Genomic DNA, 144,179 nt, shown 5'->3' on the forward strand with positions numbered 1-144,179 from the left:
TCTCTCCTCCCCTTACACTTCTCATCAGTGACCTGCTTTTGTGACTGGGGCGGCTCAGCACAGAAAGCTGTGGTGCTGTGTGCTGGGGTGTTTTAGCTTGGGACAGAGGGCTACAAAACCTGACCACCATCAAAAGATAAAATCACAAAATACACAACAGGGAAGCAAGCTGCAGAAATATTGCCAGCTTTGTGAAAGTGCATCTGCTCCAGTTGTTTTGGACTTTGGAGAATAAATATGGCCAAGACTTAAGATGTTCCCCCCACACACCCAAGGAGTGACCTTTAACTCTGGGCTGCCAATTTCCACGTTTGATGTTCTCGAGGGGTTAGGCATTAACACTGGCCTTTCAAAGAGCAAGCAGTTGATGCTAAGTTTTTGAAAGAATCTTTGTATCAAAACTGACCACTTTAAAAATAAAGGCCATTTTATAAAAAAAACAGAATTTGTTTTTTCTGGATCTGTGGTGCATAGTTTCAACCGACACTGCTGTTACTCACCTTGACTGACAGTGCAAAGCGAGCCTGATGCCTTACCAGGGCTGAACTAGACCATACCTGCAAACTGAAGTGAACTCTTTACCAGTGCCAGAGCTGGGAGGGCTACAGCTGTCTAACAGGGAGCTCCCACGCTGCCAACCTGCATCAACTCATCACAGAAAGGGAAACAATATTAAACAAAAGGCTGGATTTTTTTAAGCTTAATTATCAGTTACTTTTTTCTCTTCCATTGGTTTGCATCTCTTTTCTCTCCCTACCCGATTTCAGTCCCCACTGGAGGGACAGTCCTGGGAACTAAAACCATTATGCAGAGGCCAAGCCAAGAAATCACAAGAACAGGCTTCACAGCTCCTCAGCTCACCAGCCAGCCAAGGCAGGCTCCATGCCGCAGCTACACGTTCACCTTGCTGGCTGCATGGGATCCTGGGGCTGGGCATTCTGTAGGCCTGCTCTTTAAAGCCTTTCAACTTCTTTAACCACAGGCAAAGGTAGCAGCCCAACCACAATCAGCAGGAGCTTGGCATGTGTTATATACTCCACACATCCTCTGACACGACCAGGAACCAAATCCCTCCCAAAAAGAAAGCTTTGTCACATTACTGGCAAGGTAAAGGTTCCACTGCTACATGGGAAGAGCCACCTTTAGGTGCATGTTACTTGTTCTCTGCTAAATGAGAAAAAAGAATGTTGTAACAGAGGTAGAAGAATGCTAAGAAGCCTTATAAGGAATTATTCTTCTATTCCATCAGCCAGGAATATCTTGATACAACCCCAAAACTAGAAATATTGCAGAACTGCTCCACAAATGAGGCCTTTTGTGAATAATAATGATCTGTGAATTCGTTACAACACAGGGCTCTCACATCTTTTAATGCACAGAGCATTGTCAAAACATTATGGAAAGGGGAAAAACACATACCTCCCCCCATTTTAATATTTTTATATTGAGTAAAGCTTTCTCATTGCAAAAGATTCAACCCCCTCCTGCCTACACAAATGCTGTCAGGTAACTGAACGATTTCACTGTTGGCATATTTAAGTTCATCAATCACCCACTGACATATATTACAAAGTAAGGGTTGAGACTGCAGCAGCAAGATTACACCACAGCAGCAGGGCATCCCACGAGGTGCTGCTTTGCTACATCTCTTTACAGCTCAGGATTGCAGGAAAGCTTGGCAGTTCCATCTGCAAAATTACTGAGTTATGCACAGCTCCCACGTTCCTTAGACACAGAACAAAAAAGAAGACAAATCAGTAGTTGCAGAAGATCATGGCCACACAGAAGAAATCCATCTGGTTTTCTCTGGTGTACAGCACAGGTCTTATGAGCAGCTGAGGGAACTGGGGTTGTTTCATCTGCAGAAAAAGGGAGAGGAGACCTTAGCCCTCTCTACAGCTACCTCAAAGGAGGCTGTAGCCAAGGGGGTGCAGTGCTGGTCTCTTATCCCAGGTAGCTAGCGGTAGGATGAGAGGAAATAGCCTTGTGCCAGGGGAGGTTTAGGTTTGACAGTGGGAAAAACCTCTTCACTGAAAGTGTTATCAAGCATGGGAACAGGCTGCCCAGGGAAGTGGAGGTATTTAAAAGATGTGTAGATGTAGTGCTTAAGGACCTGGTTTAGTGGTGGACGTGGCAGTGCTAAGTTAATAGTTGGACTCGATGATGTTAAAGTTCTTTTCCAACCTCCTAAACAATTCTGTAACATCTACTTTTCTGATATTGGAGTATTTTCTCCTTCTCAGGATTCTCACATTTTTATGGGTGGGCAGGAAGGACCAGGAATCCAAGTTATAACTATTAATAGGGCTTTCAGCAGAAGGAACACCACAAGACTGGCCAAGACCCACTCCTGTCATATTAAACCCTTTCAGTAACCTACTACTGCCCTGTGGATCAATCTGTTGGAGAAGCTGAGTGAATTACCCTGGAGCACTTAAGTGAGCTTTGATACTGGAGACTGTGGCTTCTGAGGTGCTGTATGGCATCACACTCCACTGCAGTGCTGCGGCTCCAGTATCTCTGTTTCCCAAAAAAGCATCCCAGACTCAGCTACGCTGAATGTCAAGAAACTGAAGGGGAGGGCAACGTAATTGAAAGCTAAAAATAACCAAATCTGCATGCCTCTCTACTTGAAAGACAGGTACTGTTCTAGGGAAAAAAATCATTTGGAAAACCTGGTAATAACTGCATGACATAAACATACATGGAAGCACTCTGACACGGCAAAGAGCATGAAACAGTCACTGCTATCTGGACTAGTTTCAGAGTATTTTCTTGTGGGTTTGCCTGTAGGTGATGCTTTATGAAACACACACTGCACATTCCTCAGCACTGAGTGAAAAAGCCTTTTCACCCTCATGCGGTAACACTTGTTACAAACCGGGGCTGTTCAGCCTGTGGAACACTCAGGGGGGCTGCAAAGCACCATTTGTCATTACGTGGAAAATGCTGGATACAAAAGTACAACAGAAGAACAGCATACTGAAATGATAATTTTAATGTATAGGTATTGTAAATCAGTTAACTTCATCAGAACTGAAATACATAGGGTAGTAAAAAATTCTGGTTACAGGTTATTTCTCTGCTGTACATATGTATATATATATTACCACTAGAAGGCAAAAAGAATCTGATTATGAAGACTGCTATACATCATTTTTATCACAAGGTGGTGCAAGTGACCTACGAACACAGCCACTTCACAAAACTTTCAGAGTATTTTGCTTTGTCACCCTCAAGCTAATAAGGCACTTTTTACATGTAAAAATAAACAAAAAATGGCAACACAAAAGTATTCCTCCCTCTTCCCCCCAAACTCACAATCTGCTTCAGTCCTTGACTCCGAATATTGCTTCAGCTTAATTTGGAAGTTTCCCAATTTTCCAACAGGCTGCTAGCTATACACCTCTACACATCTGAGAGAGAGAGAGAGAGAGGCTACACCGGGAAAATGGCTCTTGTACCTGTCAGGGCTGAAACATTTTTCTTTTACACACAATAGGTCATGTTGAGAAGTAGATGTCACTGGGATGCTATTTAATTCCCTAAGCCCAAGGAACATGGGGACACTTTTCCATTAAGAGATAATGAATCCTCTACTGTAGAAACTCAGAATTTATGTATAGAATACAGTCAAAAGGGTTTATGTATTTTATATGCAGCAGATATTTAGCATAATAATAGCTATTAACATACTTAAATGCATTTAAATGCACTTCTATGGCAACTTAAAGCAGAATTGGTAATAGAACTCAGATGCAGCATTGTATTTTTGGCAGGCAGCTCAGAGAACTTCAGTAGTATCCCGTACTCCTATCAGTAGTATTCCTCCACGACAGTGAATCCATACAAAGTGCTAATACTGCATCCCGTTATCTCTGTGCATGGAGCATGTGGCTGTGAAACACTTTACTGTTCCAAAATCATACAATGTCAATTTGTAGCAGTGTGATTTAGGTTCATTATAGCTACTTCCTTGATCTATGCATTTTGGGTTCTATCTCAGGTGCGTCGTTATAATTCTATATTTAAAGGAGTTACACTTTTTGTCTACACTGATAAAAAGATGATCATGGACTTTTATATAAGCAAACACATTAATTAGATCTCAAAAAAAAAAAAATCTTGGCTTAGTATGAAACGAAAACTCTTTCCTAGCATTCCACTACCATTCCACCAAGAAAAATTGTGTGGAGAGCAACAGTCATTGGTAACTGATAACTAGTCAATTGTCTACAAAACATTTGATATGTTTTACAGGTTGTGCAAGGCAATTTCAATAACCAATGTTAATGTGAATACAGATATTTGACAGTATTATACACTTTTTTTTTTTAATAAGGAGAAATGACAGAGCAGCTCCAGCAGCTGAAAAAAAAAAAAAAATCACATACAAGGTCCCATTCACTATGAGTTGATGTGCCAAAGCATGCTAAATTTAGTGTGAGTCCATTCAGTTCTTACGTGTTACAGCTTCACCATCCAAAATCAGACCAGCTGGATATCTAACTCAAAACCACTTTGGATATAAAACTGCAAGATTTTCACAATGGGCATTTTGGAAGTGGTAACTGATGAGAAGAGAACCTCAGCAAGCAATATGCAGCTGGGAGACAAGAAAGCTTCATCTATGCCCTAAGCAAACACAACATGATTCACACTTGGTCTAAACAGTGAAGAGAAAACTCAAGTTAAAAAAAAAACAAAAACAAAAAACCAAGCAGAAATTGTTTACACTAGAGAAACACAGTACAATTATTACAAGATGAGAGGTTAGGGACTTTTTTATGTCTTTCAAATGGGAGGGAAGAGGGAAGACTGGGGTTTGTTTTTTTTTTACAGGCACTTTTCATTAGTGAGCTCAGGAAAAAGAAGCACAAATCAAAACATGATAAAGCCAATATAAATTAGGCAGCACTTTCAAGAACCATCTTTGCTTGAAAATATGTGGTAATAAGTCAGACAAAAGTTTTAAACTGAAGAGAGAACTCCCACCTCACAAAAAGCTCTTTAAAAAAAATCACTGGTCATAACTGTTTTACAGAAAAAAGCCCCACAACAAAACTCCAACCGAAATAAAGCGTGGGGTCCCCATGTTCCAGCACAGCACACACAAACTCACTGCACGGCCTTTACAGTAGTAGTCTCAAAGGCCAACAGCATTCTTCTGAGACGTTACCTTGACTCACCCTAGCTATTCCTGTGCTGCCTTAAAAGACTGCATGCTAGGCAAGCATATACACTTTAATGACTTGTTTGGCTCACACTGACATAGCCCTGAATCCCAGGCACTGGCCAAAGGCACTGAACTGTGAAGAAGGCATGCAAGGAGGGCCTTTACACTCTGTTCTGGCCATCATCTAATTATGAAATTCCCGTGACAACATTGTGTTATGGTGTCTTAACAGACACAGAAGCCTTCCAAACTTGGTAACCACATAGAAACTTTTATCTGCTCGGTGGGGATATACCCTCTTTATTGTTTCAGACTGGTTTTCTGATCACTGAGCAGCTGTAGTCCTTGGTGCTGATCCCCACAGAAGTCACAGGACACTCCCACTGGCAGTATTTATCAAACTGCCAGTTGTTCTCTGCATATTGAACCTTTTCCCCCCCCACTTTACTTTTCAAAATAAAAAGCACCCATGTAAGCCCCATCTCTCAAATCAACATCAAATATTAACATAACTACAATTTTGGCCCTTGAAAGGCACACTTGGCAGTGATTTGCAAAGCTAACATATTACCATAGAGGTGTGTATACATGTATGCAGAAGTATCTTGAGAATCAAAGTCTGTAGATACAACAAGCAAAGCAAGCCCAAAGTCTCAGCTCCTCTGCTCAGCCTGTTCACTTTGCAGCAGGATTCTTGGGAGGCTGCAATTTATAGGTGCTGAAGTAGTTCACCACTTGTTGAGGGACTTCTGCCAGGACACACTGCGCCAGAGCTTCTTTTGGAGACTTACAAAATAAGAACACCAAGTTTTAGTTTCCACCAACTGTTAAAGGAGAGCCTAAGACAGGTACTAAGCACCTCCTCTAATGCAAAGCCTGACATTTTAGAGAGGGCTCTACACAATGCCCTTGTGGGACAGATGGAAGCTCCCCTGAGATCATTACCTTCTTGCTCCTATTGCCAAGAACCAGCTATTTGCTTTTTTCCACTGAAGCAACAGGAGCTGGGTGTGCAAAGGGCCACCATGCCTGAAGAGACCTTTTGTGATATGAAATACGTGCACACACAGTGCAGACACTGAACTTCAGCCATGTAAACACCACTTCCACTATCTGCTTAGCATCACCCTTCAGGGGCTTGGCTAATCATCTGCAACCTTCTGCACCCAGTGTCATCCACACAGAGCAGCTCTTCTAGAGATACTGGTTTTACTGTAAGATTAAGTATCTATGAGGAAGAAAGCAGCCCTCATCTAGAAAATGAAAGCATTTGAATATATAATTTTATAGTGAATATCGACCCCAGTTAATCTGTATCCAAGTGAGCTATTCAGTAAGTGCATTCTATATTGATGTTGCTCTCTTTATCCTTTCAGTTTGCCCGAGTTGCTCTGAGATTAAACAGAGAGCTTGTATCACAAGTAAAAATAAAAAGACAAAATAAGGAGGCATGAGAAGTATTAACAACAGGGCTAATATTAAGAAACTAAACAAAATTTGAACATATTAGGATGAAAAGAAAAAGTATTAACCTTATCTTCCCCATCTGGAGGAATTTTTTTGTATTTGTTTTTTAAAGCAATCTTTTTTCCAGCAACATGCCATTTAAAAGCCAGACTACGTTAGCCTGGGCATATTTTATTGAGTTCTATGGTAAAAAAAAAAATAATCATGACTCCATTCTTTCATGCTTTTTTTATGGCCTATTTGCTTTAATGAAAATTAAAACTGTCATCACTCTTGTGCCCACACACAACTTCTACTGATTATGACCTCCATGATTTTGTCTTGAATTTTAACACTGCACTAAAATGTGAGACTAATCCACGTTTACAAGTGGGCGTCTACAGTAAAAAACAACCCCCTTAAGAACAAAACCAAAGTTCTTACTCCCATACAAAAAGCACATCCCTTTGTTTAATCAAGTCTGAGGGAGATTTATAAAGGTCATTCCCGGGCAGCACCTTGTCAGGAAAGCACTGCCTGCACTAGAAATGGAGTCTTTTTAAACACGAATCAGCTCACCTAATGGAAATTCTACAGATGCTGAAGTCTTCTGTCCTTTTTACTTACTGCATTTGATAGAGACTAACCTCAGACTTTGGAGTTCAAAAGCTTAGGCCTATACTTAGGATATCCTAGCAAACCCAGCACGCCTCTACAGTATTACTTACATTCTGGAACTTCCTGAATGGCACAAACTGGACAATGTCTCTGACAGCTGGTTCTCCTGATGAGGACCTAAGAACTCCATTGTCACCATCAAGAAACTCCATAGCATCAAAGTCTGCTCCTCCAACACCAACAATGATAATGGACATGGGCAATTTCGAAGCATTAACTATGGCAGTTCGAGTTTGATCCAGGTCTGTTATCACACCATCCGTTATGATCAGAAGTACAAAGTATTGCTGTCAAATCAATAAACAGCATGTTATGACAAAGTAGTAGAAATCCTGTAGGCATGTACTCTTAAAAAAAAAAGGCACATAAAGACTACAGGCTGTTGTTACTTTGAGCATGTTCAATACACTTGATGAACTCTACAATCAACCATCTAGGCTGTGGTCAGGCTTCCTCTGTACAGTCTGAATAAATTTGTAAGGACAAAATAATCTTATTTTAAAAGAAGTCACCTTTAAACAGCCATCTCCCAAAAAACCAATACTATTACCTTTCTCCTCTCCAAAATCCCTGTACGAACCAACCTCCCAAGTATTTGTCCTGGGATAAAAGGCAGTTCATTGAGGTTTTGGATAGATAACACCTGTACAACTTCTTTATGAAGCGCTATCCTTTGCTTCAATTAAGAATGAACCAACAGTAAGTGCTACCAAGGGTAGTCAAACACACTTTTATTTTTTCAGTCTATCTGTAAAATCATAAATATAAATTAAACCACATCTCTTTGTGCTGAAAAAACAGTATGCCCATTTTCAAATTCTTTTAGTCACATTTTCTAGCTGCTTTATGAAGCACCTGAAGTGCCTTACCAAGGCACCTGAGACCACCTTGCAGTACTTCAGTACCTTATTCAAGCATCACTTGAGCTGCTTCCACTCTACTGCCAGGGCTTCTAAAAGTTGGCATCTTAGTGTCTGTTCTGAATTGCAGTATCAAGAATAAGCTACGAGTACAAAATTCAGAAAGTAGCAAACGCTTTTTGAACTTCTGGTCTTCTCTCACTCGGTTCATTTCAATTACTGCGCAGCACAAATTCAAGTTCCAAAGGCACTCTCTTTACTCTTAGAAGTCTTCCTCTTCAGTACTTTGCTTCCCACCCTCTCTTATCTGCCTCCAAAATAATTGATTTTTCCTTATCTCCTGTGTTCAAGTATCACCTCTTCTCATCGCTCCCCACCATGCCATACCCTCACTCCAGCAATAATGCCTACAAAGCAGCCACGATCAGAGAAGTCTATAACCAGCAGCATGCTAGCACATCACACTGGAGTTATTTCTCTCTTCTTATACTTCCCCCATACTGGAAAAAACCACAACCACCAACCCCCCAAACCAAACCAAGGTATCTACTACACACATTAAATGGCAAAGCAGCAAGATACATCCTTTCAATACATCCTTTCAGGCAGAAAAAAACAAAATCTCTTGCTAGATATACTACACACAGGGAGGAAAAAAGTACAAGAGGTTTTGCTACTTTCACAATACATGCATGTATATAATATATAAGACAGTTACTACTGAAAGACTACTAAGGCAAAACTTCATAAACCTCTTAGTATATAAAACCCCATCGCTCTTTTCCAAATTTGTTTCCACAAGTACTTTTATATGCAAAAATGGTCAATGTTATTTTTTGATATTACATGACATCTGAGAATCCAGTATTTGCTGTCATCAATTATTTAGGATATGCATGGCTTCAGATTTGCTAAACTTGCACGAATTATTATCTAAATGATACTCAAGACTTGCTCTTCAGACTTCCTGTTTCTTAATATAGTCACCAACTTACACATCCAATTTTATCAGGGAGGAAGGCACAGCACATAGGGTAAGAACAGATCTTGGTACCTAGGTGTCAGAGTTATGTCCTCCATTTCTTTGTTGGCTTACTTAATTCACCCTCTCAGCTGTTTGATGTGAAACAAGGCATAGTTGATTTTTCTCAGCTGAGGTTAAATCACTATCCTATATGCAAAGGCTTTAATTAGGCTTTAATAACTACATATCAAGAGCACTGAATAAAAGATACCATAAAGATGCCATGCACTTTTAAGCTGATAATTCAACTCTGAAAAGTTTTAGTTAGTTTAGGAGAGAAATTTTGTGTACAATCTGCAAAAATCTGTTGGCTTTTATCTTGTTTTAAGGGTATCAAAGACCATTTTACAAGGTAAACAGCTGTGCAAACAAGAACAATTAAAAACTTAAAAGAGAAAAATAGTTTTTATAGACCAGAAGTAAAAAAAAGGGAAAAAATACACACACACATGTGCTACCATTGGGAACTTACAGATGCTGTTTGCTGTTGTGTAGCTGCAGCAGCAAATCTTGCCACATGATTTATAATTGGAGAGAAATTTGTTGGTCCATATAACCTCACTTGAGGAAGACAAGCCCGATATGCATCAACGATGCCCTGGATTCCTAGAGAACGCAAATAGATCACACTTGTTTCTTCATATTAGAAGTAGGATATTTTAAAGCATGACCTTATTAAAACACTGTATATATCAGTTATTTAAACTGATCATAGAATGACAGAATGCATTAGGCTGGGAAGGACCTTTAGACATCATCTAGTCCAACCCCCCTACAGTAATCAGGGACAGCTTTAACTGTATCAGGTTCCTTAGTGATTCATCCAGCATTATCTTGAATGTCTCCAGGGATGGAGCCTCCACCATGACAATGCAAAGATTTAAAGCTAAACATGATGAAAAATAAATGACTTGTGAGCAGTGGAGGCCTTCAGCTTCACCAACATTTAACACAACACTGTAGTGTGCACTAGCTGGTTTAAACACTCTTTCATGGATCGTTAAAGTAGGCAGACCAAGTGAAATTTGTAGTAGCTAAGAAATCAGTTATAAAATTGTTTCAGGCTACACAAATAAATTCGTTATTTAATTAGAAAAACATACTTCACAATTCACCTTTCACATGTGACATTTTATTCTCTAGGTTTGATGTTACTTTCCCAGACTTACCATTACAGAATGGGTTTGATGGGTTAAAATTTAATGGGAACTCATGTGACACCTGCCAATTCACAAAACACATAGTCAGTATATACAATCTCATCCTGAAGTGCTTTTAGTTGTCTTACACAGTGCATTTACATATCCCATTACCTGAAAGGAAGGAGGAACTTGTGCACCAAATCCAAAGGCTGGAAACATCTTATCTCTATAAAAGCAATTTTAAAGAAAATGAAGTGAGTGCCTTCCTTCAAAAGCTGTCACAGTTCACTAAGTTCAGCTAATCAGTGCTGCTTTTGATCATTAAAAATGCTGTTTAATAAGCAAAGACAAAATAAAATGGAAGCTCCCCCCATAATTGTTTCCAGGGCCAAAACCAGTCTTTAACACCAAATTGGCAAGAATTCAAGCACTTACTTAAATTAATGATGCTCTTTACGTGACAGATAAAAAGCCTTGCTTATCCGCTGTAAATACAAGTTTCTACTTGTGATGAAGTGATTGTGCAGCAAGTTCCAACACACCTGCTGCCAACTTCAACACTGGTTTAAGAAACTACCACAAAAATCTACACATATCTAAAAAATTATTTAAACAAAAACCTAAAACTTACGTATCATAATCCTGAATGACCATTCCTACAGACCAAATGGCCGTCAGGTATTCATTAACTCCATTAGGGCTAAGGTAATGCAGGGAGTCTGGAGAGCGGGGGTCTCCATTGGAGCCTGTAAAGTCTATGCCCACCTGTCAAATGTAACATTTGTATCAAATTGCTGTTAGAGGCAAAATTATTCTTTTTTTTTTTTTTTTTTTTTTTTTTTGCAAAGCCAAAGTGAAAAATCACCAAAGAGTTGTAAACAGTAGTTACCAGGACTTCTACAAATCTAACAGACACAATACTTGGATGCTGATTTCTTAAAACATTAATACTCTTAAACAATGCCACTCCAAAGTGGAGAATGGCTGAAGTAACTTCCCCCGTCAGGTTTTCACTGTGTTTACTCTCCATTCACAGCAGCTCTTGAATAGCTGTTAAATGAATTTGATCTCGTTTCTTGCCATATCCATCCTTCCTCTCAGAAATATGACTAGCCAGACCCCACAGAAGCCTAGAGACAGTTCTTTCTGGGACCTAGATGGGTCTTCTCTGCTTTGGAGATAAGGCATATTACAGGACTGAGGACATCTTAATGTTATTTGTGTTGCATTTGGTTTGGGAATTAAATGACTCAAGGGTCTGATCCCACGTGGTGGCTTCTGCACCTTGCTTTCATTAAGCAAAGGGTCTTGAAAACCACCATCAAGGGCAAAAGTGAAATCTTTGGTTGGCGTGGGGGAAGAGCCCTTAAGAAAATGAAACCTGAAGTAAATCTGTACATTTCTCCTTGGTCTCCATCTACAAACCTCAGGTAGTTCCTAACAAACCTAAATACCGATTCAGAACTTTGGGCCATGAGAAAGGAAAATAAACAGACCAAATAGACTCTGCTGTTCTGTAGTTTGGAGGCGGGAAGCTGTTTTACCAAACCCAAACAAACGAAAAATCAAATGAGAAGCACAGGCAATTAATGATATGCTTTGTTTTGTTTCAAAACTCAAAACCTACTTTATAAAAATTTAACTTACTGTGAAATTCAGCTGACACCCACCCATGATGTAATCAAGGAACGTGCATTCTACTATGATCTAAAAATAGAAGTTAAAGACAGAAATTAACTTTTTTTTTTAATGGTAGAAGACCAGTAAGCATTATTGGAGCAGTTCTGAAGTTCCAGATCTGTTATCTTCACCCATGCAAAGCACAAGTTCTACTCTACAGATACCCTATGAACCCACCCACTGCAGTGGGAATATTTACAGCATTTGCCATCACACACTCGGTGCATCAGAATCAGGGAATTTACAAAATTGCAGACAACAAAGCAGCTCCAAAAGCTGCTATAGTTTATAAAACAGCATTATGACAGACTTACCAGACTTTAATCCACCATAAAATTCAGAGTTGAGAAAAAATGTGGTTTGGGAATGAATGGCCTTACAAATTGTACATGACCTTTGACAGCTGAATCACATGTCTATCATCCCCTGTGCTTTATTTTTTCATCAAGATGCCATCCGATATGGCAATCGGAAGTAATGCAACCCAACAATGAGGAACTCAGGCAAAACAAACCCAGGAGGGCTGCATGGATGAACAAGGAGACCCTGAACAAACTCAAACACAAAAAGAAAGCCTAGTCAAGAGTGGAAGCAAAGGCAGGTAGCTTGGGAGGAAAACAAAGAAACTGTTCAAGTAGCCAGGGATCAGGTCAGGAAAGCTAAAGCCCTGATAGAATTAAATCAGGCCAGGGACATCAAGGACAACAAGAAAAGCTTCTGTAAGTGTGTCAGTGATAAAAGGGAGACTAGGGAAAATGTGGGCCCCATCCAGAATGAAACAGGAGACCTGGTTACCTGGGATGTGAAGAAGGCTAGAAGTACACAGTAATTTTTTCTGCCTCAGTCTTCAGGGGCAAGTGCTTTAGCCATACCATCTGAGTGACAGCAGTCAAAGGCAGGGACTGGGAGAATGAAAACTGCCCACTGTAGGAGAAGATCAGGTTCAAGAACATCTAAAGAACCTGAAAGTTCACAAGTCCATGGGACCTGACATCTGCGGGTTCTGAGGGAACTGGCGGATGAAGTTGCTAGTGACTCTCCATCATCTCTGAGAAGTCATGGCAGACTAGTGAAGTTCCCATGGACTGCAAAAGGGGAAACTTAACCCTCAGTTTAAAAAAGGAAAAATAAAAATGAACACCTGGAGAACTATATGATGATCAGTCTCCCCTCTCTGCCCAGCAAGATCATGGAGCAGATCCTCCAGGAAGCTATGCTCAGGCTCATGCAAAATGAGGACGTGATTGGTGACAGCCAACATGGTTTCACTGACTAAGGGCAAATCATGTCTGATAATTCACTGGCATTCTACACTGGGGTTACACTACTGGTGGATAAGGGAAAAGCAACTGCCATCTACTTGGACTTATGCAAACCATTTGACACTGCCCGGCATGGTATCTTTACCTATAAATTGGAGAGACAGGGCTTTGATGGACGGACCACTCAGTAGATAAAGAATTCACTGGGAAGTCACATTCAAAGAGTTGTGATCAATGGCTCAATGTCCAAGTGGAGGCCAGTGGTGTTCCTCAGGGGTTGGGACCAGCACCGTTTAACATCTTTGTCGGTGACATGGACAGCAGGATCAAGTGCATCCTCAGCAAGCTTGCCAATGACACCAAGCCAATGTGCTGGAGGGAAAGGATGCCATCCAGAGGGACCTTGACAAGCTTGAGGTGGGCCCATGTGGATGCCATGAAGTCCAAACAAGGCAAAGTGCAACATCATCCTACACATCAGTTGGCACAATCCCAAGCACAACTACAGGCTGGGCAGAGAACAGATGGAGAGTAGTTCTGTGAAGAAGGACTTGGGAGTGATGGTGGGTGAGAGGCTCAGCACAACCTGATAATCACTGGAGCGAATCCAGAGGAAAGCCATGAAGATGATCAAGGGGCTGGAGCACCTCTCCTGTGAGGACAGGCTGCAAGAGTTGGGATTGTTCAGTCTGGAGAACAAAAGGCTCCAGGGAGACCTTATAGCAGCCTTTCAATACCAAAAGGGAGCCTACAGGAAAGATGGCGAGGGATTCTATCAGGGAACGTAGTGATAGGACAAGGGGTAATGGGTTTGAACTGAAAGAGGATAGATGTCGATTAGATATTAGGAAAAAAGTCTTCCCTGTGAGGGTGGTGAGGCCCTGGCACAGGCTGCCCAGAGAAGCTGTGGCTGCCCCATCCCTGGCAGTGTCCAAGGCCAAGTGGGATGGGGCTTTGGGCAACCTGGTCTAGTGGAGAGTGTCCCTGCCCATGGCAGGGGCTTGGAACTAGATGGTCTTTGAAGTCACTTCCAACTCAAACATTCTGTGTTTCTATGATCTGTTGCCTTATATGAATCAGAGCCTGGAACTTTCAGACATTTTAACGTTTCTTACAGTTTGAATGGTGAAGGCACACCAGATCAGAGTCATTATGCCTGAACACAGAACCAAAGGCAGAACCAAACCACAATACATACTGACCTCACAGTGCTTAACGCTCACAATGCCAGAGTTTTTATAGCTTTTTTTCTTCTGTCTTTTCTTTTCATTGATGCACTCAAATTCAACCTGCGTGAATGCAAACAAAGCCAACAAAAGCTCTATAAATGCCATCTATGCAACAAATTTTAAAATTGATTCTATGACTGACACTTTAATCCTCTATTAAAAATACAGTTTACTTAATTATCAAGCAAAGTTAAACCCAGCCTGCCCAAAATCAGCAAGACAAAAAACCTCTCTTACCCAAAAGCTTACAAAACCCCCCATTTAGACAAGTCTACAATGTCCATTGGTGAGGTACTCACTAATGTAAAATGACCCAAACTACCCAAAAGGGACCTACCATCATGGTCCAGCTTTGGGACCGCTCTGAGCTGTACGGTCGGAGTTGTATGGTTCAGTGACAAACTGCATTGTGGATTACCAGTTTTGTATATTCTGTTCTAAATCCTGTGGTTGTTATTTCCCCCTCCCTTTGCTGTCCCAGTAAACTGCTCTTATGCTCTTATCCTAACTCATGAGGTCTACACTGCGGTGCTCAGCTGCCAGCCGGTCTAAACCACAGCAAACACTTAGAAGCTCCAGCATATGAACTCTGTGCAGACAACACAAGTCCAGAATTCCTTACAAACAATATGAAACCTTAAGTGGCACTGAAGTGAACCATGCATAATTCAAAACTAATTCAGAAATGGGTATCAAAACAAAAAGCATGGCAGGGAATAAAGCAGCCATCAAAAACCACTGCAGTCAAGTTTCACTCTTTACATTAAACATCTCTGAAGAATTTAGTACAAATGCAACATTCAAGATGTTAGAGATGTACAGGCAGGAAATCAATATATCCCATTATTATTAATGCAGGAGCAGTTCTACTGGTTTTACAGAATTAAAGGAAAAGACGGTAAAATATTTTGACCACATACACATCCATAAATCAAAGACTTTTATGTTAAGGTTGCTATGCCACCTTTCCTCTCCTAAATGTAAATCTTCTCTATTAAAAGGTTTGCAAATTGTTACAGATCTTAACAGGAAGGCTGATTTCACTTTAAAGAACAGCTGTCTAATGTAACACATTCAATTGCATTTTTGTGCAGTGTCATAAACATTGACTTTTTTCATATTTACTGCAGCATGCATGACAGTTGTTAAGTGCCATAACTGAAATAAAGGAGGAAATAAAATCTGAAAAAATAGTTGTGTACGTGTTGCCTTCTAACTCCAATGAAATCTGTATTGCATTCTGGTTTTTGACACTACATTTTTTTTGTTTCTGTATTTTTCTGAATAGTGAAATTCATTCATGCTATGGTGGGTATTTAGATACGTAATATTTAAAACTGTAATCGAGATACTCATCCTGGGAAAGCAGGTACAGCCTAAGTTACAATACCATTGTTAAGGTGTAGCCTAAGACAACTTCAATACCTCCAAGTCAAGTGACACAAGTTTTACCCCATAACGAGTAAAACAGCTCAAAGAGTCATGCAGGAAACTTAAGACTATGTAAGACTTACAGGTGAGGACCGAGATGCTTCCTTCAGCTTCGACATTGTAGTATGGAAACTTCCTATAAGATCGTGAGACCCATCACTATCATAGTCATAACACTCAACCTAAAACAAAGCATTACACTGTGTTAGGAACAGAAACAGCCCTACACAAACAATAAACACTGCACTGGTATTTCTCGTTCAGGCAAACCTAACCATCCAAAACACCCCTAAATTTCATACATCATGGAGTTTTTCTTATGTTGTAGTCTTGGAACTACTAGAATTGCATTTAAAAACTACAGATTAAGAGTGGGTAAAAGCCAATACCCAATATCAGATCTTTCACTGAAGTGGAGGACAGCCAAGAATCATAGAATCATAGAATGGTCTGGGTTGGAAGGGACCCCAAGGATCAGAGAGCTCCAACCCCCCTGCCACAGGCAGGGACACCAACCTCCAGGCCTGGAGCTACACAAGGCTGCCCAAGGCCCCATCCAACCTGGCCTTGAACACCTCCAGGGACGGGGAATCCACTACCTCTCTGGGCAGCCTGTTCCAGCACCTCACCACTCTTTCTGTAAAAAACTTCCCCCTAATATCTAATCTAAACCTTCCCTCCTTTAGCTTTAGTCCATTCCCCCTTGTCCTGCCATTATCTGCTCTTTTAAAAAGTTGAATCCCCTCCTGCCTATAAGCTCCCTTCAGGTACTGGAAGGCTGCAATGAGGTCCCCCCGCAGCCTTCTCTTCTCCAGGCTGAACAAGCCCAGTTCCTTCAGCCTCTCTTTGTAGGGCAGGTGTTCCAGCCCTCTAATCATCCTTGTGGCCCTCCTCTGAACCCTCTCCAACAGTTCCACATCTTTCTTGTATTGGGGGCCCCAGATCTGGACACAGTACTCCAGATGGGGCCTCACGAGGGCAGAGTAGAGAGGGACAATCACCTCCCTGTCCCTGCTGGCCACTCCTCTCCTGATGGAGCGAAGAACACTGAGCGCTGTCAGGTTCCTGATGAACAGGTAACATCAATTATATTGAGCTACATTTCTGGAATGAGGTGGTGTTGGGCAAGAGTAGGAAAACAATATGTAGGTTTTTCTGCTGTCATCGTGGATTAAGAGACTTACATTTTTGGAGGTATTAAGGAAATTTAAACTACTGCTGAGCATCCAGCTAAAAACTTCATGTATCAGTTATTCAGTAACCACAAGAGTTTTATTAGTACTTTTATATTATTTTATTAATCTTCACAATAACTCAGAATTCATGAGCACATGAAGGTTCAGCCCTAAATCTGGTAACAAGACTTGATTATTTTTTAAGACTACCAAATTATAAGTCATTATGATTCACACTCCATGTATCTGAATGTCAATGAAAAATCCCTTTTTTCCTATATTTGATGTTTAATCTCACATTTTACTCTTTTAATCAACTCATCTTTTGACACCCCAATCCAACAAAGGAGGAAGAAGCAGTGAAAAATAGACTTCTTTTCTGGTTGAGAACCTATCAGTTTTACACCGCTGCTTTTAACCTTGCAGTGTCTCCAATTTTAGTTTTTCAAAAACTTATGCACGTGTCCCAACTTTCTAGATAAAAAGCTGTGTATTTATCTATAACAGCATATGCTAATTCCAACCACTTCTGTTATTTTATTTCAGTTTAAGCCACACAGACATGCTAGCTAACTTAAGTTAATCAAATCACAGGAACCAAATTAAAATAATTCAATAATAATAGCAGCAGCAACAATAATAATAAATCAAGACTTAAAGTAGGAATCACCCATTATTTGGAAGCAAAACAAAAAAAAATTAAATTCTGAATATATATGACTTAAACTGAATAACTATTCTCATATCCATCTTACCAGACTGAAAAAAAGTCCTATGTTATATTCAGAAACAATTTACTTGCTTACTTGTCCACCTCATTCAGGAATAAAAAAGCAAAACAAATATCTGCAAAATATATTTGCGTTTCTGAGAGGAAATAATTTTCTGAAAACAAAAAGTAATGTTGAAGTACAAAATACGATGTGTAGTTTGCAAGTTCTACACCGTGCAGAACATGCCTTTACGTTGCAATTTGCACTACTACATTTTAAATGCACCAACACATCAAAAAAATGCATGCACATGCACTGAATAGCAACTTAAGTCTCATACAACAGCCACAGTACCAACAGACTAATGTTCATGGCAGATACTATGTAAAAATTTTTTTGACAGACATAAATTAAGCCAATCAAATACTCAGCCAAGTGCTTCAGTACCTGAAATTTTAAACTGAAGACATTTCCTGAGCAAAAATTTATACCTGTTCACAACAAAGTGGGGTTTTTTTCCCCTTTTAAAGGGATCGAAAATTGTCTTGTTGATATATTTGACCCATCTAAGCCAATTCAGTATTTCCACCAGGCAAGACAGAAACATTTCTTTTGTTCCATGTATGCTCTCCTTGACACACAATAGAGCTAAGGAACCATATGATAAAACTGTATGCGTTTTTTTCCCCAGCAGAACTAGACATGATTGCTCCAGATGAAAGTCTCACATTCTCAACACAGAAAAACTTAACTGACTGCAAACACACTCACATGGAATATAGCAATAAATCCAGAAGAATCAACTTGGTTTGTGCATTGCTGGGGATACACAAACTAAGCCATCAAATAGGTGAAAAGCCACTCATTATGGAAAAGGTGGTGGTTTTACTTACTATGACAAATAGCCCATTACGTGTACAACTGCACGCATATAAAAATGTTAAAAGCATTGTTCAGTCCTTCAAGAACATTATAATACAATCCTGACTGCATTTTAATGTTTGAAGTGATAGCTCCCAGATCTGTAAGTGAAGATATTATACTTCTGTCTTTCTGAAAGTCCATAACAGCTCCATGTAAAATATATATCCTTCTTAAGCTATGAAAGAACAGATGTTATTGAAATAGTGATATTGTTAAGAATAATTCTATCTTAATGTATTTTAATCAATGGCCTATAGGTTAAGTATGGCTGTTTACTGAAAAGGATAAATATATTTACAGTATATGAAGATTTAAGTGCTGTCACAACTATTTTGGGGAAAAAGGAAGTAGGATGGTACGAGGAGAAAAAAAACCACAGAAGCAGCAAGTGAAGCAGGTTCTGGGCTTGTAAAGTTGTTAGACTGTTCTATAATTATGCATTTAAATCTATATGGGTGCTTGTAACACCCAGATCTGTGTGGCTGTTAAGCATTTTCTAGGACTGCCTGAAGTCATATGAGTAAAGCCTGTCACATGCAGATCATTTATTCTTCACAGAAGAAAACCAGCAAGTATAGTGGTTTCCTTCCTTTTTTTTTTTCCTAATGCTAAAATATCAGGCTTTTAACACGTTCATAATAGCTTCTAAATGACATTTTGATTTGTTGTTTAGCTTCCCCCAAAGGGAATTCCTGAAGAAAATACATTCAGATGATAAACACAATTTATTCAAGATAAGATTTAAAGATACAAAGACTTAAAACCTAGTTCTGGTAAAACTACCACTTCACAGGTTTGGCTGACTTTGGCAGAAGGTTGTTTCATCTCATGAGAAGAGTTGCTACACCTGACGTCCACAAGACAGATCTGGTCCACATCTGTTCTCTCAGACGGTATATTAAGTGTAACTAATTGTATTTTACAATTTTAAATGTATTAATTCTATTTTATTAAGAATTTCATTAGTGTTTGCTGTTGCATCAGTTACAGATTAGTACAAGATCCATAAAGTACAACAAAGCATATTCTAGCCTTTACCACGCACCTTTCACTATACAGTATTTTAACACCAACAACTTTGGCTGATGCAACACTGAAACTGTACCATCTAAACAAGAATTTGAATTCAACATGTCAAAGCTACTTATGTTCAACTGTCTTCCCAAACTTTCAGAGACCAACTTTTACAAGATAATACATCACAAATCTGAGATTTATTTTTTTCCCGTCAAACATGCACATATATCTGAGTCTCAAATAAGAAACCTAACGCTTTCAATTCAATTTGAAACAAAAAAAGGCAGTAACTAGAAAAACGCATCTTCCATTTATTACATTTATTAACACATACACTGGTTTCATATACATTACCTTGATTGACTTATCCATGTCACTGTAACACAGAGAATTGAGAGATATTTTAAAAGGCCTCCAAACAGGATTCAGGTTGTTTTTAATAACCTGTTAAAAAAAAAAAGTGCGAGGTACCCATCATAATCCTTCATGCCTTCGTGCCATGATTTTTGTAAGCAAAAGCAGTTGACTAATGCTGCTTTTAATCACCTCCTGCAATCCAAATACTGACACATGGGATATAACCAAACTACACTTTCTTAGCATGCAGTACCATTGTGCAAGAGATGCCATCTTTCAACTCTGCATTTTTCTAGACTGCACTGTGATCTACTATATCCTTCAGCCCCTATGCTGAAAAAAAAAAATCACATTTCTTTATCGTTACATAAATACTGATATTGTTTTTTTTAATAAGCACAAACATATATACATACACATAAGCATATATAAAAGAAAGACTTACCCAGAACACCACTGTAATTTCTATGTATCAATATATCGATTATCTGCAGATTGCCATTCATGCCAGCTTATAGTTATTGTGAAATGCCACTACTGAAATATTTCCTCAAGAAATTAATGGTATAGTTAAGCAAAAACAGTATGTGTGTACAAGGACAGAGACACCCTACTACATGGAGTCTCTCCAGTTGAATGCTAAATAAGTGGTACTTAACACTGAAGAATCTTCAGAACTTGTCAACTGATTCTGGATTCATTATTGAAACGGAAGATGACCAAAATGTTCATTTAAAAGACTTATTTTATGCAGAACCAGCACCTCATGAGAGAAACTTTTTCTATAAATCTGTCACAAAAAGAACTTCTACTTCTTCAGTATCTGTGCTACAAAATTAATATGGTCACTACTTCAAACGTGCACAGTATCTTAAGTTGTGACTAGGGCCTGAGATTCCACTACAATGAGACAGACATTTTAAACCTACTCCTGACCTGTCAGTTGCTGTCATGAGACCTCTGCACATTCCCCTGGGTGGAAGGCTGCTGCTGCTCAACCACATTTTCCCTCACTCAGCATTATCCTTGGTTTGCCCTTGCTATGCAAGCATTTGGTATAATTGCTTTCATTAGTGAACAGTACAGCTGGGTGACACTGACATAAGAACAGCACAGTCACAGGAATGCCAAGTTCTACCATCAGAGTAGCACTGAAAACGCTGTGCATGTAGGACCTACCCAGAATATGTTTTCTTCTAGACTGTAGAAAGTTTGTGAAGGGTTTGAGGTTTTTTAGGGTTTTTTTGTTTGTTTGGTGTTTTCTAGGGGGGTTAAGTATTTTCCTTTAAAATAGGATGGCATAACACCACAATCAGAGTAAGGTAGACCTTCCTGCCTTATCCAGTATCAGTGGAAAAGCTGACGTGATTTCCAACTAGTCTGCACAACAACTACAAGACCATTCTCTTCTTTCTGTAAGGCATCATATATCTCTAGTGCTGTGACACACTGGAAATCAAATAACCTTAATTTCTAGGCTGTTGACTGAAAATATCCTACCTCTGTTCTGTGAACCATCACCCAGTTTCCATCTCCAGTCTGCTTGTGGAATTCCAGATAAGGATCTGACTTTCCAAAAAAATCCTGTATTTAAAGAACATGTAATTATCCTAGAACAGCCTGTGGCATGAATGCCATTAAATGCTAGTTGAAAAACCCACTTAGATTAACAAAAAGTAGACTAAAAATTCAGAGAACAAAAGCTTTAGATGAAGAAATGCAAGTCTGACTGTATTACCACCTGTGAAAGACAGAAAACTGAGCATGTCTCTCAATTTAGGGTAAGAGTTCTGTAGTATTCAGATACCAAATCCCTGAGAGTTCATGCAAAAGAATACTCACATTGGGAAATTAAGGATTTCACTAACTTCAAAAAATGCATAATTAAATCAACTGGAAAAAATAATGGACGTTTCCTTTTTTAACATTTTTTTCATAAGTCTTTCTACATACAGTATTTTAGCCAGCCCCAAAGTATTAAATATAAGACATATTTATACTCCTAGTACACTCTTTAGCATTTATTTCAGGGCTAACAGGTAATACTTTAATCAAATATTCAAATCAATGCTTACACCAAAACTCCCTTACTTTTACAATTAAATGTAAAGATTTAAAAAGGAAGTATGCTGTTCCTGGAATATCCCTGCAATATACTTCTCTTATTTAGAAATATGTTATAATTCATTCCCAAACAATCAATGAAGTTACTCTGAAGCCCTCTTTCATCAATTTCTTTTTTAGTGTAAAAAAATCTTCATGGATTTATTATTTATATATTATATTATTTATATACAAAATAATGTTTTAATGTCTCCTCTTTTGAAAAGATTCTGATTTTACTACTTCATCAAATAAACAGAGATCACATAAATACCTTATTGTCCAGTTTTCTTGCTTCTACTTCCAATACAACCACTCTGTTATCCTTCACTTCTTCTGCTGTAATCTAGATAGGCAAACAAAATAACATAACTTGTTTAGTATTCAGGAACTACATAGTTTTCTCATATTCGTAACAGTCCTTTGGCAGGTCCATTAAAAAAATCATGTTTGTTCACAACTAAAGCATTAGAAAATGGAGTTGATTTGACTTTGGGATTCACTAGATGACACCGACAATTAAAGATACTGCCCAAACAACAGCACATCAGATGTCATTAACTACTTTGGTGGATGCAAGGAGACATACAGATGCAGAGAAGTTGAGCTGCTCTCCTTTTGGATGACAATGAAATATTAGTAGTTGGGGAAAAAGCTTTAAGATACTTTTTACAGCAGTGAAGATTACACACAGTGTGCTCAAGCTACAAACTAAAATAAATGAAGCAATAAAAAACATTTAAGTATAAACACTGAAGGGATTGTCTTCATTGGCTTACCGTAATACTTCCTCTTCCAGCAGGTCTGCCATTTTTAAGTACTAATGGCTTTGTTAGAGTCCTGCTAGAAACAATCTGTGAAGACAAAATTTGAGTAAAAGCGTTACTAGCAGAACATAGTAGATTTTCCAAGGAATGAAATGAGATAGGGAGGTATTTCCATTACAGGAATTTCTCCTTTATCATGAATATGACAGCATTACATTTACTTCCCATGATCTGCTATAAATAAATAGGGAATACTCGATAGACTTTAAAATTTTAGAATATATATGCAGACAGACACATGCTGAGTTTCAGGAACAATGTGAAATAAAATATCCTGTAGTAACACAACATACGTACGCCGTCACAGACGACAGCTTAAGTTCCAATCTCAAATTGTTCTGAAGTTTTTCATACATACCATTCAAACACACTCAATCCACGTTTCGTATTCAGCTCTAACAAACAGATTTATAAACACGTTTGTCATGCAAACAAGCATCAGCCTCTCACTACAGTGTTTCTCATTGATTTTACTTTGTCCTCTTCAGGCAATGGGTTCTCAGAAGTATGTCTATTCACTCTACAGATCCATCTTTAAGAATGAATGACTAATTTTAAATCATTACTAAGTTTCATTTCACAATGCCTCTATCTTCATAATACACTTAAAAATACTTGAGACACAGGGAAAGAAAAATCCCAAGACAACTCCCCTGAGAAGTGCCTTCGGAGCCTCTATTAGAAGAGTAAGTTAAAAAAAAGCTGCCTTTTTGCAGTAGCACCAACAGCAAAATTTGATGGGGAAATGGGAGTGAGATCAACAGCAGACAGAACCAGAATCACTGTGTGCCTTGAATAGAAAAGGAAATTACAAGGTTAACAGGGCCTCTGTGAACACTCACATTGCTATGCAACAGCTCTGTTTTTATGGAGCATAAAAGTAAGAGTTTGAGCAAATAAACAGCAATTATGACTTCATGCACATAGACAGTCCACTTAATTTCAGACAGCTATCTGGACAGTCACCATTCTACAGCACAGTTCAGGGCATCATCTCAAGACCTTTTGCAAATGAAATGTATATACACTGAACTGAGGCTTGGAAAAAAAAAAAAAAAACAAATTAAGGGAATCCTATTCAACTTAAAAGAGTACCCCAACTACACAAGAACACTGTGATAAATTTAAAAGTGGATAATGATTTGCATTAACTTTTATTTTCTTAATTCTAAGGGAAATCATCTGCATACTTACTTGTCCCAGTGTACATTCAAATTCTCCTAAGAAGTCATCATCACTCAGATCAAAGGTTTTGTTATCAATGTCATATATTCCAAATTTAAGTTTCTGAACAAGCTCAAAATAGTAATCAATTAGGAATTTCTTGGCAAACTTTGGGTCCAAGGAATTCTTAACTCTTTCTGTGCGATCAACCTGCAGTTAGAAAGAGATCACATTATCCAATACTACACCAACCAAACAAGCACTCAAATCAAACAGCTTATTATTAAAGACTTTCCAAAGTATAGTACCAAGCCATATCTTCCTATAAACCTTTCACCAAATATAAATACCCACATAGCATTACAAAACCCATTGCTCTAAGTCAGAGATATTTGCGGACCTGTTTTCCTTGCCACTTGTATCACACATATCCATTCCTGCATAGGGAAGGCCAACATAAAAATGGTATATTGTCAAATCCAGGATGAGACCCTAATTTTGGAGTACTGTATTTATAAAAACACAGTTAAGCACTTGGAAGGCTCCTGTAGGTCCACACATGGCTGGGAGCACACTGCTAAAAACATGACAGAGGTATTTCTTAGAAAATTATTATGCCATCTGTATAATTATTGCAGACACAATCTAATGAGAACCATTTAGTATTATAGACATAAACTAATGAAAAGTATTCAGAGGTGCTGGTATAGAACTAAAATATTTAAAACACACAAGTAAAATATTTTAATGAAATCATACACTCCAATGTTTTATAAGGTCTAACAAGTTCAACTGTCAGCAGTTTTAGTAGATTCACAAGGAGCATCGCACTGTACCTCATACCACTGCTGACCACTCGTGTTCTGGAGAAGCACACACAGTGGGTCAGACTTGGACCCAACATCTTTATCCAAGAGATTGGTGCAGGCAATAGTCAGCTCCACCTTTGTCACACACTGTGCCGCCATTTTTTAACCTAGAAAGCAGCAACAGAAACACTTATTTTAAAAATGGACTAAAAAGCAAAGAATGGGATTGTCACAATGCATTAATGCTCTGACTTATCAATAAAATTGTTGGAGAGAGATATGAGGCTCCAAATGCAAACTGTAAGATTTATGATGTACTAATATTACAATATTACAGTCACACAGGTATAAAACTTCCATTTCAAAATTTGCACAGAAGAAAAAAGACCAAGTTTCCAAGAACGCTGGAGGAACCAAATGGAAAACAGGATACACCACAAAGAAAGCACAGTGTTTTGAACCATGGCCAGTAAAACTTTGCAAGATTCAAACTGCATTCTGCAAACCCTACATGAATGCTGGCACCTTACAACGTATATATTAATAATAATTCAAATAATAAGAAAAAAAATCATATGATATACTCCACCACCCAATGTCTGTAACATTGATGAAGCCAAGAGCATGGCAGAATTGGAAGAGGAGTTTAAGTGGGTAAGAGGAATAGGTCATCTTAATTTAGTAAATCTTCAAAAACACCTAAAATTTTTAGTAATACAGATAAGCAACTTTGAAGTCAAATAAAAACTGAGAATGAGGAAGAAGGATTCTTTCCAGAGGTTTGTTTAAAAAAACCCAAACAAACAATGAACAAACAACCCAAAACCCAACCCACAAACAACTGAAAGCTTTCCCACATTTCCTCCAAAGTACCTCAATCATTGTCCACTGGAATTGAGAAGACCAGCAGATGCTATAAACCTTTATAAATGGCTCTACTATCCATGATGAATCCCAATTTGGGATAACGAGAATTTGCAAGTCAATTGACTTATGTCTGAGCTGCAGGTATTTTCTATATAAGCAACCTTTCTGCATTATACTCTCCAGGAATATAGTTGATAATTTCCAACATCTCTTTGGCAGGTAAACCTCTACAGTACAACTGCCTTTGACTCAGAAAGTAAAGCTTCCAAATATTTCAACCAGCAGCCTACGCTGAAGTATCCCTCCAGAGTAAATTACCTTGAAAGCGTATGAGACACTGAACAGAATAAGGAAGGAAAGGCACCTCCTTCTATCTGTACTTTTCACTGCATTTATAAAGATTTTGGTGAAAAGGAACTTTTTTGAGGCAAAAAAGGAAAGGAAGATAGAAAAGAGGAACTATGAACTGAAAACAGGACAAAGAAAACACTGTGGTCTGACGGAATTTTCTTAAGGATTCCTGTATTCCACCAGGCTAGACTTCATGCATTGCCTCTACCTCTCTGTTTTGCTACCTTAGAGATGAACCATTTGGAGACTGAGTAAATATAAATGATCCATCAAGGAACCACTCAAACATCCACATTAAGACATATGTCAGATTCATGGAATTCCTCCTGCACCTCCCAAACACCTATAATGTGATTCCATCTTGGAGTATCTTTTGCTCCCATGATTTTACCAGATCTCCATCATTGTCTTTGAGGGAAGAGACATGAAGCTTTGAGTTCTAAGTATTTAAATCAATACCTTCCACGTTTCGCAGGTATACCTTTATTAAGCGGGCTGCCTCCTTTTTCCTGGTTCTCTTTTTATACTGGTATTTTCCATTCCCTATTGCTTTCCTGGCTTCCAGACAGAGCTCATTAACAGTCAGTGGTTTTGCCCATAGAATCTAGTGCAGACCAGTGCATTACTCTTTAATGGCTTTTTCCAGGAAAAAACTGAACAACAAAACAAACACATACACACAATAAAACCCAACCCACAACATCACAATCTTCTGCTGACAAAATGATGCTCTAATACCCACTGATGCTGCAGCAGGAAGTAGAAAAAGTTTTTAGAAAATTCAACAGAATGCAAATCTGAATTGAGACATAATTCTCAAAACAGTCAAAATTTTCTTGCTCTAACTTCCCTGAAACTCCTTCTTACTGTGAGCCCCTGAAAAAACTTGTAGCCACCTTTCTTTTCTTAGAGTAACATTTCCAAAAATCACTCTTGAGCAGCAGATAGCACCCAGCTAACTCGTCTGGTCAGCTTTTTCTACTTAGCCTGTGTGCGTATGTCCCACTTCCCTGACACCACAAGTGCTTTCTCACACTAACGCATCAATTCTGTTACTTCCTCTCCCCCTCCCTATGCCACCAACTCTCCCACTATGCATCTAATGTGGGAAAAGAGCAGAGGTAGCAAAAGAGGTGCTGTGAAAAATACATCCTTGAACACACAGAGAAAGAAAGAATAAAAAGATACTTCCCTGAGATGCAAATACTCTTGCTTGAGACCTAGCAATTGCATCCACTTAGATAAAAGACAACTCAACTTGAAGCCTAGATACAAAAGCAAGGCTTCCCAAATCCTGAGACAGTCCTTTAATCTCTTCCATTTTCAGTTTTGCAAAATCCAAGATGAAAAATAATACAATTCATTTTCCTCAGAGGTATTGAGAACATTAAGAATCAATATTTCTGTAACGGTTTGAAAAGATCTGTAGTATTTCTAACGCATTTCAAGTAATAATTTTGATACTTTACTTGAAAAGAAGACAACATGATTATCTGTAATACTGTAAGGATGATATGTTTTACAGTAAATAGTTGTACACGACCTGATTTTCAGTAACATTATAAACATTACAAGTTTGTGAAATACTGACTAGTGAGAAAAAGCCCTAAATCATTAATGCAAAACAGCATTAACAGTAGTGAAGCTTGGTACATAAACCCCAGATACTTCTCCTACAACACTACAGTCATCGCAGGCTTGCAGAGAGCACACAGATGCTTCCCATGTGTGAACTCCTGAGTCTTTTAAACTGCAACAGCTGTTGGAGCTCTGCATATGCTGCACAAATCCTCGTAATCCAAATGCTTCGTAAAAGGAAGAATGACTCCAGCTCCACCCAATTTGCCTCTGTGAGCCTGTGTTAGCTGAAAACTTCCAAAACAGGTTTGGGAGGTGGGTGGCGGGATTCCTAAGGATGATAAACACCCTCAAGAATTGGAGTCACTTTCAGCATGCTCTTTTTGAAGACCTGAAGGAATACATAGTCAGGCAAGATGCAGTCTCTTCAGGATGGTAGAAATAAGAAGTCACAGCTGCACTAATGCCCTGTCTCTTGAAATACCATTCTGTAACACGCTATCAGATCTAGTAGTTACATCAGATGCAAAATATTCTAGATACATGACTGGATTACTTGCATGTGTGGGATACTGGAATAACTCTACATGGACAGATTATGGTTGTTTGGGCTCTGTAGAATGAGCTTTGACTGCCAGTAAATTACATCACAAAACAAAAGATGTATTTTATTAGCTACTGTTAGGAAAGTAACTATGCCTCACCGTTGGCCAAATACATTACAAGTTCTGATTCTCTTCAAGCTGTCTACTTTTTGTCCTCTATGCTGGGTACACCATAAAGTGAGGTAAAGCACATCGGAATGGGGCCAGCTGACAGCTCAATAGTCCTTTTTATTGAAATTGCTTTTATGACTGCAGAAGCATATCAGGCTCTTAAAAATCACTGGTAATTCTGGACAGAAGACTAAAAATTACTATATAAACATCCAGATTCTGAATTGCAGCAACGTATGGTCACAAAGGAAATACTTATTCCTGACCCCTTCCCATGTCTAGGCTGCTCAAAAGCATGAATAGGTAAACTAAGTATAGCACAAGTCCTTCTGCTTGAGCTGTCATTATCAAAACAAAACTCTAAGTCAAGGACTAGTTTTGTCTTGCATATCTGTTGATGACAATGTTCTTTGAAAGATTCTGTTGAATAAAATAACCCAAACAACATCTGCTTTTCAACAGAAACTCTAAACATGGCATTGTACTTGCAAAAGAATATATAAATTCAGAACAATCTTCTAACAGAGCACCGGGGAACTGATAGGCTGCAGCAATCCTGTCGATGCTGCTGCATCAGAGGAGGGTACAGGCTTGCTCAGACAATCTTCCAGTTCCTGTGAACTACTATTGACAATAGATCAAAAATCCATTTTTTTGTGGTTACCTCAGGGCCCAGATGGACACAGCAAAAACAGGGGAAACATTTCAAAACTTGCTAATAAAGTCTATCCCTGATCAGCTGATCTGCTAGCTATAATGCTACATTTCACGTAAATCGTGTGACAGGCTGAAAGTCAGTACTGTACATAAGCAGTGCTCTGATTCTTCTTGGATTATTAAGTATTTCCCATGTCCTTGGGCAGATAACATGGAAATGAATTAACTACTCAGACTATAAAAATTAAAGTCTTGAACCAAGCCTAAGCCTGAATTAATGGGCATGAAGCTTTACTATCCTGAACATTCAGTGTATGCATTTGTTCAGCCTCTGCTCTTTCAGATGCAACTAAGATAGCATCTCTTGCAAACAGCATTTTTTCTTCTAAAGATCTCTAGCCCTGTGTTCCTCAGAGCCTCTTTTATTGCATCTTAGACCAAGCAGTAACAGTACCTCTTGCAACAGCCTTTCACAAGAAAGGTTCCAGTGAAGAGCTGGCACAAAGTTGGGCAAAACAAGTTTTAATTTAAAGTCACCCGGGAGACAACATTCATCAGACAATATAACCTGCTCCATCCATAATCTCAGCATAGTCCTCCAGCATCTTTTTAATGGTTGCATAAGCAAAGAGCAGAGAAATTGCAACATGCTCCAAGGAAATGCCACATCTGTTGCCAGAGGCTGACTGAAATTACGACAAATGGATGCTTCTTTCTACTGATGGGGCTAGCAGCGATATCATTTGTAGTGATCTTGGACTACATGCATATAAACGTATACTAAAAACTGTCTCAAGGTAACCCCTCCATTCTCAAGAAAACGCACAGCCACACAGAAGCTGATGTTTCATATGAAGCTACAAAAAGGCCAAGATTGTTTCACAACTTAACTTCATCATTGCATTTGGAAATTAGAGGCTTCTCCAAAAATCGTACCTCTAAATCTGAATTCTGACTTCTCTCTCTACAGGCATTACAGCTGACAACATTCTCATATGGCACTTGCTGATGTGTTTGTAAGTTAAGTGGCAGAAGCAGCTCAAAGTAATACGTATCACCTGAATTGTTCTTCAGGTATTTGAAGAACCACACAAAACCCTGAGTGTAAATTTTACCTTCTCATGTTCACTATTCAGTATGCACGAAGTAATTGTATCCTTCTGAACTGAACAACTGAGATTACTCTGATAAAACCCAACTGGCCACAGAACTCACTTTGCTGGGGGTTACACCAAACAAAAATATAGAATCATAAAACTACTCGGGTTGGAAGAGACTTACAGATCACTGAGTCCACCCACAGCCTAACCCTGCCCAGTCCACCTCTAGACCATGTCTATGTAGTATTGAAGTAAGTAGCATTTAAGAATTCTGAGGCATATGAGCATGCGAGAAGGGAAGCATTCTTTTCTCTATGGGAAATGAATCATCTATTTATACAAGCTTCACCATACTCAGGCAGTTCAAATATTTATCCACTAGATTGGCAGCACACTGGTGTAACAAGTCAGGCAACTACTTGCAGATAGATCCTACATATAAAAAAATCTATCACTAAGTTATATTGCAAAATAACATAATTAGAATTCTATTTTAAAAAAATCCTACTGCACAGACCAGAAACTATAAATTTGACTTCTGGGACAGTTGTTCATAAGATGACTTAGAAACAGCCATTTCTAAATATCCTTCTGTTGACCCCTCTGTTCCTGAATATGCTATGTTCCTGAATATACCCTTTAGGTATATCTTTAATGCTGAAGGTTATTCTCAGCATCCTCCTCACATAAAAATATTTTCAAAATTTTGGGTGATGTTTTGATCCAAGTGAGCTAAACTACAGAAGGTAGTATTGTGCCCCAAACAAGAAAATTAAGCAGCACAGATCTCCTGACTTCAAAATGTAGCTGTTTTAACAAGACATCATTCATCCAAGGAAAAAACAGTGTTTCCTGCATTTATGTTTTATCACAATATTTTTACGTATTTCATAAGAAACAACCTATCAACTGTGCAATTTTAATAGCATCTTAAACTGCGTGTTCTTCATTGCAATTTGTCTGTGAAAAGACTGGTTTCACATCATTAATATCCAGAAGAAATGAAACCTTCCACCTCACTGAAATTTGCTGTGTTTTATTGCAGGAACAAAATGCAAGTGAACGTACGTTTCAGACTTACCTTTCTTAACAGTACATTTCAAGTCTGTCATGTTCTGACAGTTCACTGTTACAAACACAGTTTCTTAAAAATGAGTTTATGGTATCTTACCTCAGAGGTCTGCCTGGAATGAAAGGAAATTAAACCCAAGAATTGCTATTCCCATATATCAGTCAAAGTCACAAGTTCAACTGCATATATTTTGAGGATCTACAGTTCCTCTTAAAATAAATAACCTGTCCAACAGCAGCAGCACTATAAAGATTATTTATGGAAGACTCAGGGCCTTTGTTAGAGAACAAAGTATAATATAAATTAGGTATTTTAAAAGGCCATCAAAAAAGCCCTTTAAGATTTGAAGAACAAAGATCAGATTACCTCTTCTGTCCCATTCACTTAATGTTTCTTTCCAAGGAGGTGATAGCTTTTTAAAGGAAGTAGACCAAAATCAATGGCTTGCAAGCTCCCCAAGTGGCTTATGCTCCAAGAAACCTTGGTTTTCCCACACTACTAAAGGTTGCCTAAGAAAAAATCCATAAAAACACTATCCCACAATGGTCTGGCATATCATTTTAATGTCTCGTTGCCAACAGTAACACTAATTTCAAACTGACAATCACAAAATTACACTTCACTATAGCCCTGATGTATTTCAAACCTTGCCACAGGCAAAGCAAGAGCTCTCCCAGTCAGCTGTCCTTCAGTTCTGCACCACAGCAACAGCAGTCATGCTACTTCCTAGAACTATCAGTTTATTGCACATGTACTAATTGCCTACCAGGAGGATCTGCTAATAACCCTCCTGGATGTGAGAAGCACCAGAAGTAAACTGCCACCATAGAATCACAGAATGAACCACAGAACCATAAGGAGCACTGGAGATAACCTAGTTCAACCCCTGCTGCCATAGCAGGATCACCTAGATCTGCACAGGAATGCATCCAGGTGGGTTTTTGAACGTCTCCAGAGAAGGAGACTCCACAACATCTCTGGGCAGCCTGCTGTAGTAGTCATCTAGTTCCTAACTATGCCTTGGATATAGCACTGAGTGAACACATGCACACAATCCAGCTACAGAATGGGAAGGACCTTCAGTACACAGTCTTCCTTCAACCTCAGAAGAAAGTACTAAGCAAGTGATTCAAATCATTCAGACTATTTCTTAAATAGAAGTTTGGAGGCACTTCCAAAACCCCTAAACTCAGAAATTCTTCAAACACTTAACAATTCCATTTTTAAATCCCTGAGCAACAGCACCTCATCTAAAACAATACTAAAAACAAACAAAAAAAAATTAAATAGCAAAGAGCATCATAATTCTAGTACCTGTCTTCTTGTTTCTGCAAGCCACACCACGCCTTTAAACATGATGCTAGAAGGGGACATTATTAATATTAGCCTAATTAATCCAAGGATAGAAGTAACTTTTAGGCATTTAACAGGAACTAATACCTACAAATACTCACTCAATCATGTATTATTTCTGTTGGAAGAGCATCCCGACTCCACTGAAAAATACTTTCTAAGTAAGAAAATGAAATATCTTACTCCTAAAGGAAACCATTGTAATGGCAGCATCTGATTCTGAACCAGAATACAGAAGAAAAAAGAAAAAAAATCAACTCCACCCCAGGTAATAACATGAACCTCTCTGAGGAGACAACATTTTATTTTTATTACGCCTAAAAGAAGGATCTTTGGTGCCATTTGTACAAAATAGCTACCATGGCTTCCCTATAACCTTAAGTTCTGGAGAAACATTAACATTCTGGGCGTAACACAAAGCTATAAAAACACTGTGGTACAGCACTGCTACCTTGGAATTCTGGCAGGTGACATTTAATAATGGCTTTGTTATTCAACCTATTAGAAAGGGACTTTCTGATACAGCTGAATTACACATATAATGGATTTGTGCAGATTAATTCTGCGATATTGAACACCAGCATACTTGTTGGAAAAACACTGCCTTCTCCCTAACACTGTGACAGAAAAACAAGAGTGCTTCTGTCTGATCCTACTTGCTCCTCTAGACATCCTTTTTCTTTTAATGCTTGTTGATGTTCAGCATGCCCACTGAATCATTTTACCTCTATGGTAAAAACACAAAGTTAAATTTTAAAACATCAATTGAAAAAATATGTGATTCTGGGATTAAGTTTGACTCCAATTACTTTTACTAATTCATTTTTTGTACCACCATAGAAATAACTTGAACTTTCAGGAACATAAGACTCCAAAGAAAATAAACATGTTTTGAAGGTGAGGTAATTAGCCTATTACCTTGAGGATACTTCATACACTTTGAAGATCTGAGTATGGAAGTAAAAGCTACGGAAGAGTAAATCACGACATGGATGTCTACTAAGTTTTGCTGTACAGATACCAGACAGCTGCAATGAAGAAATAAAAAAAGAAAAAAACAATAACCCACTCTAGCAGCAGCTCAGGAAAAACAGTTTTATGGTTGGGGTTTTTTTCAAGGAAGTGACGACTTTCGACAGCCTCCTTTCCTTAAGGGTGAGGGCGCTTCACTGAGCAGTGATACACCGGCACCCAGACTGAACTGTGCTGGCGCACAGCCTTAGCTTCGCCGAATTTCGTTACCTGCAGGCTGGCGGATCAGAGGGCTCCGATTCTTCGAGCTCTGCACAAGTTTCTGCCCGGCTCCCCGCAGAGAGCTGCGCGCCCCCGGGAGCAGGAAGCAAATCAGCCACCTGAGGGGATGTTTCACAAGAAGGGACGGTTAGGACAACTGCCGCCTGCAGCCAGGGTGGGGCGGCCGCCCCAGCCCTGCCCTCCCAGCCCCAGCCCTGCCCCTCAGCCCCAGCGCAGCCCCCGAGCGCAGTCCCCCAGCCCTGCCCCTCAGCCCAAGCCCTGCCCCTCAGTGCCAGCCCCTCAGCCTCAGCCCTGCCCCTCAGCCCCAGCCCTAACCCCACACGTCTTTCCGCTGTTCGCCCCCGGGGAAGTGCGGCTCGGCGGGCGGCAGTTGTAAAGAACGACACACGGAAGGCAGCAGCTCAGCCTGAGGGGGAAACAAACCCCGCGGCAAACGGGCTGACACAAGGCCGGGCCGAGGTCGGGGGGAACCTCACCCCTGAGGCACGCAAAAGCGACAGGGCCCCACCAGGCAACTTGCCACTCGCTCCGGGCCGTCGAGCACTCAGCGCCCAGTCCCCCCCTGAAGAGGACCGCGTGGCACGCAACGCCCTTCCCCTGCGGGCCGCCACAGCCCCTTCTCTCACACACCCCCACCCCCGGGGGCGCACGCCTCACCTGCGGGGCCCGGCAAAAGCAGCGCGGAGGCTGCGGACCCCTGTAGCCTGTGGCGGCCCCGCCCACGCCAAGCGGGGCGGGGCGCGCCCGGTTGGCGCGGGCGGGGCCGCTGCGGACGAGGGGCGCATGTGCGGGCTCCGTGTCAGGCCCGCGCTCCCGGGCCAGCTGGAGGCCGGTGACCCGGCGGGGCGGGGTTGTGGCTCGGAGCCGCCGGGTCCCGCGGCGGGTGAGCGCTCGGTGTGCGCTCGGCAGGGCGGAACGGGCGGCCCTCGGCCTCATTTTCCTCCTCCCTTGGGCAGGGCTGGGGGACGGACCGGTTCCTCCGCTGGCGGAGGGCGGTGCTGGAGGTGGCGGTCGGCGGCGCTGGCTGAGGTCATGGCGGCGCTGGCTTTGGCGCGGTCTTTCCGCTGCGGCTCCACCTGCCTGGGGAGGCCGCTCCGGCGGGAGGCAGCGGGCGCGACGCGAGGCCTGTGGGGCCGGGGGGGGCCTGGTGCTCGCCGCGGGGCCGGCGGGAGCGAGGTAGCCGGGTTACCGCTCAGGGGAGGGAGGGCGGCGGGCGCGGACGCTTCCGCGGTCCCTCTCACGGTGTGTGCCCGGCGCTCGCCCTCCCCGAGCCGCTCAGCCGCGGGGAGGGAGCAGCTGCGGAGGCTCCGGTGCGGCGGGGCGCAGCGTAGGGCTGGTCTAGGTTGACAGGAGCCGAGATGCCGGCGCTCGGTTGTAAAACATGAGCTTGCCTTTGGTTTATTTTATTTTTTAATTCTTACTGTGTGTTTGCCCCATATTGATGGTTTATTGTCAGCCCAAGGGCTCTGTTCATATTTCAAAGCACTATTATGAGTTAAAAAAAAACAAACTTAGAAAGAAAATACACTTCTGGTGATGTGGTCCGTTTTCCTCATGAAGGTCTTGGGTTTGTTTTTTTTTAAAATTCTTAAAAGTCCTTTCCCTGTTCAAAATCTGATATATGCCTGGTGCTTTTTTTAACCCATGGTGCCAGTGTTTATTAATGCCTATCTTATGATCCCATGCAGGTGCTTAGGAAAAGCCTTCAAAGGGGTCTTGTGCTCTCAACAGCATCCTTCTTGGTTTACAAAGCTCACAAGCTGATCCCTGGCTTTGCTGAGGTTCATGCAAGCTTCAAAGGTAATACTGTTGAGTTTTGAAGTATGGAGACTATTCTAATGCAAAACTAAGTATTTAATGCCAGAACCATATAGGAAAATGGTGTGATACTTTTGATTTTTCTCTGTTAAGGCTGCATGCAGTGTGTCTCTGTGACAGGATGCTGTTGGATTGGTTCAGGGTGGCCTTGTAGCAGTTTAAGAAGGGATTCTTTTAAGTGCCACTGGAAGCAGATTTGGTAGCTCCTCCTGTCTAGGACACTTGTCACACACAAGGTTTATGATACCTAAATTGTTGCCTGAGCTTTACATTACGCTTACTGAGAAAGATAGGAATGCAAACCAAATCTTAATTGATTTCTGAAAATTTTAGCTCAGATTTTCAGTATGAATACACTGAGATTTCCACTTAATCTAGTCACACAACACTGAGATTGCATTTCAAACAAAATCAGAAATGCCTTGCATTTTTGTCACTTTTGCTGAAAGAAAGGGAAGAAAAACCTCCCTTTACCTACCAGAAAAAAATAGAACAAGTGATAAAATGTCTTTTTTGAGATCTAAATAAAGATAGTCTCACTACTGTAAGTAAACTAACATCTTAAAAGGGGATATTGTTTCAGCCTTAAACTTGTCTGTCATGTGGTGAATGGAGGGGTTTTGAGAGTAGGCCTAACTGAATGGAGAATGAGCGTAACTGAATGGAGAATGTTTGCTTACTATGTAGATCAGATAGTTCTGAAAACCTGTTCCTGCGTGTCTCATCTTAGATTGTTATGCTTAGAGAAATAAAAATTGAGAAAATGGACTTTTGCAGAGATAAGGAACTGTTTAATTTGCTGTCACAGAAGAAGCCTCAATGAAGAGCTATTCAGCACAGATAAAATTTCCTATGAGGAGCATAAATTTCTAACAGTGCTTAGTTGCCTCTGGTCTATTTTAGTGCTCTCTCATGAACCTGGCATTTACATCGCCAAGAAAAGCAGTGTTAGTGTGCCTTCTGTGCGAGACAGGTAGTAGATGGGGTGAAGGTAGGTATAAGGAAGAACTACCCGAAAAAAACACGTAAATCACCTGGTGGGAAACGTGCTCAGAAGTTTGTGTTTGGTCGTTAGATACATTAGCAGTGTTCAGGGAGTCCCAGCAAGCAAACATAACGATTCCCTGGAGATGTACCGTGAAGCTAATGTCAGACACTGAAATCCGAAGTCCATGTAGACCGTTACCTTATCTTATCTTTGAAATGGTTGATAATAAGGCACATAGAGACGTCAGAGTTAAAAATTACCTAGAATGCTCTCCTAATGTTCAGTGATACATATTCTAGTGTCTTTTGAAGATGAGAAGAGGCATTTGTGTTTTGTAGCCTTCATTGGTATTTCTACAGTAGGTAAAACTGTGCTGCTGTGAAGCATGACTGCCACGTTCAGTAGATAACCTGAAGAAAAGAAAGCTTGTAAATACGATTGAATTTTTTTGAACGTTATGTTTTGACCTAGAAGTATGGTAACAGACCTATGAGTAACACCAAAGAGGTGATAATCAGAGCTAAAAGTTCTCTAAAAAATTAGACCAGGCTTTTGACTTGAAGTATTTTTCTCATGTTTTAAAGTTGATGGAAGAATAAACTCAGGAGTTGTTCTTCTTTGGTACAGTTACATACTTCAGTAGAGCACCTGCTTTCATTTGGGTATTTTTGTTCCTAATTCCATCTGTTCTTATACTAGAATCCATATCGTATGCTGTTTCTGGAATGATGTTTTATGTACTATATGCACATTATATATTTATATATAACTATATTGAGCCAGTCTGTGGAAATGGTGCTCTTCCATTGCTGTCATCAGTGTTTTAAAACATTCTCTAGAAAAAGAATTGAAGTATCATAAGAACAATGAATACATAGGTAATACATTCCTACTCTAGAAAGACAATTCTGATTTTCCAGATTATTTTTGATTTTAGTGCCTTGAACATATAAAAGCTTCAGTGGAAGTGTATATTTTTGGGGTCATGTTTGTGAAAATCTCAAGGACTTCAGTTGGAACTCCTTTTGAACAGTACTTCATTTTGTCTTCTTGAGCAAGGCAATGGGACTAATTCAGTCTGCAGTCATATTCTGGCAAAACTGTGGAACCATAGTGAGAATGAAGAATTATTAATTTATTATATTTTTATTATTACATTTTAATTCTGTACCTACATAATGTAGGGGATTTGTACCTCTCGACCTCTTTTGCTTTTGCCTTCCTGGTTATATTTTCCGTATTATTATTTTCCTGCCTTTTTCATGAAGAAGAAAGCAAATTGCCTCTCATAGTCTGGTGCATTGAGAAAAACACTTTTGAATGTTAGGCTAGTTAAGCATCCAAAGCTTTGTATTTGAAGGCTGTTTTGTAGTTCCATGAGAACAGATGTATTCAGCACTGTTTCTTTCCCTAGCTGTTAATTGTAAATTTAACTTAACCTAATTTGGCTGTTATTTTGAATGACAGCTTAAAAAGGAGCTACCTCATTTTCATGTTTCAGCTAGATTGTCTTGCTCTCAAATGTTTTGTTTATGCTATAATGTCCTAATTATATGTCACTTGTTTTTCTGTTTCCACAATTTTATTTCCTTCATAAGTGGAAGAAGTTATAGAGCAAGCAGACTACCTGTATGGGAGTGGAGAAACTGAAAAGTTGTATCAGTTGCTGGTTCAGCATAAAAATAGGTATTTGATTGCTTTAGATATACTGTGACTTCTTTTCAGTGCTCATCTGTATTAATTTATCAACTAATGTTTTTGTGGTGGCATGCTGGAGAACCTTGCTTTCACCCTTGTGTTAGTAGGAAAGAAGGACTCGGTCTTTTTCCTCCTGATGGGCAAACGAATGAAAAAAGGAACAGTAGCTGTAGAAGGCGAGGGTGGAACACTCAAAGGGTTTTGCTTGTTCGTTCTGTTCCTCTAAGAATCCTTTAAAATATAATGCAAAACCTCACGTGTCTAAACTTTATAAAATGACCAAACTCCCTAGAATACTGGTATTTAAAGTTTTTGAGAGTCACTGTTCTATTTCTTATTCATTACCAACCAGCTGTTTGGATTTGAGTCTAAACCAAAAAAAAAAAAAGAGTTTTCTGTTTGTTGGTTGTGACCCTGGGGTTATATATAGCACAGAATGACAGAGGATGTGCTGTTGTCTTACCACCCACCTGAGACACATATTGAAAGACTGGTTTAAGACCTTTGCTTGCTTTGTTTCAGTAACTGCTGTAAAACACCGGTGTTTCTGTTCTCGCCTAGTGATGACGCGGACTTGTTATGGCGGCTGGCACGGGCATCACGAGATGTAGCTCAGCTTAGTACTACTTCTGCAGAGAAGAAAAGAAAGCTGACCTATGAGTCCCTGGAGTATGCAAAAAAGGCACTTGAAAAGAATGAATCAAATTTTGCAGCGCACAAGGTGAGCTTAACTGAAATCTGGTTCTTTGATTTCTGCCAGTGGAGACTGGCACAAATACCTACTTTAACCTTTCAGTTGAGAATGAGTGAGACTTCCTAACTTTTTTTGAAGATTAGAGTTCAGACACTTGGAGCTAAATTTCATATATACAGGACACAGGAACTAAATCTGTGCAGGACTGTGGTAAGAGGTGACAGATGAGATCAATTATAGCTGATGAAATCAGCTCATCCTTCCCCAATGCAGCCTTAAATACAAATGTTCCCCACATTGAGCATGCTGTTTCTGTGCCCAGCAATAGCTCTATAGAAGGTAATTGGGAATGCTTCAGGGGTTTGGCTTCGTTCTGCTCTTTGGTTTTGTACTGCTTCTCTCACAGGCAGAGAGGTAACAAAGTACAGCCGTTTGTGTTAGTATCTTGGGTCAGATGAAGACACTCATCCCCTTACACATTGGACCAGCAAGTTGCTGCGATGCTGTCTGAGCTGTTTCATAACAAGTATTTCTTGCTTGAGCTGTTCTTAAATGTTTCTTGCTTGTCGTTAGTGAGGGATGGCAGCAGCTGTTTGGGTTTGGATTTTTTCTTTTAATTTACTATTAATAGCTATAGTGCTGTACTTTATTTTTGTTCTTTCAATTACAGTGGTATGGAATTTGCCTCAGTGATGTTGGAGATTTTGAAGGAATCAAGACTAAAATTGGAAATGCCTTTATTATTAAAGAACACTTTAAGGTAATGTAAACAGGTCTTTTTTGCATGTGACACCAGTAATGTGTTAAAAATATAGAATGGTGGCAGTTGAGAACTATTTTTTTGGTGAAAACTTGCCAGTTAAATTTTTCATTTACTTCTGGTGACGCTTTGCTTTTTGGGTTATTGTGACAGACCTGAATGCCCCAGCAGCAAGGAGTCCAAGTTACCGCTTGCATTAAACTAAGTTCCTATAGAAGAGAGTCTTGAAATAGCTGGAGTGCTTTTGGGTCCTCTTAGAACTAGGTAAAATGTAACTGTGCTATTGAGAAATGGGTGTGTGGCTGTGGATTGTGCAGCAGTAAAGGACAAATACTGGAGAAGATAAAGGATTACTAATTTTGTATCACCAGAAATTATATCGAAGTCTGAACATGCTGAGTCTCATGTGAAACTCTTAATCACCTACTAAACAGAAGTGCTTAGAAATCTATCAGTGTTTTGGAGGCAAGCCAGTTTACTTCTGCACCAAATAAATACCGTATTGCCTTGAAATTCTGCACACTGTTAATTTGGTTTAACTAACAGTAGGATAAGAAGTCTAATTTTTGTAATGCATTGTAACCTAAATGGGGCAGAACAACTTCTAACATCTTGGTTTTTGTTTTTTCTCCCCCACACCTCAATAGAGAGCCATTGAGCTGAATCCAAAAGATGCTACAACAATTCATCTTATAGGCATTTGGTAAGGCATATATTCAAACAAAAGTTGGCACGGGGCAATGAGAAATGTCAGAATATAAAATGTCTTACATGATTTGCAAAAATACTTGGAATAATTCAGTATGATTACCTGATGCAAACATGAACACTTATTGAATGGGTATAGGATGTTATGCTCTTAATCCTTAGGAAGTTAAAAAAATAATTGTTGTTCAATTTATTTGTTTTACTGCATGGAAAAACTGAAAATGTATTTAGCAGACATAAGTGTGCTTCTACAGCAGAGCTTCTGAGCCCTTCTCATTTTGTTCTATTGCTGTGACTGCAGATAATACTCTGAATTTACGTCGAATTTCAGCCATGGCTGCAACTTTATACAATCTGTGTGTAGGGAAAAGCTATCAAAAGTGAGATGTGTTCCAGAAATACTTCTGTTATTATCTGTCAGACTAACTGTATTTTAATAGTTATATTTGAGGGCAGCTTTTACTGCTACATAGCAGGCAACAGGACTGGAAATGCCATTTTGCCTACTAAGCAAGTTTGTTCCTACTAAGCAAGGCGTTCTGTGGGAGCGGAGTGGTTGAAAGCAGTCTTTTACGTGTTAGTGAGAGACTCCAGACAACCATTTCTGGTCATTTGTCTGAAACAGACCAAAGCTGATCCATTGTTTCAGAGGAAATTTGCTATACCTGTGAGAGACTGAAAATAAATCAAGTCAATTTATTTGTAGCTTAACAAAAAAACAACAAACAAAACCCCAAAAAACCCAGTCACCTCATCTATATTTTTTTTCTGGACTCTTGAGTATCAGAGTAAATTACAATCTACTGCTTCTGAGATTTTTATTAGTTTACAATCTACAATTTTTCAGCATCTACCGTTCATTCCCATATGACCTACCCATTGCAGTAGCCCACATTCTTGAACAGAAGCATATGGTACCAACCAAATGAGCCTCAAGGTCAGTTTTGAGGTAGGAAGCCTGTTCTGAGAAGTACCAAAGACATTGTTCCTAAGGTATATTAGAAAAGGTGATCAGAAATGTGAGATTATTATTGCTTTTGGCACTAAAATATCCCCATGTTGTATATTTAAATGTACTCATTATTGAATCCCAGAGTGTCCTCATTGGAAACTGGGATTTGGTATTATCCAGTTCTTGAGTATTTGTCTCATTATAGACTATCCTGGATTGAACCTCTTTTGTTGGCATTTCTGATAAGGCACAGCTGATGGCAAAATTTAAACTCAGGCTGTGGATTCCACGCCTTGCTCCCCTCCTCCAAACACTTCCTTATCTGCAGTTATTAATTTTCACTTCCTCTTGAGTGCTCTATTTTACATGGTGAGGAGCATTTTTGTACTCATTGTGGGAGGGTAATAAAGTGAAAAGCATTATTTAACGATTGTGCCTGGACTGTTCTACATATTTGGAACACTTGGCAAATCTTTTATCCTTCCATTGTCTCCAGGGCAGGTGATTGAATCCCTTTGTTACTCAGCAGACAGGCAAACAGCACATAACGGCCCAGAACACCATAGTTTGGTTCTTGGGCTTACTTTCATTTTTATAGATCAGTCTTTCAGGACTGATGTTTGAGGAAAAACAAGGTAATGTTGAGGTAAGGCAATGACACTACTCAGTTGTGCCCTGTTTTTGCAAATACATCAGAACAATACCAAATACCCATAAATCCATTACAATCATTTGAGCTCAAAAGCTTGCCTCCTGGTCAATAACTCTCTCCCAGTTTCTCTAATATAATAGCAGTTCCCAGTAAAAACACACCGAAACCAATTTAGCAGAGCTGCACAGCAGCCTCAGATGCCTTTCTGTTTTGCTGTGCAGCTCTAACAACTTGCTTCTACAACTCACAGTGAGATTGGAGTTCTTGTGACTATTGGAAATGACACTTAGAACATCCAAGATAAGAGAATCTTACTTGAAAACCAGAGAAAAATGTGCATGGAGTATAATAAAACTGTTTCTTTTTGCTCCAGGTGTTACTCCTTTGCTGAAATGCCATGGTACCAGAGAAAAATAGCAGCAACACTATTTGCCACACCACCAACCTCTACATTTCAAGAGGTATAATATGAAAATGTTTCACAGATTATTACTCCCTGTCCACAGTTACTGATACAATTTTCCTGGCAAAGCTGACCTCTGATTATGAATCTTGTGAGTTCACAACTGTCCTTAATAAAATGAGGATGTAAGAAAAAAGTGAGGGATAGCTAAACACATACAAATCTTTAAGTTTTTTCAGCTGTGACACGTGCAGAATAGAGAAAATTATTTCATGTTGTTTGTGCAGCAGAAGATAATCAGCTGTATGTAACCTAGTGTGTATTTACTGTTATGAACTATTGCAGATACCTGTCTGTGCCAGTTCCAGGGCTGATGAGTCATATGGTGCTGTTACAGCATATACTTACATGACAGGACTATTAGAATTTCCCCCTTCATATTAAATGCAAAAAAGTAACAGATTGTTTTGTTACTTACCACTGTCAAATACCTTCTCATCCCTTGGTGACGTACAGTGTGGGATTTTTTTCAGTTGAAAGTATTTTTGTTCATCTTTGCTATGAAAATTCCTGCTGTCATGCAGCAGGGTATCATCTGTGTATCTTCTACAGTGGCTAGCACAGGATGCATCTGATTTCAACACTTGTGTATATACATATATATACACACAAGTGTTGAAATAAGATATATATAATATATAATATTTTATATATAAATCATAATTTATAATTATCTATTATATATCTATTATGTATAATATATAATATATATACAAGTGTTGAAATAATATATATTTCAAGTTTATATATATAAACTTGAAAATTAAGTAGGTAATAGGAAAGCCTGCTGCAGCTGTTGTAATCTTTCCTTAGATCCATCACCAGTTCACCCACTGTTCTGTTCTTTTAAGGTGGGGGGAGAGGAGTCACTAGAAAGTCATTGTAGAAGACTGCTTGCTATTGCATTTTAAGCTCTGGCTGAAAAAGAAATAAAACTCAGACAGGATTTCCAACACTGCAGAATCGTGCCAGTCCCAGCAGTGAGCTTTGTACCACAGTTAGTGGCTGAAGAAGCAAACTTGTCCCAGAACCTGTAGTTGAGCCATACTGGTAAGACCAATGCAGTTCCAGTAGAAAATCTGTAGTTCCAGTACAAGTACAGGAAGAATTAGGAATGGACTACACTTTCTTGTGTGCAGGATGGGACGCTAGTTGAACAATGTGCTAGGATTTCATAAAGCTTTATTCTTGTGTAAGAGAATACTAACTGGTCTCTGTAGGAATCAGTTCTCCCTGAAGCATTTGTCAACATAAGTGACCTGAATAACAAGATTTGTTTTATATGTTACATTTATACATGAGAACTGGTCAGGGAAAAACTGTAGATATGCTGGGTGGTAGAGATAAAATTCAAAGTGATCTTGACAAGTCTAAGACTGGAAAAACACAATCCAATTTGCTAGTGACAAATAGAAGGTACTATATGTATAGTCGAGTTAGTACCAGTTCTGTTGAGAAGATTTCAAATGTGATTGTACATTGGTATCTTGCTGACTTAATGAGATCACGGACAGAAGTCCTCCTTCAGCTCTGTTAAACATAAAAACATAGGCTGGTTTGGGTTGGAAGGGACCTCAAAGCCCATGTAGTGCCCACCCCCCTGCCATGGGCAGGGACACCCTTACTAGACCAGGTTGCCCAAAGCCCCATCCAACCTCGTCTTGGACACTGCCAAGGCTGGGGCTTCCACAACCTCTCTCAGCAACCTGTTCCAGTGCCTCACCCATAGTAGAGAATTTCTTCATGACCTCTAACCTGAACCTGCCCTCTTCAGCTTGAATCCATTGCCCCTTGTCCTATCGCTACGCTCCCTGGCAACATGTGTGTAAGGCCTTTGGCTGCTGTGTTCAGTGCATTCTCCATTTTAAAGAAAACAATCCTATCTTTTGCAGGCTCTTCATTACTTCCACATGGCAGAGGAAGGTAATACTTGATGTTTTTTGAACAGAGAACATCATCTTTTATGAGTGATGAGTTGCAGTAAACCAGTAGCTCAGAGTTATCTTAATAGTGTATAATCTGCTGATAAACATTTCTGCTTGCTGTGCCAGTCAGTGTGCTAGGCTGTTACACTGGAATGTTTCATCAGAGGTATCTGAAATATGTTACACACTTACTATCATCACTTGGAGTGCAACATGAAGGGTTTTTCTCAGAGTAAGTATTAAAATGAAAACTGTGCTTTTATTAGTAACTAAGTACTTTCCCCCAAGGCATTCAGCTGGAATGCAGGGGAAAAAGCAAGCCAGAAATGGAATTTTTGTCAGTTTTTCCTAAAGTTTCTTAAAGTTCAAAACTCCTCTCTATTCTCAACAGAACAACAGAGAAAGCACACTTTTTATTATTGCAGAAGCTGTATGGATCAGTGACAATCTAGCTGTCAGTAGAACTGTCCACATGTAAAGAAAATATGGACCTATTACTTCTTCAGGAGTGATGCTATAAGCAAAACTAGTTGAAAGATAAAAGATGACAAGACAGAGATCTATGAAAGTTTTGTTTATCAAGTTTATCAGTGAAGTTAAAACGAGAAGTTCATCATGTATCTTCTCCTGGGTGTATAAACTAACAAGCTGCTAACTAACATAACTGTGTAGGAGACCAAAATGTAGCAAGTCACAGTTTTACACTGGCTTCCTTCTGACACAAAGCCAGAAGACTATTAGTCCTTTCCAAAACAGGTATTCAAAGGAGGGATATTGTATCGTGGCTTTGGTAGTTTGCTGCTCATCTCCTTTAAAGCTCTTCTCCTGTCTCTGTACAGCTGACCCAAATTTCTACAGCAAAAATTTGCTCTTTTTGGGGAAGACATACTTGAAGCTAAACAACAAAAAGATGGCTCTTCTGTGGTTAAGCAAAGCGAAGGACTATCCTGCACACACAGAGGAGGACAAACAGGTAGGAAATCCAAAACTGTAATGGTACAACTATATGCTGTAACCAGTGTGGGTGACACCGTGGATGGGATGTTTTATAAAGTAAACTCAGAGTAAATTGTAGTTCAGCACCTGTATTTCAGGATCACATCCACACACCAACAAATTCTAGGTGTTGGTAACTGGACACAGTGGCTGCAAATACTCTTTGTAACAAAGAACTGTTACTCTTTTCATAATAATGTTTCTGTAGTACAGACAACAACCCACCCTTTATCTTTGGTGTTGAAGTTAAGGCAGCACCTGACCTAACCTATGTCTGTGTGAGCCCCTACCAGAGTCACTTTTCATATGCCTAAACCTGGAAAGGTTGAAATGGTATTTTGGAAGAGTGAAAACCCTGTGAACAGGAGGAAGGAAAAAAGCATGTGTGTATCGAACGTGTGCTGGACCCATAAAACTTACCTGGGCCCCTAGGGGAGATTGAGACCAATTGATGTACCTTTGGCAGATCTCCAGTGCTAGGTGACAAAATCATAGAATGTGTTAGGTTGCAAGGGCCCTTTAAAGGTCATCTAGTCCAGCCCCCATGCAGTAAACAGGGACATCTTCTGAGCAGGTTGCTCAGAGCCCTGTCAAGCCTGACATTGAATGTCTCCAGGGATGGGGCCTCCACTATGTCTCTGGGCAACCTGTTCCAGTGACCACCCTCGTATTGAAGAATCTTCCTAACATCCAACCTAAATCTCCCCTTTTCTAGGCACTTGATTACCCTGTTGAACTGCTCAGAAAGATTCTGGTTTGTTTGGGTAGGCATCTGCTTCATACCTCAACACAGAGTACTTCCAGGATTGGTAATCCATTAGACTTGTTCAGACTAAGCACTGCATTCCATATAAAGCACATCAGTTGCAGTTATCCTTCACAAACAATCCTGTTATTATCAGGACTAACAAAGCCTGATTGCTAATTGATTGTTTTCTTCTGGTTGATTGACCTCTAATTCATTTAGCATTAAGCTGTAGTATGAGATGCTTTACCTGTTACAAGGAAACATCCAACTGTGACATTCTGAATGTTCAAATATTAAGAAGTTCTTTGGTAGGATTTTGCACCTCAAACCTCAGGAAAAAAAAAAAACAACCCAACGTTTCTCTGTGAAGATTCTCCAACAAAGGTTCAAACTGGTCTCTCAAAAGTGACCTCCTTCAGTAACATCTTTCAGTAGAAATATAGTAAGGGTTCCATTCTTCTGCTGCTTTGGAAAATCTGTAGGAATTTGATAGCCTGAAGGAGCAGAGGTTTGGACAGGTGATAGGACAGGAGGAAATGGCCTCAAGTTGTATTGGGAGAGGTTGAGATTGGATATTTTGAAAAATCTTTTCACCAAACATGTCAAGCACTGGATCAGGCTGCCCAGAGAAATGGATAAGTCACCACCCCTGGAGGTATTTACAAGACATGTAGATGTGGTGCTCAGGGACATGGTTTAGGGATGGAAATGGCAGTGCCAGGTTAATGGTTGGACCTGATGATCTTAAAGATCTCTTCCAACACAAACAACTCTGTGATTATGACTTCAAATTAAACAGTAGCCTCCAACTCCGCCAGAGCTGAGGTAAAACCCCTGCCCTTTCCAGCTTTGCTCTTGCCACTGGACCTGGGACAAGAGCCAATTTGCTGGAAAAGTTGCCAGATTTTCATCCATTAATGTGACATTTTATCTTTAGTCTTTTCCAACAAGTCAATTCTCCTGACAGTTACAAGTAGCTGGAGGCACCCATGAAACCAGCTTGCCTGTCTTTAGAAATCAAGCAATGGGAGTCAATCAGTAGAGTTTCTTGTGCAGTAACCAAGTTATTAAACCACTTATCTGCTGCAGCAGACTGGCCTCCTGGTGCAAACATCTGCTCCCACGTCTCCTCAAAAGAGGCTGAGTGTCTGAACTGAGAAAATGGCACAGAATGTCAGGGGTTGGAAGGGACCTTGAAAGATCATCTAGTCCAACCCCCCTGCCAGAGCAGGATCACCTAGATTAGGTCACACAGGAACACATCCAGGTAGGTTTTGAATGTCTCCAGAGAAGGAGCCTCCACAACCTCTCTGGGCAGTCTGTTCCAGTGCTCTGCTACACTAACAGAGAAAAAGTTTTTCCTTACGTTCATATGGAACCTTCTAACCTCCAGTTTGCACCTATAGCCCTTTATCCTGTCACTGGCCATCACTGAGAAGAGCCTGGCTCTGTCCTCCTGACAGTTCCCCTTTACATATTTTTAGGTATTAAGGAGGTCACTCCTCAGTCTCCTCCAGGCTAAAGAGATGCAGTTCCCTCAGCCTGTCCTCATAAGGAAGGTGTTCCTTTCTCATCTTAGTGGTCCTATGCAGGACTCTTTCAAGGAGTTCACTGTCCTTGAACTGAGGGGCCCAGAACTGGATACAATATTCCAGATGTGGTTGCAGCAGGGCAGAGTGGAGGAGGAGGAGAACCTCTCTTGACCTACTAACCACACTTCTTCTAATACACCCCAGGATGCCATTGGCCTTTTTGGCCCTGAGGGCACATTGGCGGCTCATGGTCATCCTGCTGTCCACCAGGACCCCCTGGTTGCTTGCCCCTGTGCTGCTCTCCAGCAGGCTCTACACTTCCCCTTGATTTCATTAAATTTCTCCTACCCAACTCTCCAGCCTGTCCAGGTCTTGCTGGGTGGCAGCACAGCCCTCTGGTGGGTCAGCTGCTCCCCTGCATCATCCGGGTGATGGCAGTTTGTTGGTAGCTAGGCTTGATAGCCCAGCAAGAAGGAAACTGGCCTGTGCAAAGAAACTGAAGGTCTTGTCTCTGTGTCCAGCAGAGGTAGGCATAGTTGGGTTTGCTGGATGTGTTTTATCTCCAAGTCTCTGCAGTCTCTGACTCACGCTTTCTGTGCTGCTTGCTCTCACAGGAGCAGAAGTTTGTGGAGTTTTTGTTTTGTTTTGTAGAAGTTAGAAGTTATGTTCAAACTTCATTAGATTTTGCCCAGATTCCCTAAGCAAAGGGAGTCTCAGAAACTCCTCGTGCTTCCTTAGCTGCTGTTCCATATGTTGACGCTGGGGTAGTTGGTTATGGTCAGGTACAGGACAACTTCCTACATGCTGCTCTTGGGCTGCAGCAAAACAAGAGATAATAATCTGTATTCAACACACATTTACCATGTACAGTAACTGAAGGCACTGCCTTAAGTGGTTTTATTCCTGTTCCATGTTTCAAGTGTTGAGTGGCTTGAACTGCAGAGGAAAAATTACTGTGGCTGTTCAGCCTTGAGAAAAGAAGACTCTCAGTCTTACTAATGTTTATAATGTTTATAAATACCTTAAGTGTGGGACACAGGGGGAAATAGCCAGCCTCTTTTCAGTGGTCTGTGGGGACAGGACAGGGAGCAATGGCCTCAAGTTGGAGCACAGGAAGTTCTGCACCAACATGTGGAAGAACTTTTACACAGTGAGGATGACAGAGCCCTGGAACAGGCTGCCCAGGGAGATGGTGGAGTCTCCTTCTCTGGAGATATTCAAGACCCATCTGCACACCTACCTGTGCGATCTGTCCTAGGGAACCTGCCTTGGCAGGGGGGGGTTGGACTTGATCTCCTGATGTCCCTTCCAACCCCTCCGATTCTGTGATTTGCAGGGCTCTGTGGTGAAACATTTGGCTGCTTGCAGGGGCAGTTCTGGGCTCTCCCAGCAGAGCTATCTGGCACTCTGGTGGTTCTATCTATTTATTTCTTCCAGGTACAGAAAGAAGCATTGGAGTTGCTCAATTCTATATAATAAGAACAAGAAGAGAGGAAGCCAGTGCTTCAGGTTTGAGCGGCATAGGAAAAAGACCCCAACTACTGTCGTTTATTGAAGCTGTTAATAAAAGTATACCCTACTCCTGCTGTTGTCATCACATTTCAGTTAAACTGTCAGTCAGAGGATGCATTTCATTCACTGACCCTGTCTTTTGATTTGTATACTGGAGGGGAAGGGCCGGAACAGCCGTTGTGTGGAGGTTTTAATTTTTTCACACTGTTCAGCTGCAAGCAATTAATGCAGAACACAACCAGAATGACTTTAAAGGAAGGGGGTTCAGGACCATGACATAATAAAAACAGTGTGACCAACAGGTTGAGGGAGGGGATTCTTCCTCTCTACTGTGCCTTCTTCAGAGCCTACAGCCAGCACTGTCCCCAGCATAAGGACCTGTTGGAGTGAGTCCCAGGGAGGGCTGCAAAGGTGATCAGAGGGCTCGAGTACCTCTCCTATGAAGACAGGCCACTCTGGGTTCAGTGGTTTTTCTTCTTGCTTACCAACCCTTAACCCCAGGAAAAACTACTGCAGTTATGAGAGCTAAAATTATCAAAACAATAAAGCAACTACATTCTTGTGATGTGCTGTCTTTTTTATTATTCTTGTTTTGTTCGCTTACTCACAGATTCACAAAAAGTCAGCAGTTGGTAGTGGGTCACCAAGTCATTCAATAGTGCAAACTGATGAAGTTAAACTCTGTAATATTTAGCCCTCTTAATTGCCTTTTAGGTAAGCCACACACGCTTCTCTTGCCCGGCCTTCGACTTGTGTTGGGTTTTCTTTTTCTAACGCTTCCTCCATTCTAACAAGCATGAAGTCATACCTTAAGTGGATTTGCAGTTGCAATTAATCTAATGTGATGTTTATGAAAACAGTTTTTCAGATGATATTTGGCATAGTACAAAAAAATTCAAAGTGGTGGATATTTTTTTAAACTCTTGAAGAAAAAATTTGGATGAAATCAGAGTCTGTTGAGCCCGTTGCACTACCGGTGTTACCAAAGCTACTTATAGGTTCACAGCTGCAGTCAGCTGTGCAGACCAGATACAAAGCCTTAAGAGGATCCAATATGTAGAAAAATAAAATTTTGGCAGAGTTCAGTTGCTATATTGGAAAGATACATGAGGAGATACAGCTGTTTTTTCTGCATGTACACTTGTAACAGTGCAGTGTGATATGGTACAGACGTATTTAATCATATTCTAAGAAATCATTTTCATGTGTGTACAAAATCCTGTATAAGTTAAATGTAATGGAATTTACAGTTAATATTTAAAGCATAATACAAGTGGTAATTTTAAACATGGTTTTGCTCTATAATAAGGAAGCACAGTTTGGTAACAGTAGCACTCAGTATCATTCACGTGAATAGGGTGTCAAATTTAATTTATTTTTTTTTGTAAAACACATCTCTGCAGTTCAGCAAATGCCCTCAATGCCAATAAAAATAATTTTTAAATGGCTTTATATTATTGTGCACTTAGGACAAACTTGACCTACAAGAAAGAATTACAGGGTTTGTTTAGACATACTTAATTCAGGTACATCCGAGTTTCTGTGAGAACTTAAGAGCAATGAGAGTATTTAATACTTAAGAATATTTTTATCTGTGCAAAGCTTATGTATCTTTCATTTTATTTGGGTTTACTAGAACCAAAAACTGAAACTGAACACGAACACAGAAAGCAGCAAAGTTCAGGTTACCTTTTGTATACCCCTATAGCTTGTTTTACATTAATACACTCTACAAAAAGGGCATCCCAGATTGCAAAGGGAAACAAAAAACAAGAAAAAGAAGAAACCTGTAAGACACCAGACCAAGGAGAGAATGTGTAACATTTTCTCTTTTATTATTACTTTTTCTTTGAAGATTACCTAACATCCTTGTGGTAATAACCCAAGGTAAGATGTAAACAAATTTCAATGCTGCTCAAATGAATTAAAATATTCTGTTCAGCTCCTACAATAAGTCAGAACAGTGGCACCAATTCCTTTCGACATTAAATCACATTCATCTCATAGTACATGACTCTTGTGCAAGTAGTAAAGGCTTTATTCATGACCTTGGCTACATCAGTAGAGAGGGATGTATCAGCTATCTATGTATTTGTTGCAGTTTTGCGTGGCTGGATTCTGGTGGAGAAGGGGGGCTGCAGGGGCAGCTTCTGCAAGAAGCAGCTGGAGACTCTGCAGGCCCCAGAGAGCAAACGCCAGCCGGCTCAAGGCCGGAGTCATTTGCTGACCAAGGCCGAGCCCATCAGCGATGGTCACAGCACCTCTGGGAATCACATTTAGGAGAAAAAAACCCCACAAGCAGCTGCTTTTTGCCACCAGAGAAGGGAGTGAGAAGATGTAAGGAACTCTGCAGGCACCAAGGCCAGGAAGGGTGGGGGGGAGGTGCCCCTGCAGCCCATGGAGAAACCCACAGTGGAGGAGGTATCCCCCCCACAGCCCGTGGAAAAGGCCAAGACCCCATCTGCAGCCTGTGGAGAGGCCCCACACTGGAGCCTAAAAGGGGGGCTGGTGGGGGGAGAAGCAGACAGTGCCAGGACACATGGTTTTGGGGACAGTCTGTTTTCGGGACAGCTATGATCTGTATGGCCTAAGTTTGTGCAGTTTGGTGAGAAACTACATTGTGTATCACCAGTTTCAAATATTTTGCTATAAAGGCCAGCTGTTATTATTATATTTTTCTAGAATTTCATTATGGACTGTCTCCCGTGAGTGGGACCCCACAGTGCAGCAGGGGAAGGGTGTGTGGAATGAATGGCCCCCTTGGCCAAGAAGGAAATCAAGTTGTAAGGAACTGACCAAAACCCCCAGTCCCTGCCCCTCCCCATGCCACAATGGGGGAGAAGGGAGCAAAATCATGACTAAAGTTTAGTCTGCTAAGAAGGGAGGGGTGGGGGGAGGTGCTTTAAGATCTGGCTGCACTTCTCATTATCTGACTCTGGGTGTGCAGTGCAGTGTCATAAATAAGAGAATTTTCTTTCCTTTCTTCTGTGTTGAGTCTGTTTTGCCCATGACACTGATTGTGGAATGATTTCTCCCCGTCCTTATCTTGACTCCTAAGCCTCTCAATATATATTTTCTCCCCTGTCCAACTGAGAAAGGGAGTGATAGAGCGGCTTTGGTGGGCGTCTGGCCTCCAGCCAGGGTCAAACCACCACAGTATTTAAAAAAAATTAAACTGACAGAACAACGTATTCTGCCGTCTCAAATACCAGCAGCATCTTTCTACATATTTAGGATACGTTTGGCCTAAGCCTTTAACACCTTTTAGAACAGCCATGCAATAAAACAAACTTGGAGATGTATCTTAAGAGAGAACACAGAGCAGTTTAAACATTTTTCTGAATAATAAAGCCAAGATAAAACAAATCCAGGCCCTTTTAAATGGCTGCAACTTTTCATACACTTAAAGCTCTATAAAACTAGAGCCTATTAGTATACATATTTATATTTTTATATATATTTTAAATAAGTCTCTTGTCTGCTTTCAAAATTTATGAGGGGTTTTTCTGGTCTTTTGGAAGGGCAATAAATAAAAGTAGAAAAGGCTGAACTGTTTTGCATATCTCTGTGGAAGAACGGAGAACAATTATACTTTTAGAGTTCCAGAAAGATCACTGTACAGAACAAAAAGCTTATATACAATTAAGTGTGCAATTTTAGTTGGCTGGGCATTTTATTACGCAAGATCTCCTTTTGACTAGAAGTCACTTCTACTCTTGACCAAATCCCTCTGTTTCTTCAATGGCAAAGAGCAGCTTCTCCTTTAGTTGTTCATAGCTTTTATATGGTGGCAAATCCAAACGATTAAAACTGAGCAGAAAAAAAAAAACACAAGAAGAACTTGTTAAGTTTATCTAAATCCCGTGTACAATGCTACAGAACTCAACTTCTGTAGTACAAGTTAAAAATGTTCTGATCTAATAGTTCAAAATGGCAATCAGTGCAACCTCACTGCATTTCTATGAGCTGTAGAAACAAAGTTTAAGTGGAATACAGAATCACAAGAATCACAAGGTTGGAAAAGACCTTTGAAGATCATCAAGTCCAAACATTCCCATCCTAAGCTAAACCATATCCTTAAGTACTTCATCTACCCTTTTTTTGAACACATCCAGGGAAGGTGACTCAACCACCTCCCTGGGCAGCCTGTTCCAGGCCCTGACAACTCTTTCAGTAAAAAATTCTTTTCTAATATCCAATCTGAACCTTCCCTGGCCCAGCTTCATGCCATTTCCCCTTGTCCTGTCACCTGGCTGAAGAGACCATCGCCCACCTCTCTACAACCTCCCTTCAGGTAGTTGTAGGTGGTGATAAGGTCTCCCCTCAGCCTCTTCTTCTCCAAGCTAAACAGCCCCAGCTCCCTCAGCCGCTCCTCATAGGATCTGCCCTCCAGCCCCTTCACCAGCCTGGTTGCCCTTCTCTGCACTTTCTCCAGGACCTCAATGACCTTTTTATGGTGGGGACCCCAGAACTGGACACAGTACTCGAGGTGTGGCCTCACCAATGCCAAGTACAGGGGCACAATTACCTCCCCAGACCTACTGGACACACTGGTTTTGATACAAGCCAAGGTGCCATTGGCCTTCTTGGCCTCCCGGGCACACTGCTGACTCATATTCAGCCTGCAGTCAACCAACACCCCCAGGTCCTTCTCTGTCTGACAGCTCTCCAGCCAGTCTCCCCCAAGCCTGTAGCGCTGCATGGGGTTGTTATGTCCCATGTGCAGCACTCTACACTTGGCCTTGTTAAACTTCATCCCATTGGTCCAGTCTGTTCAGATCCCTCTGTAGAGCCTCCCTACCCTCAGGCAGATCAACACTTCCTCACAGCTCAGTGTCATCTGCAAACTTACTGAGGGAGCATTCAATCCCTTCATCGAGGTCACTGATAAAGATGATGAATAAGACTGGACCCAGGACTGAGCCCTGGGGGACGCCACTCGTGACCGGCCGCCAGCTGGATTTGGTTCCATTCACCACCACCCTTTGGGCCCGTCCATCCAGCCAGTTTTTAACCCAGCTGAAGATCCACCTGTCAAGGCCAGTGGCAGCCAGTTTCTCAGTCAGAATGCTGTGAGAAACCGTGTCAAAGGCCTTTCTGAAGTCCAGGTAGACCACATCCACAGCCTTCCCCTTGTCCATTAAGCGGGTCACCTTGTCATAGAAGGTGATCAGGTTAGTTTGACAGGATCTACCTTTTGTAAACCCATGTTGACTGGGCCTGATCCCCTGGCCATCATGCATGTGCTGCATGATAGCTCCCAAGATGACCCTCTCCATGATCTTCCCCGGGACTGAGGTCAGGCTGACAGGCCTGTAGCTCCCCAGATCCTCCTTCGGGCCCTTCTTATATATGGGTTTAAGGAATAAAAGACCATTACCACATGAGATTAAAAAACAGAACCTCTGAAGGCTAAAGGCAGCCCAAAATGCAGAGACCGATAATACTCAGAAAAGAAAATGTTCTCCATCCTCCTAGTTTGATGCACCTCCAAATTCCAACAAAATCATGAAATAACTGAATTGTCCTCTTTCCTAAGCATGCCTGGATATGTGTGGGAGGGAGGGTGGGGAGGGAAGCAGTGCAGGATTGCTTTAAATGTTGCTTTAAAAGGCTCCTGCCAAAATTCTGTTTCATTCCATGCCTTCCCCAAAATCATCTTAAAGAGGAAAGTTTAACATTTGCAACCATTGCTTGAAAAAACAGCACTGGTGGAGGAAATGGTAAAATGGAGGATTCCATGAAGTAGTTCAGAAGCGTGACGAATACTGTTGTCCTGGTGTTGCCAAAGTAAGGTGTGTCCATTCTGCACACAGTATGTATGGGGGGACTGATCCATGTACCTGTTGCTCCAGTTTGGTATAGGATAGTCAGAAGCCTGACAGGAAACATCACCTGCATTCTTGGCTAAGTATCTTTGTTTTGAATGCTTCCTGTGATTTCTTTCACCCTGCTTTCTTTCATGGTTATACATTTATCTTCCATAATGTTACTACATAAAAAGTGTATCTAATAACTGTCTATACAAACATAACTGCTCAGTTATTTAACATTCCCTACAAGGAATAATTATGGAAATGTTTAGTGGTTCTATGTAAGAAGGATAATTTCATACTTCTAATACTGACAAACTGTCTACAGTGAAGTAGCAAAATTTAAAGACCAGGACAACCTGAAGTTTTCAATACTGGCATGTCAGAGCAATGAAAGGAGCTGGAGACAGAGAACTGAATCAGTTAGATGCCATTTCCTTTGGCAAATGCAAGACCAGAAGAGAGAACCGCTAAAGGTGCAGAAGACTTAGTATAACAACTCACCAAGTGTGACTCCTTGGTAGCCAGGTTTCCTTACCAACTTTTTCAATGCAGAATTTCTGAGGACCATTACTTCCTAGGAAAGAAGATTTTAAGAAGTGTAACCTGCTCCTTTTAAGTAGTACACAAGGTGCATATGTGACATAAGATGCAAATCAGAGCAGACATAGCTCATTAGGTCCTACTCATTACACGAATATGAGCATTCTTCTCATAGAAAAGAGCTGATTTCCTCATCATTTATAAATGTATTAATGGGATTTTTGATATTAAAAGCCCTTCTAGATCCATGATGATGTACATCAAGTTCCTGCAATCTGTACACTTGCAGCATAGTCCATCTGCAGATGGAAGAGTTAAGAGTATAGAAATTTTGGTCACCTTTTACTTACCCATAAGCTCAGCAAATCCACCCAGTGGTAGTCTGCAAGTGCCAGTGACAAACTGCAGAAGTCGCATGCGAGCCTCGTTGTCTGTTTCTTTTACAAACTAGGCACAGAAATTCAAATTATTTAATAAAAATCTTTAACATAGCTGGAGAAAAACAAGAGCTCCATGAGACTGTTGAAAAAGTGTAATTCCATTTCAAAGGATGCCGCTGTGAGTAGAGTTTACCTTTCCTGATCTCAGCACAACTGGGTGGAAGACAACAGTGGTTTCAGCTAACGTGCACTGTCGAGTGTTAAAATGTTAAGGCTGGAGACAGCAAATAAGAAGAACCTTTATCTGTTTTATTCTACGCAAAAATACCCATCGTGCCAATGCTTTGTATGAAGGCTGTTGCTGTTTTAGTTAAACACAGCAGTAGCCTAGCCACAGGCTCTGGGTATTGCAAGGCTGAAGTGTTCCCTGTACGTGGCAGTCTCAGTAAGAGAAAACAGCATCGGTAACAGCTGCATCACTTTGTAAGGAAACTCACAGGGAAGGGGAAATGGAAGAGGAAGAAAAGAGAGGGGAGAGAAAGAAAAACTCTGTGAGAGAGAGGGCACTCATAACTAGAAATGTGACTTAGAAAAACCTGAATAACGAAATGAGAATTTTTGTCCTATACACGTTGAAATCATATCCAAGTTACTTCCAGTTAAGATTCCTTTGGTACCAAGCTTCTCAAAAAGAGATCGTATCATCAGACCTTACCTTAGTCTGACAATATAAATAAGCTAGGAAATAATGGATTTGCAGGATTTTCTTATAGGAACTTTGTCAAAAGCATTTCTCAAATGGTGATTTATCTGAAGATGTGAATTGCCTTGCTCTGACTTCTGTCTAGGCAAATTCAGAGAAACTGGGAGGCTATCTAGCATTTTTTTGAGAGTTCTTTCTTTATCTGAAAATAACTTTTAGCCAACTTCATTAAAATGTGAGCTATAATCAGTCAGTGCAAGACTGGCACAGATAATAGGACAATAATCATAAATAATATGTGGCATTTCAGTACAGGCATTCTATAGATAAGGACATTTAGAAGGTAGATCACTGATGACAATACAAAAAAATGATCACATAATCAATAAGAAAGACAAGATATAGATAAAGTATTCATGACACAGCCATCCAAATGAAACGTAGGTATCTATCTGACATTTCCCACCCTAAAGTATGCTCCTTAAAATGCACTAAATCCTCCTTTCCTTCTCTGAAAAAAGGAAGCAGTGAGGGATGCACTCAGCATCCCTCCACTTCGCAGGCTATTTGTGTTACAAAACAGAACAAAATCTAAAGAATTTGGAAGTCTTATTAATGAACATTACCTGCCAGAACCATATGATCTGCTTGCTGTTCCTTGTATAATGACGATAAACAGTGTTCCGCTGCCAGTCTGCTAAATCAACTTCTTGCATACCACAGAGCATGACCTAGAAAACAGGGTAATTGCTTGAAAATATACATGTCTACTCACACAAATTAAGAGCTAATTTTGTATCTTGTATAAGACATGCTAACATAAATGGAAGTTCTTGCTCCCAGCAAAGGACTGGTAGGTCTTTCACTTTGCTCCACAGTTAGATTACCCTTTATTTAAGTTCAGAACTACTCCAAAGTTGTATTTAAGTGGTTTGAGAGCCTGCATAAGAGAAAGCAGTTTCTTCCAGCTAATAATTCAATAATAAAAAATACTGTCTTTTCCATAAAAGGATATTTTACATTAAAGAGGATATTACCTTTCCCGTTAAAACCTTGCCTCCTATTCCAAGATGATGATGATGATGATTACATTGCTGCTACTGTTAACTACTAGTGAAGATAAAACTCATCTGCACAGTGTTCATTATGAAAGGTAATGAAAGCTGAAAGTGCTAAAGGTAAAGCCTCCCAGAAAACTGAACACTAAATAATATAGATCAAAGTCCTTTCTCAGGAAAAACTCCCATTTAACTTCAGAAGCTTTCAGACCACTGCTCATTACACAGGGAACCTTGGCAGGTCTCTCAGAAATAAATAAGCATAGCCTCTTGTCACTGATCCAAATCACAGCTCCAACAGTGAGCACAGGTCAGGCAGATTGTTAAGTAAACATGGTGCATGCCAGCGATGCCTTTTACCAGTCCTTGGGTTAGATCTGCAAAATTCTATTTCAATCCTTGTTCGTTCCTCCAACTTTCTGTCCTTAAGTGTAATAACACTAGAACCTATCCTAGACTGTGTATGTGAAACTAAACAAGCACTGTACACCAGAAACAACTTCTGTGCCATCTGTTGCAAGGTAATTTACACATCTCTCACACAGGTTAAAGTTTTCTAAGACTAATAGATCCATCTGTAACCTCATTTTCAGATCCTTTCATAGAAACTTACAAACCATGTTTTAATACTGAGGAGGGAATCCAAAATTCCTAACTGCTGAACACCACAAAACTAATTCAATAGATACCAGCTTTTTACCATGATCTACCCCCTCCGCTCCTATTAAATTCTCTGTCTTCCAGAAACCATTGAGCGCAGCATGCCACAGATGAGATATTCAGGATGACCTATCTATCTAATCATTCCACGTGTATTACCTTTGCAAGAGGTATAAATGTTGAACAGAAATGCTCACCTCCAGCTCCTTCTCATCAAAATAGTGTAACCACTGTAGAGGAACAACTTCATTAAAACCATCAAGAAAAGCTTTGGTTTGTTCTCTGACTCCCCGAGAAAATCGCCACTCAGCCATTAGCCTGGGATGGAGAAAAAAAAATACAAATCAAACATCAGTTAGCATTCAATGTCAACAAGTGTACACGTACTGCCCATGGCAGGGGAGTTTGAACTAGGTCATCTTTGAGGTCCCTTCCAACCCAAACCATTCTATATTTCTCTGTACAATTGTGTGCGTGTGTTCCCATGAAGTAAGACCCCCTCTAATTTTACTTCTTACACTGTATGATTCAAGTGATGATGAGGCACCTACCATACCAATATGATCACAAATCTCCAAACTCAGACAACAGTAAAAAGAGCAAGATGCACTTAGATTACCATTACACTTTAAAAAATATATTACTATTAACCTTTTGCTAATGAAATTTCAGCTGCTTTTTCATTAAAATGATGCTACTTAGGCATTATGCTATGGCAAAATGTGCTTTTCCTTTAAAAAGCACATAATCACAATGTTTCTACAGTAGAAAAGCAAAATTTCCACCAATTTTAAAAGTCTGTTCTCAAGCAAGAAACACCATGTAGGCAGAGAATAACAAAGAAATGCCATTGCTCATAATGCCTATAACTACAGCTGCTCAATACTTCCAGCTTCAATAAAGAGTAGCCATTTTCTGTTTTGAGCTTCTAATTTATGCCAAGATTTGGAGGAAGAGGCAACATTTTTTGTTTCAACTTAAATGGTCAAGCCACTTCTCAATAAAAAAACAGACAGACAATAAATACATAGCTACAGATATGAACTGTTTCACTGAGAAGCTAAAGACTGCTATTTTAAATGGAAAGTTTATGTGCAGCACTGGACACGTATCATATCATAGAAAAGGATCCATGTACATCTGCTTTTGAGATCACTCTGAATACATGGATCAGAAATACAGGTTCAGAAAGAAAGGCAGAGGTAAGATTAGGAGAGAAACAGGAAAGCAGAGGAACAGAAAAAAAAAAAAAGAGAAAAAATAGTTTAAGTCAGACCACATTATGCACCATTCTGAATTTCAGTTTCCACACTGATAGCAAAGGTGTGAAAATTTTTTAAATCCTATGTCCAGTACGTGTCTTTCCTCCACCTGGATTTGTTCCCTCATTTTGTTCATTCATTTTAAGTTTACCCTGGTTCTCTCATTGTACATGTAATAACAAGACAGGTCATGTTCTCTCTATTAGGTGGTTGTTCTGTTTTTTTCTTTTGGGTTTGGTTTGTGGGTTGGGTTTGGGTTTTTTTGGGAGGGGGCGAGGGGGAGGAGGGGGACAGGTAGTGGCAGTGGAGGGAGAGGGAAGAAGGGAATAAGAGAGATCAAAATGCACCAAGAAATCTTGTGTACCAAGGTACCACAGTGTACCATGATACCATTTAAGTAATAGTCCCAAGACTTACACAGTAATAGGGAAAAGAAAAAAAAGAAAAAGCATATGTTGTATCAAAAAGACTAGAGCAACAGAGTAAATAGGGAACACTTGGTTTTCAACATCTACACCTTCCTACCCAATATATTCTTCTTTGTTCTCCTCAGTTACCAAGATATTTGAACCTCCCGATTTCAGCTCATGTGAGGTTACTTTGCCCAGGAGCTCCATATCCACACAAAAATACATTTCCAAGTTACACTCTTCAATGTTATTATCCCTGAATGAAAAGAAAACACAAACAAAAACACAAACCCACAATGAATTCTGTATAAACAAAATCAAAAAACCATCACACACACACACAAAACAAAATCTACAAACCTTATCCAAATTAGGGAGTTGTAAAATTCAGTATCAATAGATTCTAGGTCCTTAATAGTAAGTTTTTTGCTCAGCATTCGTTTGTAGAACGGCAGAGAAAAGCCAGTGTCAATAAATTTCTCATGAAACAATGCCTGTTGAACAGAAAAAAGTCTGTGTAGCTTTTATTAAACTACTGAACTATTGAAGGATTTCTGGACTTGATTTCTTTTCTCTCCCCCCCCCCCCCCCCCCCCCCCCCCTTCTCCTTCCAATAATAATAAGCACCAAGTAGCAGTAGCAGCTTGGTATTTAAAACAAAGGAACATATTAAATGGGATGAAAAAAAAAAAAATTGACAAATATATCCAAGCATATGTTATGACAATTTAGAAGTTCTCCGATTAAAAAGAGTACATTTTATAAAAGGATGAAGTCTGTGAATAGAAGTTAGTACATTTCCTCTTTTTTATGTGAATAGGAATATATTCCAAGTGTTATTTGATCTTACTTGAGTACCACTACCATTTTTTAAAGCATACATACAGTCTGCAAAATGATCCTTTACACAGTGCTACTGCAGCTTGTAAAAAGTTTAAAAATGCAATCGCAGAGTGCTTCAGAAAGAGCTTTAGACATCACGTGTCTCATAGGTGAGTAACAGATCTGAGAAATCAGATTCTCCCTTGTACTGCAAAAACAGAAGGCTGAAAAAAACCCCAAAACATGGTCCCACTTGTCTCACCACACACGCACAGAGGGTGTAAGCTCGTTTCTAGTACTGACACACAGAATTACACACACATACACAGCGCTAACCTCTATACTGGCTCAGTGCGTCTGAGAGCGAAGAGGACAGCTAGAACTATGGAAGCTTTTTGTCCCTCGTCCTTATCAAACAGACCTTCTTCATTAAAATACCTCTTTACAAATCATCCTAAAAATAGGACAAGTATGGCATTCATTGCCTGTCTTTCCTTACAGCTAAAATTTTATGAGTGGAAGACCCAATATAACTGCCTGTTTCCTCCAGAAAAAGGCAAAGGATCCATCTTTCTTCCCCACCTTCTATTTCCCCCCTGAAGGCTTATTCTAGCATGCATTTTCTTCTTCTTTAGTCAAGCTCAGAAAGGTTCTCTCAGGGGTATTTATTTATTTATTTGTGTATTTATTTTTAAACTACTCTATACTTCTCATGGGAGAGTGAGCTGGCAGAAATGGAAAAATTAAATGTAATATGCAGCATCCAGCCATACGATTTGCTTATTTAAGAGCTTACTTTTGCACAAAGGATTTCATTTAATGTCTGTTGTAATCCTAAGGCAAAAAACATAAGTTGCCTCAGCAAACCTCACTTAACAGGTTTTTGTTACTAAAAACTTTTGTTACTAAGTTGCATATGCCTCATGTTTAACCTTGTTTCCGACTCCACACTGCCCTGGTGCAGCCTCACCTCGAATACTGTGTGAAGTTTTAAGCACCACAGTACAAGAAGGACATAAAAATATTGGAGAGTGTCCTGAGGAGGGCAATAAGGACAGTGAAGGGTCTGGAGGGGAAGTCCCTTGGTTTGTTCAGCCTGGAGAAAAGAAGGCTGAGGGGAGACCACATCATGGTCTATGGCGTCCTGACAAGGGGGAGAAAAAGGGCAGGCACTGATTTCTCTTTAGTGACCAGTGATAGAAACCAAGGGGATGGTATGAAGTTGTGACAGGGAAGGTTTAGGTTGGATATTAGGAAAGAGGTTCTTTAGCAACAGGGTGATCAGGCACTGGAATAGGCTCCCCAGGGAAGTGCTCACAGCACCGAGCTTGACTGAGTTCAAGAAGCGTCTGGACGATGCATTCAGTCCCATGCTCTGACCTGGCTGGGCCTGTGTGCAGGCAGGAGTTGGACTCGGTGATCTTTATGGGTCCCTTCCAACTCAGGATATTCTGTGATTTTATGATTCATTCAAAAATGTCTACACTTAAATTTAAGTATAAACCCAGAAGAAGTCTTTGTGATCTGAAAATCACAGTTATTTTGAACTGTGAGAAGGACAGAAACTACAAATGCACTTCAAAAGATTTTTAGACCCTTAAATTGATTCCCACATACATTATTAGCAGAGGTATTTTGAAGCCACTAGAGGGTATCCCAGGAAGTACTGCAGAAAGTGTCGCCCATTATGAACTATGAGTATACTCAAACCTCACAACAGACCATATTAGGGACTATTTCAAAGGTCTCTCTCTTCACCACTCCCCCTTTGAGAATTTAAAATAAAAATATTACTTCAGGAAATAAAAGTATGCCTTTTAAATACATTAAATTGTTATAACTAAGTTCTCTTCTATGATCTGAACTATTTGAAATAGTTTTCCTAAAGTTAACATTTCAATTATGGATTTATCTTATGGCAAGATCAAAAATCACCAGAAACAGATTTTGGCTCTAACACTGAATTGGCTTTACCACATCTTCCTGCTGAACAGCATTGTAGCTCGCTGAGGGTTCTAAAAGAACAGAGAAAGTTGGCAGCCTATTGAAAGTGTTAATCCAACAAAATAAATTTTCATGACAGAACAGAAATGGGGAACTTGGCCATAAAATCCTTGAAATCAGAGATGTTATCATCAAACTGAACAAATGTATTTGTCAAGATGCATCTATAAGAAAAAGCAACATCAAGAAAAGCCCTAAACCTAAAATTTTAAGTCTTAATGTTGGGGGGAGCGGGGTGTGGTGTGTGTCCACTTATGTTACACTTTGCTTATATCTATTCCAATTTCACACAAAAGCCTGGACAGAAGAAGACAACTTTAATCTACTCTTTTTGGTTTCTCTATTCACCGTGTTCAGAGATGTTGCTGAGGGCTACCTGCAGATATGATGATGATTATGTGGAAAAATGACTGTTATCACTACATGGAAGGAAAGAAATGTGACAGAGAGTGGGTCTGCTATAGAACACTGACTCAATGATACCAGAAGAAATGACAGCACATGCCTCATCAGCTTGTAGTTTACGAGAAACCTGATGGCAGAATCAGCTCCTGACAGCTTCTGCTATCCTCAGTATCTGACCCTTGCATCCAAGAACATACATTTAAATAAAGGCTCAGTGTACTCCACAAAACACTTCTCATTGTTTCAAATACAGTAGAGTGTACCAAGTATAACCGAGGAGCCTCTTCCAGAGAATACTAGTCACATTTTTCAGAGCATCAGTATTCAGACACTCTATCAAACAGCAATTTGCATGAAGTACACGCATCCAATTGATAAAAATATAATGTATTGAATTTTATATAAACTTTCATCACTATCCCAGGAAACTTGAGTGCACCAGAGACTTAACTCTCAGGGAATACTTTGGCTCAATAACTTAATATGCCTTAATCTTCAATTTCTAAGAGATAAATATAACCTTTAATGACTGTAAAAACAAACACTGTTCAGGAATAAATGTATATCTACAGCAAATAATAAAACCTTAAAAATCTAACCTACCATGGCAATAAAGCGCCCAATGAAACAGAAATATGAAAGATGGTCAGGATTGATTGTTGATGCTGGATTTATCTGCAGGCAATAGTTGCTCTTGCCAGCATATTCAAATAGGCAGTACATAGGGTTCAGTACTTCATGGGAAAGCAAGAAAAACCATTCTCTAAGGAAAAAAAAACACGTATACACATAAAAACCATCAAATACAGATGTTTATCACCATTCCCCTTAGGTAACTAGCAAAATGGTCAAAACATAGGCAAACAGTGTTGTATTAGAATCACAGAATAATATACGGCATTATATACTACTTAAATATCATTTTGAAAAATCATTAAGAATTATAATGTTAGAAAGTTATGGCTTCCAAAGTTTAGAAAAGATTGTTAGGATTGTCACCTTGAACACACCTCATTGCACAGGTTTTAGCTGCAAATTAGTAACATTTTTGCCTACAGATTCCTTGCCTCAACCAGTACACAGTATTTATCCTCCTCGTGCCTGCCTCACAACATACAACTCAAATCTTTATTAAAAACAACCCAACAGATTATTCCATGGGTGGTGCTTATTATAAACCACCCAGATAAAACAAAACAAGACAAAAGAAAAAAACAAAACAAAACACCCCAAACCACAGCACACCTTATTTGCTTTCCAAATCTGACAGCAGAACACACTGTTACTGTGGTTTAACAAATTAACCATGCATCAGTTCAGCCCACGGGACACGTCAATGTACAAATACGCTTTTGTTGAGGTTTAACTAATACATATTATTCACTCTCATGGTTTCCAACTCAACTAACCTGAAATAGTAACAGAACCTGGTATTTCCATCTTAGGATAGCTGATTTTTAGAATATTTGTTGCTTCATAGTATTCGTATATAATCAGACATCTCAGAAGCAGCCTCAGGAGCCCTAACCAATTGGAACTGGAAAACCAGGCTTAGAGAAAAGCCACAAAAGCAGCTAGAAGTCCGTCCTATAACAACTGCAGGGACTGAATTCTAGCCTGATGGTTTCAGCTGTCACATTGAAAAGGAATCTTTTTTATCCCTGTATTTACCTGAGACCAGGGAATAGACACGAGGGGTTTTCTGGCATGTTTCTCCTAATGCTTCTCTAAAATTCAAGTCATGGATAATGACTGACTACAATATGCTTCCAACCCAAAGCAAAGTTGAAAAAAGGCAGCCAGGACATGATAACCCTATTGGGGTTCTGTGTATCTTTTAATAAACATGAAAATGTTGTACAACATTCTATGCAAGCTTTATACTGCAACAATTATGTTAAGCCTGCATAGAAGCATCAAATTTAAAAGGCACTTAAATTAGATCAAAGCCAAATAACTAGGGAGGAATCAAAGACATCAGTCATCAGCAAGTGTGCACAAGCAATGAATTTTTCGCATCAGCAGCCAGAACTAGCCACAGGACACAGTGTCAGATTGCTCCTGCTGAAAAATCTAGAGGGAACACTGAGTTTAGCCTGCTGAGAGACAGGTGATAAATCAGGTGCATCAGCTTTCTATATTTGTATTAATGCAGTGTTACATTAGCAAGTCAATGTATGAACATTTACTCAGTGTTTCTTAAGAATTCTCGGCTCAAGTTTCAATGAGATTGCTGCTGCTTCTCAATTTCCCACACAAAATCTTGGGCATGACCTGCTCTTAAAGCTGTGAAATTATACCGTTTCTGTATTTGTTATTTCTTTATTTCTTCTGCCACATTGTGTGACTAATGATCTTCAGTTAAATTATTCTAACATCACTTCTTTGGAATACTTTGTTTCTCTGGAACCGGTTACTTGAATTCTATCCTATGCCTAGGGCCACCATGATAGGGACACCAACCAAACAAAACCCATGCAAAGCAAAATATTGGATTGCTCCCTGCAGTCACCTCCAAAAGCCTAGCAGATACTGTCGTTTGGAAGTGTAACCACCCACAGATCCACAGAAGCTCAACCTTCAAAGGCAAGTTTCCTTACTTACAAATACCACTTATTTTCAATGATCTTCATTTTAACACAGTGAACTACATGAAACCAGAACAAAACTTTCTGAAAGAGAACACCTTTGCACTTAAAAAAAAAAAGAAAAAATCCAAATACATCTATAACTACGTCTGATTCCCTGGATCTGAAGTAGTACTGAAATTTTCATCCTAATAATAACATTTCAGTCAAGTAACTGGCAGCAAAAGTCAGTGGTTGTCTCCTATATGGTCAACAGATGAAACACCCTTTCTGTGTTTCTCCTGTTATCAGATTTTCCCTGAGTAGCACTTCAGATTCTAGAAAAACTTATGGTCTAGCTGTTTTATACTCCTGTGCAGCCCACATAGTTGGTTCATCTGCTGTTACTTCATGCCTGCAACACTCTTCTTTGGCATTAAAAATTCTAATTTAAACATCAATCTTGGTCTAAGAACTAAACAACTGAGACTACAGTTTTATAACCCATAACAATAGCCAGTGCTGACAGTTCCACCTCATTAATACATTACGGGGAGCTACAAAGGTGACCAGGGTCTGACTGTAAAAGCAAGCAGTTTCCTGGCCACAGAATATTAGAAATCAATGTTAGAGTCCTATTTAAAAAAAATCTAAGAAATATTTTTTTTTCCTTTTACCTTGCCAAGCCACCATAATCCAATCCTTCTTCTCCTCTGAATATAACATATAATCTTCTCCTCAAATCATACGGTTTTAATGCCATAATCTATAAGAAAAACCCCAGAATTGTAGTAAGTTATAAATTATGCACTACCGATAGAATCACTCTTTCTTATTCAGATTTTATTTAATTCACAGAGAAATACCATGTATATCAAATGTTTACACAGAATTGACAAGAGATTACGCTATCTCATGGAAAATGCAATCAATGAACTGCACACAAAAATACCAACTCAGACTTCAAATCCTTGAGCAGCAGACTGCTAGCAAGTGGGACAGTGTATCTGGAAAGTATCACTATGGGGCTTCCCTGTCCTTATACTCTTTCCAAGATATTAACTACCATTAAAAGAAAATAGGCAAAAAGGCATTTCATCTGATATAACACAGATTTTAGGTTTTAGGCAAATCACTTAAAGTAATTTAATCCAAAGTGAGAGTAATATACTTCCTTTAATAACATACTTATAGAGAATCCCTCCCAAGAGGTTTTGATGTGGTGACAGTGGCATGAATTATCATTGTTACAGAGAAAGAAGGAAGGAACATACACTGGCTGCAGACTGTAAGAGCTCAAGAACCATAAGCTTGAATTAATTACACAGCTTTAATGTTTGAAGGACAAAGGACACCAGTTTTAATTGGAGAAAACAGTGTTTTGTAACATATATAACCACACACAAGAATCAGAGAAGCAAATCCAATGTGGTTAAGTTAATATGGTATGAAATGTGGTTAAGCTACAGAACTCTACCACAGGATGCTGTAGATGCAAAAAGTTCACCAGGAACACAGACAAGCTCACAGAAGAGAAGTGCCTTGAGGATTATTAAATAGCCAGAAACCACATCAAGCCTAAGCAGCATTTAAATTGTAAACAGCTGGGAGCTGAAAGATTATTTTGTAACAGTATTATATTTATTACTTCTGTTCTTACAGCCTTCCCTAAGAATCCCCTTTGGCTAATACCAGAGGAAGATTACTGTGCCTGAAGGACTAATAGTCTGAACTGGGTATGGCCATTTTTCTTCTCATGCTTTGTCTTGATAAACAAGCCAACAACCTTTACATGCTTACTTGCTGGAAGGAATCCTCAAATAAAGTCTGTCTGGATACATTGATTTTCACATGACTTGGCAGTGCATTGGACTGTAATCATAAGGCAATAATGTTAAAAGGCAGCAAATATAAATATAAATTCAAACAGTTTCAGGAAGTAAATAATTAGTAATCCATACCTGACATAAGTAACGGAAATGAGCAAGTTTCCACCTAAAGCTGCGCTCATAAGCGATCTGCGGCCCTTTATTTCTGTGAGGAAATATATTTGAGGTAATTAACCACACAGACTTGTCTAACAGCACTTTCAATGCTAAACAGCAACATGCCATTTCAAAAATGCACAAAAATTGTTATCGCAAGGTATGATCCGAAACAAAATGCAGCTGATGAGATTATCAGATCATTTCTGCACCCCACCCAACCCAGTCAATTTACCAAATTTGAGAGAAAGGTAGAGATCTAGATTTCAAAGCCATATCAATCTTGTAAAAATTGCAAGCCAATGAAAGATGAGACATCTAATTTATTGCCTTCACGGAGAGAAAGACTGCTAAATCAGGCTTCATAAATTCATATGCTTATGGAACTATGAAGGAATTTCTAGTACAATACTCCATAGGCTCTTTGAATGAAAAGTCATCAACACATAGTCAGAAGTAAACCCTACCCTAGATAAAAGACATTAAGACAGGCACTGTAGGTTGGGTCAGTAATTCCTAGTAAACTATTTTTTAAAAAGATTTCTATGTAAAATTTTTGAAAAATATTTAGCATTACTTTGTTTAGACATAATGTGGCTAGAGGGTGTGTACTATAAGCAATAGCCATTACAATCATTTGCCATTGCTTTAAAAATTTAATTAGCTAGATTGGTTGAATATTCAAGTTTACCTCACTTCCATTCTCTATTTATAAAACAATCACAAAATTGATATTTGAGAAGCATATAGAAAAACTACTGAAACTTTGAGCAGTGCAGCAGGGTGTGGAATAGATAAACTGACAATTAAATCTTAACAATTGATTCAATTTACAGGACAACAGGTTAAATTAATAGAATATAATTTACAGTTTCATAATATAGTGCTCAGTTCCAGATAAAAGTATATTGTTTTCTAGTATGAGAAGACTATCATTCAACTATAACAAGTTATAATGTTAAAAAACGTATTTAATTTCTCACTTACACAGAAGATTTCCCAGTACGAGGATCATTGAAGGTGGTAGTTCTTGTATTATGGTCAACGAAGTATTTGACACCTTCTCTAGTGTATCTGATTTCCCAGCCCTCTGGAAGAGGGTCCTCATTTTGTAAACTGCAGAAGAAATTGCAGACAGTACTTTTTCCCCCATATCATGACATATAAGAATTAAGCAAGATCTTTTTATCTCCACAGTCAATATATACACCTACCCTTGAGTTCGAGGGTCTTCCCACTGTGTTGTCTTTGTGTTATGATTTACAAAATATACCCTATCATTTGAGTCCACTCTCCTTTCTACGGGAAAAAAAAGAAAGAAAAACCCACTATACAACAACCACATTCCAAATTTCTGTAACTGTCACTTCCTGAAATCAACAGCTCATTAACTTACCCCAACCTGGTGGTAACGGCCCAAGTGGATCATTTTCTGCTGACAACATCGAAGCCTATTTAAAAACAAGAGGATGTTCAGTTACATCAAACACTATTTAATATTTTTTTCAACGCATTTTAAGATTGCCACTAGTGTTGAAGACTATCCATTCTAGAAAAACATGCCGGTTTTAGGCTGTTTTTGTGAAGAAACATATGATTACGTGATAAGGCGACATGATCTGTGCCCTTGCCTCCACTGTTTCCATCCCAACATAACCTCCCTTTCCCTTCCTACAGGAAACTCGAAAGAGACTCAGTGGTCTCTAAAACGTGCAGTTCATAGAAGTTTTGCGGAAGCACGCAGAAGCAGATAAGCACAATGTTCTTGCTTAAGAACATGCTTTACCATAATAAACATTTCCAAGCACAGTGATTACTGCCAACATAAGAGTTTTTTGCTTCCTCAATACATGGTCTCTCCCCTGGATGCTGGGCTATTTTCTGACTGTCATTCTTTGCAAATGCAGCTGCATTCATTGAAATACACAGATGGTTAAAATTATACCAACGCACGTTAAAGTTAAAAAGAAAGGGGAAAAAAGGAAAAAAAAAAAACCAAACCTGATTGAATTATTATATAAAACCATGCTAAACACATGATATACTGTAACCTTGCAGAGGTCCTCCAGTAGGACCCCAAGAATACAAAGCATGGGAAAAATAAAATGTAAAAGGCAGAAATCCCCCAGACTGCAATATTGATGCTCTGATTTATACCTGGAAGCATCCATCCCCTAAATTTTTCAGGACACTAAAATTCTTTTTTCTTTTTTTTTTTTTTTTCGGGGGTGAGGGGAGAGGTACCAATCTACATTTTCCAAAGTACCTTAAGGATCACCGTGCTACTAATGCTGCTTTTTATATAGCACTTCAAATCCAAAAATGTCAAATCCACTTAAGATCTTACAACAGCGAATTCTCGCAAAAAACCTGCACTATTTTTTCCTGTGAAACAGGAACAGAGCAAGGATCAGAAGAAAACGCAATAGCTACACTCAAAATCAAGATGCCTCTTTGTACAGGCCACCAGCTACCACATGTGAACAGAGAATTATCATTATCTCAGCAGCAAATGCATTTGCCTTTTCTGCTTTTGGAAAGTACACAGCCACAATGACCCTGGAACTGAAGACTTGTCTGCAGTGAGTATGAAAAGAATTGCGCAGAACAGAAAATGCTCTCTGTCAAAGAACCGAACCATGGCACGATTCAAAGATTTCCAGTACTCTTAATGAGTCCAAGGGTTTGTGTGTGGCTCCTGGTTAATTTATATTTAACAGAACACTCCAAAACACTACGCAGTAGCATGGGATGAGCCAGATACTATACCAAAAGATTATAATGTATTAACCCAGGTAAAAATAAAAGTATCTAAAACAACTAGGTCCTATCCAACTTCCATCCTTCACATACTTTAGCTGTGACTATTAAAGGTAACTGAAATATTCTCTTACTAATTAAAAGCATTAATTCACTTTTTTCCAAAAACTAAATAACAATCTCTCTTATAAACTGATACACAGGCAGAGACCTAGTATGTCACCAGAGGAAGAAAGTAACCTGTAGCTTGACACCAGCAATTCTCGATGAAAAGTACACAGCAACACTAAAGCAAAAATTAAAAAAAAACCCCACTTTTTTCAATGTAACTCCCAATAAAATGTGAATTCTAGGTATGTAACTGATAAAACTGTTTAGAAAACAGAATTCTAACAAACCCTAATTTAACAATTTTAACGTCAGATGGGGCATTCTAAGCAACAGGTCTGTGGCTTTCAGTAAGAGTCATCATGAAATGAAGAAAGGAACGTAATTTAATTTAAAAAATATATTGCTCCCTGAGAGAATACATATAGCTGAAACCGAAAGTAAATCCTAGAACAAGGAAAAGTGAGTTTTCTGTAATATTCAAGCAACTGATCCAAGTAGTACACAAGTGCAGAAAGCTGCTCTATGAGAGTTCCTGGCTTGGTATGTTTCAGCTGCAATTCACTGATCTGCATTAAAAGTTACCTATGTACATTAATATCTGAAGGAAGGATGCAAAGATGACACAGCCAGGCTCTCTCCAGTGGTGCCCAGTTACAGTACCGGAGACAACAGGCACAGACACACACAGGAGGTTCCCCTTGAACATCAGGAAGCCTTTTTTTTACTGTGAGAGTGACCGAGAACCAGCACAGGTTACCCAGGAACATTGTGGAGTCTCCACCCTTGGAGACATTCAAAAGCCATCTGGACATGGTCCAGGGGAACTGGTTTTAGGTGGCCCTGCTTGAGCAGATGGCTTGGACCAGATGACCTCCAGAAGTCCCTTACAACTTCAATCATTCTCCTTCTCTAACTGCATAAGATAAACAGAATTAAGATGAACAGTTCCAGGAGTTAAAACAATGAGTGGTGATACAAGTTTCTGCTATTGCTGGTGATGAGATATGATGTCTAGTTAGATAATGAGAGACAGAGAATTGTTAAGTGTAACAATAACGCAGCATCCTTTACTTCAGAGGGGTGTCTGAATAAAGCCCACCAAATCCAAAGCAAAGTTAGGTCTGTGGATGCACAGAGTCCTAGTCCAATGATGCTGTTTCAGACTTGTACTTCCAGCTTTCCTACATGCCACTACAATGTCTCTTGGACTGGATCTTTAAGAGATGAAGTAGAATGAACTGTTTAGAGTGACAGTGACATTCAGGCACCATTGTTCTTAACCATTAAAAGCGACTAGCTTACTTATCCAGTCACAGGTGGAAAACTCTGTCTCAACATATACCTTCTTTGAAACTACTCATGATATTTTCTTCAGGCAGAAGTAAGTAGGAAATTACCTGAGAGAAATGGAAAACCATGTTGGAAATTACAGAGCTGAACCAGGTGTATAAGCCTCTAAATAAGCTCAAAGTAAAAGAATTGTAATCTGTACTAATGAATGACTCCTAATCACTAAAACACTTTTGAAGGCTATTTAATGTTCAAAATGCCCATCTCAGCTTTTCAGTTAATGGACTGCTTTGGTTTTACCTCTTACTAATACTATTAGAAGTTCTCATTATCATGCAGTACACAAGGCTCACGTCAGGGAATAAACTCACAAGTGAGTACTTGTTACCTTTAAAGATGGTTTCTGTTAACGTTTCTCAATGAAATCGAATCAGAATTACTGATGCCAAACATCTTGTAACGCAAACGGCTGAATAGTTGCAAAATCACTTTGGAAAAAATCGAAAGAATGAAAAGTATACCTATAACTCTACTTATTTCCAAATTTTATGCAAGTTACCGAATAGAGGTATCGTTGGTTAAATTGTTGCATAGCTCCTTGCAGCTGATTCCGTTGAGATTGCCATTGTTCAAAGTTCCTCACTGATTCCATTGTTGGTCGCTGCCATGTTGTTGTTCTGGTGTTGTGGTCCACATAGTAAACTCTCCCACGATCATCAACTCTTCTTTCCCAGCTTTCAAGAAAACACACGTTAAACAGCTAAATTTTTCAGTAATATCACATAACTAATTATCTCTTTATCCTCAACTCCTGAACAGTACTTGAATGAAGTACTGGTGTCAGAAGCACGATTTAAATTTTTCAAGTACACAGAAGTACTCCCCAACTTTATTAGCAGAAGGACCACCACACTGACCTCAAGCATATTCAGCTGTCTGCCCCCTTTTTCACTTTGTAAATTCCTGTGACCATAAGCAATGTTGGCAGGTTTCACAGAAAACACTTTGCCTGGAAACCTGAGATTGGGAACCTAGACCTGTCACCTAAATAAAGGTGGGTCAGATATGCATTATTTAATGCTATGCTGGTTTTGGCTGGGATAGAGTTAATTTACTTCATCGTAGTTATAGTATGGGGCTGTGTTTTGAATTTCTGCTGAAAACAGCGTTGGTAACACAGGAGTATTTTTGTCACTGCTGAGCAGGGCTTACACAGAGCCAAGGGCTTTTCTACTCCTCACACCACCCCACCAGTGTGGAGACTGGGGGTGCACAAGGAGTTGGGAGGGGACATAGCCGGGACAGCTGACCTCAAATGACCAAAGGGATATTCCATAACATATGATGTCATTCTCAGTATTGATTCAATGAAATATAATCATGCTGAATAGATTGATATAGGTGTAGCTTAAGAGACAATATAATTTTAATATAAGAATTTTCATGGTTTTAAGAATAGATTAGTTTAAGAGAAAGCTGAAACTGTGTAAGCTGCTTGTGAGAGCAGCTGCAAAACTTAACCATAACAATGCAATAGTAACAGCCTTGAAGATAAAGAAGTAAGAATTTGTGTGTTTTTAGGAATAGATTAGTTTTGGATTTTAGCAGAATCTGGCTGTAATCACATAAGTTGTTTCATGAAAGCAGCTACAAAACTTAACCACAATTGCGTAACAGCCTTGAAACTAGAGGAAGTAGAAGATAGAGAAGTCATAAATAATGAAACTAATGACCAATTATGAGACAGAGTATATCTTGTTTTCAGTGAAAAACTAACTACTTGGTGCAGGTGTTGGGAGCCCAGATAAGCATGGAGAGGAGGCATGGGGAGCGTGTGCTGAGAGCAAGAAGGGCATTCAGCCTTCATCCCTGGGGACCACCGAGGGATCCCCTGGGTGTCACTGAGCATGCTCTATCTGTAGGGAATTAATATAGAAAACTACTTAGAAATAATTTGCATAACTCTGCCTTTTCCTCGAAATTATAATGAATATGTAGAGTTAATCTGTAAAACTGTGAGAAATTTGTCTTTAATGGGCGCACACATTTGGAGGAGTGATTCCCTGTGTGCCCAGTGCTGCAATAAAGGACACCTCCTTAACAGTCACCAAGGCTATTGAGTTTTGATTCTGGCTTTCTGGGGCATCAGTTTGGTACCCCAGATGGGACCCTCTCTGCTCGGCTGCAGGATCTGGTAAGGAACAGGACTCCCTAGGCGTGCCCTGGGATTTCACAGAGGGACTCCTTGCCCTGCTTGACACACTGCAGGAGCAGACAAGGACCATACTTTGATTTTTAAGGTATTCCTTTAACTTTATTTGAGCTCCTGGTTTGGTGGATGTCCATCTGTATCTGGTATACTTGGGTATCTTGGTATTTGGATTCTGGAGATCAGTCGTTTGGGGATACTGTAAGCCGTTGGGAGACGTCCCTCGTGAGTGTCGTATACCAGGTTACTAGTTCCTGATCGTATACACCTGGTTAGTAGCATGTAAAAGCTGCTAATAATCAGAATTTTGATAACTGTATCGAGTATTGTTCTGTTTCAAATTTATCATGTAAAGATTTTGTGTAGGTGTCACCGAGGCATTTAAGTAATCATCAAGTGAGTGTGGAGTTCTGCTGTGAACTTCTGTAACAGCGTGCTGCTCTGCAGTCAGTGAGAGAGCTCCTGCCTGTCACATGGGAGACCAGGGTTTGATTCCCAACGGTGCTCTGTTGGCACTGATTTATTGCTGTTAACTTTGGATATTGCTACAAGGAACTGACTTTTGGAAAGTGATTTGGATTTGATGAACGGTTGGTGTGAGTGAAATGAGTTAACTCTGGTGTGAGTGGTGAGTGACTGAGTCACAGCATTTCTGTGAGAGAGAGAAAATTACCCACTTGAAATTTATGTTTTGTTTTATTTTATGTGTAATTGGTGTGAAATGTTTTGTTCTCCTAAAGGCAGGGGTTGAGAGGTAACTGTGACTAAAGACTGGAGGGAAACAAAGTAGCGAAATCCCTAAAGAAAGCCCCCTGGGTTGTGTGATTTCGCAATGGAAAGGTATCAGAGAACCGCCCGGTGGGAGTGGGAGTAAAAAGAAGTTGATTAAATATTGCAATAAGTGGTGGCCTATGTATAAATTGGCTAGTGGAGAAAAATGGCCACAGAATGGGACACTTAAGTACAATACTCAGTTGCAATTAATGCTTTATCTAAAGAAAAAAGGGAAATGGAATGAAATTGACTATGTTGATATGTTTTTCACCCTCTGAGATCATCCTGAGTGGCAGAGGGAGTGTGGGTTTACTATACCGCAAGATTCCCTGGTGATGGCTTTAGAAAAAAACAGAGAGAAAAAGAAACAACTGAAGGGATGCAGCATAAGGAAGCGTGGTACATGGAACGGGGCTTTTAGAAGAAAGAACCAGATGAGTTAGGATCCCCTCTTTTCTGGTGAAAAGGAAAGTGAATCAGATCAAGAAACATCCAATCACTCCAGCTCCGGTCCTGTTGGAAGCCAAACCAGAAGTAAAACTGACAAAGGCCAACAATTATTAACCCCCCTGCAAGAAGTTGTGGGACTGACAGGGGACACACTTAAAGTAAAGATCAGTGATTTGGATAATTGGAAGGAAATAGCTAAAGGATATAGGGACGACCGCTCTAAGCTGTCAAGATGATCTGAATTGATTGTTAAGAATTTGGATCCTGACTGGAAAGATATTGATTTAATGTTAAATGAAATCACAGAGACTGAGCAGCAGTTAATATTGCAAGCTGCCCGGACTCATGTGCAGGCACAAATAAATGGGAGATCTTTGGATGGCCACGCAGATGACCATATTCCCCTCATGAATCCGTATTGGGAGCCAAATACTAGTAGAGATTATAAAAGACTAAGGCAATACCGAGAATGGATAAGGCTGGGCATAGAGACCGCCATCCCTCAGGCAGTGAACTGGTCTGCAATATATGCTATAAAACAAGGGCAGACTGAGAATTTTTAGACAGATTAAAGGAAGCTATGAGAAAAATATACTACTTTGGATCCCTCCTCTGATGTAGGAAAGCAGCAGTTGGTCTCTGTTTTTGGGACAGTCTGCTTTAGATATAAGGAGAAAACATCAGTAAATGAAAGAACCTTATATATGAGAATTGGCAAGGTTATTAGAAACAGCTTGGAGAGTGTACAGAAATAGGGAGGAAGTAGGTATCAGTATATAATGGGCTGGGTGAAGAAGTGGGGGGGAGAAGGGGGGAGGGGCAGGGAAGAGGGGTTATGGAATGTTCGGAGTGATGGTGTTCGTCTTCCCAAGAAACTGTTACATGTGATGGAGTCCTGCATTCCTAGGGGTGGCTGATCACTTGCCTGCTGATGAGTAATCACAAATTAACTCCTTGGTTTGCTTTGCTTGTGTGCATTACATATTAAACTGTCTATCTTAACCCATAAGTTTTCGCACTTTCATTCTTCTCATTCTCTTCCCCAACTCAGTGTGAGAGGGTAGGGGGGTGAAAGAGCAGCTTGGTGGGTGACTGGGGTTAAACCACACCAAATGTTTAAGGTTTTTAAAGGAAGAAAGTAATTCAATAACCATATTTGAACAAGTCATCAGAACAAGTGACATGCACAGTAACAACTTGCCTATGACAACAAATTGAATGAAAGCTAGAATTTCTTAATATCTGACAGATTATAGTGTTGATTAGCTACTTCTAAAAGTTGTTACTTTTTTCCTGCATCAAACAACAACAAAAAGTGCCTTTATCATATTTAAACCAAAAAAAGTCTACATTACCCAGGAGGTAAGGGCTGTGGTCTTTCCCATGTTGTAGTTCGTGTGTTGTGATCAACATAATAGGTTCTACCATGAGGATCCTTTCTTTGCTCCCATCTTCAAGGCAAAAAGACTTTCATGTTAGTCAAGGTGAAAATGCTTCCCTAGGAATTATTCCCAGTAAAGTACCTTGATATTTAATGAAAGTACTATAATCCAAAACTCATTCTGAACCACTGAGAACTCACCAGAATACAGATCAGTTACTTCCCATTAAAAATGGCATCAGCATAAAGACTTCTTTAAGGGACTTGGTACATTATATGAGCTTACATCAGTACGCACAAACATTTTCAAATTCTCAATACAAAGTCAATTACTTATCTGCTCAAAGCTTGGATGCTAAAATAGCCTCATTCAGAAAGTGCTTCGTGCACTTCCAAGTACACGTCTCTCTCAAAAAGGAGGAAGTTTGCATTTTGAAGAACTTTTTACTATACCCAACAAACAACAGGATCTTTCCAACTGTTCCTGAAGTATGTGCTTTAAGATGGTTTTCCTGTGGTTTTATTTCCTATCCTGGTAAATTCTCTATCTGATATCCATGGGATTATTTCTTCAGTTTTAGTTGCAGAATAAACTTACACTGAAGATGGGAAGAAGACCAAACGTTATCAACAACTGAAGTTTTATTCTGCTGAGAACTGCCATAATGCAATGAAGGTATTGAGGAAACCAGGATAAATATTAGACAAAAAGCTGAACCCCTGCTTGCATTAGATATATGTTTGGCTTTTTAATATACATAATTAATTAGCTCCTAACAAATGTAGGCAGAACACCTTACCTGCTACTCAGGATTTGACATGCATTTCCTCACTACTAGAAAGCATATATAAAATTCCTACAAAGTGTTTTTTACAGTTCCAGAGGATAAATGAATGGTTACAAGAAAGTAAGAGAGGAGCAGGAGCATGTTACAAAGTTACCAGGGATAAACATAATGAAGACTCAACTAGATTGGGGAGACAGAAAAAAAAAATCGCCACAGAAATGCTGTCAGGGAAGAATCATGAAGAAAAGCATTTGGCCAGACCATGCACTACACTGGAACTGATTACCCTTTTGAATTTTTTTTTAAAAAAATCAGTGTGGAGGGGGAATGACCACAGGAAATCCCACCTATAAAGTGCTTCCATGATCAAGGAATTCTGGTAACTCTTTTTAACTCTTTCCCAATAGTATATATACCAAATTTCTATATTTTTAGATGCTTGTTTTCATGTTGATGCAACTGCACTAACAGCTTCCTGAACCTCCTTCAGAGGGAGCAATTACAGGACAGGCTCTCTGAAAGATCAGCTAGAATTAAAGAAGGTACATACACTTTGGGTAAGAAACAATTTCTGTGTTCAGAAAATGCTAAAATACAATTTAGCATTCAGAATACTATAGATATGTTAGTTTTTCCAACAGTTACTGAAGAAATCTTTTCACCCACACGAGAGCATCTATCAAAAATTATATATATGTATAAACGAGCATGTACTGTATTTTCATTTAAAATCTAAGCACTTCAACTGTGTGTTTCCAGTTTAGGACTACAGAAGTAGTTTCTAACAGGCTAGTAGAACTGAGAGTAGAATAGAAAGCTTCTAGTTATTCTGAGCACATACTTATTTCAAACTGTATTTTGACCGGTAAGATTATTGGTTTCATTGCCTCACAGCAAGTACCTACAAGTATTTCTACACTATTTTCACTTCTCTGTATTTTGGTCCCTACTATATTCTCATAGTGAACAAAGGAGTAACAAATCATGACCAAAATAAGTTTGAATGTATCTAATAAAAAGTCTTCACATCCCTAATGCCCAAGAGTTTGTCTATTTAAATCACAATTACACCTCAGCAAATCAATTCTCAGCTGCTACTTTCTGGGACAAGAGCTACCAGCCACTTACAGCAGCAGCACAAGCACTATTTTAGATTACATAAACCTCTCTCAGTCAACTAACCTGAGTTTGGCAATCCCAGCACAGAATTAAATTTTTGTTTGTTTATATGAATGCTCAGACAAAATGTAATTATTGCATTAAAACAAGCCCACATACCCAGGTGGCAGAGGTTCTGTACTGGCATTACCAGGCTGCTGTCTCACAGGCTCTGCAGATGCACTTGAGGTGGAGGATGATTCCCTTGGTTTTGCTGCATCTGTAGCTGTACTGTTCCTAGCGTTAGGCTGAGCACAGTCTGTTGTAGCTGTAGGTTCTAGTCCAGCAGATGCAACAGGTAATGAAGAAGTGTGGCTTTCAGAACAACTAGGTGCTTCTGGTGTTGACTGAGGTTCTACTGTAGTGTTAGTGCAATCTAGAGACACGGGAGCTTCAACTGAACCCGTCGGAGCCTCGGAGACAGAAGAATTATCAGCTTCTGGTGCAGAGGCCGACGACTCACCATTAACTGAGAAATGGAAAATAACAACATTCATATTTAAGAATCTGATGACATTTACTTTTCAAATTACCAACTTTTGGAGTAAACAACATGGAAGACATACATTTAAGTCACACCTATATGCCATAAGCAGCATTTTTGTCTGAGGTGACAAAAAGTCACAACGCACCTGCCTTTGTGAAAACTGTCATTAAAACTGAGAATCTGGAAGCCATTCTTTGTATTTATTTGCTAAGGTAATTTCTTACTCTCTGCGTATCTTGGTCAATTCAACATTATACTTTACTATTTGCATTAGCAAAAGGTGCTCGTCTGCTTCCCTGAAAGCAGTACTGCTGTATTCACTTCGAAACTTTAAATTTTTATCAATTTCAAAAAAGTATCTTTATTAGCATAACAGGAAATCTAAAAAACTATATGAAATATAGAAAATGCAGTTCCTTTTTTTCCCTTAGAGTTGAGGTACAGAACCCTACAATTAAGCAAAAAAACACCTTGTAAAACTCCTCCAAAAGCAGGATTAAAATGCAAGAATTAGTATTTGGCTAATGCAACTTATGTAGTTCAATGACTGAAGAAAATTGTTTTAGAATCACAAATAAATGAACTTTGGTCTTTTAAGTAACAATACAAATGTCATCCATTTCAAGCAAAGCATAATCTCATAAAAGGTTTAAAGCAGGCATAGATTTAGTAGGAAAAAGGGGCTAAGAAGGCCCACTTGGCCAACAATACTTTAATCCCAATCATCCGCAGAGCTTTACAGGACAATATCTCAGCATGACAAAATCTTACTTTCAACAAGCAAAATGAGGTACAGCAGTCTGTATGACCCCCATTAAAAGTCAAGGCCCTATTAAAAGCCGTGCAACATTATTCACTGATTTCATCTTCTGCACCACTAATCAACAGCAGACAATGATAATTCTATTTAAATTTGTCAGTTTGTACCTCTTTGGAGTTGAAACTATTTTTCTAGAAGGCTAAATAATACATGAAACACATATTTCAGTTAATTTGCTGTCTTGCAGCTTACTATCAGTTTACAGTTCTGGAGACTGAGACCAATACAGTTGCTCTATTACCTTATTGATACAGAGTTACAAAATTTAACTGCAGACTACAGCCTATAGAAATGCCATTCTAGCATTGTAATGAATTAATTTATTTTAATCCTGTCTAACACAAATAAAAAAAACCCAACTAGGTTCTACTTACTACTTGTAATATCTACGTAATATAAGCAATTTATTGCTTTCCCAGATGGTGAGAAAAGCAGGTCAATGCATTACAAACAATAAATACTTATCAGCGGTGTTTTTGAATTAGTGGTTCAGTTTCTTTAAGGAATTATCACTGGGCTGTATTTTCTTGATATGCACAATGATAAACATGATTTTACAGGCAATAGCAGTATTGCAGGGTAATACATCACTACACTTCCAGCTCACACAAAACAAGTTAATTACATTACAACATGTCAAGACTTTGTATTATTCCAAGAAAATCTAAAGCATGACATTAAAAAAAATAACTACAGACAATCTGATAAAGCTTCTTCAAACTTCTGCTTTAACTAACAAGTTTTACTTAAATAGGGAAAAAAAGCCAACTGAAATTTCAGCTTTCATTAAAAAAACCTGTTTAATTCAGCCACATGAAAGAATGAATGGGATTACATAATGAAGTTAGAAGCAAAATTAACTGACAAATCATCAGCTCTTTTGTAAGCTGATCTCCAAAACAGATCTATAAAACATTACATCAGTCAATTACCTCACCAATTAGATCTAAAATAGGGATTAGGACAACACCACATGAACTTACAATCCTGCTAAGCACAACAGTAGGGGAAAAAAAGTCTGTCATCAACAAATGCTGGAGACCTGCTTTATATCCTGCCTTTAAAAAAGAAGTCTCCAGCAACTGGTACAGTAGTTGAAAACTGTTATATCAATGCCTCAGTGCAAGCTCAGTGATGATTTCATCAATAGTACTATTTGAACAAATCAATTATTTTTGCAATTACCCTATCCTAATACAGATTTCTAATGGATCTCTCCACTGTTGAAGAAAAAGGAAGCAATGCCTAAATAACATATACGCCCTCTGTCCTTCAAATGAAGAGAGAGGGGAATCAAACTTGAGTTCTCCAAATAGAGAAAAGCTTCAGATGTAGCCTAATTTAATTATTACCTTTTAAAGCTCATAATTGTTTCTGCTATCTTCCCACCATACCCACATTTCCTACTCTATTACAGAAAGTTTGAAGTCTCTGTTGTACTATTTTACAGTGATAGCATAAGCCAGCTGTTATCTCTCTCAAACAGATAAGAAAAGGACTAAAGTCGTTATTAGATGCAAAGTTTTGCCAGTAGAACAAAAAAATTAAAAATGCTTTCTTTTCATTTTTACTGTAAAGTTACTTGTAGCCATAATCAAGTGGTTTTTGTGTAAAAGGAAAGCGAAATTTAGTATTTGCCAATACCCGTTTTTGAAATGCCATACTTTGGAAGAAATGGAAGGCAAGGAGAGTCTGCAACACATCTCAACTCCGAGCACAGCAGTTCCCTGACTGCTTTAAAAGTTAGATTTCACTAATGGCAAAAGAAAATTAATTGTTGTTAATTAATTGAGAAAGAAATCTGATTCTTCCTCCAGAAAAATTAGTAATACAGGACACATGAATGGAAGTTTGGGATGCTTCAACCCTTCTTCATCAGAGAACTTACGGGAAAGTATGAAAGTTAGTGCATTTAAGAATGGATCTACTATAGAAAAATTCACAGAAGGGGACACACAAGATTATAAATTCAAGCCCAGAAACATCCTTTCAGTATTTCTGAAACTTAACAAGAGATGTATAGAAAAAGTGGCTCGACTACATATACATTTCAACCACATAAAAAAGCCTTATGGAACATGTTATCACGACTCTTGCATTCTTACCAGTGCTGTTGACAGGCTGAGCTGCAAGTGGTTTTGGTACTGGTGTATTTTTGGGTCTGGCTGCAACATGAGTAGGAGATGGTGTGCTGTCTCCATTAACAGATTCTATACAGAATGTATTCTGTACTACAGAGCTGGAAGGTACTTGATTGTCTATCCCATTAGAAATGTCACAAGCAGATCTTAGTAAAAATAAAAGATCATTTTAGGTTACTCCAAACATCACGTTAAGCAATTTTGCAACTAAACCAAACCCTACACTCAATCATCTAAAGAAACAAACAGAAATGGAAGTAAATTCACAACAGTTTGTAACACAATGTTTGCAGCCTAGATAATAATCAAGTGCAAAACAAAAACAATTAAGAAACAAAAGGCAAATTTTGGTTTTGAGGATTTCAGATACTTAAGATGTAAATTTTCCATTTTCACTTCATCTTTTACTTGTAATGAAATATTAGAATTGAGTTGGTCAGAGTGACACGCCTGCCACATCTTCCCAAAATGCCTTAGGGACCCTTCCAAAGTGCAGCTATAAGCAAGAAAACTCTTTGCTCTCATTAAGCAAGTGGAACAATTGGGTTGGTTTGTCATATCTCAAAAAAATATTCCTGTCATCACATAAAGTAACAAAACTCTCCCTCATTGAAAGGAAAATAAGATGAGCTTCCCTACACATAGTCAGGATGGGACACAGTGAGGACAGATATACACAGGCAGCTCTGTGTTTATAAAGCCACATGGAAATAAATGTACTGCAAGGGCTTGTGAATGAAAAGTCTTGTTTACATCTATCCCAAAATGCTTAAAGCCACCCACGACAGACACATATTGTGAGAATTATATTCAAGGCCAGATCCCATTCTTCTCAAGGAGTAGAGGCTAAAATTTAAGAGATGTTAAATTACAAAAATGTCAGAATTGTTAGAAGTTCCACTTCGCAGGGTAAAAAAGGAAGTAGCAGCATTTCCATGCTATCTTACCCAATTCCAAGGTAGTAGTATAAACAGTGATTTAAAGTATTATCTCTTTTCAACTGTAGACTAGAAACCTGATTGGCTTCCTAAAGGCATGCACTGAAGCTACCTTAAAACATTTCTTTATCTCTTAAATCTGTAATTCAAAACTGATGGATAGTTGTAAGGAAAACTGCTTTAATCAAAACATCAAAAGCAGGATCTCATACCTCCAGCAAAAACAGCTGAATGAAAACAAATTATTATTACTACTATTTGAAAATGGTATGCAGATGTGTTTCAAATCACTTTTAATAGGCCCACGCCTTTCTAAACAAAGCTAAGGAGATACAAATTTTTATCCTAGATCTCTCATATTGTGTACCTGAGGGGGAACAAACTTCCACATATTCAAAAAAAGAATCAAGTCAAATGTACAAGGACAAATCTGTCACTGTCACTCAAATGCACAGCATCATTTGTCAACAACTTAAGAGATTCACTGCAAGGTAACTAAGCAGCCCAGTAACATTAAATTGTTCTGAATCTTGAACTATTTGACTCACTAGTAATTAGGAGGCAAATAATCTACTCCTACTTGTCTCCCTGCAGTCCTTGAGCTGGTATAAAGATAGAGATGCCAAGAATGAAGCTCTAAATTGATCCCAAAGCCTTTTTCTTTCCACTTCAGATTGAAAGCAGGCAACCCCTTTACCTCAGTGTTCTGAATACTGCTTCCTAAAGTCAATACAACTTTCTTAAATAACTTCCTGCTCACCACCTTAAAAAGGAACTGTGTGAAAGGTAAGTAATTTAGGCTTTTTTCTTCTTCTTCCTTTCATTCAGATGGTATGTTGCAACAAGTTGGTAGACATGAATAGAAATTATTCTTAAACAGCTGAAGAAAATGAATGGAGTAAGTACACAACGATATTGAACCCCTTCTCCCCTAATCTCTGCTACTGTATTTAGTAACTGCCATTCAGTTTAATTTTATGTTCAGAGGCCTATACATCAAAGAAGCAATGGCAAAATAGTGGAGAGCAGACTCTTCCAGCAGAGGAAGAACAGAGTTGTCAAACTAAATAATGCAATTATCATACAAACAATTCTTCTAAAAGCAGTGGTAACATAATTTAGTGCTCAACAGTTAAATTCTATTCCCTTCAAAATAACTAAAAAAAAATTAACCCAAACATTTCAACTGATATATTTGCTAACATACTTCATATAGCGTAAAACACAAAAATAAATTCCTACCTGGATGTACTTCTTGCTGAAGTATCTCTGCTTTCATGCACAGCCTCCCCATTTTGCTGAACTTCTACTGAACGGGAAGAAGCAAATTCAACAGAAATATTCTATTATATCTGTTTGAAACCTTAATCAAAACTTTACCATCTGATTTAATTAGTTTAACTTACTGGTTGCTGATGGACTGAGATTTGTAAGAGATTCTTGTTCAACAACCAAACCATCTAGCACAACTGTCAGTTCACCTGTTTGCACCATGCCACTTTTATTTTCCAAAGAGAGTTTCAACTGTTCTTTCACCTTCTCCACTAGAAATGGAGTTGGGACGCGTAGAAGGAGAGGAGGAGAGAAGAGATAAAGGAAAGATTAAATTCTATAAAATGTCAAAAGATAATTTCTACAGAAAAGTATGGTAAATACATTTAGTTGTATAAATCTGAACATGAGAGAGATTCAGATGATTCAAATCAGCATAGAAATCACTAAGGAATGTGTAAATTTACTCTGAGTTTATTGTAAAAACAAACTGGCCATTTACCTAGTATATCCTATAGGTATGCTTTAGGATCCACATGGTTTCAATATTCTGTTAATGATTTCCCAGGTTTGCTGTTTCCACTAAGACCTTCTGAAATTATACACTACTTACATAACATGAGAAGACTAAAGTCAAACAACTTCTGAAGTACACATCAAAATACTGGAAGTCAATGAGGAACCTCATTCTACAACCAAAGCTTATGTTCATTTCTCCTCTCACCTTCCAAAACTGATTCTAAGAGACCACTGAAAAGAACACTTTGAGCAGGAAGCAAATGCAAAGACTGCACAGAGTCCTTCCTCGTTTTTAAAAATTATTTTTTGAAAATCCTTACTAGCATTTTTAGAGATCCTAACTCTAAGGATTAAATAGTAACAGAGAGGGTACCACAAGTAACCAAAAATTTAACCAGAAACTATTTTCACCTAAACAAACTTTGAGATAACTGAGATACACCACACAAAAAATGCGTACATGGTACAGTAAAAGAATTCAGTATGACTGATATGCAGTGCACACATTTGTAATATAATATATTACATAATCCAGATGTAAAACTTGTTGAGGATCCTGAATAATTCTAAATCATCTACTACTAGTACAGCAATTAAAGCTTCATGTCATCAATCCAAACACAGTCAGCTATGACGTCACATACATCAGGTTAAAATACTAAATGCCTTTTAGTATTTGCAGTCTCAGATTAAAATTTTAATCATATTTTCCTCCATATGATAGTATTCCAAGCTAAGTTAAAGCTCACTCTGGACTTCCATACATTAAACTAGCACTTCCTTCTTTTGTTCATTCTTAACATGTATCATAAATGAAGAACAAGCATGAGAACAGGGAGGGCTACCATAAGCTATTGTGAGATACCCCGAACCTCTTACTTTAAAGAGCAGGTTCAGCAATGTAGTTGGACACACTCACTGACATATTACAGTGGATTTCAAAGCACTTTAAATGCTGGAGCAAGCACACAGCTCCCAAATCTACAGAATTACTGATTTAGCAATCTGCACTTTTGAAAATGGTACTACCTGAAAGAAGAGAAAGAAGAAATTAGCCTACCACTAAGTTGTTAAAGCAGCATATTTATAAATCAGCCTTTTTTGCAAAGGGTGATTGGTTTAGGTTCTGCTACTGTAACAGGTAGTCTCCTCAGACCAGCTCTAAAGTTAGCTGTAGTCCAACTGATCTGGCAAGAAAGCTGGGAGTGGGGTGGGCTGCAATACTGGCAGTGTTCAGCAGCAGAAAGTAATGGAAAGTAAGCATTAATTCTGAAGTTTCTGCACTTAAGAGGACTTCTGCACTAGATTTTCTTCATTAAAGAGCCTTTAAAGTGCTGCATTTTATATTAGGTATCAATAACTGAACAACTCAAGGACATCAATCCTATTATTCTACCACTGAATGAGTGGATAATCCAGCATGTGTCTTGTCCCAATCAGGAACACAGAAATCACTTTTGGTGCAACACACAGCACAGCTCACTCACTCAATGGTTCCCTAAAAAAATTTGCCAAGATGTAGGTTCTTATATCCACTGGATCTACCGTGATAAGAATTCATATTCATATTTTAACTATTTCGTTAGAAATAGTTAAATAGTTAAACTTTTCCTTTTTTACACTATCATTAATATTACTCCTTTTCTTCTAATACAGCTTTGTTGGGTTTTGTTAAAGAGAAACTCTTGGGCAGAATCTTTGTAATACTGAAGAAACCCCCCTTGATTTTGGATTGTTTCAGTTTGCTGTATGAATCAGAAAAATGAAACTATTATTCAGCTCTCTTTCCCCCCACTTCCCTAAACACAGCTCTCAGGTTTGTGTATCAGTTGTGAGAAAGGTTAAAGATCACTTTAGCTGGAATTCTACTGACAATCTGGAGTGGAATTTAAAGTGTGGATTCACCATCTTCTTGTACTTCTAAATTCTATTAAAGACAATTAAAATTAGAAGTTACATAGAACACAACAATCTTTAATATACTATAAAGAAGTTTTAAACTATTTGATTAATCAGCAGATTCCTATTGCTCTCTGGGCAGATAAATTATGAGGGAAGAATATCTAGCCTTTCTATTAGTGATTCCAGAGAAGGAAAACACGACAAGCTACATAAATGGCTCTTCTGAAAGTTTAGACTTTTTTACCAAGTCTAAAACAGATCTTCTAGCAAATTAGTTTTCAGTTTGTAACAAAAATGTATGTATTTAATCACTTCCACTTTTACTTCATTTGTAATAACTCATACTATAATGCTTGTTTCAAAATTATATCCCATTGTTACATTTAAATTGCTTTCAATAGCACAGACATCTCTAAGAGAGACAAGTACAGACATCAACTGAAAGCCAGTTGTAATTACATGTATAGTTAGTAGTCTGGTTGCTGGTTTGATGTATAGATTAGTAATAATAATTCTACTTTACTCAATATATCCTTCATGATAACTTACATTTTCTATTGTGTATTTCCAAAGCTTGTCTCAAGTCTACAGTGGCTCTTCCTAATAAAGCATCTGCTTTTAAAGTGTGATGGCTCCACACTCTAAATTCCAGCGTAGTCTGTGGAGTCACATGCCTGCATATAAAATACATTTTTTTAAAATAAAAATACAGATTTTAAAGTACTCGTTCTTGTTATTAATTCACTTTTTCATAGTTAATGTATTTCCTGATACTAATTAATGGAAAGAAGTTTTTGTACTGCAAGGGGAAATTTTTAACTAAGGACTGCAAACACTATGATATTTCTACATAAGATCAAACCTGAAGTGCATTACTAACACAGCATAAGGAATTTGAAGAGCAACAGAATAACCTACATAACTGAGATTTGAACTTAGTGTAACAAGTTCTATCTTTAATTGTGAATGACATTTTTTCTTGCTCAGTATTCCAGAATTTTAACTAAAATCTGACAATACTAAATGTGGAGGAAAAAGGTTGTAAGTATATTTGTCTGTCACTAGAAGGAAAAATACTAAATATTTTTTAAAAAGAAAAAAGCAACCAATCAGCTACTCATAAGCAAGAAGAACTCAATAGGTGTCAGCTTGCCATGAAAGCATTGATGAAACATATGTGAATCTACTGGTATATATAAAACCATAACGCATACTCACAGAAATCAGAGAGGGAAAGTCAAATGAAGACACTAAAGCAAAAACTGAAGGGAAGCAGAAAGGTCAAGGGCCCAATTACAGTAATATTATGATAACCTTTCCCGTTCAAGAGGGAAAACAGGAAGCTATGCTAGGTCCCCAAGACTAAATTTTTCAGTACAGGGTCCACTACTGCATGAGTGGCTCTAGAAAATGGAGTAGAATCACTGTACTGCAAAAAGTCAACAGCCACGTAACCATCAGTATTGTATATAGAAAGCATCAGCATCAATGAAAGCAATACTAAAACAACCCTCATCCTCCCAGCAACAGGGCTCACTCCATAGTGACTTGAACATGTTGGACAGCATGGATCATTTCTGGTGAAATCCATGAGTAAATATTTTTTTTTGCATTATGAATATGCTGCCTTCCAATGAAAATCCTAATAAAAGATCAGCTCAACATAGAAAAGAAAAAACACCTAAAACACACACCTACAAATGGAGAATATATTGCTGGTGCTCATGCAGACCCGTAGAAGTGAGGGGAATTTGATAAGTCAGAGAGTTTATTTATCTCCCAATAGACTGGGCAACTGAAGCAATGATACCCTTCCAATAGCTGGAATATATATATATACACACACAATGGTAAGACCTTACATAAGTGATACTGATGATGGAATGAGTCTGTTTGGCTGTACTGTGCATGTCAAATTATCTCAATTCTATCAGCTCACCAAATCCTGCCAAGTCAAACCTGCCTCCTCAACAGAAACTCTGGTCTCTGAATACAGTGTTAGCTCTGTACTTGTGCTAGTAGTAACTCCTGGAAAACACAGACAAAACTGTATTATTCTCTTTTCTAATATTGCAGAGGGCTAGTAAGTTCTACTAAACCTGAAACATTGAGAAATGTGGCACAGGAATATCCTCCTTGTTTCAGCCCTGTACTTAACAAGTAATAGTTTCCAAGCAAAAAGTTCCCCAAAGCTAGGTATATCACTCCCCACCCTCCAGCACTGTTATTTACAGGAACCTGGCATGGCTCCTACCACTAACAACAAAGCTGGCAATTGCATAGGCAGGTCAGATGCTCTAAGATATATTGGCTTAATGCCACTTGATAGTAGCTATACCCTTTCTCGACCCAAATCTTGCCTGTATAACAATGCATTCTATACAACTGCACAGTGAGAGATCATTTGGTTCTTCACAGAGTCATATTCAGGTATAGCTACACCTCCAGCACAGTTAAACCAAATTAAACCACAAAAAGATTAAAGTGATCAAATATTAGGAAAAGCTACAAGGTCACTTTGCAGTAAAAGCTCTTTGTGTGTGTATTTCTTGCATTTCCATCCCTGGAAAGGTGATGGAACAGCTTATCCTCGGTGCTGTGTCTAGCTACATCAAGGATAAGAGAGCTGTTAGGAGCAGTCAACATGGTTTTACCAAGGGCAAGTCATGTTTGATCAATATAATAACCTTTTATGAGGATATAACCAGGTGGATAGATAATGGAAGGGCAGTAGATGTGGTCTACCATGACCTCAGTAAAGCATCTGACACAGTTTTCCGCAGCATCCTTGTGGCTAAAGTGAGGAAGTGTGGTCTGGAAGGGCAGGTAGTGAGGTGGATTGAGAGCTGGTTGAAGGGAAGAAGCCAGGAAGTTTTGATCAATGGGACAGAGTCCAGCTGGAGGCCTGCATCTAGTGGAGTCCCTCAGGGGTCAGCACTGGGACCTGTACTATTCAATATATTCACTGATGACCTGGATGAGAACACAGTCAGCATGTTTGCTGATGACACAAAACCGGGTGGGGTGGCTGACACACCAAAGGGTTGTGCTGCCATTCAGCAAGATTTAGACAGGCTGGAAAGCTGGGCATGGAGAAGTTTAATGAGATTTAACAAGGGCAAGTGTAGAGTCTTACATCTGAGGAGGAACTACCCCAGGTACCAGTATAGGCTGCGGACTGGCCTGTTGGAGAACAGCATAGGGGCAAGGGACACCTGGAGGTCCTGGTGGACAGCAGGATGACCATGAGCCAGCAATGTGCCCTTCTGGCTAAGACAGCAAATGGCATCCTGGGATGTATTAGAAGGGGTGTGGTTAGTAGGTCAAGAGAGGTCCTTCTCCCCGTCTCCTCTGCCCTGGTGAGACCACACCTGGAATATTGTGTCCAGTTCTGGGCCCCTCAGAGTTCCAGAAGGACACTGAACATCTTGAAAGATTCCAGTGCAGGGCCACCAAGATGATTAAGGGAATGGAACAGCTTCCTTGTGAGGACAGACTGAGGGAGCTGGGTCTCTTAGCTTGGAGGAGACTGAAGGGTGACCTTATTAATGTTTATAAATATGTATAGTGGTTTTACCCCAGCTGAGAGCAGAGATCCATGCAGCTGCCTGCTCCTTAAAGGAAAAGAGCAGGGAAAAGGTGTGTGTGTGTGGGGGGCAGGTGGTGAGGCAAGGGAAGGGAAAAGGAAGGGGCAAATAACCCCAAAACCAAGAAACCAAAAGCCTGTGGGTTAGGATAAGGATAGTTTACTAAAATAGCAGAAATATAAAATATAACAGTGCTAACAGGACTTTAGAGCAAAAAAAAAATATATGAAACTGTTGATGCACAATACAGTTTCTCACCAAACCCACAACTCTGGCCGTGCCACCCAGAGCCGTCCCGGAACCCGACCGTCCCCCAAAAACCGCGCGTCCTGGAGCCACCCTACTCCTCCTCCCATCAGCCCCCCTTTATACTGAGCAGGAGGTAATTGGCATGGAATACTCTCTTTGGCCAGTTTGGGTCACCTGTCCTGGCTTCGTCCCCTCCTTTCTCATGAATAGAGAAATATGAAGAGCTGGGAAAGTCCTTGACTGTCTGACAGCAACTAAAAACATCAGGGTGTTATCAGCACTCTTTTCATTTTAACTCTTAAACACAGCATTCCATCCACTGCTACGAAAGAAGTTAACTCCATCCTGACCAAAACCAGGACAATGTGTAAAGGGCAAGAATCAGGAGGACAGAGCCAGGCTCTTCTCAGTGCTGGCCAGCGATATGACAAGGGGCAATAGGTTCAAGCTGGAGCATAGGTGGTTCCATGTCAATATAAGGAGGAACGTTTTCACTGTGAGGGTGACGAAGCACTGGAACAGGCTGCCCAGAAAGGAATGTCTCTCTGGAGATGTGTTCCTGTGGGATATAGTATTGGTGATCCTGCTCTGTCAGGGAGGTTGGACTGGATAGTCATTCGAGGTCACTTCCAACTCCTAATGTTCTGTGTGATTCTGTGATCCTTCCATTAGGAAATTCAAAGGAAACAGTGACCATCCTCATAACTACCACTTATCCAGCTGAGCTTTATTTCCTTTTAAAGTTGAGAATGACATGGTTACAATTAGTAGCATCTTCTAGAAAGGAATCTTAAACTTTAATGGTCCACAGTGGTAACAAATATCAAAAGTGTATCATGTGTAGCAACTGTATTTAAGGAACACTATTTATACAAAAAATATTCTGAAAACATTGTAAGAATTGAGAAAAAAGCTTCACTTGAGATAAATATAATATTATGTCTGCGTTTAGTTATCGACAGCCAGAGAAAACTAAGTAAGTAATCAAGATCAGTAAATATTTGCCTGAGATGTCTGCCTAGCAAATAGCATTAAAACACCACAAAATCTACTTACAATGCAAATAGCATTAAAACACCACAAAATCTACTTACACTGTCAGCTGTTCATCCCATTTTGGATTTGAAGAACTACTTGATTTTGCTGTTTTCTTAATTTCTCCATCTGCAGTTAATTCCGTGTAGAAAGTTGTTCCAAACCAATTCTTTTTCCGTTTCAGTTTGGCACTAGAAACTAAATAAAATACATTGTGTTATCTAGAGCAGCATACTGTTGCTGAAAAGCAAAAACGTACTTAATGTATAACATGAAATGCAGAATGGCAATGTTATTCCTCACCTTTTGTACTTCTGCTGAACATGAAAGAAGACTGCTAAAATCGTGACTTTTGTTTTCAAAAGCTACTTTGTCAGATACCTGAAACCAAATGTGACATGATCTCTTCCCCATGTACTGTCAGGATGGGTTTGAGAGACAGGACAACAATTATTTTAGGGACTGAAAATCATGTGGGTTCTTTTGCTTGTCTCACTGTTCTTCCTAAATCGTCCCTTAACAAAAAAAACTGTAACTACGATAATTCTGAAATATTATCAAGCATACTTTTTTAAAAAATAAAAATCTACATATTTACCAAAGCAGACACATTTCAGACCTATTTCAAAATGTACGTGTGTAGTACAGCCTGTGAACAGCTTCATTTTCTTGCCTGTATTACCTGTGTAGTTAACCTGTGGTTTAACACATTGGTTTGTTAAAAGAAAGAAATCGATCTCTCAAATTTTCCCTATTTAAACAGTTTTGCAGATGACCTTAAAGTTTCAACTAAATATTCAAGTTAAGAAGTAGCAAATGACAAAAGCTGCTATTTTTTACCTCCAAATCACTGGTGAGGTCCTTAGAGCTCCTGATTACGAATCCATACTCCTACTTCCTCGCCCAGTTGAGGGAGTCACTATAAAAACCAACAGCGGCCTAACTGCCATCTTGTGTTTCAAGCAGATGTTGTCTTCAGAAGACCATACTGATGGACTCACAGCTGTACCTCCCTACTGGCTATGGATTCTCTCTCATTTCTCCCATATTCAGCATGATTCTCTTTCCCTTCACTTTCAAACTAAAGCAAAGGTGAGTATTTTCAGCCACTTGGAAGTAATCCTTTTCTGTTACTTTTCTGCATCATGCCTCGTAATTCAAAACACATGGAAGTTCACTAAACTATCTGAAAGGGAGTCAAAAAAGGTCTGTCATATATTTCTGAATTACAATATCCTGCGATGTATGTGCTAGTCATTTAAAAGTTACTGGGATAAAACCATCCGAGATTCTAAAGCATTATCCACGGACTTTTACTTAATCACAATCAAACTCTGCACGCTTAACTCCCTAACACTTGAAAAATCTAGTCTAAGTCACACGTCATATCATAAAAGGGATCTGCAGCCTTGATGACAATGAAAGAGTAAACACAGAAGACTAAAACCGTAATTCCGCACATGGGTCATATTTTTTAACCTGAAATCATGACATATTCTTAAGCTTCTATAACATTTACTTCTTCCATGTTTTTTCCCTACCTTTTATGCTTTCTAAAAGCAACTGCAATACTTTTGTTAAAAAACAGGTATTTAGTCATAATATTCAAGTTTCCATTTATTTTTTACTTTCACAAATTTACAGATGCCAAGAATGGCTGGGGTTGGAAGGGACCTCTGGAGGTCATCTAGTCCAACTCCCCTGCTAAAGCAGGATCACCTAAAACACACTGCACAGGATTGTGGGTGGCTCTTGAGTATCCCCAGAGAAGGAAACTCCACAGTCTCTCAGGGCAGCCTGTTCCAGTGCTCTGTCACCCTCACAGTAAAAAAGTTTCTTCTCGTGTTCAGACAGAACTTCCTATGTTCCAGTTTGTGCCTAATGCCCCTTGTCCTATCACTAGACACCACTGAGAAGTCTGGCCCCTTTCTCTAGAGATCTGCCTTTTAGTTAAAGTATTAAACAGATCCCCTCTGTCTTCTCTAGGCTAAACAGCCCCAGCTCCCTCAGCCTTTCCTCATAAGAGAGAAGCTCCATTCCCTACATCTACTTTGTTGCCCTCCAATGGACTCTCTTCAGTAGTTTCCTGTCTTTCTTGAACTGGGGACCCCAGAACTGGACACAGTACTCCAGATGTGGCCTCACCAGGGCAGAACAGAGTGGGAAGATAACCTCCCTCAAGCTGCTGCCCACGCTCTTCTTGATGCACCCCAGGATACCACTTCCTTTCCTAACCATGAGGGCAAACTGCTGGCTCATGGAGAGTTTGCAGTCCACCAGGACCCCCACAACCCTCACAGTGCTACTTCCCAGCAGGTCAATCCCTAACCTGCACTGGTGCATGGCGTTATTCCTCCCCAGGTGCAGGACGCTACATTTGCCCTTGTTGCATTTTCTTTGCCCAATTCTTTGCCCAGATCAAAATGAACAGCAGCACAATCTTCTGGAGTATTGGCCACTTGTCTCAGTTTTGTACCATGAGAAAATCTGCTGATGGCACACTCTGTCCTTTTTTCTTGGTCATTGATGAATACGTTGAGTAAGACCAAACCAAGCACTGACTATAGGCTTCCAACTAGACATCTGACCCTATTCTAAGTCATTAAGTTTTAAGTGTCCAAACATGAAAGGATACCTTTTTTTTTTCTTTTTTTTTCGGTTAGGACTTTTTCTAAAAAAATTAGAAGTAACAAATACTAACAAAAAGCTTCAAAAAGAACTACAAAGACAAGGTATCTTGCCATGTATATCTGAAAAAATACTGATGGCAAAACTTGTCAATAACACGTTGGAACTGTCCAAACTTGAGCAAGCCTCCACTCCATACAAGTTTGTCTACAAAATGAGAATACACTACTAGCTGCCTTTATAAAAGCACTTTTTTTAAGGACAGTTCTTAAGATGGAAGTCTAGATTCCATAACAGCATGAATTAATCTGAGTATAGGTCAGTAATTCTAGAGTCCTACACTCCTCCATCTCAGACATTTTCCCTGTATACTGCTACTGGCATTCCTCAATATTGAAATAAAGACTAGTTAGAGAATTAAGCCTCCAGAAAACCAGTCCTGAAAGTTGTACAGATTTCTCCCTACTTCAATCCTTGAACCAGATCTCTTAAAGTCAAGAGAAGTTCCAGTGCCAGAGAGAGATATGACTACTTATATAAGGAACAGTACCATACAGAATATCAAAATGATTGCTTCTGCATACACAGATCTGAAGTTACGTGTCATCTGTGTAACTCAGTTTGTTACAGCTTTTTATATATATATATATATATATAAAATCTACAGGTGGCTCCATCTATGCTATTAGTTATTGCCAGTTTTGATGATTCATCACACTATCAGATTACACGATCCTTATATAAGGTTCGTCAGTTTTAAAGGTTCCCCCCTTATGTAATTTGATAAAATATCCTTTTTGAAGACTCTTGAACAATGTATTTTTTCTCAGATAAGCTGGCCATCTTTGGATGAGCCAGCATGATGTATGCTGAGATGCAGGTTTTTTAAAGACACGCTATCTTACTCACGTTTTTTCACAAGTGATGTGGTTTATCACCAAAATAAGCTGCCCAGGAAAGCCAGTAATCTACAACCTTTCAGATAGTGAAAATTCAATAGGGCCATTTGTGTCATTATTTGTTCCCAACCAAAATTCCTGGTGTTTATCCATAATGTTCTATCGAATCTCTTTTTTCCTTAATTTGATATCATTAAGCCCTGTCATCCAATTCACTGTATAACCTCTGCCTAGCTTTAATTCATCTATATATATTATCTTCTTGACTGTAACATTCAAGTTATTAATTAAAATATTAGCAATACTGATCCACTTTTTGCACTCATTTCAAATACTGTTTTTTTAGAATACATGTTTTCCTGTAAAAATCACCGTAACACAAACTACTACTTGCCTGTTACTTGCATCTGTAATCTTCCATTATGGTTGTTACTTGTATCAGATCTTGGTGAGGCTGTGGCCATGTCAGAGGTTTAGGCTTTAGCCTAAAACAAACAAACAAACAAAAAGGTACAGGTAGCTTATTAAAAAGTACTTATCGCTCCATGTTAGCCATAGCTATTGAATAGAACACTCAACAAATCAGTTACTTAGGTATGGCAGAACTCATTATTTCATAATACCAGTTAAAAAAACTAATTACTTTGGAAAGTTGTCTCATATTACCTTTGAGGATGCCAAGACACTTAAGTAATACATATATTTATATAGTTTAGAACAACTGTGTAAGGCAAGAAAAAAAGTGAGCTGTGATACATCAATAACTCTAACTCCAGAAGGCAGGAGTAAGGTCTGATTTCAGATGAGCTACACACCAACAACTTCCAATGAACAAAACATCTGCAACGTTTACATGCTTGAAAATCAAGCTGTCCTCAGAACGATACACTCAAGCAGTAACAGAAGTGGTTTAGACAAAGAACACGTCAACTCCAGCCCTAGACTTGCAATCAGCTTTCTATATGAGTGCTACCTACCCACAAATCACTTTCCTCATCTACTGAGACAGTAAGCACTTCACAAGGACAACCCCATCATATCATTTGGTGACTGAAGTAGTGTGGCTCTGGTCTTAGTTGGAGCATCCCAGAACTTGAAATACATGGGACAACATCACTCTTGTACTCCTGAATGACTACACATGAAACAAAGCTAAAAGTGCCTTCCAACCCCTAAGATTCTATGATTCTACAAAGTGAAATATTTTCTATCAAAAAATTATTTTTTCTGGAGAAAATAATAAATGCATTTAAGATACACTTTCCATGATCTGGATGAACTTCCATATATTTCTTTCTGTGAATATTAATTGGTAGCAGTAATAATATGGGAACAGTTACCACCAAACCTTTTTGATCGTGCACCTCTATCACCAAAAAAAATTTGAGCTTCCATCCTCAATACATGTATTTATTTATAAATTATATATAACCACTACTGTACTAATATTTTCTGTACATTATAAAACATTAAAATACAATTTAAAAGAATAACATGAAGATGACATACAGTATTTATAAATTTTTTTTATTACTAATGGAAAAAAACCCTTTTTGCTGCCACTTTTTTTTTTTTTTAGAAAACCAAATGTGATTGAATACGCTTAAAGATTTTTTTAAATGTTTTTAAATGCATCACACATTGTGATACAGTGATTTGTAGGTCTGGCTTACAATTCAGTTTGTTTCAATACTTGATTTTAAAGGCTGTCATAGATGGAAAAGATAATTTGCAAAGATCTGCACACCCTAATGAAAGTGCATCGCAGGCTGCACTTGTTAAATCATGACACTCGTTTTTATTCGCATCCACTGACTATACAAAGGGGGGTTTTTTCTTGAAATTTGACCAGTAAACTTCCATCTACCAATCAGTTGTTACTGTAAACTAATGGAAGATGATGCATTTTTATTTTTTTAACAAATTGGTTGAAAACCCCCCAACACTCTTAATTTGGAAGACTCTTAGGTTATGAGGAAGTTCTGTTTCCAAGTTTAAGTATACAGATATGAGAGTTTTTATAGTTTACAAACATCTTTTCTGATAACAAAATCACACAACAATGGAAACACTTCCAAACAGTGATTTTCAAAACACTTTCTCTGCAGCACAAGTTTCTTTCAAAAAGCAGTCACCTTCTTGCTCATTGTTAAAACATCACCTTCCTCTTGAAGGGACACATCTAAGAATCTTCATTTTTCTGAAAATATGTATTTGTCAGCATACTGCTGAAAAGCACTTGTCATCATGTATCAAGTCAGCAAATTCAGGACACTTGTCTTTTTGTGAAAGAAAATGTGTAACCGATCTTTAAGTTTTACAACTGTTCTAAGCCCTGTGCCACAATAACCAGCAAAAATCTGCACGGTACAAAAGATTCTCCTGATCACTCCCCATATCATACAAATTATTGTAAATTATTGATTCTACTACTTAAAGGTCTTGTTTTCATACAATTAACAACACAGATGACATTCTGAAGCATTTCATGCACTTTTGGCATCAAGTTCCCTACGCACAATGCAGTGAAGGAAACACTCTTGCAACCTGAACTCTGAATCCTTTTCACATCAGTTAAACCATGCCACCAGTGGTTACATTTACACAATTTCTCCACTGAAAATAAGCCCCTTTTGTTATTAAAGGGGTCATTTACTCTTAGGAATGTATTTTCTCTGGTACATCCGTCCTTAGTGACTTAATTCTTTGTGTATGGTATGACATAATTAATTCTATGCAATCTAGCAAGCACTGTAAGTTGAGCCACTTCACAAACATCTACGTTCTCCTCCAGCTGTACAGCAAGCCAACCGCACTCTGCAATTTTTTTTCTAATATTTGTTTCTTAAAATCTCTGGCAGTGTTTCACAAGCACCGTCCAACAGTATCAGCTGACAAAGGAATGCAATTCAGTTTGTCACCATATTGTTTTCCATCTATTACTTCAGACATTATTACTGTAGCAGGAAGATCAAATGATTCCACAATGGAATGTGGCTTCTATGTCTTTTGCTATTCAGAAACCTCAAAAGAGGCTTCTACAGACCTATCATTAAGTTAGTGAAATCTTGTCAGATATAATTGCCATTGTTTTTACATCATAATGCAGCCAAACAGGAGCTCATACTAGGAGTAGGAAAAGTGTCAGCTCTGCCATGTTTTAATTGATCACTTGTGCTCACATTATTAATATTATCTTCGATGCACGGCCTCTGCAGGAATTTTCTTAAGCCACTTGTGAGGGTTATTTTAATTAAAACGAGGTAATATAATCCATAAATCCACCTAACTGTGCATAGGTGAACTGCACACATTGCAATACCCTGAAAGTGAATGAATAATTGAGGTGCTACTGTGACCCCTCCACACTGTGGAACACTAAATCCACCCTCAAGACACCTCATAAACTATATGTGTGATAGAGGACCACCTGCGTACAGACCAAGTGAGGGTGCCAGTTTCAATATGGATACTAAATTGAGCTCAATTTCTTTCTTATAATTCAGATTAAATGTATGTCCTAGTATTTTCTTCCGCACCTCAAAGTATGGTCTTGTGCACCACACTTTAGAGGTCCTTGGTATGACATCATAGAATTATCCTGATTTGGAAGGGACCCATACGGTCCATCAAGTCCAACTCCTGGCTCCACACAGGACCAGTCAAGTCAGAGCACGGGACTGAGAGCATCGTCCAGATGCTTCTTGAACTCAGTCAAGCTCAGTGCTGTGAGCACTTCCCTGCGGAGCCTGTTCCAGTGCCTGATCACCCTGTTGGTAAAGAACCTCTTCCTAATATCCAACCTAAACCTCCCCTGTTGCAGCTTCATACCATTCCCTTGGGTTCTATCACTGGTCACTAAAGAGAAATCAGTGCCTGCCCTTTTGCTCCCCCACGTCAGGAAGCCACAGACCACAATGAGGTCTCCCCTCAGCCTCTTTTTGCCTGAACAAACCAAGAGACATCTAAGGAACGACACATGAATCAGCTCTTTGGCAAGTAAACTCAAATTCTTCAGAAGAAACCAAGACCTGCAATCTAGTTCTAAAATGATTATAGTCATACTTCCCTAACTGACATATTATGGTTACTCTCACAGTTTTTTTCTCCTGCTGTTCAAACCTTCATAGATCTGAAATGCTAAGGTAGTTTGGGGATTATTTGGTTGGTTGGGTTTTAGCTTTTTTTTTAAACTCTACTCCTAGCATGCACAAAGCACAACAAACACAGGAATAAAGAAGTAACCTGTGTCAGTCATCAGGCAAACAGTCCATTGCTCAATCTCCTAAAACTTCAGGTTTTGGTGCTGATTTATCTGTGAGGCATACCACCTGCCCAAACCTGAGTTTCTGGCTCTGCTTGCTGCTAAACTGCTAGCTGCATTCGGCAAACACATGCTTGCCAATCTCCTGATAACAGGGAAAGGAGAATTCACTACACTTATCTTCGCATCCTTCCCCTTAAAGGAAAAAAATGACCATGATGCCTGGGAGAAATTAATACTATACCAGGGAGATCTCAGCGGAGGATGGAGATGAAACAAAGCTACGCCTGGGGTTGGCTTGAGGGGCTGCATGTTTCTGCAGTAACTAAATGACCAAATGCTACATCAATAGTGCCCAGATGTTCAGTTTCTGACCCTGTAAAATGAACATCCTTCTGTAAAAGAAGTCTACCTTATATTCTTGCCAATACAGTACACCAAGGTACGTTTACACAGCAGTGATTACCGTTTCAAATTTGTGGAAGGTATTCTAGTACTGACTGTGATATTCCAGAAAAGGACAGGACATGAGTACTACTAGGAGAAGAGAGATAATGAAAGAACAGTAAAAAATAATAAAGACTGCAAGTAAATCTGCTTACTATCTGTAAATATATCAGGAACATGTAGAAAACTAAAATGAAGGCTATTGAATTAGAATAATATTGTTGATATGTTATCAAAAAATGTGTTTCTGGGGGACAGCTGCAGCAGAGAGAGCAAGCAAGTGCCTACTGTAGTATGAAACCAAGCAAGGACAGTAAAGAAGTCACATAGCAGAGGAACTGACAGATTTGCACTAGGATGGGATTACACACAACTCTTCCCTCATTACAAGTAGAGAATTTCATAGACTGAGAAAGATTTTTAGAAGTTCCACAACTAGACATTATTCAAATACTGAAAGTTTCAAGGACTAGCAGCCTCTCTTCTTTATGAGGCTGAAGAAATTATATCTGCACAGCAAAAACCAACCCAAATTTCAACTAAATACATTCCCTGATCTTGGTGGAGGAAGGGATGGGATGTCAATTACACAGGGTGAAGTGATGGAGGATCAAGCAGTTTTCACAACCTTGTATAATGTCAAAAGCAGAATACCAGTACTTTCCTGATCTAATTTGCAAGAAAGTCTATGAGAAAGAAAAGCAGGTGCAAGAAGAAGGACTGAAAGATGAGGGAAAGGGAGGCAGGAAGGGGAGCTGGCAATTTTAGAAGTTTTATTTCAAATAATGCAAGCCCTAACCACAAATGAGCAAGGGAACACTATGTCCTATAGGCACTATTTACCACTTTCTTGCACCACGCACACTTTTTCTTCTCTCAGCCCTACTTCTCCTTTTTTTCTTGTTACTCAAAATAAATGCCTACTTTGGCTACTGAACATGTTGACTAAGGGTTAAAATCTTTGAGGTTATGTCTACATAATCTTAAAAAGAGGATTACATACAGCAATGAAAGAGTCACCAGCGTTGTAGTTATAAACTTCCTGAAAATCAGGGGATTAATTCTAACAGGGCTACAGTCACCGTACTTTCCAAACTATGAACTTGCTACACCTCTTTATTCAAGTTCTAGGTCAAGCTTCATTGGTCCAAAGGATATGAAGCTTTACTTTCAGAAATGTCTCACTAATAAATACAGCACTCCAAAATTCCTTGACACCAAAAATGAAGAATCTTAAGAGTCACATGAAGATCATAGAAATCATATCTCCACATAAAGACTCTTTAGCCTGGTGGAGAGGAGACTGAGGAGTGACTTCATTAATGCCTATAAATATGTGAAGGGTGAGAGTCAGGAGGATGGAGCCAGGCTTTTCTCAGTGATGGCCAGCAACAGGACAAGGGGCAACAGGTGCAAGCTGGAGGTTAGGAGGCTTCATGTGAACATAAGGGAAAAACTTTTTCAGTGTGAGGGTTACAGAGCACTGAAACAGACTGCCCAGAGAGGTTGTGGAGTCTCCTTCTATGGACATATTCAAAACCCGCCTGGATGTGTTCCTGTGTGACCTAATCTAGGCGATCCTTCTCTGGCAGTGGGGGTTGGACTAGATGATCTGTCAAGGTCCCTACCAACCCCTAATATTCTGCAATTCTGTGATTTATCCAAGAAGCACAGTCCCTCCATCATCATCCCCTCCCACCTCCACTCCACCCTGATTACCTACAGGAGCTCAACCTACCAAAAAAACACCTAACCAAACAAAATGACATAGACAGGAACTCAGGAACCACCCACAAAACCTGAAACTGACGGCAGTTACATCAGATACAAGTCAAAAGACTGAACAGACAATAAACATAATTGTAATTTAAAATTAGTTATATTCAATCACAATGTACTGGGCTTACTGATGGCACTTGAATGACCACCGATTTATTTCCTCGCTACTCTGACAACTCTGTTCTAGAAATAATACAGAACATGGCAAGTAAGGGAAGAGTAAAATAAACATGAACAGATCACACCATGAGCGAACACTGCTGAATTGAAAGTCTTCCCAAATGTGCAAAACCAGACTAAGAAAACTTGAGACCTAGTTGTATAAATGCACTAAGGACAGAGTAGGCAGATGAGCAAGCTATTTAAATCTTACTAACCTCCCCACTAACATCTTTAACTCAATTTACTGTAAGTAATAATAAGAATTGAGTTGGCTAAGTAATGACCCCATAGTGCCATAAGTATTACTTTTCCTGTATCAGAGAATATCTTCCAAACAAGAATGGAAATGCAGAAAAATCTTTTCTCGACAGATTATTAAAAAAAAAAAAAAAGCAAATAAAACCCAACCAAATAAGCTCATCTATTCAAGATTTTTCCTGCCTTCCCTAAGCAAAAAGGTAGGAAAGGTTGAAGGAAGGACATAATGGGGAAGAAATAAGTGATGAGAAACTCTAAAACCTGCGTGTATTTAACATAACAAATAGTTCTATGTAGAGTCATAGGAAAACAACAATACTGACATTAGTTTCTTTTCCTTGGTACAAAGTGTAAACACAAACACCAGTAACACAAAGTCCTACACATAAAAAAAACCTTGAAATAAAAAATATTGATGTTTTACGTTCAGATTAACAAACTATCCAATGACACAATAATGCCTTATCAGTACTATTTTGTGCTGGATCACTCAAGGCTACCACAATACCATCACAATTCTACTAGATACAGAACTGAACAATATGTGCACTATCACAGTTAAACAATATGAATTTGTGCTCTAAACTTCAGACATTCCTTTCCTGTTCTCCTGCCTCCACATGCACACGCTTTGTTTTCAAGATGGGATAATGATGCTGGCAATAACCTTAGTTCTTCAGTGGAAAAAGAGGGCCTGGAGGCAAGACTAGAAATGTGGATGATTTCCTACTTTCCTCAACACAGTGAAACAACTGTCTTTTCCCTGAAAGATGCTCACACATAGATGCTTTGTCTCCCTGTACTATGTGTTCCACCATGGATAAAGACTCACAAGAACATCCCTCTTTCCCACACCTCACACTCCAGAAGATCAGAACAGCTACAGTACACTGAGATTCTGACCCCTACAGCCCCCTGAAATCCCTGGTCACTTGTCAAAAACCTTTAGCAGTGTTGTAACAACTGGTCTTTTTACATTGCTGAAAAAGCCAGTACCATAAAAAAATAAAAGATAAAAGCAAAACCAGGTCTTATTAAGTGGTGGTAAAATCAGAAATCTGAAAAGTATAGTATAGAGGATTTTAGTCCAAAATAGAAGGGAAAGCTTTTAAAAAATCAAGAAATTGTTGATATACCAAAGAAAACATAACTTTTCCCTTTTCTTCTTCACTTCTCAAAAAGGGTTGACTTTCAGTGGGAGGAGGGGGGGAGAGGCGGAGAGAAAGGAGGGAGAGTCACGACTCTTCCACAACAAAATAAAAAAAATCTGAAGTTTGAAACAAATTCCTTTATGTGACAATAAGAACAAAGAACAAAAATAAGAAAAGAAAAAAGAACTTCTCAGATGTAAGTAAATTTCTTAATGGATTCCTTTCCATTCAGACTTCTAATATCCAGACACTTTATTCAATGCGGTTCTGATTTGAATGTCTATTTCACTATCAACAATAAAAATGGTGATGATTGCCAATCTCAGGAGGACCATTAAATTTAAGTGAACATTCTCAACACCAAGACCCCTTAAATTTATACATATATTGACTACATCTCTAGCAAAGGCACAATATTTCTCTAATTATGTTAAAGCAAATTACATGTATAATTACCAGAACTGTAATTCTGTGATTCCATGAAATGGTACCTTGACATACTGCAGACATTTCAGTTTCCTTCATGTATGCACTACATGTGTAATCTTAAACAAATTGTTTGAACACAAGCACAAACTTTAAAAAAAAGAAAGTACCTTTTAGTCATATTATTGCTTTAATTATCTCGCATTACAGATCCTTCTTGCCAGAAAGGAGTTTAAAAAGGGCTTTATTAATTTCTAAATTACCATATTGTAACAGTTACACAGCCAGTAAGTTCCTCTTAAAATTACTAAAACCTGCAAAAATGTTAAGAGATTTTTTTAATGTCAAATAGAAAGCCTTTACATTTTTTAATTTATTGAAATTAAGTAAAGGAAAAGAACAGGAATTGCTGACTAATACAGCATCATTACGTTGCAGGCCTTGGTTTGTCTCTTATACATATACTGAAAGAAACACAGTCCAGTGGCAAAAAATAGGAACCAGTGCTCTGAACTGTGACTCCCGCTAGACACAGGCAAGGAAGGCAAAGTCCAAGTTACACAAATAGCTCTAACCTTTGTTTTCTAATCTGAATGCTTTACACTAACGGTCTTAGATTCTTTCAATTTACTAGACAAGTCTGTTTATATAACACTGAAATGTTTTTTTCAGTCAAGTTTCTTCTCTTTTTGGTATTCTGCTTTTGCCCCAACACAAGTTGTTAATTACTAATCACATTTCCGTTTTTTTTAACTGCATCAGCTCAATCACTTCCTGTTTTTTAAACCACTTATTTTCTTGTTGCTTCCACCTTTACTATCTTTAACTTTCAGTCCTGTGTGTATTCTTGTCTTTGAGTTTTACACCTAAACAATTTAACTGTTTTTCTGGAAAAAATATCCCTTTGCTACCGCCTTCTTACTAACATAATTCCTTGAATACTATACACACGTGTGAAATGAAAACCGTATGCCATTAGATTTATAAATATTACCTATACAAGTAACTAGATCTGGAAAACTTGTAAGGACAGTAGAACCTGCTGTTCAAAACATTGGTCACAGCAGACCATACCCTATGCTAACAGGAAACACTGGAAACATTTAAGTCAATGTTCCAAGTAAAGTGCTCTTATCACCAAACATTCATCCCATAAATGACATTCACTATATATAATCCCAAATCACAAAATCACAGAGTGCTTGAGGTTTGATGGGACCTCTGGAGATTAGCTGGTTCCAAGCACCCCTGCTCAAGCAGGGCCACCTAGAGACAGTTGCCTAGGATTGTGTCCAGACAGCTTCTGAGTATCTCAAAAGATGGAGACTCCACAACATCCCTGGGTAATGTGTGCCAGTGCTCAATCACTCTCACAGTAAAAATATTCTTCCTGATGTTCAGAGGGAACCTTGTGTGTTTCAGTGTGTCCACTGTTCACTGGGCACCACTGGAAAGAGCCTGGCTTCGTCCTTCTGCCATGGAGGGCTACAGGCATTCAGCAGGGATGGGGAGGAAAGGCGAGGTGAAGGAGTTGCACTATATGTAAGAGAGAGTTTGAATGCACAGCCTTTACATTTAGCAACGATGTGGTTGAGAGCCTCTGGGCAAGTATTAGGAGGATAGAAAACAAAGGAGATGGTATAGGGGACATCTACTACTGATACTCCAGCCTGGATGGAAGCACAGGACGTGTGTTATCCTATACATAAATTAGGAGAAATCCCTGGATATGCAGCCCTTGTCCCTGTGTGAGATTTCAATACCTCAGTCAACTAGGAATAACCATACTGCTGTGACAAGCAAGGTTGAGAAATTCATAAAGTTTGTAGAAGATAATTTCTTATCACAAGTACTCAGTGAGCCAAGTAGGAAAAAATGCTGCTAGACTTGTTCTTTGTGAGGAGGACTCACTGGACACGTGACAGTAGGTGATCGTCTTGGCCTCAGTGATCACAAAATGGGTAAGTTTAAGATTTTCATTGTAATGACAAAAAAGGACAGCAGAGGTTCTACCCTGGACTTCAGGTGAGCAAACTTTACACTACTGAGGGAGCTGTTTAGCAGAGTACCCTGATAAACTGCTTTTAAGGGCTTAAGAGTCCATGAGTGCTGGTCAGTCTTTAAAAAGCACTTTTTAAAGGAACAACAGTGGGCAATTCCAGCGTGTCGTAAGTCAGGCAAGCAGAGGAGACTACCAGCTTGGTTGAACAGGGAACTCTTCATGGAGGTCAAGTGAAAAAAAGAAATTGTATGATCCTTGGAACTGAGGTCAGGCTCCAGAGGAAGATTACAGTGCCATGCTTCGTTTATGCAGGGAAAAGGCACAAAAAGCCAAACCTCAATTAAGAGTTGAAACTGGCCAGTCTTGTGTCAGATAACAAGGGGGGCTTTTTAAGTATATTACTAGAAAGAGGAAATCTAAAGAAAATATTGGATCAATGCTTGCTGAAGATGGTCACCTGACCACCAGGGATGAAGAAAAAGCAGAGGCAGTCAATGCTATTTTTGCCTCAGTCTTTAAAAACATTGATAAACCTCAGGCTGCCTAGTCCCCTTAGTCAGAGGGCCACAAGTACAGGACAGTGTCTTTCCTTCTGTGGATACTGTAATTGTAAAGCATCAGTTGAACTCTCACAAATCCAGGCGGGCTGATGGGATTAATTCCAGAGTATTAAAGGAGCTAGTGAATGTTCTGGCAGGATCCCTCTTGATCATCTAACAGACACTGGGAGTCAGGGAAGGTCCCTGCTGACTTAAAGCCAGCCAACACTAACTTATAAGGAGGACTTGAGGGAAGACTCAGGGGTTAGTCTAACCTCAGTTCCTGGAAAAATTACAGGGAGGATCATACTGGGTACTACTGAAAGACATTTAAAGAATAATGCAATCATCAGGCACAGTCAACAGGTTCACAAAGGGAGAGACCCGTTTAATATCCTTCTGTGTAAGGTCACCTACCTCATGGATGTATGGAAGGTGGTAGATGTAGTTTTTTCTGGATTTTAAGCAAGGCTGTTTCTCACAGCATCCTTCTGCAAGGGCCCAGGTGGCCAACCACCCTTTCAGTGAAGAAGTTTCTCCTAATACCCAATCTGGACTGCTCTGACAGAGTTTTAAGCCATTCCCTCACACACCATCACTGGACACTGGAAGGGTATCAGCACCTCTTTCTCTGCTCCCCCTCATGAGGAAGTTGTAGACGACAAAAAGGTCAGCGCTCAGTCTGCTCTTGTCTAAGATGAACAAACCAAATATCCTCAGCTGCTCCTTGTACTTCATGCCCTCTAGTCTTTTCACCATCCTAGTTCCCTGCTTTGGGCAAACTCCAGTATTTTCACAAACCAAGTCTGACATCTGTATTTATCTTCCTTAAGCTGACCTATATGAAGTTCCCACCCCCACAGAAAACAAGTCTTTGTCCCCTCATATTGGCATGGAGAGTAAGCTACATACAAAAATATTTTATTTGCTGTATTTTTTCATGCAAATGCACTGACCACTGCTTCAGATACTGCATGGATTAGTACTGAAGTATCTACAACATATTGCCACCCTGTCCAAGAAAAAAAAAAAGTAGTACAACTGCAGAGGTTTACAGAAGATTATTTTTCAATATTATGCAGGAGATCCAAACAAATGACAGACTACGATTCTACTGCACACATCTGCCTGTTCTGTTTTGCTTTAGACTAGCAAAGACCTTTTTAGCCTGGTTTCCAATGCAAACATCATATGTATGACTCATACTGTCCACCTGCCTCTTCCCACTCTTCATCTCCAACCCCCTAAATGAATCTGTTCAGCACCAAATTCAGTTAAAATAAACTAAGAAGTAATACTCTCTGATACACTGAGTTACCATAAGCTTCATGAAAATCAGCAGCTAGGTAGAGGAAAGACACAATTTCCTGTGCTTGCTGAACAATGAACTCAGGCAAAACGTTTCAGGTACACCTTGCTTTTTGAATCTTAATGACAAGGACACTTCTAGGTCCTACCACAATATCAAATAAAGAAAAATGCCAATGTCTCCTCTATATATTGTAGATACACACACACACACAGTGAAACAAATGGAGGAAGCAACCTGGAGGTTGCTTGAACAGAAGAATGGTAGCTGAAGTCCAACATGTGTATCAAGAACTCAGGGAAGATTATTTTCTTCTTCATTCAGCTGAATAGCCTATCTGCCAGAACACATCATGTGTTAGCTACATACTAGTCTTCAGCCTCTCCAGGTTACTTTGTACTATGGATAATCCTAAATGTTGGTATAAATTACTGTTTAGCAACTTGGATTAAGAGCAATGTAAAGTATTGCTAAGATATTATCTGTAAAATATGGGCTGGTTTTAGCATAGCTACATTGCAAACCGAAAACATTACTGTAATTAAATGTAGGCACTTCCGTATTAAATATAGCTTTATAGGTAGCACATTATAACAACATGTAAAATGGAGAAGGATGGGCACATATCAAGATTACCCAGATAGTGACAGGTCTGAGTTCTTGTGAATGGATTTTATAAACTACCAGTCACAGTAGCCATATCTAGTATAAGCACATCTCTACTGCAGTCACAGCAAAACTAACAACAAATTCCAAAGAAATATAAACCAACATTAAATAAATTAACCAAGAGCACTGCTGTTTCTGTTACACCTCCCCTCCTTGTTTTTGTGGGGATATGATGAAACCATGATTAAGGAATACCAGTAACGTGGGGCAGTATTAAGTAATTCCAAAAAAAGTCTCCCCATTGTTCCAGTCAGTCAGTACAAGATGACAACTCAAAGGGAAGGGAAACTACTCAGCGTTACAGGCTTCAGTGGAAGACAAGGTCTTTGACCATTTCTCAGCAGTAACAGATTTTATGTGATCCACCTCTCCTCAGTAACTCTATCTCAAAAAATAGCTCAAAGAGGTAAAAGTAGAATTTACTGTCTGTTCTCACTCTTTTCTCCAGTATCTGCTTTTTAAAATGTGCTATGCCAGCCTCCTTTCAGCTGTCAATCTCAGCAGTGTTAAAATACTAAAACATGTCTGTCCTAATTCCAATCACAGACTGTACTAATCTTACCTTCTACTACCTGAGAGCATTCACCCAAGCATTGTCACTTACTTTGTCAAAAATAGCCCTTCAGTCTCTACAGCACTAGAAAATTCAACCTGATCCTTAGCAAGGCTTCCAGGTGATAAGTAACACCCATTTCTTAAAACAGAGAGTTGTCATCTTCTGGTAATTATTTTCCATTGCAATTCTAAATTAATCTGATTCCACAAAAATGACAAGTTGAGAATATAAGTAATATGTAGCCATGCCACAAGAGCCCAAAGATTGACTTCAAGGGTGGATACTGGACCACATCAATACACTGCACATTAACTCAATGCTACAAAGGCATCAATGGGCCTTAAGAAAGCTACTTAAATTTTGTAGTAAAAGACTATTTGAAATATTATTTTCATTTCACATGAACTGATGGAGTTCATGAAGAATGCAGATACTCTCATGAGGGTCAGGATCTTTTATGCTGAAAAGCTAAATTACATACCTTAAAATCATTAACAACTAAATGTTGAGAACAACACTGCCTTGAAATCAAGCAATTGCAAAAAAAAAATAAAAAAATATCACAGAACAAGTCATCCAACTCACCACTGAAATAAGTCAATTTTCAAAACAGTTCTGCTATTCATGCCAATTTTTGAAGGTAGGTATTAGAGACAGAGCAAAGACAGGCAAGGGAAAAGCATCTCCAGAATTCTTTATCACATAACATACACCTGCATGACATGGTCAATGTCCTGGTTTTGGTCAGGTTGGAGTTAACTTCTTTTGTAGCAGCGGATGGAATGCTGTGTTTGAGAGTTAAATTGGGAGTAGTGCTGATAACACCCTGATGTTTTTAGTTGCTGTCAGACAGTCAAGGACTTTCTCAGCTCTTCATGAGAAAGGAGGGGCGAAGCCAGGACAGGTGACCCAACTGACCAAAGAGAGTATTCCACGCCAGTTACGTCCTGCCCAGGATATCGGGGGCTGACGGGAGGAAGGCCGAGGGCGGCTCCGGGACGCGCGGTTCTTGGGGGACAGTCGGGTTCTGGGACGGCTCTGGGTGGCACGGCCTGAGTTGTGTGGGTTTGGTGAGAAACTGCCTTGTGTATCAACAGCTTCATATATTTCTGCTCTAAAGTCCTGTTAGCATTGTTATAGTTTATCTTTCTGTTATCTTAGTAAGCTATCCTTATCCCAACCCATGGGCCTCTTATTTCTTGGTTTTGGGGTTATTTGCCCCTTCCTTTTCCCTTCCCTTCTCTCTCACCCCCCCCCCCCCCCCCCCCCGCTTCCCTCTTTCCCTGCTCTTTTAAGGAGCAGGCAGCTGCGTGGATCTCTGCTCTCAGCTGGGGTGAAACCATGACAGTCAACACACAAGTCTTCCAGTCTGAAGAGTATTAAGACTACTTAGTCATTCTATTAGTCTTCTTCCATATAAATCAGTCAACCTGCTGTACTTCTTTGTACCTTCTCCAGCTGTACCATATATATACCCTTGGGACAGGATAGAAAGTGGAAAAGATGAAAAAAAAATGCACAAAGCATTCATTCAGGATGGGAATGCACTGTGGATATAAACAGTGACATTGATAACGCTGTCTGGTTCATTCTACTACATCAACCTTTGAAGCCATCACTTTTAAGCTGGGGGAGGTGGCAACATCTGGAAAAATGGGTTTACTTCCCCTCTGTTAATGGGGAGGACCTGGAACACAACATTTTCAAGTATGCAGGAAAATAAACTCAAAGTGTAGGTCTCTGCCTATACAGAGTTATTCATGCTAGTTTTCATTTCTTATGGCCTTCAAAGCTTTGAAAGTGAAGCAACCAGTGTAACAAACTTAGTCAAGATAGACAAGAACATCAACTAAATCTGAAAGCAAGCTCTCTATTAGACTGAAAAAAAAAAAACCAAGAAAGGCTGTGGTGGGGTCTTAGCCCACCAGCTCTTAAGAAGTGTTTAAAACATGTGGTGAGTTTATGCAAACTGTATATTCTTTGTATTAAAACTCTTATTATTTAGCAATGATTTTTCTCATCTGTGTTAGAGTCTACTGCTCATTTTGAATCATACATTAGCTTATCCCAATTGAACCTTGTAGGCATTACTCCTTCATAGACTATCCTACTCAGCTTTCCAAATTGTGTTCTAGCTTCTCCTTCCTTTGTTGTATGACAGAGGGATAAAAGCACAGGCTGCAACTTACTCCTATTCAAAGTTCAGCTGGCCTCCCTTCACTTTTTTTTTTTAAATAGACAACATTTTTAATTTTATTTGCACAGGAGCAGTATTATTTTAAGAATTTTCTCCTGAACCCATTGCAGTTTTGATCAGGAATAAAGAAAAACAGCAGTCCATTTTTTAAAACAGCTACACCGACCTTTTATCTTTTATTCCATTCCTAATGGGACATTTTCCAAAAGCAATTCTAAATTAAATAGAGCTCTTATAATGAAATACTTAATTCACATCCCATTTTGAGAAATATTTCTATCTCAGCTACTCCTTCTAATAGGCATTAGGTCTCCTATGTTAACACAAAAATGCACCTACCCCCCACACCAAAGCAGCCCCTTACATCCCTCTGATGTTTCCACTTCCCTTACTCAGTAAATAATTTTATCACATACAGATCTTGCCAGTTCTTTAGTAGCAGCCTTTGTCATATTACAAACTAAGAGTCCAAATAGTTTTCTTCCCCACAGCTATTCCCTTTACAATGTAGTTTTACTCACCATCCCATGATAACACAACTTTGTCAACAACCTCTCACAAGACATTCAGCTGGGGATTTATTTTATTCTACTTTGAAATGACACACAAATATCAGCCTTCCACCAGATTTTCAACACTAATTGAATTTTTTCCAGTCCTTGTAACTTGCATCCAGAAGTCAAAATACACTTTTTCTTTTAAAAGGAAAATCTTTCCAGCTACTACAATGAGAGTGACTTTTTTTTTTTAAAGAGAATACTGTAAGAAGGTAGCTGGAAGTGGAAAATAAAAAGTGCTGAGAACAATGAGCAAAAGGAACTGAAATTTAAGAAAAAAAGCAGTTTTCACACTTGTAACCTGAAGGGAAGAGAAAATGGAAGTTTGGCAATCCTGTTGTTCTTCAGCTTCTATTTAGCTGTCCTCTTATATTTTTGTTTTGCTTTCTTACTGTAACATTTACACATAAATACTTTAATGCCACTGTGTATACTAGAAAATACAAGAGAACTAACTCGAATATACTACTTCGTAAAATCAAGGTCACTATTTAACACACGTATCTTGATCTGTTTTATTTCATCCTTACAAACAAAAACATCCTGCCACATCTTACTGAATTTCTCAAGAACTAGCAGAGCACTGTGTTTCAAAACTGGACATGTGCTCTTTTTTCTGTTCTGATGCCCAAGCATATTGTGCAATTTTACAGATTATGAACTTTATTTTTCCTGTTTACTTTTCCATATTCTAAAACTACAACTCCATTGATTTATACTGAGAAATCACTGGCTACCTTGAAAAGCACATGCAAACTGAAGTTCTCTCATTTTTCACTCAACTATGTGAGGAATAGATAAAAGCTTTAATTTCTTTCTTTTTTAACAGACTCTTCCGTTCATCTCTGGCTCCATTTAAATGCTTACAGCAAAAATCTTTACTAGAAACCCAGGCGACTAGAAGTGTGCCCAGAGTATACCCTGTACACTTATGTCTGTACACACAGAAGCACAGACAAGAGCCCTCTTCTGCCCACTTCAGGCTGCAAGGTGAAGATACTTGAATGTGTAAAGTTGTTTTGCTGTTTATTTTTAAAATTTGACATTCTCTTCTCAACTTTTTTTTTAATTATTTTCTTCCACCTCCACAATGGTTTTCAGCAAGGTAACTCCAAAATCCTGATAGAAAAAAAAAGTAACTGGAGTAATTCTGTGCTGTTAGAACTAGTTGAGAAGGTTGGTTACTAACACGTTTGTATTTTCAATGCCATTTACACTTAAGACAAAACAAGAGACTGTCCTACTGCATTTTCAGTGACAGATACTTGTACTTTTTTTTTTTCTGAAGTGATTTCAGTCAATGAAAGATTCCTCTCATCAGAGGCTGAATTTCACTACAAAGGACTACTGGCCACACTAGTAACATCACTCCAAGTTAACATTCTTAACAGTGAGGATGTTAAGAATTCTTCAGGTTTTGAACTGGTTACATTTATGCAAGGTCGGACCCAATCGTTTAAAGCAGAGCATAAGCATCTCTAACACATTCCAGCAATATGAAGAAAGTTTCAGAAGCCCAAGAACGTAATCTTATTTGTTAAACACAGGATTCACCCTAACTTTTATTAAAGACTATTTTAGTCAAAAGTCAGTAGAATTTTTAAGTTAAAAAGTCCTATTTAAAGATAATATGAATTTGGATTTAAAGTGCTTTTTTGACAACGTATTATCAAACTGAAACTGTACATTACAAACTTACACAATCCTCAACATTGCCTAAGAGGAGAGGGAATTAAAAAAAAACCACTTTGACGTATATCTGCTGTTACAGAACCACAGCAATATAGCCATGCAAACCTGCAACGATTAATTGCTTCATACTACAGGTGTAGTAGTTACTGAGACCTACACTACAGGGAGCATAAAGGTTTCTCTGACATACTTCCCCTGAAATAGTAAGAAATTAAAAATTAAAAAAAATTCTGACAGCTCATAGCTTCCCTGCAATCTCTAGCGTTCTGCAGTAAAGCAACACTACACTTGCAAAGCTCAGCTAAACTTAAATATGCTTCTGGTTAAACTATTAGATCCTCAAACGCAAAAACGAATCCTAAGAAGCAATGATTAGAACTTTTCACTTACATAAAGCAATTAAAAACAAAAATTCCCTCTTTAAAGGTACTGTAGCAAAATTTAGCATAAAAACCTGTCACGTCACTGTTTTACGGTGGGGGGTGGGGGGAAATAGAGGCTACACCACTCCTGAGATCTGTTACTTCCCACAAGCCTTTGGAATGCCTCTTCTGGATGCTCCAACTTCTGCAGACGCACAAGAAGGGATTTCTCTCCAGACATATTGTTTTCCTTCCAGAAAGCAGAGGTCGTTATCGAATACTTCAGATGGGCCTTACCTCTGTCTACTTTATATGACTACAGCATGTCAGCAGATTATGACAAATCTAAACTAACACCTACACAGAAAGAACGTGGCCTACTGATGCAGTGAAAACAGACTTTTCAAGAAGGACCTAGATGTAACCAATTCCTATTTGTCTGCATTTCTACACAGAACAAAGTAATATAGAAGCATGCCACTACACATTGCATAGCTCAGAATTCAAAGGAAGAGTTCAGCAGTTCTGGTTTATAAGTTTCATAGGGACATCAGAAATTACAGGATTTTGGTTAATCTGTGACTACCATTGAAACTTACACACTTTCATATAGGAACACAAGCTGGGACAGCTTTTCTACTTTACCATGAGTTGTATACAATTGATGAAGAGCTAGAAAACCTTTTTTTCTTTTTTTAAGTTGAGAAGAAGTTGTGCAAAAGCAGGTATGAGCAGGACTAACCTAGATCAAAAGATACTGCATTTTTATCAGTAGTTCCACTCCCCTTCAGTCTTTATGAGAAAAAAAAGTCTTTCTAACCAAAAGTAACTTTCTAGAATGACTTAAGCATAGCTTAACTTCTCTTTGGTTTTGTCTATCACCCCTTCTATTCCCTTTACAAGCCTTTTCACTTCATGATCTGCATTTCACCCAACTGAATCCTACGATTAACTTGGTTTTGGGGGGACTTGCATGGGCTTTTTTTTAAGCTAACTATGAGTGTTTGCTCTAAGTACATAAATAGTAGACATTTCCAATTAACAAATATCACTTTGGTAATTATTTTGTTATTATTGTACTTTAGCTTTCATATTTAATGTTTTAATGACATATGAATACTGAGGCATAAAGAAACTGAATACAATAATAACTTTTGGTCATAGATCCTTATGACCACCTCTTCTTTGTGTCCAAAAACCAGGAGAAATATCTTTCCACACAGGCATTCTTTTAAGAGAAAAAACAGGAAAGTGGGTAGAAATTAGAACTTACAAACATTTCCAACTTCATATAGAAAGATAAGAAGAAAAATGAAAAATAGTAGAACTAGCTGGCATTCCTCCATCTTCCAAGGGGTTCACAGACTCAGGAAAAAGGGTTGGCTCTGTGCTCTGTCAGTACTCCCATGATTTAAAAAGCATTTGTAGACAGAAGATTATTTAAACTTTATTGCCAACCCTTTAACAGAAATACACATGCTGACTTACAGCATTTTGTTCATGTTTAGCAACACATGTGAATTATTTTTCCAACAAAAAATAACCTATATCCTTTTGGTAACAGGGTGTCCCATGCCAAGAGATTAAATCAGTCCCAGGCAAATAAAATTGATTTCATGTTTTCAAGTATAATTATAATGTTGAGGGAATTATTCTACACTATCACTGGAAAAAAGATTACCAAGAAGGCCTAAGTTACTCAAGCTAGAAGCATTTATAGGATTAGAACTTTAAAATATAGCTCAAAATACACACCAGTTTATATTAAAATTGACAACTAATAATTCCATTTCTACCTTGAACAACATGGCCCAACAATAATAATTTTGTTTCTACATCATAAAGGGCTTAAAACGGAATATGAGTTTTAAGAAGAGACTCTTAATTATTCTGAAGGCCCTATTGTCTTCTACATGTATGACAATATATAACCCAGTCACCTGCAGCCAGTGACAATATCACCTAGTAAGGCAGTGTTATTAAACTTGCATAACCTGGTGGGGTTTTAATGCAAAATATCCTGATGCTTATATGACACAGGTGCCACGTGAAAATGCAAATGAAATATGAAAACTTCCTTTTTATACTTTCACCCAAACACTGAAGAGCTCCCATTAAAATGATTAGATAGTGTTAAGCCCCTTTTCTCTCTTTGATGTACAGTTTAAACATTTATAGATCTAGAAGCAGAGCTATATCATCCTAGTTAAACTGGGATGAAAATTGGTATCGTTCCAAAAATAAGACAACTACAAATAAAACCAAGTAAATAAACACGAGTTGTAACATTTTGCCAAACACTTAAACAAAGATAAATGACATAAATAGGTCTTTTGAGGTCTTGAATTCACAGTCTGCTCAGCAAAACGTACATCAAGGAGGACCCTGAGAGAACAGCAGACACATACGATCTGAGCAGTAACTATAATGACTTCCCACCTTATTGTGCCCCCTCCTCATGAGCAAAGGCACACCGCACATATTGTGAGGGGTAAGAGCAGCTCTTTGTAGGGGGGAAACGGTTCTTCACCTCCTCCCTCCCCAGGTTCACCTAAGGAAGGTGAACTGAAACGTGACTACGTCCATCTCCTCTGCTATCATCCCCCAGATAAGCAAGCAAGGGCCGGCCACGGAACTGCCTCACTGACTCCCAGTCACTAATGCCTCTCGCAATCCACTCAGCATTGACACAGGTCAGGTCTCAGCCTTCAGTCACCCGAAAGGCCGTAGACAGGAATAAACAAGGTTATTCGCCTGACACCGGACACCAGCGACGCTCCCGCTCTCCTTCCCCGCCGCCCCATACCTCCACAGGCTCACCCAAGCACCGACCCTCCCTCCCCTTTCCAGGTGCGGGCCAAGAGGCCCTTCGCCCGGTCCAGACACGGGCTGGGTGGGAGGCACCAACACAGCCGTCCTCCCGTCGCCAAATGGGGGCACCAAAAGGGGAGAAGCAACAGCCGCCACCCCATCCCCCCCCGCCCCCCCTCCAGAGGGGCCCCGGGGGTGCGACGAGTTCAAGTGCCGGAGAGGAGAGACCGAGACCTTACTACTGCTCCCTTCGCCATTTTAGCCCCCACGCCCATTCCCCTCCTCCCCGCCCCTCAGTGACAGGGGCAGCTCGCACCCGTCCAGAGCCCACCCCCCTGCCCTCGCCACCGCCGCTCCCCCACGGCCGAACGGCGGCGAAAGGCGAGAAAAACAGCAGCCGCTTTTCTCCCCAGGCCGGCCGGGCTCCACCGGGCCAGACCGCAAAGCGAAACGGCTGCGGCACAGCCTATTTTGTTTCCTTACCGTGGCTCGCAGCCTCACAGCTGCTGCTGCCGCCGCCGCCTCCTCCTTCCTCCCACCTTTTCTCTTTTTCTCCTCCTTCTCCTCGCCGCCGCGGCGGCTCCTCACCCCTCCGCGCCGCGCTCCGCCGCCGCGCAGAATGATGCCATCTCACAGCGGCATCGGCGGCTCCTGCACAACAACCCCCCCTCCCTCCGCGGCCGCCCCTCCTGCCGCTGCGGCCGCCCCTCCTGCCGCCGCCGCTGCTCCCGCCGCTGCGCGCCGCCGAGGGCCGAGCCAGCCGCCTGCGCGCGCCCCCAACTGCCGAGCCAGCCTCCTGCGCGCGCCCCGGGCACGGGGAGCAGGAACTTGTAGAGCCGCCGCCCGGGCGGGAGGGCCCGGTCAGAACCAAGTAGTGCGCAGCGGCGGTAGGAAGGAAGGAAGGAAGGAGAAAGCCCCGACCGAGGCTCTTCAGAGGGGACAGGGCTTATTCCTAGCGCCTGCCCCGGGCTGAACCAACTCGGGTGCTACGGCGGGGAGAAGAGCTGAGCGGGCCGGATCAACCCCTCCGCAAGGCAGGGGAGGAGGGGCCAGGCTCCAGCGCCGGAGTGTGCTCCGCGGGGGAGAGTGTGCGTGGGCAGGATAAGGGGAGCTTTTGTGAGGCGCTGGCCCCGCCGAGAAACCTCCTGTACGGCGGCGGCGCCGACAGCCAGCACACCCCGGCTGTGTGCGGGCGATTAAGACGGAGGGGGGTGTTCTCTTCACCCTTCTCCCTCCCGAGCTACGCAGGCGGGGCGGGCTCCAGCGCTCCGCCGGGAGGCTCCGCTGCGGCCCTGGCAGTCACCCCGTTTCGGAGCCAAGAGGATCCGTCCGGCTGCCCCCATTCCTCTACCGTCCGACCTCTTTTCCCCTCTCTGAGTAGCTTCTGCTTTTCCGCACTTGGAGGACGCGTAGGGGTGGGGGCGAGGCGGCTCCTCGCGGCCCAGGGCAGCGGAGGAGCCGCTGACAGGGACGCCCGGCTGCCTCGGTGCCGCGCGAGTTACCCTGGAGCCCAGAAACACCTTGAACGCCGTCCCCGACCTGGGCTGGGGGCGGCGGGTGTCGTTCGCTGCCCTTAAAAACGGCACAGGCGTTCCGTACAGATTTACACCGCTAAAAATGCTTTTACGCACAAACGCGAGGCTTAAGTTGTGTCTTTTCTCACATTGAAGACTGGCTTTGGCTCCGCACCGTGCAGCGGAACACTGCGGAGGCCGCGATAGCGTGAGTTCTTGGGCATAAGCTCAAGGCCTTGGAGTGGCTGCCTCAGAAAGTCCAGCGCCGCTGTTAATTGGGAAGAACAAAAGCTTATAGTATGAAACCCTGAAGCAACTTCCAGCAAAGTCTGGTATTTTGTTGTTTCTAAAGAAACAACGTGACGGCTGGCAACCTGATTTGGTAATGTAAATTCCTTTCAGGAAACAAAAGGGAAGTTCCTAAAAGTACTACTTTCCAGCCTATTAATTTTTAATAGGGAATCTGTAGGAAAGCCACAAGTTTGGAAAAGAAAGACTTCATACAGTTCAACCTTTAAAAGTATCTTAGACCAGACTTTTCTAAAAGAAAATACTCGTCTTCTCCTAACTGGTAGTGCAAGCGCTTGAAAACTGTGGTAACTTGAGCGTTTGTGTGCAGCAGTTTTAACAACATGAACTGTACACTCAGAAGATCCACTGTGGGCAGTAAGACTACCTGCTTACTCTTAGCAGCCTAATTAATCCATCTGATTTGCAGAATTTCAGAAATGCTGGGGTTTGTATATCAACTACATTTTACATTTAAAGAAAACAGCCCTGCTTTTGTTCAGAGACTGGCCAAAATGAGTTTTTTCTCATCACGGAATCATAGGGGTTGTAAGGGATCTTGAGAGAGCGTCGGGTCCAACCCCCAAATAAATAAATAAATGTGTAAATAAATCTATTTGAAATTTAGAGGGGGAAAAAACGTACCCGTATCTTGAGGTAGGAACACTTTTTAATGGGGAAAACGTAATTTTAAGGAACGTTCCACTGGATGCAGTATTATATTCCCAACAGCAAAGGGCGTGTGAAGTTTTAAACAGCAATGTTTGTATCTCTGCTCTTTGCATAGGCTATTTCTCTACTCCTAATCTTTGCTTGCTACTAGTATCAGTAGTCCGATACTGATGCTTCATGAATACTTCTTAATAGATTATATGTGTTAAACTGCTAAGTGCTTCTTTCTTGCCTTATGAAGTATGAAAATCATGTAGTGAGTTGAAACAATATACACAAGTCATGGGCTTCTCTGGCTTCTCTCCTCCCTGTTTCAAAACAAGCTTTGTCATACATTTGTTTCACCCTGGGGAACAGTGACATTCCAAGTATTATTCCCTCTTAAAAGACATTTGATACACTTATGAATGCAAAATGTCACAAGTTTGGGTTTAAATGTCTTATAAAACCTCAAGATTCTTGCATTTTTCCAACTACTAGTGCAGTAGGTAATAAATATACAATGCTTTGGAGCCGTATTTTGAAAACTTGTTGAAAACATTTCAAGTTATATTTGCTAAGTATCTGAAAAAGTACAACACTTTTTTCATATTACAGATCATTTTTTTTTTCTGCTGTGCTGTGGCCATTAAATGTTACAGATTCCATCATACACTGCTGAAGGCTAGAAGGCATTAACGCAGGTTTCATTGTCTCATTGCTTCAGAGCTTTATTCTTTAAAGGGTTGAAATACAGTTAACCTCAGGTAAGGTCTCATAAGCCATTAAAGTTATCAAAATATAAATCAACTGAAGTTGGAACTTTGCAAGAGTCTGCATGAAAATCTATTATAAATAAATATAAAAGTAGCTCTGCATACAATATTCCCGAGGTAGTAATTTATGAGCCTTTAGAAGTTTTTAAAGGCATCTCCTTGGGCACATTTTTGACATTTTTTTCTTTTTTTTTTTTTTCCTTGCATGTTAAGGAGAGTTTTGGAGAACTTGAATTCAGAATAGGTATCTATAAAGTAGGCTGCAGAATGCACTGGGTTTGTCCTTATATATTAATAGATCTTTTTCTGGCATGGTTGAACAATGTGCGTTTGATAACCATGGATTTTAGTCTGGGCTTTTGCAAAATCTAGGTTGTAGAAGACTAGAGCCTTCACTGTCTGGAATTGTATCTTTTCAGTAAATGTTTTTGCTGTTATTACTGGATGCAGAGGATTAGTAGTGAGCACTGCTAGCCTTTAATTGGGAGATCTAGGTGAGTGGCAGCAGTTTTTCTCGAACTATACTTCTGGAGAACTCTACTGGAACTTAATAGGAAGTAAACCAATAAACCTATAATTTAATGTCTCTAAACACACATAAAATTACTATACAATACCATCTATTTCCATTTCTGCTCTTTAATTTCTCAAACATCTTATGAAAGCCTTATGTTAAAGTATAATCCCCTCATGCTATAGAATAGTTTAAAAATTCTGTAGAATACTGAAAGCGAAGTGTAATAATTCAACTTTGTTAACTGTAACACAGTAATAAAAGATAAGGCTGAAACCAAAGCTTTCTCAAGTACAAGTTGATTGCACTGTGTGTATGTGTGGGTTTTGTTGTTTGAAGTGAGCAAAGTTGTGTAATACAAGTCTTAAATGGAAGTGGCTAGGGTGGTTGCCTATGCAGCCCTAATTGTCCAATTGTGAAAAATGCAAAAAGTGGTATATAATGAGAGTAAAAGGAAGGTTTCTCTAATAATAGTTGTCATTTTTTTACATGGAGATTTTTTTTTTTTATTCTTGCAGAGTAAGAAAAGATTTTTATAAGTTTCTTTGGACCATATTAAAAAAAACCCATTTGGGTACCTGAAATGTGATTTAGGTAGAACTTAAAATTTACCTTCCAGAGCACAGCCCACAAAAGCAGGTAGATGTAGTCAGCCAAGTCAGCTGATGGATGCTGCACTCAGTGTCTGTAAGCCTGTGCAGTAGGCACCTGATGGCATCATGGAAGCAAAAGAATTGCTGCTTGACTTATGCCTGTTTTGTTTGTGGCTCAGACGGTGGGGGGATACAGAACAAAGAGTCATGGTTATGGGTATATCCAGTACACAAAAGATCTGAAATCAACACAAAGTACAGAAGTAAGGTTAAGGACAGAAGCAGAGGAAAAGCCAGTAGCAGAGATCACCAGGCCTACAGCATCATAATGGTTAGAGAACTTGGGAGTTGGAAAACCTGTGTTCTGCACTCTCCTAAGCATAAACCAATCCTTCCTCTCAAAGTAGACTATGACCAGAGTGGGATCAGGATTGTCCCTCCTCTGCTGGCTCTGAGCAGCTTTACAAAGGCATCCTGAAGCAGTGTGAGAGAGTATTGCTGCACAACTCAGCAATTAGGCAACATTGTGAGAACAGCTGGAAACTTTTAGTTTCTGGTCCTTCTTCCCAACAGTGTTCAGACATTTTAAACGATGACTTTTCAATGCACAATATTGGCTCCTGTTCTAAGACAATAAACACTCCCTGTAACAACTGAATGTCTCTGCACTGTTGGCTTTTGGTCAGTCTCCTCATATTTCTCTCTCTGAGTCCATGATTACTATGTTCTGAAAGCAGACTGAGTATAGATATGAATATGTTTAATATATATACACACATATATGTTTGTAAAACTGTAAATATATATTGTCATTATGAAATACCTTATTTGAATGGTAAGAGGCAAGGGTTTGTCCTTGTGGTGCTGTATGTTTTTTTGACATTAAAGTAGAATCCTATTATAATTTAAAGTCTACAGTTTTACAGTGGTTAAGGAACTTGGGTACTGCTCTATCCAATTATTTACTGTCTCATTTCCTCCCGTCTCTCTGAGGTACACACATGTTGTTTTTCAGTTAAGGAATGAGATATGGATTCTACTATTATGTATTCAGTGTCTGACACAGTGAGGTTCTGTAATATGAGTGGGTTATGTATGTTTAGCAGTCTAAATAATGCATAACAGTAATCACCTTGGGCACACAATTTAACTTGCTGCTCAGCAAGAATTTGGTGTCCAATTGCTTCAAAATTATTAGGGTTTTTTAAGCAGCATTGTGGAGAAATTAAAATATGACATTTCAAATATTTGACTCTGGTTAGAAATCAATAAAATTGCCTATCTGTGGTTTTACACAATATTAGTTTATTTATCTAAGATTTGGATTTATAAGAACAATCTTTCCTATGCCTTTCTACTAGACTACGAAGTGTTAATTCTGAAGTTGTACCTTTAAAGAATGAGTGAATGATTGAGAGGGGGAAAGAAACACTGATTTTCATCTGTGGTTCCATAAAATGTATTTTCCTGTGTACAGGCATCTTCCAAAATGGCTCTGTGTTTTGAGAATGCAATTATTTCAATACCTAGACATTGTCTTTTTTTTTATGTTACTCAACATTGTGGCACTGCTGAATCATCAATAAATGTATTAGTTTTTCATTTAAGCCTAGAGGCTTGTGTGCCAAATACTAAAAATCTATGAAAACAACTTGTCAAAGTGGTGGTGGCTTGGGTGAGCTGTCTCCTAGCAGCACAGGATGTATGACTTATTTTTTTGGGGGGGAGAGGAGGAAGGTCTCATCTTCTGTTGTAATGAACACATTTGCTTTAAGTCTTGTACTGCAAGGTCTTCTCTAAACAGAAAACTCAGATTTTATGTGAACATACTGGGATGTGTTTGGAAGGCAGACAATGCATACAGTTATCTTTTTTATCAGGTATTGTTTTCACAATGACAATATTGTGAAATTTATCAATGTAAATTGACCTTTCTCTTAAAATTGGAGCAGTTAAATGTTGAGCTACTGTTTGAAGTCTCTTGCTTCATACAGGGTTACTGTTCTGAAGCATGTCTACACTTCTGGCTCAGAAGCAGAGCTGACATAGGGTGAGGTTGGGAGTGGATCATAAGTCGGCTCATTGTGTCTTAGATATCTGATGAGATACCATAAAGAGATAGGTAATGGAAAGTAAAGGTCTCTGGTCCTAGTGAATGAGAGGAAGTGGTATGCCATGGAAGAGTGTGGGACTAGAGCAGCTCCAGTTGGGGATGGAGGAAGGAAGGAAGAGAACGGGATTGTCGAGAAAGCATGGAGGATAAGGAGGGCATTTAAGTAAGGGAAGGGGAACAGTGGGTTTCCATCTTTCTGTATTTCAGGAGCAAGTTTTGTGTTTTTTCTCCCAAATAAATGGACAATGAGTTTTGGAAAAGAAAGAGTCTGGCAAATTATTTTAGCCTCACTTCCTGTGGAAGCAAGAAACATGTTTACTGAGTGTGTGTTCAGTGACCAGTTACTCCTCCATCTCCATAATAGCTTTTTGGAGTTCGTTGGCCAACTGCAAACATGTCTTTCAAGGACTGAGAAATTCTTATGAACTTAGAGAAAATAGATGGCAGAGTATAGTAGAAAGCCACTGTAAAATGTCCCCTAGAAGGGCTACAGACAAAGAAAAAGCTACATTAAAATGCATGCTACTAACCACTGGAGAATTGGGAGCTGGGAGAGAAAGATTAAACAGTAAGCCAGCCAGCCTTGCCTGCCACAAGAGAAGGCTTCAGCTGGAGTTTGCATTCTCAGGCACCAAAGTCAATCAACCATGAAAAACAAATCTTTAAGAGACCAAGCTTCATTAGTTCCAGTACTCACTGAGTGGTGTGATTTAATTGCAGCACAACCTAAAGCAATCCTATGCAGCCCATAGTCTGCAACTAATTGGTGGTCAGTAAAATACCAAATGGGAGCTCAAAAAGCAAGTCAAAATCAGAAATTCCTGTGCAGCCATATTCTCCCATACATACAAGCAAAACGGAAGAGAAGAATAAAAAATAGGTTACATTTTTAGTCTATTTGTTGCTAAAAGGCCATTGTGACTGCTTTGACACATCAAGCACAAGATGGCCTTGTGAGGTTTTTTCTAGATGTTAAAGTGTTCTTTCAGTTAAAAAGTTAGAAATTTAGTGCTCTAGAGACCACAGTTAGAGAATCAAGGTTCTGTCTGTAAGAGACCACATGTCCTTCTTCCTTTATTGCCCTGTTTAGGTAGCATAAGTGAGAATGTTCAGGTCGATGTCATTTGTGTTTGTCCTTTGTGAGAGCATGTCCCGAGAGAACCGGAGTCAGACATCAGTTTGAGCTGCAAGTTGCTCTTTTCTGGACCATTCTCTGAACATTACTCAGAAAAAATAAGAAATCCAGATCTTCAAATTTTCTGAGACGTAGCCATCTATTTTTTTCTTAATATTGCAGTGGTTGTCATGATATTCAGGATTATTTAAGAGCTGAGAGCTCTCCCTTCCTTTAACATAGAACCTGTGCATACTGTGTTTCTGTGCAGGACTTTTGCAAAGACTTTCTTTTATTCTAAGGAAAAACAAAGATATTGAACCTCAGCTTTGTCCTGACATTCCTTTCTGACCTTTCTTGGATTCTTACCCGCAGGCCTTTTTTTTCTTTTATCTCCTAACTTCTAGTACTTTTGTCTCTGAAAATCCTCTCTTCTTTTCCTGAGCTGGAGGTAAGAATTAGACTTAAAAATCCATGCATGTTTCAACAACTTTTGAAAGTCTTCTTTTTGTCAAGTATTGACAAGATAGTACTGTTTTGTTTCGTTATGTCTAATTCTAATGTTTAATGTAACTTTAATGCATTTCAATTTTAAGGCAACTCATATCCTTGGTAATCTTGGCAATTCCTTCCATGACTATTTAAACTGTAAATAGGAATAGACGAGAGAATGTTTAACTTTGCCACTTTTGACTTTCTTATTATTCTCTGGTTTAATGTAGCTACATTGTCCCCAGATTGTTATTAAAGTTTCACTAGCAATTTATGCATGTTGTCTATTTTAAAATGAGATACAAAATTTATACTTATGTATACTTAATTTGCAATTCAAAATCTCTTAGGCCCAAAAGAAGTAATAATATTTTAAAATTTTTATTTTTTAAAGCTCTGGTTTGTTATGCCATACGTGAGTGTTTTAACCAATTAAATATTAGTACAGAACAACTCTTGCATGTTCACTGGAGAAATTTGTGCTGTTGCTCTTTAAAAGCATTGAAAAATGCATTGCAGTTTTTCTTACGTATTCTACACACTCAATTTAATGTATAAAATTGTTAGCACAAATCTGATGGAATGACAAAACATTTTAAATCAAGCTACTCTTCTGCTCTCTTTTGTCTTCTGCGTTCACCTAGCTGATATCTGTTGCTTTGGTGGGCCAGTTAGTGACATGGCCACTAAAATATTGTCAATGTCACAAGTAATTCAGTGAAGTCTAAGTCAGTGTTTCCTGCTGTAGTGTCAGCTGTTTGCACTATAGTGCAGGGAACTGAGCTTCTGCCATGAGTGAAAGCCAATGACTTTTAGTTCAGAAAATACAGGTTTTTCCATAGCTCTTCCTCTGTCTGATGTAAGACTTTGAAGAGGCTTAGTTCAGAATTTTCAAGTGCATGGATTCTTGTAAGCAAAGGTATGTGGGAGATATACGTGGGAGATAAGCTCCAATAAATTTGGTATGTTATGCTTTAGAAGGTGAGTCCTATCTTGCACATCTCTCTATGAACTGTAGGCATCTCCTTTGGCTCTCTGCCAAGTACCAAGTAGAGAACTGACATGAGATACTGTGCACAAGAAGTCTGGTTTACAACTACAGCCTCAGGAATGCTTCCTATTTCCAGAAAATAGTACTTTTTTAGTTTTCTTACACTCACTGAGCAGTAGGTGGGAAAAAAATGAAAGCAGGGTTGAAAGGAAAAATGTGATGGAAAGTGGATGTTTGGAATAACAGAAATCACCAAGATTAATATCCACATACATGATGACGGTGGTGATTGTTATTACTATTACTATTACTATTGCTAATACTCCTGCTATCAATTCTAACTATTCTGAGGGAGAGACAATACATAGCATATGGCAGTGAAACATGCACCAGCACAGTTCTTTTTAAGGTGTGTTATTTTTCCTCTCTTGAATTAAAAGACAAGTACTACTTTGGTATTCATGAAGGAATGATTAACTAGAGGGAATAGTATTTACATGGGATTTGTTAAATTTAACAACAGTTATCTACAAAAAGTAACGCTTTTGTTACCCCGAAGACATGGCATTTTCAGCCCTTTTCCAAAAAAAATTACTAGGAAAAAATGTATATTGACTGATGTACCTCTTTTCAGACAGTTGATTACTATATTTACATCTCTACAATGTTCAAAAATATTTTTCCAGCAATATCCAGTGATGTTTCTTGATACTTACTTCCAGATAAATAAGTTTATTTGAAAAGACTGAAACATTCTAACTTGTGTTGAATACATATAATAATATAAAAATGTCAGTTAGCAACACCAAGTTCCCTAATGATACAGATTTTACTACTTTCTCAAAAATAAGTCTTTTATTTTGTCCCCCTTCTCTCAGATATGTGACATTTACTTTAAGGAGCATACTAGTCTCACCATACTCAGAGAAGTCATAGACCAATTTTGTTGATTTGTCTTGGGACACAACTTTATTTTCAAATTTATTTTATGAAACTAAAATGCAAAGAAAATGAGAGAGAAGTTGACAAAAGTAGAACTCAGTGAAACAAGATGGGTAAGAGATTCATATAGCAACAAAGTAAGGACTCATGAAGTTTGGTATGTAATTTTTTTAATGGTAACTCACTTTGCATCTGAGTGATTTTATGCACCCCTGAGTGTCAAGGTCAGTCACTGTTTGAAAGGCAAGAAAAGCAGAAGGAAGTGTAGATATTTCTGTGTAAGTAATGTCCCTTCTACGGCAGAGATAATCCAGAGTTATTCTGAAACAGTTCGCTCGTAGCAAACGACTGGGATTTCTGCAAAGCTGGGGCAATCTGTTCTTGTTCAATTCTATTAGCCTCTTGGTAGTAATTGAATCAGATTTCTTTCTTAAAACGTTATGCATAAGAGTGATCCTTTGCTGTTTCCAAGGTACTGCTTTTATTTTTTCAGCAGCTGTGCTCTCTGCACTGCCCATGGACAAACACCAAACACAAGACTTGGATAGCAGTGAAGATGTAATTGCATTTTCAATCATTCTGGTTTACATCTTAATGGACATGAGAAGTCATTTAAAAAGCAATACTTGAATGTACAGGTTTAGTGTATTATTACATTTTTTAATATTTAAAAGGATTCTGTAGTTTCACTGTCATTTTTAATATACTGAAATATCTGCAAATAAATAATTGATAACAAGACTGAGCTGCAAGCAATGTTTCAGGGGTTTTTTTATTGCAACTAACATAAGTGACAAAGCTGGATAGATTCCTATCAAAAGACTCAAGTCAATGATCTTCGTGAAGGAGTTTAATTTTGTAATCATTAGTGGAGTTGACTTTTTGTTCCATGATGGTCAGCTATTAAAATCTGTTTTGGTCTTCAGCATTGTCAGTATTTAAGTTACGAAAGGGCTGTTTTCTGGTACTGCTGGCCTGGAAGGTCTGTGTGAGTTGCATGCATTATTTTTTCTGCATGGTTTTATGCACAATCTGCCATCTAAAATTCCAAATAACTTTTTTGTTATTGTTGTTCTCTTAAAAAAAAGCCCCCAAAACCAACAAGCAACCTTCTGAAAGATCACTATTAGGAGATTGTAGATCAACTGTAAAGTGGATCAGGGAAAGTCACTATGTGTAGAGTTTTTTCATTGAGTTCAGTCATTCACGCAGTGAGGAAATAACTGACTTAGACCTGGCCAGTAAACTGACTGGTTGTAATTTCTCTGGTGTATATAATACACCTAATGGCATGAAATGTTGACAGTTTTATGAAGATCTTTATAAAGAGTAATTATGATGCGCAGCAATAGTGTTGTTGGGGTTTTTTTTTCACTTTGCTTTTAATACGAAATAAATTAGTTCTGATTTTCTTTTCCTTCTGTGTTTCTGTCACAGAACTGCTTTTCTAAGTGATGTAGTTCTGTCTGGCAAAATAATATAATTCCTAAGCATCTAGATTTCAAAAGTCAGTGAGGCTTTCAAAAGCCAGAGATGTTAGTTTACTCAGAGAACTCATCAAGTTTTGCACCTTCATTGTTTTACATGCATTTCTAAGTTCACTTTTACCCTGTGCTCTCTTTGAGAAACTAAGGGCATGATGTGTTATAGATTTAAATTGTCATCGCTTTTGGATGGGAGTTAGATACAGCTTGGAAGCAGGTCGTTAATTAATTTCATGTGGCTTGCAGCCCAGAAGAAAGTGGGAAGAACAAGATACTGGTTTAATGTGGCAAAAAGCAACACCAATTGTATTTGTTATTATTAATAATGATAACTCATGTCTTTGTATAGGCCATAAATACTCAAGCATAGAGGGACAAGGTAAAAATTCTTTGCTATTCTTTTAAGAACACAAAGTACTTCAGTTTTTGCTTCACAAGTTAATTTTCATCTTGAACAAAGTTTGGGATTTCTTTGGCCTCAAAACAATTGTTTTCTCAGCATAGCAAAAACTTTAGTGATATCTGTTCTTTCTGAGATGGGATCCCCTCCCTATTGAGTACTTTCTCATGTTATGAATATAGGACCGTGCCCAACTGGATGGTAGGAGTGCATGTGTATTGTTTGTTTTGAGTGTGTACATGTTACATGGCCATTTCAAACTGTCAAAACTCCCATTAAGTTGGTGAATGCCATTTGTAACAGGGAACTGATAGATTTATTTTCTGAAATTTTGGTATTGTGCTACAATTCATAAATTACTCTGTTACAGGTAGAGAAGCCGTTGAGCTGAGTCTGAGCATCATTTTCCTTAACCAAAGACCCAAGCATGTTTGGACAAAAGATAACTCACTGGACAACTGCTTATCTCCTAAAAATCCTCCTTTTGTAGCTAGTATTAACTTTGTATATGGTAGCATATACAAATACCTCTGCTCTGTGTGTATATTGGCGTACTGCATACTGGGTAGTAACCCCACTTTTGGGACAAAAATACTTTCTGAAAAACAGCATTGTTTGGTTTTTTTCTCTTTAGTTTCAGAAAAATTATGTGAGATAAATACAATACTGTCTTCAAGCAAAATTTCTATAAATTTGGACAGTTTGGAATTGGTATCAGAATACCATTAGATTATGTCATTGTACTTTTACAGGTTTTGGTATTCTCTATATTTCTGAATTTCTGATTTCATAGAGACAGACTGTCTAAGTGGTTTTCTTTCAGTGGAATTAGATCATTGTTCCTGTTCTGCATGTTGTGTGACTTTGCCAGAATATGTTGGCTCTTTTTGTGACTTCAAATACTGAGTAATAACCTGACTTTGTTTACCAGCATCCTTGAGTAGGTGATGGAGCTCCTTTGGGAGACTTAAATTTCCAAAAGGTTTTTGTTTTTTTTTTCCTTACATTGTGTGCTTCATAAGTGCACAAACTGAAATGTTTTGAAAGAGTTTTTAATAATCATCATTCTCATTAATGTGCCTGATGCTGTGCCCAAAACTAATCTTAATTGGTGCACTTCAGAAGATGTGTACTAGTTGGAAAGAGTCCAGAGCAAACCAACAGATTTTTATCAGACATCTAGAAAATGTGATCCACAAGGAAAGACTGAGTTTGTTTTGGTTGTTTAACACAATGAAAGAGAAAACAGAGAGTCTTTTCAGGGTAGTTACTCTTTGATGATAATTTGACCTACTCTTAGCAGGGGGTGGGGAACTATGCATTATTGGTAAAATTATTTGGGAAATAAATCTTTTAAAAAGAATCTTCTGATGGAAATGATGGGCTAGGACTTGAGAAATGTGTACTCAGTTCTTGTCTCTTATGCCAATGTGGCCTTGGGAAATCACTCTGGTCTTTGATCTGCCAGCAGTAACGTGTTAATATTTTTCTACTCTGTGTTGTTTATAGGGCTTAAACCAATTAGGACTTTGGCACTGAAAACACTTGGCATGCTGGCATGCTTGGAGCTTTGATTTTAAAATTGCTCTAAGCAAACCTTGTTGAGCCTCTGACTCTTCAAAACATCTAAATTCACCTGTCATTTGGTTTCGAAGTTTTCAGTTGGTTTTCTGTATTTCTGCCTGTCTTTTGCCCAGAATTGTCTCAGTCTGAAGAAGTAAGAGACTGTCTTGCTTAACCTCACTTAGGAGCAGGAACTGGTGCAACTCCAAGTTATTTCCTGTCATGTAGACTCACCCTGTACATCTGTAAGAAGTCTAGAGACCTTAAACCCATTGGTTTCAGGGCCCACTTTCATCTGTTTTCCAGTGTCTCAGACTTGCAAGTTCATGCCTTAAAATTATGCTGATTAGGACATTTCATTGAGCCTGGGTTGTTGAGGAGACAGCCAAAACTATGTCAGCTCTTTCAGTGTTGGCTATAGATAAAGAAGCAGTTCTGGCAGCAGAGACCAATCCCACGATGTCCCTGCTGAGGGATTTAATTGATAAGTTAATGTAGTTGTTGGCATCTGTACCTAGGAGCAGCCTCCTGTTCCAGCATTGGATAGCCCACTTATGCTCCTGAGATGTACAGCTGTGCTCTGCACTTAGCATTTGCTGTTGATCAGCAGTATATGTGTCTTTGCTCGGTGTGCAGGATCGACTTGAGCATTGCTTAAGCTGTCCAAACAGTACATGGGAAGAAATAAATCTTAATTTTAGGGCACCCTGTGAAGCAGCCATGTATCTGGCAGTCCTTCAGTTTTTAGCTCTCAGATTGTGCACTTGATAGTGGGCAAAGGGACTCGTTGTCTTGATTAAGACCTATAGACATTGTAATACAAATTAAAACATACCTACATACCTACCTACCTCATCTATTTTGTAAGTAACATCAAAGAGTAGAACATATTTGAAAGCTTCTACATTTTAATTGTTATCACTTCATTAGAATACAAGTGAGTATTGTTTGGTAAATACGTTTTGTCTGCAGCATTTCAGAGGCTCATTACTCATATGGAACTGTGTTACCACTTCTATTCCCTAAGAGCACAAAGACTAAAGTGAAGAAAAAAATGTTGCAGTTATTTAAACTTGATAGAAGGCAGAGAGCTGGGTCAACTTTGTCCTCTTACCATTCTCCTCCGTTGGTACATACCTTATATTATCAATCTCAGCACTTAAAGAAAAGCAGCAACTGGCTAAAACTGAACTGAACCATGATTAAGGTAATGCTGATTACAGTTGTACATGTGTGGATCCTGTACCTCCTTGGTTGTTGTTGCTACCTGAAACTCCAGTTCCCAACCTTCCCAGTGTGTATAGCCATAGTTACTAACTGCAGTAAACTCTTCAGCATTAGGGGTTTTGCTTAAAAATACTCTGGAATATTAAACCCTATCAGTGTATTTCACACCCAAAAATATTGGTCTGAGCTGCAATTTGCAAAATTTAACTTTCTGTTATTTCTTTAAAAATGGCAATTCATGGCCTATCCTGTTGCCAAGAAACCATAGAAACATCAGATGAGCTTGTCTTGCCTAGTGATCTTTACTGTTTAACTCTCCTGTCATTCATTGGGTAATACTTAAGAACATAGATATTCCCAAATTAGTGATATTCTTTCGGAGTTGGAAATCCTGGCTGTCAGTAAAAGGTCTTCTGAGATTACTCAGTTCCTTAAGAAGACAGTAGACAATTTTATGGACTATTTACTGTAATTCTGGTCACTAATGCCCATTAGTAAACCACTCTTCCCGCCTTCCATCAGCTTTGTGTTTGATTCTAGTTTTATAACTCGATAATACTGGTTTTACAACCTAAAATCATAAATATCCCATTCCTAAAAATGCTTATGCCACCCATAAAGTTGTATCAGTGGGCATGGAATACAGCACCTTGCATCCTAACTAACACTTGTAAGAAAGAACTTTCTCATTTCTTGATTTCCTGTTCCCAGGATAGTTTTCCTCCTAGGTCTCGAATCCAGTTCAGGGCTGTAGAGTACACAGTGCACCGAGTATTTGAAGTTGACATCTTTTTTGTTAGTTTATTCCGAGAATGTGGAGCTGCCCACTTCAAGGACAAGACTGGGCAGCTATATGGAATGCTTGTTCAGGGTCCAACCCACACCTCTTGACAACTTGTGCAATGAAACATTCAATTTGCTGAGAAACACTTAGATAAAGTAGCATTTAGTGCACATGTGATTAGAATGAATAGGTCTGATTGGAAAGGCATGCATTTTGATTGGTGAGTTAATACTAGGGGCAAGGGTTTGTTTTAGTGCAAAACTTGTGCTTTGGGGAAGATAAAGTCCCGAGAGATTAAGATAAACTACAAACAGTAACTTATTTGTCATGATTCAATAGCAAGGACTGATCTGAAAACCATGGGAGTGAAAAGCTACACTGATATGATTACATTTAGACTTGAGAAGACTGCTTCACAGTAGAGGTTGTAAACAGCCACTGTTCTTTCTGAGAGAAAAACATATAAGCTCACACTTTTAATGGACACACTCTTTGCATTAGAACAATATAAATAAGGTTTTGATATGTAAAATAGCATGGCCAGCGGGCCCAGGGAAGTGACTGTGCCCCTGTATTCAGCATTGGTAAGGCCGCACCTCGAGTGCTGTGTCCAGTTCTGGGCCCCTCACTATAAGAAAGACATTGAGGTCCTGGAGTGTGTCCAGAGAAGGGCAACCAGGCTGGTGAAGGGCTGGAGAGCAAGTTTTATGAGGAGTGGCTGAGGGAACTGGGGTTGTTTAGCATGGAGAAGAGGAGGCTGAGGGGAGACCTTATCGCCACCTACAACTACCTGAAAGGAGGTTGTAGAGAGGTGGGTGTTCGTCTCTTCACCTAAGTGACAGATGATAGGATGAGGGACAATGGCACTAAGCTACACCAGCACAGGTTAGACATTAGCAAAAATTCTTCACCAAAAGGGTTGTCAGGCATTTGAACAGGCTGCCCAGAGAAGTGATTGAGTCACCAACCCTGGATGTTTTTAAAAGACGGGTAGATGAAGTACTTAGGGATATAGTTTAGTAGAGGATAGGTATGGTTGGACTTGGTGATCTCACAGATCTTTTCCAACCTAGTGATTATGTGATTCTGTGATTTTATGCAGTCACTTTTACTAGCTGCCTTTAATAGCAGTGGCTCTCACTGGTTTCAGTGCCTTTCACTGTTTGGCTTCTGCATGCTTATATTGAGCAAAATGAAGAGGGTTCATGTGTCTGGCTCCCAAGATACTAAATTGCATATGACTGTTTAATCATCCCGATGGTTGGACCTCTGAACCTGAACTGAAATGCACCTACTCAGAAGTGTGCTAATTGTAGATCATGAAAACCAGAGGGAGAAGTATGGGTAATAGTGGTGGTACTTCTCACTTATTGCCTCCTGCCGACAAGGAGTGGCAGAGAAATGTGCTCAAAGAAATTGATAGCATCAGATATCAGCACTAATGCATCTAAGGGCTAAAAGAAAATGTTCTCTTTTTCAGTCAGCTGCTCAGTGCATTGTGACCTGTGTGGGGCACAAAGGCCACGCTGGTTAACTAGGTAGCACATTAGTAGTTCACAGAATCAGTCACAGAATGTGATTCTCTAGTTCTTCTCAACATCTTCATCCTGGCTTCTGCAGGACACTACAGCAGTCTACCACGTTGGGCAGGTTCAGTTTTTTCTCCTGTATACACCCCAGAGGTTCTAACCGTGACCCCACTGAATTCAGTAGGATCAGTGTCATTTTTTTTCAGTAAGAACAGATTAGTAAACTCTTACTCAACTTAGATTTTACTGTGTGTATTAATATGCTTTCATTAAAACATTTGTTTATCTTTGTGCCACAAAACTATTTTATAACATATTGTTTAGAGTAATTTGGAATTTGTTTGCGGTTTTCATACATCTTCAAAAGTCATAATATTTGCTATAAATAAACTTCATCTGTTTCCTTTTGGCTCCTTTGGCTTCTGCACATTTGTGATAGTGTTAGTACTCCCTCTTCATGTAACAGATGACAGATAAAACTCCAGTTTTGTAACAGTTACGATAGTTCAATCTAATATATATATATATTTCATTCAGCTGTTTCTGTTGGAGCTCTGGTTAGGGGGAGACTTTTTAAAAGAATAATTTCAGCTTTTTTAATTTTTAAAATTCCCTTACTGAGGGAAGAGGAAATGTGGCTGCCTTAGTTGTCTTAGTAGTCTTCGTTGCTTAGTTTGTCCAGATAAGGGTCAGCTTTTGACCCCAAACTCTGCCATACTCAAGCTTGTTTGAGTTTTTCGGTTATTAGATTCAGAGGCTGTAAACAGGAGTGGTATAGGGCTTAGTTGAACTTGACAGAAGTATTGCTGTAAGGAATGTTTTTGAGCTTAAATCAGGCCTCTAATTATCTGAATGCTCTCGTTTGCCTCTTGTGCTGTATGGTGTGAAGAGAACGCGGTACTTTCCAAAAGAACCAGTGATCAATCAGTTTGGTTGATGTAAAATGAATTTCCTTTATTTGACTTTAATGGATTTTATTACAGATCTTTCAAATGTTTTAATTGTTCTTTACATTTCCACTGGAAAAAAAAATGTTATGAAGCAACATCTTGTAATTTATTCTATTCTGATTTACCCAGTGTTGGGTCTCTCAGTTTCTAGCTGGTGCGTGACTCGACAGAAGATTTAGCAGTCGATGCATGCATGCACATGTATATAGAAAAGCCAGATGTTTAAGAGAACAATATGTCGCAAAGGAAAAATATTTTCAATATAATACTAATGAGATAAGAATAATTTGTTTTTCTGGATTGTAAAACAAGAAAACATGTCTATTATTGAGGACCTTGTGACTTCTTACTTTTCCTTTTCAAGCTCAGTCTGAGTTGGTGTTACATTCTAAGTAGTAAGTTAGAACACCTAGCGATCTTCCATAGATTGCATTTTTGTTAAGTAATGCTTAAAAGCATTACTGAGTTCCCTGTATCTGCACAACAGAACTCAGTGAGGGTTTCACTGGCTGTCCCAGAGCTGACAGAGGTGAACATGTAGCACATTGAGCTGAGTGTGAAAAGGCTTATGTGCAACAAAATTTTAAGGCCCTTTGTATGGAAATGACCATTTTCTTCCATTTCAAAAATATAACAATTACTTTCACCTCACTAGTATTTTCTTGATAAAAACCTACACTGTTGTCTATGATATTTTCCTCTTAAACTTCGCTGCATTATGACACTGCTACATGTCAGTATTAAAAAAGCAAAAAAAGGATTTCAGCAAGCTTTTTAAAATGCTGGTGACAACAGCTTCCACCATGCCTGAGGATGAAAGCCACCCCTGGGTATGTCATTTCATGGCAGACAATGATTGCAGAGACAGAGTTTTATAAAAAAAAAAAAGCAACAAAAAACAACCAAAAATCAACCCCCAGAAATTCTTCAATAATCACCTACTTATGAGACTCCACTTTTCAGTCATTTTTAAGGTTAGAGCTTCAGGCCTGTATCTTCCAAGAGACTCAGAACTTTAAAGTTTTGTTTTCACAATTGAGTTATGCTATAAAAATTACACCTGTCAGTAGGCTTCTGACTTATATTTATTGCAGTTATCTGTTTCATACTTTAAAAGAAATTAGTTTTCTTCCTTTAACTCCTAGAGAAGGTCCAAACCACTAGAAAATAGGGTGTTTGTTTTTCTGGCTTGCACATTGAGGTGGGATTGTCATTTGCTGTTCCACAGCTGGAAGGTTTGCATTAACATGTTTACATTAATGCTGCAAGCTGAGTTATGTGGGTTGGAATGTCAGGATTTTAATTGTAAGTCTCAATAAGTATGGATCCCAAATAGTGAAGTGTATCTCACTGTGTGTCATCAATATGAAAACTATTACCTGGTTTGTCCGAGAGGTTTCTCATGCTATTTCTTGAATCCTATTTCTTATTTTCCTTTTGTCTCTTGGGAAATATCTAAATATATAGAATGATTTTCTGTGTTATTGAGATGAGTTTTTGTGTTATGTAAACTGTTTTAACTGCCTGGTAGATACTGATGCCATTTATCATGTCTTTTTCCTCTGATTTATATTACACCAGTTCTCCACAATCTTTGGTTAAACAATCCAATTGTCCAGCAGTCCAGATTGAACTTTTTTCTTATCTCTTGTTGAAACTATTATAGTAATCTTCATACTGACACCTTTGTAGTTCTGATGCAAATCCAAATGATGGTCAGCTATTAGTCCATTTATACACTTTGGATCCGCTATTTTGGTCTTAAGTGGAATTGTTGAAGTGTTAAATATACTATACATACCCTGTAATTTAGGCATACTTAGTAATGACCAAAACATCATATTGTCATGTATGAAGGAATGTTAAGCTACACAGTATTAGTTTCATATCCACAAATATGCAGTATAAGCCAAGTGTGGTAATGGATTGTTTTTCATGTTACCTGAAAGTCATGCTGGAATTGATAGAACCAAAATAAGTAAGTCTACTGTTGTCACCTGTGAGTCTTGAGGTAGCCTTAGGACCATGCTCTGATATGATTCATCCTATACATCTTAAATTCCTAACATGGATACAAATTGTTGATATTGCAGGAAGGAGGGATCGGGCGTGGGAAGTGCTTCAAACATGGCAGCCCAGTCCAACCCCAGACTGAGCTACAGCAAATGATGGGAAAGAAAGATTCACAGCTCTCAAAGTTGACCAGAATCTTGTTCCTGGCCCTGCTGTTCATCTCTCATTGAAGACACAGGCAAAGGGGCATAGTCTGCATAATTATATTGAACAAATATTTCTGGATAGGCTTAGCCATTTAGGAGTGTGGACATAAATTCTTGTTGTTTGAGAGGTACAGGGAAGAACAAGGAAAGTAGCTTATTGCCTCATATTCCCCTATGCTGCAAATTGACATTATCATTAAGAAGTTAATGATGCTTGTAGGGGTGATTCTGGGATGTGGACTTCCACTGTAAGAGCTTGTTAGAGATGACATATGACCATGTTTTTGGGTTTTTTTTAATATTTGTATATACACATGAACACATACACACTGTCATGAAGACTTAACTATTAACAAGAGAGTGAAATAAATGTTACTGTTTATAGAAAATGTTAGGTGTTTGAAGGCATACAACTTTAAAGCCCTAATTCCTTTTTTAGTCTCTTGCTTGCTTATTTTGAAATTCAGCACAATCAACATATAGTACATCCTGTCCTTATTTAGCAAATACCTAGAAAGTTGTTTTGAAAAAAGCATCAATCAACAGTGATGCTGTCCTTTCCATAGTCTGAAGACTGCTGTTAACACAGTCACGTAAGCTGCAGTTCCTGCTCTTCTCTTTCTGAGCCAACAGTATCCACAGACTGTAGCAATAGCAGCTGCGTATCTTCCCTGGCACGAAATGATTTAGGGTGGAGAGCAGATTCTTTCCCCCTCAAATCACTTCAGAAAATTCTTGGCAGAATGCCAGCTGATTTGTTTAGTTCAAGTAGGGAGGTTTGATTTATCAGTACAGAAAAAGTATCCATGCACTCTGTCAAATTGTATTAATTCCATTTCTGTGTCCCAGATCAGCTGACTTTGTTATTCTACTCAGAACAATTTAATTTTTTTTTTAATGCAATTACTTAAAAATACAGAAAATGTGAATTTGAGAGAATATAGCTCTATGACTTTCTTCAGTGCAGTTGGTGATACAGTTTGCAATACAGATTTGAACTGGAAAGAGTTGGTCACAGATTAGACTTGGAGATACAAATTAACAAATGCAAGATACTAAAAGCAGTGCAAGGAAGCAACTACACATGCCAAAGTGAAATTGGAATCCACAAATCTTACGATTCAGATTCTTTCTTTTGGTTTTCATTTTTATTCCCCTGCTGAATTACTAGGTCTGCCAAACAAAGAAGCCTCAACATAGAGATAAGATTTGTCTTATTTTCATATATGTTAAGTTCTTCTTGGTCAATTTTTTCTAAATTCCTACTAAATTATTTCTAAAGGAAAGTCCCTGAAAGCATTTTTACAAACAATACCATAAGATCCTCTGTCATTCATAGTAAAGCAAAATATTAAAAATCTTCTGAATTCTAAATTCTGGGATATAAACCTTTGGTTAAATTTACAATTTAGGAACTATGGTTTTACTATAAAAACGGTAATGTTTACTATTTTTTATGTATGTATGCATGCACACTCATATATATTAGAGAAAGATATCTCAGGTCTTAAAACCATGATGCCTGAGTGTTTCCCATAACTCTGAGGTGTTGACATCAGATATATTTTATTTTTCTGTCTACTCAGCAGGAAATGGATTTTATTTCTGTATCTCATTACTGGAGGCATATTCAGCTGAAGATTAAGATTTGCTGTTGTGCAGCCTGAAACTAAGGAGTCATGCAGAAAATGAAGCCATGGCCTGTTTCAGAGACAAGAGGGCAAATATTTTGAATAGAGTAGGAAGACAGAAGGTTGATATGGCTTTCAAAATCCTTCCTTTTTCTTCAGCAGAATTAATCTTGTCCTGCCACAATCTGGCTTCAACTGTTTGCTCTATTTTTAGTTACTGATCTTAGCCAGGTCCTCAAATAGCTCAGAGCTGGTGTTGTTTGTGTCTGATGTAAAACTGATACAGACTTGGCTGGTAATTTCATTCATGTTTCATAATCTTCCCTAGTGCATACATGAAGACAGTGTCTTTGGTGTGCTGGGAAGGAGATATTTGTATTGCTGTGGAATAGATCAGACACCCATTCTTTGAGACTTAACAGTGCTCCGCATGAGATCATAAAGGAATAAATGAAAACATTTTCATGAAAATGAAATTACTTCTTTATATTTAGGTGCAGAAAGGTCTGTCATTTAGAAAGGTTCTCTCTTGAGATTCCCTAAGGGAAATCTCAAAGTAACCCTAAAGTTTCTCTCTTATTTGGGCACTAAGTCCTTCATACAATCTTGTATGCCGTGAAGACCTTAAATATAGGACACAAGTAGTCAGCTCATTGACCCTTTCAGGAAACTGTTAATTCAAAATTAAGCCACTAAAGAGCCTTTCAGATGTCATTGATAGAAAGCTTGCTTCTGTGAAAGAAAAATAATATGTATGTAAAACATTGGAGAGAGTTTTTATTGATCACTTGAATGAAAACATCTACCTACAAAAACTATGAATAAGCCCATTAATATTTCCTTATAAAGTACTCATATCTGTAATTACATTACTTTTTTTTCCACCTCTGTATAAGTGGATCATTGATACAGTTGAAAACATCTGTTAAACTTTACTTTTGAAATAAGATTTTCCTTCTTTTCTATGAAATAATGCATCTTTTCAGGCATTGTAGGATTATAAATTCTCAGATTTAGAAAATTGGAATGTAGTTGTTAATTTTGGTTCTGTGTCTCTGAGAAATGCATTCAGCAATCCATACAATATTCCTGCATTCTTGTTCTTTTAACTTTACATAGGCATAAAATACTCCAAAATGAAACTGGTTGTTGAATGCAAGCACGTTCAGCTTTACCTGTGGAAAAGATGAAACAAGTTTTATGATGAAAATATTAAAGAGAGCAAATGTGATCTTTATGTGGTAGCTTTTATGGCCAAGATTTCCACATAACTTTGCAATCATGACTATATTTAGGAGTCTTTTTAGTATAAATATACTTGAAATTTCATCTCTGGTTTAATTTTGGTAATAGACTATGGCAACACTACATGTAAGTAAAGGACAGTGGTGAAATACCTTCTGCAGCAGACTATTCAAAGTAAATTTCATTAAGTGGTTTATATGAGATGGCTTATAGATAGGCTATCAGTTCTATAACTAGTCTTCAAGAGAATGTCCTGGGATTTATTTTACTTAAAAAGGTAAATCCTTCTATTTTAATTCAGCCAAATACTGACAATACAGTAATACTGTGTTCTTAAATACAAAATTAAATTATGCAGGATAGTAAAATGAAAAGCCTAGTATCTCATTCTTGTTTTAAACTTTATTCCAAGTGAGCAACTTTAATTTTCATATTTTAAGGTTAGAAGCTCTTACCTCATGTTCAAAAAATGCATCTTCCAGTGTCTTTTCTCCGGTGCCACTCCCTACACCTTCAAATACAGCCTTGTATTCCTAAAAGCATAGACAAGCACACAATGGAAATAAGGTACCGTTGTGTCCTCTGCAGCACAGATACCTTACGTTATTAATTAATCTGCATTAAGTAATCTTTCTTTATAGAAGAACACACATATAGATGACAGTTCTACATAAATCAAAAGTTAAATGCATATAGTCAGCAAAAAAAAAGAAAAATAAAATTTATTCTTGTGTTTCTTACTGTCATTTCCTATAACTTAAGATAATTTATTGAAGGCATTAGGAGAGACTTACTGTAGAATGACACATGACCTTTCACTCCTTTGGACAGAGAGCACTGATCTTCTTGTACAAATAGTATCCATCAGAGCCAGAGCTGTAAATGGAGCCAAAACCCTGAACTCTGATCCTCACATGGCTGCTTATTTTCTTTCCAGTAGTCAGTTGGATTTGCTTTATCTGCATTAATATTGCATCTAAGTCCATTAGTGTGATAGGTCACCCTTGAATATTCTGTGCAGATGTATTTGAGTTAATTTCTTACGTGTTACATTTCTATGTAATTTGCTTCTCTGTGTATTTGTTTTGCTTTTCCTGTAAAGTAGCAGTGCAGTACAGATCTAGTACAGTGACTCCCAAATTCATCTAAATATCCCACCATCACATGAATGGACTTGCTCTGTACTACCCTGATATGGTGACACATGCTTCTAACACTCTGCTGATGCACAGGAGCAGACACGTATCTCCAGCTTTGTCTCTTCTGTGGAAAAAGCAGTGGACCAGACCTCATTTTGTTTTGTGCACATAGTTGGAGGTAGCTTTAGATATTATATAGGCAGTAAGAGTAACACATTCATAGAGCAAGTGTTGCATATCGGTTCATCCCTAGTCCTAGTCGCATCAGTAATAACACCTTCCTCTACTTCTTTGATTCCATCAATGATTTGCAGAAAACTTTTCAGAAGGGCATTTCTACAGCACACTAGCAATAAATCAGGTCTGCACACATCTGTGACTGGAATTGTTTCATCAGCTCGTCTTAAAATGACTTATGTTTTGGCCCAAAATCTTGGATGCAGCAGCTGTGAAATGAAATTCAATTTGGGGAGCATTAATGAAGTAGGTACAGTTTTATTTACTAGAACATCATTTGGTCTTTTTTAAACAGCACAGTAAGAGGAACTTTGTATTGCACTAAGGTAAGAATATCTTATGTCATCATATCAAAGGCCTTTGATTCTGTATGCATGTTTATGGGATCTTTTTGTATCTTCGCTGATGTTTCTCTCTCTCTCTCAGAAATGTTTTTAAATTATGGGAATACTCTTTAGAAGTTGTCTGACATCAAGTTATTTTAAGTATTTGTATTTTGTCTTTTTAAGAAATTAGAGTACGTACTGCATAGTAATCTGCAACACACTTCACTTGCTCGTAGTCATCTGCATTGGCCAAGAGGTGTAAGCCTTCTGGATACAGTTTTCCACAGGTTGGGTACAGCTTCTCTCGGTCATCTTTACTCAGCTCAGTACCAAATGAATTAATGGTGATGATAAAGGCGCGTCTGTCTGCCTCAAACTTAATAAGCAACACAAAAAACAAACAGGTGTTGTTAGAGATCTCGTTCTAAATTAAGGTGGGGCTATGGGATTTTTCAGTAAATTAAACCATGGAAATTTATATAAAAAATATGGAATCCAGGGTATTAGGATATTTTTTTCCAATTCTAAACCTATATTTGCAAATACTTGTTAAATTTTAACTAGAAAATTGAGCACTGTTTTGTGGGCACAGCTTTTATTCTGTGATTTTTGCACTGAAAATATAATCCCTACTAGTTCCTCATTTCCCTACTTAGTTACTTAGATGTTGAAAACAAAAATGTCCTCACACACCCTTCTGAAATTATGAAATAATACTCTTATATGTAATAATAATAATACAGGAAAGGACCAAGAATCAGTACTACTGTTCTGGGGTAACTGTTCTGTTGAGGGTAACGGTTGAATGTAAATTCTTAAGAAAAACCCCATAGTTTCTGATTACCCATAATTGTAACTGTTGTGGTTTAACACATCAGGCTGCTGAAACAACACCACTGTTTGCTCGCTCCCCCTCACAATGGGATGGTGGAGAGAATTGTGGAAAAACAAAGAGTAAAAGTCATGGGTTGAGATAAAGACAGTTAAATGTGACAGAAAAGGGAAAGAACAGCAACAACAATAATAACAGTTGTTAAAAAAATATACAGAATAAGTGATGCACAGCAGAATTGCTCACTACCTGCAGAGCACCAATGCCCAGGATGTTCCCAAGCCATAGTCTAAACCACTGGTCAGCTTCCCACAGTTATATACAGAGTATGACATCATACGGAATAAAATATTCCTTTGGCCAGTTTGGGTCAGCTGTGTCCCCTCCCAGCAGCTTGTGCACCCCTAGCCTACTCACTGTCAGGGCAGTCTGAGAAGCTGAAAAGTCCTTGAGTTAGTGTAAACATTGCCCAATAACCGCCAAAACATCAGTGTTTTTTTTAACATCTTTCTCATGCTAAATCCAAAACACAGCACTAGACCTGCAACTAGGAAGAAAATTAACTATATCCCATCCGAAAGCAGGACAATAATTTAGTAAGGTGTTTATTGGCAAATTGAAGTTTTCAAGTGCTTCAGATAACAGTTAATTTTTAACACATAGAATCAAGGGTTAGATTTCTTCTTCCATGTTTAGATGTCTGTACTATCTGTATTTTCCTTGCAGCAGTAGACTGAAAGTCACTGTGATGTTTAGATCTCAGGTTGTTCTTTGGTACAAGACAAAATTTCACTTGCCATTGTTACAGTGTGAACTAAAAATGTAATGGTAAATAAAAATAATATTACTCAATTCTGTCTGTTTTGAATCTGTTGTTCTGTCCCGGGATCCAAATGGGATATGGTTTTATTTCTTTCCTTTATTACTTAATTTCGTGTTTTAAGAACAGCAGAGCCCTTGCTAATTGCAGGAATTATGTAGGCAAGTCTGTATGCACATATTGGGCAGCTTGCAAATTTTCTGAACTTTTGAAGTGTTTTAAGCAGAAAGGTGTTCTTTTCTGTTGAGTAGTAAGACTGCAGTTGCAACACAGTTCTGCAACTTTAGCAGTTAAGCACATATTCATAGATCCTACTCCTGTGTACTGGAACACGCTGTAACAGGGACCCAGGTGCCCTCTGGCACTGACTTCAGAGTAAGGAAAGTGAATAAACAATAGAGAAATAATGAGAAGAAAATAAGTGTGCTTGAAAAGACTTCTAGCTAATGAATAACAGGGACAAATTTCACTTGCCCTATGAACAGGCATATCAGCCCCAGTGAAAGTGTTTTGGAAGGACAAATGTTTTGCTTTTTTAACTTCTTGATTCCATATATAATCCACCTGTTCAATTCCTAATATTTTACTGGGGAAAAAAAGCATGCTCACATGCAACTACAACTAATGCTAGCACATCTGGGGCCTGATTCTGTGGCTCCTGGTTTGAGAAAATTTGCAGGATCAGTCCCATCCTTATAGACCTCTCAGTTCATCAAATTGTTTGGCACATGAGGTTCTCCATACTGAGTAAGGCCATGAGGCCATTGCTGCAGGTAGAGCCGCAGCCACAGCATGACCATTTCCAAGGTGCTTTAGTTTCTGTATGAGAAACTGAAGAATCACATCTGCTATGGGAAAATTACCGTGGGGCCCTAGTAACAGGACAAGAGGCACAGCAATAGCTGCAGTGCTCTCCTGCAGGGTTTTTTTGCCAGATTTGGGGTTAAACAGGCAATATTTGTCATCCATGGTGGCAGAGAGATCATCAGTACTTTTAATGTGGAAGGTTGGTACTGTGACTGGTGGTCAAGGAGTTGGGGAGCTAAATAACCTCATACTCGGTCAGGTTAGTAGTTTTGCATCTGAAGTTACAGAATAAATAGAAAGTATTATTTTGAATAATTAAACTTCGGCTTTCTGTGAATTCAACCATCAACAATCTGCTCTCTGCGTGTCTTCAGATTATTAAACTGTTATAGAAAA

At 39.0% G+C, this 144,179-nt stretch overlaps 4 protein-coding genes across 5 annotated transcripts in view; 1 reads left to right on the top strand and 3 right to left on the bottom strand.

Moving 5' to 3' along the window:
• Positions 1 to 4,309: 4,309 nt before the first annotated feature.
• Positions 4,310 to 34,013, bottom strand: CPNE3 (copine 3). The gene is made up of 16 exons (XM_084260811.1): positions 33,954 to 34,013; positions 25,045 to 25,184; positions 24,239 to 24,418; positions 22,997 to 23,071; positions 22,492 to 22,563; positions 21,615 to 21,698; positions 20,112 to 20,201; positions 16,012 to 16,110; positions 14,471 to 14,557; positions 11,974 to 12,033; positions 10,958 to 11,091; positions 10,498 to 10,552; positions 10,354 to 10,405; positions 9,657 to 9,790; positions 7,351 to 7,587; positions 4,310 to 5,962 (listed from the first exon to the last, which is right to left on the bottom strand). Exons 2-16 carry the CDS (start codon positions 25,174 to 25,176, stop codon positions 5,852 to 5,854), a joined length of 1,602 nt encoding a protein of 533 aa, XP_084116937.1. The 5' UTR covers positions 25,177 to 25,184; positions 33,954 to 34,013; the 3' UTR covers positions 4,310 to 5,851.
• Positions 34,014 to 34,874: 861 nt separating this feature from the next.
• Positions 34,875 to 49,480, top strand: RMDN1 (regulator of microtubule dynamics 1). Its single transcript, XM_084260486.1, has 10 exons — positions 34,875 to 35,141; positions 35,654 to 35,765; positions 38,370 to 38,457; positions 39,031 to 39,190; positions 39,834 to 39,923; positions 40,571 to 40,626; positions 42,609 to 42,696; positions 44,591 to 44,621; positions 45,463 to 45,596; positions 49,337 to 49,480. Exons 1-10 carry the CDS (start codon positions 34,998 to 35,000, stop codon positions 49,373 to 49,375), a joined length of 942 nt encoding a protein of 313 aa, XP_084116612.1. The 5' UTR covers positions 34,875 to 34,997; the 3' UTR covers positions 49,376 to 49,480.
• A 487-nt stretch (positions 49,481 to 49,967) lies between these two features.
• WWP1 (WW domain containing E3 ubiquitin protein ligase 1) lies at positions 49,968 to 117,307 on the bottom strand. 2 transcript variants are annotated; one of them, XM_084260485.1, is made up of 24 exons: positions 117,086 to 117,307; positions 95,816 to 95,906; positions 91,954 to 92,092; positions 87,573 to 87,697; positions 84,737 to 84,874; positions 84,573 to 84,636; positions 82,357 to 82,538; positions 79,065 to 79,413; positions 76,973 to 77,068; positions 72,744 to 72,918; positions 69,420 to 69,474; positions 69,238 to 69,322; positions 69,011 to 69,139; positions 68,000 to 68,072; positions 67,839 to 67,910; positions 66,716 to 66,804; positions 64,075 to 64,234; positions 60,601 to 60,734; positions 60,356 to 60,496; positions 58,766 to 58,886; positions 57,477 to 57,581; positions 56,118 to 56,214; positions 55,729 to 55,801; positions 49,968 to 53,221 (listed from the first exon to the last, which is right to left on the bottom strand). In XM_084260485.1, exons 2-24 carry the CDS (start codon positions 95,883 to 95,885, stop codon positions 53,122 to 53,124), a joined length of 2,772 nt encoding a protein of 923 aa, XP_084116611.1. In that variant the 5' UTR covers positions 95,886 to 95,906; positions 117,086 to 117,307; the 3' UTR covers positions 49,968 to 53,121. The 2 variants fall into 2 exon arrangements, with proteins under 2 accessions (XP_084116611.1, XP_084116610.1); XM_084260484.1 differs by having other exon boundaries at positions 84,573 to 84,639.
• A 21,902-nt stretch (positions 117,308 to 139,209) lies between these two features.
• The window catches only part of ATP6V0D2 (ATPase H+ transporting V0 subunit d2), a 19,244-nt gene continuing 14,274 nt past the window's right edge, over positions 139,210 to 144,179 (bottom strand). The window contains exons 6-8 of the mRNA XM_084279896.1: positions 141,524 to 141,700; positions 140,078 to 140,155; positions 139,210 to 139,552 (exon numbers count right to left, since the gene is read on the bottom strand). Of these exons, the coding sequence (XP_084136022.1) occupies positions 139,391 to 139,552; positions 140,078 to 140,155; positions 141,524 to 141,700 (417 nt within the window). The 3' untranslated portion in view covers positions 139,210 to 139,390. The remainder of the gene's footprint in view (positions 139,553 to 140,077; positions 140,156 to 141,523; positions 141,701 to 144,179) is intronic.

The sequence above is a fragment of the Gallinula chloropus genome (assembly GCF_964237585.1).
Source record: "Gallinula chloropus genome assembly, chromosome: 2".
Taxonomy (NCBI): Eukaryota; Metazoa; Chordata; class Aves; order Gruiformes; family Rallidae; genus Gallinula; species Gallinula chloropus.

Bases quoted from the DNA above. Each gene is read 5' to 3' on its own strand.
- CPNE3 (XM_084260811.1), bottom strand. From the start codon at position 25,176: ATGGCGGCACAGTGTGTGACAAAGGTGGAGCTGACTATTGCCTGCACC. The intron at 24,419-25,044 runs GTACAGTGCGAT...TTCTAACTGCAG, and splicing joins GTGGTCAGCAGTGGTATGAG to GTTGATCGCACAGAAAGAGT. The intron at 14,558-16,011 runs GTAAGTCTTACA...GCATTCACGCAG, and splicing joins AAGCATCTCGGTCCTCACCT to GTTGAATTTGAGTGCATCAA.
- RMDN1 (XM_084260486.1), top strand. From the start codon at position 34,998: ATGGCGGCGCTGGCTTTGGCGCGGTCTTTCCGCTGCGGCTCCACCTGC. The intron at 35,766-38,369 runs GTAATACTGTTG...TTCCTTCATAAG, and splicing joins GGTTCATGCAAGCTTCAAAG to TGGAAGAAGTTATAGAGCAA. The intron at 39,924-40,570 runs GTAATGTAAACA...ACACCTCAATAG, and splicing joins TTATTAAAGAACACTTTAAG to AGAGCCATTGAGCTGAATCC.
- WWP1 (XM_084260484.1), bottom strand. From the start codon at position 95,885: ATGGCCACAGCCTCACCAAGATCTGATACAAGTAACAACCATAATGGA. The intron at 87,698-91,953 runs GTAAGTAGATTT...TTTTATATGCAG, and splicing joins TGGGATGAACAGCTGACAGT to GCATGTGACTCCACAGACTA. The intron at 69,475-72,743 runs GTAACTTGCATA...GTTTTTAAATAG, and splicing joins ACCAACGATACCTCTATTCG to GCTTCGATGTTGTCAGCAGA.